At 54.0% G+C, this 125,716-nt stretch overlaps 6 protein-coding genes, 1 long non-coding RNA gene and 1 other non-coding gene across 24 annotated transcripts; 5 read left to right on the top strand and 3 right to left on the bottom strand.

Moving 5' to 3' along the window:
* The first annotated feature begins 766 nt into the window (after positions 1-766).
* Positions 767-49,576, top strand: ZFR2 (zinc finger RNA binding protein 2). 7 transcript variants are annotated; one of them, XM_042250155.2, is made up of 19 exons: positions 767-953; positions 22,487-22,706; positions 23,631-23,751; positions 24,142-24,345; positions 24,451-24,737; positions 27,294-27,476; positions 29,219-29,459; positions 30,847-31,007; positions 31,744-31,863; positions 33,032-33,171; positions 33,289-33,421; positions 33,887-34,077; positions 37,382-37,556; positions 40,226-40,364; positions 41,742-41,839; positions 42,241-42,336; positions 43,198-43,309; positions 44,055-44,152; positions 44,859-49,576. In XM_042250155.2, exons 1-19 carry the CDS (start codon positions 838-840, stop codon positions 45,036-45,038), a joined length of 3,015 nt encoding a protein of 1,004 aa, XP_042106089.1. In that variant the 5' UTR covers positions 767-837; the 3' UTR covers positions 45,039-49,576. The 7 variants fall into 7 exon arrangements, with proteins under 7 accessions (XP_042106089.1, XP_042106087.1, XP_042106088.1 ...); XM_042250153.2 differs by having other exon boundaries at positions 33,032-33,421; XM_042250154.2 differs by having other exon boundaries at positions 33,032-33,421; positions 44,889-49,576.
* Positions 34,723-61,429, bottom strand: LOC121819617 (uncharacterized). The gene is made up of 3 exons (XR_006059891.2): positions 61,310-61,429; positions 47,726-59,450; positions 34,723-46,348 (listed from the first exon to the last, which is right to left on the bottom strand). It is a non-coding gene; the product is annotated as an uncharacterized LOC121819617 (long non-coding RNA).
* TRNAG-CCC (transfer RNA glycine (anticodon CCC)) lies at positions 52,769-52,841 on the top strand. Its single transcript has one exon. It is a non-coding gene; the product is annotated as a tRNA-Gly (tRNA).
* A 180-nt stretch (positions 61,430-61,609) lies between the features above and the next one.
* On the top strand, positions 61,610-69,499 carry MATK (megakaryocyte-associated tyrosine kinase). Of its 3 annotated transcripts, none has more exons than XM_042250156.2 (14): positions 61,610-61,736; positions 62,174-62,274; positions 62,880-63,021; positions 63,400-63,513; positions 63,601-63,716; positions 63,805-64,024; positions 64,426-64,519; positions 66,348-66,413; positions 67,654-67,753; positions 67,835-67,919; positions 68,094-68,167; positions 68,282-68,477; positions 68,854-68,940; positions 69,046-69,499. In XM_042250156.2, exons 3-14 carry the CDS (start codon positions 63,013-63,015, stop codon positions 69,283-69,285), a joined length of 1,401 nt encoding a protein of 466 aa, XP_042106090.1. In that variant the 5' UTR covers positions 61,610-61,736; positions 62,174-62,274; positions 62,880-63,012; the 3' UTR covers positions 69,286-69,499. The 3 variants fall into 3 exon arrangements, with proteins under 3 accessions (XP_042106090.1, XP_027825670.1, XP_060272294.1); XM_027969869.3 differs by having other exon boundaries at positions 62,962-63,021; XM_060416311.1 differs by lacking the exon at positions 62,174-62,274 and having other exon boundaries at positions 62,962-63,021.
* A 1,581-nt stretch (positions 69,500-71,080) lies between these two features.
* RAX2 (retina and anterior neural fold homeobox 2) lies at positions 71,081-75,611 on the top strand. The gene is made up of 2 exons (XM_027969870.3): positions 71,081-73,402; positions 74,013-75,611. Exons 1-2 carry the CDS (start codon positions 73,187-73,189, stop codon positions 74,349-74,351), a joined length of 555 nt encoding a protein of 184 aa, XP_027825671.1. The 5' UTR covers positions 71,081-73,186; the 3' UTR covers positions 74,352-75,611.
* Positions 75,612-76,761: 1,150 nt separating this feature from the next.
* MRPL54 (mitochondrial ribosomal protein L54) lies at positions 76,762-78,786 on the bottom strand. 2 transcript variants are annotated; one of them, XM_027969872.3, is made up of 3 exons: positions 78,656-78,786; positions 77,769-77,934; positions 76,762-77,131 (listed from the first exon to the last, which is right to left on the bottom strand). In XM_027969872.3, exons 1-3 carry the CDS (start codon positions 78,771-78,773, stop codon positions 76,999-77,001), a joined length of 417 nt encoding a protein of 138 aa, XP_027825673.1. In that variant the 5' UTR covers positions 78,774-78,786; the 3' UTR covers positions 76,762-76,998. The 2 variants fall into 2 exon arrangements, with proteins under 2 accessions (XP_027825673.1, XP_027825672.1); XM_027969871.3 differs by having other exon boundaries at positions 77,769-77,937.
* Positions 78,787-80,679: 1,893 nt separating this feature from the next.
* On the top strand, positions 80,680-88,116 carry APBA3 (amyloid beta precursor protein binding family A member 3). 2 transcript variants are annotated; one of them, XM_027969875.2, is made up of 11 exons: positions 80,680-80,743; positions 81,761-82,354; positions 82,440-82,479; positions 85,422-85,567; positions 85,688-85,774; positions 85,879-86,040; positions 86,390-86,569; positions 86,683-86,895; positions 87,452-87,571; positions 87,660-87,800; positions 87,889-88,116. In XM_027969875.2, the coding sequence occupies exons 2-11, from the start codon at positions 81,788-81,790 to the stop codon at positions 87,958-87,960; spliced, it is 1,728 nt and encodes a 575-aa protein (XP_027825676.1). In that variant the 5' UTR covers positions 80,680-80,743; positions 81,761-81,787; the 3' UTR covers positions 87,961-88,116. The 2 variants fall into 2 exon arrangements, with proteins under 2 accessions (XP_027825676.1, XP_042106098.1); XM_042250164.1 differs by having other exon boundaries at positions 80,680-80,731.
* A 78-nt stretch (positions 88,117-88,194) lies between these two features.
* Positions 88,195-118,630, bottom strand: TJP3 (tight junction protein 3). 7 transcript variants are annotated; one of them, XM_042250163.1, is made up of 22 exons: positions 107,837-108,010; positions 107,353-107,450; positions 102,875-102,931; positions 102,650-102,759; positions 101,873-101,975; positions 101,277-101,625; positions 99,882-99,985; positions 98,638-98,797; positions 98,255-98,363; positions 97,662-97,720; positions 97,173-97,239; positions 96,806-96,962; positions 95,816-95,924; positions 95,413-95,650; positions 94,315-94,526; positions 93,026-93,121; positions 91,312-91,382; positions 90,667-90,877; positions 90,484-90,584; positions 89,819-90,106; positions 88,785-88,831; positions 88,195-88,423 (listed from the first exon to the last, which is right to left on the bottom strand). In XM_042250163.1, exons 3-22 carry the CDS (start codon positions 102,920-102,922, stop codon positions 88,321-88,323), a joined length of 2,742 nt encoding a protein of 913 aa, XP_042106097.1. In that variant the 5' UTR covers positions 102,923-102,931; positions 107,353-107,450; positions 107,837-108,010; the 3' UTR covers positions 88,195-88,320. The 7 variants fall into 7 exon arrangements, with proteins under 7 accessions (XP_042106097.1, XP_027825675.1, XP_042106096.1 ...); XM_027969874.2 differs by having other exon boundaries at positions 107,319-107,450; XM_042250162.1 differs by having other exon boundaries at positions 107,825-108,010.
* Between the last annotated feature and the right edge of the window lie 7,086 nt (positions 118,631-125,716).

A 125,716-nucleotide genomic window follows, 5' to 3' on the forward strand; every position in this document is an offset into this window, starting at 1 on the left:
ATGCCAGGAGCACACCAGGCATGACAACCACAGATGTCCCCGGACACTGTCCACTGTCCTCTGGGGGCAAAACACTCCAGTTGAGAACCACGAATTTAGATCCACTGAATTTTAGCTACTGGAGCCTTCTAACGAAAGACTGGCAAACAGGGTGCTGATCAGCAGGACTTGGCGGTATCAGCAGGGCCATATTCACCCAGCCAGAAACTGTCAGCGGGGCAACGAAACCCCGCTCAAAAAGGAAAAACCACTGAAGCTGTCCGACTCTGTGGCAGCCCCATAGACGGCAGCCCACCAGGCTCCCCCGTCCCTGGGATCTCTAGGCAAGAACACTGGAGTGGGTTGCCATTTCCTTCTCCAATGCATCAAAGTGAAAAGTGAAAGTGAAGTCGCTCAGTCATGTCCGACTCTTAGCGACTCCATGGACTGCAGCCCACCAGGCTCCTCCGTCCATGGGATTTTCCAGGCGAGAGTACTGGAGTGGGTTGCTATTTCCTTCTCCAATGCAGCCTCGAAATCCCCAAGCTGAGAGATTAAAGGGAAGTCCAATATTGGGCGGGGCTTGCAGCGAGGGGCGGAGCTTGAACCAAATCAAAGAGGGTCGGGTCTGGGACTCAACTGGAAGAGGGTCGCGCCAAAGACCTGATGCTGAGCAGAGGGAAAGTGGGGACTCCGAATAAGGGGAGGGGTTTGCAGCGAGGGGAGGGGTTCGAGGCAAAGATACGCCCTTGGAAGACTAGTAAGTGAGAAGGCGCGAGCTTCGCGAGGGGGGGCGGGGCCTGTGGCGCGTGGCGGGGCGCGAGAGGCACGCGGCCCAGGCGCCGGCAAGATGACGTCATGCGCTGGCGGCCCCGCCCCTTCGCGCCTCCGGGTCGGCGGGCGCTTGGTGGAGACGCCAAGATGGCGGCGAGTAACTATTATGGCTTTGCGCAAGGCGTCAGCTCGCAGTACAGGTAACGGCCCCCGCGCCGCCGGCGCCGTCCGACCCCAACCCCCGCCCCGGGGAGGCCACGGCCCCGAGTTGTTTCTGTCGGGGAGAGCCGGAGGGGTTCCTGACGTGGGAGGGGGCTCTCGGCCTGTCGCGGGGATGGGCCCGAGGGGGAATTGTACCTCAGCGGGCACCGAGGTCTGACCACGGAAGGGGCTGCCCTAGGAGGATGCAGCACCTGAGGTGGGGGAGAGAAGACCGGCGTGGGACGGTACGTGACTGGGTTAGGGGCGGGGCAAGGGCCAAGGACAGAGGGCGGGGGTAGGGCGAGTAGGGAGAAGACTGGCCTGTGAGGGCACCTGGCGGGGCAGGGGGTGGAGCGGAGAGACCTCGGCGGGGAGCAGGGGAGTGGAGGTGCGAACCTGACCCCTGGTTGGGAGGCAGGACAGCCTCGGAGGGGTTCCTGACCAGGCAGGGGGATTTTAAGTTTGGAGAGAGGAACCCTAGCGGGGGGCCAGGGGGTGCTAGAGAACACACAGACCCGGAGGGAGAGACAGAGGCCTGGGGGAGGGGGATAGAGGCCTGACTGGAGGGGCGGGCCGAGACTCAAGGGAGTAGCAGTCTGGACCTGAGGGAAGTCCTGAGATCCCTCGGGGGACGGGAACCATAGGAAGGGTAGAGGGACCTGGAATCCTGGAAGTCAGTGGAGGAGGCCATTGGGTATTTGAGATGTTTTAACAAACTCGGAGAAGGGAATTATTGCCTGGAGGATCCCATGGACAGAGGATCCTGGCGTCCACAGTCTATGGGGTCGCAAAGAGTTGGACGCGACTGAGTGACTAACAGTAAGACTGGGAGGGCTTGCCTGATGGCTCAGTGGTAAAGAATCCGCCCGCCAGTGCAGGAGACACAGGTTCGATCTCTGGGTCGGCAAAATCCCCTGGAGAAGGAAATGGCAACCTACCCCAGTTTTCTTGCCTGGGAAATCCCATGGACAGAGGAGCCTGGCGGGCTACAGTCCCTGGGGAAGCTGAGTCAGACACGACTTAGTGAATAAAATGCAATGCAGTACAACAGACAGGGACCCAAGCATTGGGAGGGGAGAGAAAGGAGCTGAGAGAAGAGCTGGTGGGAGGTGGGGGGGCGTGGGGGTGGGCAGGGACAGGAAGCAGCCCCGGGAAGGAAATATCTAGGGGTAGGGACACATGGAGTGCCTCTGGACCCCAAATGTAAACACACACACCGTTTTCCATGGCTTCTCCTTGGAGCCTCTGTTTGGTCTGTTTTTCAGCTGGCACGCAAGACCAGGTCCCTGGCAGGGATGTAGACAGAGCTGGTGCCCCTGGGGAAAAGGGTCCCCCTCCTCACATCATTTTCATGTGTCACCCTAGGGTTAGTTCCAGCTGGTAGCCTGGCAGAACTTTCTGGGCCAGTCGCTTACAGACTGGATTCGAACTGCCCCTTAGGTAACTGAGAGACTGGTGTCTGCTTGCAGGATGGGCCTGTGTCTCCTGTTTCTTGCATGCTCTGTTTCAGCACGTTGAACACAGGTCAGGCTAGTGGGAAGTCAGTGCCCTCGTCTACCCAGTTGTGATGTTGCCATGTTCGCTCCTGTGGGGTCGGAAGGAACGAGGTCAGGGCTTGGATCCAAGGCTTGTGCGGCTTGCAGAGTTCTTCCTGTTTCCTGTACCCAGAGGATTCTCTAGGTGTAGCATTGACTAGACATAGATTTTCTGACGGGGAAAGGATGTCTAGCCTGCTGTTTCCTGAAACAGAGTGTTGCGTTTTTATGTGCTCTTTCCCTGTTTTCAGCATCCTTGCTGGTGGTCTTACCGCCAGTGCTTAGTTACAGCAGCAGGACTTGGCTAGGCTGTCAGAGACCAAGGCCTTTTTTGGAAATGCTGTGTCCCTCTGCCTGCTTGCTGCCGCTTCTTTCTTTTCTTTCTCTCTGTTTCTCTATTTCTCTTTTTTTTCTTTCTCCATTGCATTCTTCAGTCGGATGTGGAAAATCACTTGAATGTTGTGCTTTCTATTAAGATTATCTTCCAGAGGAGAAATCTGAGAATTGACACTGGTAAAACAGGTAATCTCAGGACTTCAGATTCTTGTCATTCATTTGAATTAAGGTACTTGAACATTTTGATGCAGCTATTGTGTGGATTCTGATAACTTAAGTCATACAGTAAACATCCATGTAACTAAGGATGTGAAACTGTCATGAACTGAATGTCAGATTTGTCTGTGTCTTTAAAATTGTCCGCAAGAAGGTGTGTTATTCCTTAAGTAGATTTAACTAAAACAGAAGCGTAGGAATTATAGCAAAGTAAATTTCAGTCTCACAAAACCTTGAAACAAGATAATCTGCCTTATCTGAATAGTTTTACGTTAACCAGACATTCTCTTTTGGGGGAAACGACTTTTGCTTGAAACCTTCAGCTGCTTTTAAAGTATGTATTTCTTGTGTAATGTGCCATGGAAAAACTGATCAGATAACATTTTGTGAGTACCTGCTTTGTGGTAGTGTTTGGACAGCAGTATTGACAAAGCCCATTTCATGAACTACCAAAGCAAAGACAGCAGTTTATTTCTTAGAGGAATTTTGTGTAGATTTTCTTGGCTTTTAAAACTGGTAACCACGGGGACTTCTCTGGCAGTCCAGTGATTAATACCACGTGCTTCCAGTGTAGGGGGCACAGATTCAATCCCTGGTCCGGGAGCTAATAGCCCACATGCTGCGTGATGCAGCCAAAAAGTAAAAACTTTAAAAAAAGAAAGAAAGAAAAGGATCAAATGCACATTCACTCTTGAACTATAAGAAAAGTTTGTAATTCCTTGTTAATAATGGTGGTTTTCATTTATTTCACCTTATGTGGTCTTTTAGATCTCTTAAGGCTTTTTTAGAGTTAGCGCTGTAAGTTTTCAGAATTAAGGATTAGTCCCATGTGGAAAATTGACAGTGCGTTTAATTTGCACTGAATGCAAGTTTCAGTTGTGAGGCTGAGAGCTGCTCAAGAAATCCGACAGGGCCCTGTGTGAGTTAAGTCATGTTGGTAATGAAAGTATTGAGAGCTCAGAGCTGTCTGGTGGATGTTCACACTGGTGGAACATGACAGGCAGGCCAGATCTACTGTGAACATTTCCCTCTTCTTGCAGATTTTTTTTTTAAGTATTTCTTAGTTTGGCTGCTCCAGGTCTTAGTTGCAGCACTCAGAATCTTTAGCTGTGGCATGTGGGATCATCCTCCCTGATCAGGGCCTGAACCCAGGCAGTTTTGTCAGAACACCACCCGTCTAGTGTAGTTGGTGTCCTCTACCTTTGCATTCTTGTTAAATCTAAGACGGCTGTTGGATTTTGGTGTAATAATTGATTTCCCATCAGGAGCTGGATAAGCTTTTGGCATTTATGTTAATGGCTGGATTCCTTTACCTTGTCAGAAAGTTGGAAGCCTGAGTGACACCCCATCAAACTCCATTAGTGGTACTAACACTGAGGAGTGCTGGTTACCGACTCTCTGTGTTGAGTAAGTCTCAGGCACTTGACATCTCTTCCAGTCCTCCCAGTTATCCTGTGAGCAAGGTGTTCTGACGCCTGTTTTGCTGATAAGGGAATGAGGCTTGGGGTGCAGTAAGTGGTGTAGGATCCCCAGGGTGACAAGCAGTGGGGTCTGGCTAGGCATGCGGGCTGCCATGCCTTTGCCCTTTCGTAGGGCTTACCTGAGTCTTCGAGGTGCTGGTGGTAGCAGACCAAGCGTGACACAGCCGCTTAGCAGTGGGGCCCGCTGGCAGAGACTGGGTTTTGTCATTCTGTAGGTGTTGCCTGGATCCTGCCCCTTTAGTTTGGGTCCTAGTCAGATTGTGGTTTAGGGCCATGTTCTTCAGATCTTGAGAAATGACCTTCTCTGGAGCAGGGAAGCCGAGGAAGCACCTAGTCCAGGGTGGTGGGGATGGTAGTGGTAAGCCAAGCCGTATCTGTTATCTCTCCCAGTCAAAACAGGTAGCTTGGGAAAGGCACTGGGGCCCACGCCAACCATAGGGAGCAGCACAGGAAGACCACCCATTAACACACCTAGGTGGGAGCCTTGCCCTGTCAGGGCGGGCGCAGCATCCAGATTGTACCCTTGCCAGCCTCTGTTGCCTGTACCCACCCCCCCAGCATGCCCCTGCTCTGGTCTCCAGGCCATTCCAGAATAAACCTTCCCCTCCAAGGCCTGTCTGTCCCCTGAACTTAGGTCCCAGGAGCACAAGCTGCCAGGGAGAATCTGATGTCATTGCCCCGGGGACTGGGGTGGGGCTGGTAGGAACATGACCTGACTGCTCCTCAGGAGTACCTTCGTTCACTCCTGATGGGATTAGCTGAAGTGGACCCTGGGAGCACAGGGCACAGGAGTTCTGTTAGAGTGTGACTCCTATCATTTTTTTAAAGGCCCATCTCAGTCAGGCTGAGATACCTGTTAGGGGTTGAGTGAGAGGGGCCCTTGGAAGCCAGCTTTGAGTGGCAGCTCTCAACTTCAGACAAAACCTGATTTCAGGGTATTTTAAGGAAAACCTTTCAAATGATAGGACTGTGTTATCTGTGTTTCTATCACAAGTACATGAGGTACATTGAAAGTTTTTGAAGTGTGGATTTTGAATTTTCATTTTATACATTCTAGAACCAAAAGTCAGCTCATCAACCTCAGAGTATAAGTTAATTCCTAATACAGATTTTTTTTTTTCTCAACATATTCTGTTTCTGAATGTTTTTTAGTTTAGTTTTGTGTTTTGTCTGGATCTACCAGTGTATATATTTAAAATGACCAAAACAGCTACATCAAATTTAAAAGCATTTTCAAATGACCCTTTAAAATTGTTTTTTCACATTGAGTGTAATTGGTGTTCTTCTATGTGGCTGTGGAAGTAAGGACCAAGACCATTGACCTGGATGAATAACTGAAGAGTCCTAAAAAGTAAGGTAGACAGGTAGAAAGGTATTCGTAGACCTTGTATTCACTCTTTGTTTTATATTAATAGATTGAAAGTCTGAAACTTCAGATCAGGGATTGCAGACGGCCTTGTGAGGGGCATACACGTACGTGTATGAATGGAGTCTAAGAGGATAGAGGGTGTATTGGGGGAGGATCACAACGGGGCCTGCACACCCCACCCCCGCCTGTCATTGACTCATGGGACTGAACTTAGAGTCTTCCTGCTTTCCCAGAGAACCCACAATCCCTGTTCTGTGTGAAATCCCCCAAGTTTTAAATACCAGGACCAAATTCATACTGTGTGAGACAGATGACATCTGTTTCCATTCTTTGACCTTCCTTTATGTTCTTGAGGATACAAGAATGTACAGGAAGATAATTAAACAATGTTTAATAAGACAGGAGGATAGGAAGACATTATAGTTTACATTGAATAGTTGAAAGGAACAGTACCTATTTCAACTAGAAGGGGCAGACCTCCATTTCAACTGGTTTTAGTTATTTAAGAAAGTTCTGGGTTTATGTGTGTGTCTGTGTATTAAAAATTAACAACAGTTTTTGTTTTCATCATGACTCTGAGCTCTTTAGATAGCTTATTCATCTGAAGTGAGGAATGATGTCTAATTCAAAACAGAATTAGGAAGCTTTGACAAAGCACAGAGATTTTTTTCTTGTTTCTTTTGTTTTTTGCATGTCTGTGACACCTTAAATCTGAAGGGTGCTCTTTAGTAGAACCTTGGTAGGAAAAGCTTTGGTACCACCCAGGGTCTCATTGTTTGACTGATTGTTTCTTGTTCTGTGCCTTGTACTGAGGCATCTGCCATCAGCCGGGAACTGACCTCTGCCTGTCTTTCTTCTTACACTTGTGTTAGAGGATTTTTGCAAGGTTGCTAGACCTTTTTAAATTAGAAACTTCATTTGTAAATATTTTGGGGAATGGGACTTTTTTTTTTTTTTTTTTTTTGGTAGGTATTTTGCTGCTTTGGGCAGTTTTCTGCCCCCAGAGGTAAGTTGCATTTATGGCACATCACTGTTTACTTGCCTTTTACAATTAACTGTTGACTAAGAATTGAGAAGGCTTCCATGGTGGCTCAGTGGTAGAGAATTTGCCTGCCAGTGCGGGAGGCACAGGTTCAATCCCTGGGTTGGAAACATCCCCTGGAGAAGGAAATGGCAACCCACTCCAGTATTCTCGCCTAGGAAATCCCATGGACAGAGGAGCCTGGCAGGGTACAGTCCGTGGGATTGCAGAAGAATCAGACATGACTTAGAGACTAAATAAGATTTGAGAAATCCCTTGCTTTGGTTCTGCAGCACTTTGTAGTTTGGAAAATCAGTTCCATAGACTGAGATTATCTCCTTGATGGGGAGCAGAATGAACCATAACTTCTCAGACTCTTGGAATGAATGTTTTAAAAAGCCAGTGGCTTCTTTTAAATTTTGAATGTCCTTTGTTGGATCCAGGGTTGGTGGTTCAACATATGTTGTATTTGCTCATGAGGAACTCAGATTGGCTGTCTAGTGGCTGCTCCCTGGGTTGACGCAAGAGGCACATGCGCTAGACCAGCACCAACATGGCTGTGGAGGTTCTTCTGCCCCTTGAAACAGCAGGAGAGGGCTGGAACCACGAATGAGCCCTCGGTGTGCCCAGAGCCGCCTTTTAAGGGTTTGGTTCATTGCAGTAAAGAGGCGCAGCCACACTGATCCCGGTTGACCTGCACTTCTTTGGCGGGGGGGCGGTGTGTGTGTGTACATAACACTTTCTGTTTAGCTTAACCAGCACGTATCAACAAGACGGCGTTCTTAAGCATCTGACCCACAGCGTTAACCATGCAGCCACCCTCCACGTGAGAACTACATTCCTTTTCAGAAGAACAGAAGAGGATTCTTGGAGTTTCACTGCCAAACAACGTGGCTCACCCTTGAGGCTTAGGAAGCTCCCATCAGCGGTCTCAAACCCCTGCCTCGGGAATGTCCAGCCATCCTGTGACTCTTTGTGGAGGCTCAGGCTGGCCCTGACGGGGGAGCTGGGGTCTCCTGACTACATTTCAAAGAAGGTTGCAGACGAGGGCAGAGGAATGAAATTCTCCGTCCTCTTCCTAAGAGCCCAAGGATTTAGTGCATCAAATCTAAAACTTTCCAGGGCGTTTTCTGGGCATCCCTGGATCCGAAATGGGCATTTCATATGGAGAATGCATATAGCTTTCGTGGTTAAAAAAAAAAAAATCCATTAGAAAAAATCAGAATTGTTACGGGTATAAATGTACGGTATGTCATATGTTTTGACATAAAACCCTTGTCAACTGAAGTGCCAAACGAGGTCATCTCTCTGGGTGTGTATATATGCGTGTACACACAAAATAACAGATGTGATCTCATTGCCAATAAAACATCTGAACACCTCCTCCCTGATGAATGTCTTGAGTGAGCATGTTAGCCTTACCCTAACCCTAACCCCTGAATGTTCCTCAGCCATGTGAGGAGTCACAGACACACCTGGGGAGCTGACCTGGGTCAGGATGCCGAAGCCAGGGTTTTCTCCCCATAGCCCTGCAGAGTTTGTGATCATCTAGGCTGAGATGTCTAACTGTCCCGCACTCAGGTTTAACCCCTCAGTCTGGTTTAGTTTAAGCCACAGGATGGGCAGGGGGAGTGTTAGGAGCAGGGCTAATAAATGAGTGAGTGAAGATCTCTGCCCTGGAGGGAAGAGTCCTTGATTTTTTTTTTTTTTTAAATGTGGACCATTTTGTAAAGTCTTTATTGAATTTGTTACAGTATTGTAACAAATACTGTTAAAATAGTAAACTGTTAACTGTTAACTTCTGTATTATGTCTTGATTTTTTGGCCGTGAGGTGTGCAGGATCTGAGCTCCCTGACCAGGGATCAAACCTGCAGCCCCTGCTTTAGAAGGTGGACTCTTAGCCACGGGACCACCAGGGAAGCCCGTGATTTTATTTATTTATTTATTTTAACACCTATAGCTGATTAATGACGTGGTGGTGGTTTAAGGCGAATAGCGAAGGGACTCCGCCATACATATACATGTATATCCTTTCTCCCCCCAGCTCCCCTTCCATCCAGGCTGGCACATAACATTGAGCAGAAGTTCAATGTGCTATACAATAGGTGGGAAGTCCACAATTTTAAAAGAAATTATTGTGTGAGGTTTCTCACCACTGTGTTTCCAGGAAAATCTTTTTTTTCCACTTGATTTTTTCTGCCCCAAACTCTGCGTGTTTCTGATCCTGTGTGTGTTCTCACTGTGAACGATTCTTGGAAAGCAGTCTCCGGCAGAGTTGTTACGGCAAACCTGGAATGACCTCTCGTTCCTCCTGACGGTCCCTGGGACATTTCACCTGCCTGTAGATCCCTCAGGTGTGTGCCCTTCTGAAGTGAGGTCTGTGCTCAAGATCCGACATGTCCTTCATGGTTGGCCTTATGGGAGCAACCAGAGTGTGTCCCATGGGAGAGACCCCCAGGTCGGGAAACCTAGCCTCCCCAGATGTATCCCCTCCATGTCCCCATCAGCTCGGTGACTCACTGAACAAAATGACATCCATGGGTCTCTCCATTCTAAAATTTTATGACTCCGCACTTCCAGTGCAGGGCGCTCCAGTTTGATCCTTGGTCCAGGAATTAAGATCCCACATGCCATGTGACACAAAAATTAACAAGTAAATACAATAAGAATAATAAAACAAGTTTTAAAAATTTTATCTAGATGTTTAGTCACCCAAAAAAGCCGGCTCCCTGAAACAGAATTTAGACCAGAAAGCCATCAGAGGATACTTACCTGGGGCCCATAGATGAGGACGCCAGCTAGGACTTTGAGTCTTTGTCACTCAGACGTGCTTCAGCCTTGCTCTTCCTGAGCCCACAGGTGCTGGCGCCTTCCTGCAGCTTCCTGCCTCAGCTCCCCGCTCCCAGGCAGGGCAGGGCAGGTGGCAACCGCTGGGTCCTCGTCACAAGGACCGTGTCCTGAGCGCTGTGTTGCAGTGGCACACCCTGTGAGCAGCAGATGAGCACACAGCAGCAGCCGCAGCCGGGGCCCCTGGCTTAGGGGAGGCTTCACCTGGGGTCAGTTCATGACTGCATTCCTCAACACTCCCTCCCAGTGCCCTGCTCTTGCTCGGGAATCTCCTGCAGACCACGCTGGATTCTCATACCTGCTCTCTGCAGTGGGTTTTTTTTTTTGCTTGCTATATTTGAATTGGAGTAGGAAATGGAAACCCACTCCAGTATTATTCTTGCCTGGAAAATTCTGTGGACAGAGGAGCCTGGCAGGCTACAGTCTGTGGAGTCGCAAAGAGTCAGACATGACTGAGTACAAAAAAAATATTTAGATTTGGAGCCAATACTGGGAGGCTTTTCAGAAATTTCTAGGGGATTGCTTAAAATGGGAAGAGCTGGCCGTCCTGGGAGGCCTTGTGAGCTCCGGTGCGAGGCACTGTAGCACAGGAGCTTTTGTTTGTCACACTCTCCCAAAAGGTAGGCGTTCCATTCTCAGGTGAGTAAACTGAGGTCAGGAAAGACTAAGTGACTCGCTCAAGGCCCCACAGTGAGCAGAGACAGGGTTGGAAACCAGGTGGTGTGGCTGCTGTCCCAGCCCCTAGGTTGCAGCGCTCCCAGTTCCTAGCTTGAAACCCTATCAGCTTTTCCCTGGTCCCTGGCCCTCAGTCCTCACGCAGAGCCCTTGGATCCTCAGCCGCTTCCTTCCGCCTTGCTCTCAGGGCACATCTCATTTGTTCCTGTGCAGTTTTCATCTTGAGGGGACTGACGACAGGGGGCGGTCTTGCCCTTGAAAGAACATTGATTACATTCCTCTCCCCAGCCCCACTTCGAGAGAAGGGAATATGCCATGTCATGCAGGGCCAAATAAACTGCCTTTTACCCTCTCCCCCATGGGAGAGCAATGTCCTTCCAAATTACCTGGGCCTGTGAAGCCCCAGGTAATTACAGGCAAAACTATGCCATGTCCAGGGCATCTGAGAGGGCAGGAAGTCACAGCTTTCATCTCATTCTTAAAAGGATCCTGAAAAAGGCTATTAGAAACTGACCTCTCGGGACTTCCCTTGTCTGGTCAAGCAGTTAAGACTCCACACTTCCCTGCAGGGGGTGTGGGTTTGATCCCTGATTGGGGAACTCAGATCCTGCATGCCACGTATCACAGCCAAAAAAATTAGAAATTGACTTCTCACCAAGGGGAGCTAGAGAAGAGGTGTGGGGATTACCCCTTCAAACTTGGAGCAGGGAGCTTGGGCGGGAGTGACAGCCTCCACTGCTAACTTACCTGCCGCTCCCCTCCCCACCGCCCCCAGACGTTAGCCTCTAATCCCCCGCCCCTGGGCACCCCGACCTTGCAGACCTGAATCTCTTCAGCAGCAGCCCTGCTGATGTCCAGGCCAGATTTTTCCCTGTGGGGCCATCCTGGGCACTGTGGGGTGTTGAGCAGCATCCCTGGCCCCCACTTATCAATGCCAGGAGCCCCCCAAAGTAACCAAAAATGTCCCCACTATCACCCTGTGTCCCCTTGGGGCATGATCACCCCAGATGAGAACGCTGATCTAGATTACCTAGGTTTTGACAACCATACGGGTCAAGCCTGTGGAGGATTTCCCATGAACTGTTTTTTGGCACTCCCAGCTCCTAAAACCTCCATGTGGTAGATCTGTGGCCAAAACACCCCTGTCATTTATGTCTTTCCTTCTTACGGTATTGGTTTAGTTGCTAAGTTGTGTCAGCTTCTGTGACCCCATGAACGGTAGCCTGCCAGTCTCCTCTGTCCATGGGATTTCCAAGGCAAGAATATTGGAGTAGATTGCCATTTCCTTCTCCAGGGGATCTTCCTGACTCAGGGATCAAACTTGAGTCTCCTGCATTGGAAGGTAGATTCTTCACCACTGAGCCACCAGGAAGGAATTCCTTCTTACATTCTTTCCACTGGGACCTTGCACTCTTCCCATTGGGAAAATACATCTATTTCCCTGGCCCTGGAGCCAGGCTTTCTCATGCCTCTCCTTGGCCCATAGATTGCAGTGGAAGTGATATCACCATATGTGCATATATGGAAGGTTTATGTCCCCCCTCAAATTTATATATTGAACCTAACCCGTAAGTTGATGGTGTTAGGAAGTGGTGCCTTTTGAGTGGTGATAAGGTCATGAGGACAGTGCCTCTTGAATGGGATTAGTGCCCTTTTAAAGGGACCCCAGAGAGCCCTCTCATCCCTTGTGAAGTGCCATGTGAAGACACTGCAAGAAGGTAGCCATCTCTGAACCAGGACTCGGGCTTTCAGCAGACACTGGATCCCACTGGAGGAGGTGATGCCACAGGGAGGAGGGCCTTGGTGCAGGCCCTGCTCTCCAGGAGCAGAGCTGCCTGCCACCGACCTCAGTTGCAGCCCAGCCCAGTGCAGCCCACAGGGTGAAGAGCAAAGTAATGGGTAGCTGTTTTGTTTGTTTGTCTTTGGCTCAGCCACATGGCCCGTGAGATCTGAGTTCCCCAACCAGGGATTGAACCCACACCCCATTCGTTGGAAGCTTGAAGTCTTAACCACTGGACCACCAGGGAAGTCCCAATGATGGCTATTTTAAGCCAGGGGTCAGCAAACCTTGTCTGTAAAGGGTCAGAGGGTAAATATTTTCCACTCTGTGGGTGTCTTAGTTCAGTCTGCTGTGACCAAACACCACAGACTGGATGACTTGTAAGTAACAGTTTATTCCTCTGAGTTCTCATGGCTGGAGGTCTGCCATCGGGGCACAGACAGGGCTGGGCTCTGCTGAGAACCCTCTCCGGGCTGCAGACACTGACTTCTGTTTGTCCTCACATAAAGGAGCGCAGAGGATGGAGGAAGCCCTCCTGTGACTTTTTAACTTTTTATTTTGTTTTGGGGTGTAGCTGATTCACATTGTTGTAATAGTTTCAGTTGAACAGATAAGAGACTCAGCCATACATATACATGTATTCATTCTCCCCCAAACTCCCCTCCCATCCAGGCTGCCGCATAACATTGAGCAGAGTTCCCTGTGCTATACATAGGTTCTTGCTGGTTATCCATTTTAAACATAGCAGTGTGTATGTGCCCATCCCAAATTCCCTAACTATCCTTTTCCCCCATCCTTCCCCCCACCAACCGTAAATTCCCATAAATTAATTCTCTCAGTCTGTGAGTCTTTTTCTATTTTGTAAGTGAGTTCATTTGTATTATTTCTTTTGAGATTCCACATATAAGGGATGTCATTCGATATTTCTCCTCCGTCTGATTCACTTTCGTCCTATGACTTTTATAAGGTCACTGATCCCATCTCAGGGGCCGCACCCTCATGACCTCATCTAATGCTAAATTACCTCCTAAAGGCCCCACCTCCTAACATATTCAGGGGAAGGGGGTTCAGCATAATAGTTTTGCAGAGACACGGACGTTCAGCCCACAGCAGCAGACTGTACCATACATGTCGCCACTACAGAGCTCTGCCACCCTAGGGTGGAAGCAGCTGAAGACGAGATGTAAACAAGCGGATGAGGCTGTGGGCCATCAAAACTTATATTTTGACACTGATGTGAATTTCGTATACTTTTCACGTGTCATGAAATCGTACTCTCTTAACCCTCTCCAACCACTTAAAAATGCAAAATCCATTCTCTGCTCATGGTCTGTGCGAAAACAGGCAGTGGGCAGGTGTGGCCACACTGTCCAAGCCTTGCTGTAAATCCCTTCCGTTTCTCTACCGGTCTAGCTGGGGCTCCACCATGCCACTCCTGAGAGGGGTGTGAGGCCATAGGACCTGCACATCCCCTACCACCCCCGCCCCACAGCTTCAGGGCATCTGTGCTCTGCTTCCTCACAGAGCTTGCTCTGCTAAATAAATGCCAGGACACCCGTGATCCTCCCAGGCCATGCTGTTGTGAGCAGTGACTTAGCATATGGTGGGCCTAGTGTTCCCTTTGGGATCACAGCTACTGCTCTGATCATTGTCACCAAACATTTATTTACTTGACTGCTTGGCAAGCCCCCATTTAGGTGTTTGCAAAGCTCTCGACTACCAGCCACCAGCATGGCCGGACTTTGTGCAGGAGGCCTGAAATCTTGTGTGTCTTCTCCCCACTTCCACCAGGCTGGTTGAGGCCCATGTGTGTCATGTCCTTTAAGGACCCTCAGCTTCTCCCATCCACAGCCCTCACTGCCTGTCTAGTCAGTCCGCTTGGGTAACAGAGCACCACAGACTGGGCAGCCTAAACAACGCATATATTGCTCACAGTCTGGAAGCTGCATGTTCAAGACCAAGGTGCCGGCAGGGTTGGTTACTCCCAAGGCCTCTCTCCTTGGCCCACAGATGGCTGCCTTCTTCCCACGTCCTCGTGTGGTCTTCCCTCTGTGCAGGCATCCCCAGTGTGTCTTCTCATAAGAACCCCAGCCTCACAGGATGAGGACCCCACCCTTATAGCTTCATTTAATTCTGTAAGGACTGTATCTCCAAACAAGTCACATTGGGGTTAGGGCTTCTTGTGAACTTAGGGGAGGGCACGATTCAGAGCATAGCACCCCGTTAGTGCCCTGAAACAGGACAGATCTCATCCTAAGAAACCTCAGTGACTCCCATATTCTGCCTGGCATCCCCGAGCCCACTGCCCAGCCTCCTGTCACCCACAGCTCCTCCATGCCTCCACACACAGGGCTGTTCTGCCAACCTCCGTGTTCATCTCCCATCCCCACATGTGTGCCAGGCCCTGCTCTCAGCCTGGGGGCTGCATCTGAACCCCTCTCTGGAACCCCAGAAACCTCCATAATCAGGCCTTTCATGTCCGGGGTTGGAGGAGGAGGCTTTTGCCACCCGCCCGGCTGTCAGCACAGCCATCCTCCCAAACAGCATGTTTCCATCTCCCCTGCCCCTACCCCAGCATCTCAGCTATTCCCTCAGGAGAGGTGCTTCCTCCTGTCATCTGAGCAGATGGGAGAGTGACCGCTGGTAAGGTTAAGGGTGTTTCACCATCCCAAATAAAACTCAGAGCTGGGACTCCCCTGGGGGTCCAGTGGCTGAGACTCTTTGCTCCCAATGCCAGGGGCCCGGGTTCGCTCCCTGGTTAGGGAACTAGATCCCACATGCTGCAACTGAAGATTCTGAGTGCTGCAACTAAGCCCCAGCGCAGCCAAAAAACAAACCTCAAAGCTGATGTATACTCAGCCCTGTGCATCTCACAGCCAACCAGCCTTCTCACAGCTGTGACCTTTGCCTGCCTTCATAATAAACCTGATGGGAGCACCCTGCAGGGCACAGGAACACCTGAGGTCTCCCAGCACTGAGTCACATCAAGGCCATCTGTGGGCAGACGCTCCTCTTGTCCTTGACTTTGGTTTAGCCTGTGCTAAGTCGTTTCAGTCATGTCCAGCTCTTTTGCAAACCCATGGACTGTAGCCCAACAGTCTTCTCTGTCCATGGGATTCTCCAGGCAACAATACTGCAGTGGGTTGCCATTTCCTTCTCCAAGGGATCTTCCCGATCCAAGGATCAAACCCATGTCTTTTATGTCTCCTACACTGGCATGTGAGTTCTTTACCATTAGCACCACCTGGGAAGCAGTCTTCAAACCTCAGGGTGTGTAATCATCACTACTTGGGGTTGTACACAACCAAAACGTGTCTTGAGTTCTCAGTTTGTGCCTGCAGATGTGCTGTCTTGAGCCTGATACCCAGTCAGACAGCAGCCCGCAGCGACCCAGGGGTCCATCCGAAACCGGGTCTAGACCAGGCATAGTTGATCACGTGACGCCACCCATCGCGGCCTGAGTCTCAAAGCTGGTGCCCTGGGACTGGGCATGTCTTAGACCAGTAGCTCTCAATCGGTGTTTGGGAGTATCTCTGGTTGTCACGACTGTGGGCGCTCCCGGCACTGAGTGGGTGGAGGCCAGGGACGCTGTTCCAAAGCCTGAAGTGCCCAGGACGGTCCCCCACGGAGAGAGATGGGGGTCACAGTGTCAACAGGACCAGGAGCAATAAACCCTGCCCTAAATAGAGCAGGCCATCGAATCTTCTGGCATGAGCAAGGTCAACAACCGCCCTCCTCAGTGGTTCCCTGCATGGGGCCCCCACTGGATGGAGACAGCTTTTAACCTGAGCTCGGCCACTGCAGCAGCCAGTGAAGAGCACCCCAAAACGGTCTCGGCTTCTGCGTTGGGGCCCTCAGCTAAGGGATGACAAGAGTCACCCTTCCACCCAGGAGACACTTGCCTCTGCCTCCTCAGCTGGCACCACTCAGTGCACTGGGCTTCAGGGATGGAGGTGGGGGCCCGTGGCATGCTGGGAAGCTTGCGACTCCCCTGGCCATCCAGGGATTGAGAATCCGCTTTCACATGCAGGGGATGTGGGCTCCACCCCTGGTCGGGGAACAAAGATCCCATCTGCCTCAGGGAAACTAAGCCCACATGCTGTAACTACTGAGCCTGTGCACTGCAACAAGAGAAAGCCCTTGAGCTGCCACTAAGACCTAGGGCAGCTAAAAAAAAAAAAAAAAAAATCTTTTAAAAAGAAGAAGAAGGAAGTGTCAGTGTGCCGTGCTGATGGCCTCTTCCCCAGCAGAGGCAGCAGGGCTCAGTCCAGAGAGCTCCAGTTCTGTCCTTGCAGCTTGGACAGCTCAGACCGCCTTGGTGAGCCTTGTGGGTGGCTTCAACAGCATAGCCTTTTATCATCCTCCCAAAGTCCATGCCCTCCATTTTCCTTGCCGGTTTGGGCTGGGACCACCCCTGTCCCAAGGACTGTCCCATGTGACTGAGTCAGGAGAAGGTGGCCCCAGCTCCCCGACAAATCCTGGTGGAGCTGAAGCAGGCGCCTTTGCCCCATTGTCCTCAACCGTGCCCTGGTTGGAGCTGGTGGGACCCAGGCAGCACAACAAGCCCTGAGGGGAAGCTGGCACAAGGAGACATGTATAGAACATGCACAGCACGCAGGTGACGGTAGAAAATTGCAAATAGCATGTGGTGGTTTAAAAACATAGCCATGGGGACTTCCCTGGGGAGTCCAGTGGTTAAACACTCCACTGCAGGGGGTGCCGGGGGAGCAGGATCAATCCTGGGTCGGGTAACTGAGATCCGGCGTGTCTCACGATGTGGCCAAAAATTAAAAAATATAATAGGAATCTTTAAAAAGATAATAAAAATTTTCCATAAGTTCTCATATTCAACATATAAATAAGCTCACTCCTTCCTTCCTAAGTTGGGGCCTAATCCTATCCCCTTGAGGGTGGGGTGGATTCAGTGGTTCACTTCTTTTTCTTTTTTTTAATTTCTTGGCCATGCCACCTAGCATATGGGATCTAGTTCATTGTGCACATGCATGCTAAGTTGCTTCAGTCACGTCCAACTCTTTGTGTCCCTATGAACTGTGGTCTTCCGGGCTCATCTGTTCTCCAGGCAAGAATACTGGAGCGGGTTGCCATGCCCTCCTCCAGGGGATCTTCCCAACCCAGGGATGAAACCCACGTCTCTTATGTCTCCTGCATTGGCAGGCAGGTTCTTTACCATGAGCACCGCCTGGGAAGCCCCTCTAGTTCTCTGGCCAGGGATCAAATCCATGTCTCCTGCATTGGAAGCCCAGAGTCTTAACCTCTGGACCACCAGGGAAGTCCCTCAGTGGTTCACTTCTAACACAGAATGTGGCGGAAGTCATGCCATGCGATGTCTAAAGCTGGGTCATAACAAGGATAGCTTCCGTCTGGTCCTTCCCCTCTCTCCCTCATTCTGGGGGAAGCAGGTCGCCATGTTGTAAGAACACCCAAGCAGCACTGGGGAATCACCAACCTCCCCACCGCGTAAAGGAGCCATGCTGGAAGCAGCGCCCACTACCCCAGTCGAGCCTTCAGACGATGCTGCCCCAGCCAGCGGCTGCTTGGCAACTTCATGAAGACCCTGAGTCAGAGCCCACCCACACAACCCCCAAATTCTGACCCACAGAAACTATGAAGATGGATGATAACTACTGTTTGGAGCCACATCGCTGGGGGTAGTTCTCTAAATTGAAGTGTAATCACTTATAATAATCTGTTAGTTTCAGGTATGTAACATAGAAATTTGATATATTTTTATGCTTTACAGAATGGTCACCAGGATAAAGTCTAGTTATCGTCTGCCACCATGCAAATTTATCAACTGTATTTATTTATAAATATGTCCATATTAATAACTACTGTTAAATATAGTATTACATATTTATTAATAATAATATTAAATGTGTCTTTATTGCAGTATTATTGACTATATTCCCCATGCTGCATATTACATTCCTGTGGCTTATTTAAGGACTGGTAGTGTCTCCCTCCATCTCCCTTACCTATTTCCCTCATCTGCCTGCCCCGCCTCCCTCTGGCTACCACCAGGTTGTTCTCTGTAAATACGAGTCTGCTTCTGCTTTGTCGTGTCCCTTCATCTGTTTTATAGATTCCTCATGTAAGTGGGATCACGTGTTGTTTGTCCTCCTCTGACTTGTTTCACTCAGCATACTACTCTGTTGTCAAAAATAGCAAGGTTTCATTCTTTCTTATAGCTGAGTAATGTTCTGTCGTGCACACACAGGCCTGTGTGTGTACTTAAGTGTCTGTTGTTAGAGGAGTGGATAAAGATACATACATCTTCTTTATCTGTTCATCTACCATGGACACTTAGGTCAATTCCATATCTTGGTTATTGTAAATAATGCTGCAGTGAGCACTGAGCTGTATAATCTTTTCACTTAGAAGATTACCCAGAAATGAAATTGTTGGATCATGTGTTAGTTCTATTTTTAGCTTTTTGAGGCGCCTTCAAACTGTTTTCCATAGTGGCTGCACCAATTGACGTTTATCGGGGGTAATTTTTAACTCTCCGATAGCTAACTGATACATAATATAGATACCATCCAATAGTAAAATAGGCAAATGAACTGTGATAGAGTCAAACAAATGAATAGCCTTTATGGTTTGAGAGGCCCAGGGCAAAAGCACAAATGGAAGCTGGCATGCCATGTCCTAACATTTCAACATTATGGACCAAGCTGGCAAAAATTAGATACCATATGTCCTGTCCCACCTACCTCAACAAATATACCTTTCTAATGAGCAAGGAAAAAAAAAGTGACATTGGTTTATAGCTATCAAATCATCATAGGTTACTATTGAGTGTGCCTGGTGCTGCGTTGGTGATGTTTGGGTGTCTGAAATAAAAACATACTGATTCGTAAATGATTATATATTCTGTAAACTTTATGTTAGGTGCTTTCTTTTCAGTATGAATGATGTTTGTGTAATCAAGATTTTCACATCATTTGAGTTTTGTTACAATAATGACCTGAAGCAGCTGGTGTGGGCTGACTTGTGTTGCATAAAATTCATATTTGGCCATTAGGTTTGGGGCATCAGGACTTCAGTCCTAACTAAAGAATGTGACTGTAGAAGATAGGGTTTTTGAAGAGAGAATTACAGTGTAATGAGGTATTGTGTGTGTGTGTTTGGTCGTATCCAACTCTGTGACCTTATGGACTGTAGCCCTCCAGGCTCCTCCGTCCATGGGATTTCCCAGGCAAGAGTACTGGAGTGGGTTGCCATTTCCTTCTCCAGGGGATCTTCCCTGGATCTTTCGACCCAGGGATTGAACACTTGTCTCCTGCATCAGTAGGTGCGTTCTTTACCACTGAACCACCAGGGAAGCTATAAATGAGCTATTAGGATGGCCCTGATCCAATATGCCTAGTGTCCTTATAAGAGGAGGAGATTAGGGGACCTCCCTGCTGGTCCAGTGGCCAAGACTCCATGCTCCCAACGCGGGGGGCCCAGGGTTTGATCCCTGGTCAGGGAACTAGATCCCACATGCTGAGACTAAAAGATAACCTGCATGCCACAGTGAAGGTCGAAGATCCCATGTGCTGCAGCTAAGACCTTGCACAGCCAAATAAGTCAAAAGAGAGAGATTAGGACACAGACACAGACTCATACAGGGGGACCATATCAGGACGTGGGGAGAAGGACCCCAGCAGCCTGGGGGCCAGGACACTGCCTATCGGGTCGCTTCCATCCACCATTCCCCATGCTGATATTTCCTGAGTGCCTGCCATGTGCCAGGTGCCCCTGTGGTGCCGGGAGATGGCCTGAGACCCACTGCAGTTCCTGGGGCTCCACAGTGATAGAAGTGGCGGTGGAAGGATTACATCAGGCAATGCTGGGAGGAAAAATGAAGCAGATGACGGGGGGCAGGGTGATGAGTTCCAGGATACCGCTGCTCTCCTCCAAGGGCTCAGGGAGGGCTGGAGGAGGAGGCGAGTGAGCGGTGTGGGCGGGGATGGGGCCGAGGACCTTGGGAAGCTCTGAGCAGGACGGTGACCCAGTCAGGTCTGTGCTTGAAGAGGACCCTTTTGGCTGCCAGGAGGAATGAGGAGCTGCTGGCCAGGAGCTGGGCAGGGTCCTGGCAGGGCAATGCAGTGGGCTCTGCTTGGCCCTCCGCGCCCCCAGCATGGCCGGAATAACACACCTCCAGTGTGGCCCTCACTTCTCCATGGGTCTCCCACTGGGCAGGAATGGCACTGTGGGCGCCCTGTGTGAGCCTAGTGTCGGCCCAGAATGTGTGTGAAGGCACAGTGGGCCGGTGCTGCCGGCCGTCGTCCCTCCGCACCCTGGGTCTGCCTGGCCCCGGGCTGGGCACACACGTCGCCTCATCCCCTACGGGGTTTGTGAGAACTTTCTTCTTTCAAAAGTTGAAGCATAGTTGATCTACAATATTGTGTTAGTTTCAGGTGCACCGCAAAGTGATTCAGTATTTTCAGATTTCCTGTCATTATAGATTATGATATAATAAGATGTTGAACATAGTCCCCCATGCTATCTACTTTAATACATAATAGTATATATCTGTTAATCCCGTACTCCCAGTTTATCCCTCACTCCCCTCCCCTTTGGTAAATGTAAAGTTTTCCGTGTCTGTGTGGCTGGTTCTGTTTTGTGAATAAATTCATTTATTATTTTTAGATTCCACATATAAATGATAGCACATATTTGTCTTTCTCTGACTCACTTCACTTAATATGATAACCTCTAGGTCCATCCATGTTGGAAATGGCAGTATTTCATTCTTTTTTATGACTGAGTAATACTCCACTGTGTGTGTGTATATACATATATATGCATACCACATCGTTGTGTATTAATCTGTGAATGGACACTTAGGTTGTTTCCATGTCTCAGCAGCTGTAACACTGCTGCTGAGAACACTGAGGTGCATGTATCTTTTTGAATTAGAGTATTTTGTCTTTTCTGGATATATATCCAGGAGTGGGGTTGCTGGATCATATGGTAGCTCTATTTTAAAGAATTTATTTGTTTTTATGTTTGTATTTTGGGGCTGCATTGCACAGATTGTGGGATTTTAGTTCCCAACCAAGGACTGAACCCAGGGCTTCCCTGGTGGCTCAGATGGTAAAGAATCTGCCTGCAGTGTGGGAGACCTGGGTTCAATCCCTGGGTCAGGAAGATCCCCTGGAGAAGGGAATGGCAACACACTCCGGTATTCTTACCTGGAGAATTCCACGGACAGAGGAGCCTGCTGGGCTATAGTCCAATGTGTTGCAAAGGGTTGGACACGATTGAGTGACTAACACACACACACACACAAGGATTGAACCCAGGCCCTTGGCAGTGAGAGTATGGAGTTCTAGCCACTGAGCTGCCAGGAGATTGCTTCTGTTTTTATTTTTCAGGGAATGTCCACGCTGCTCTCCATAGTGACTGCACCAGTGTGCATTCCCACCAACCGTGCAAGAGGGTCACGAGAACTGACTTACATGATTCTTATTGAAGTTGGCCTAAAATCTTTGCTGATACCCTTCCCCGATATGTGGGCTTTTAAATTTGAGCACTCTCTACGGGTTGGCTGATATTTAACAGAGTAAGGGCTGGGTCCGAATAGAGTACCTCACTCATCACCTGTCCTCAGAGCTCCTCAGCTACACAGTAGCGACAGACCAACAGGTGGACTGACAGCCAGCCAGCCAGTGCCTTCTCTAAGGGCCAAAAGGTGGGATGAGGTGAGGCAGACAAGAAGCCTAGGCTCTGGGCTTCTTACGGGCTTCCCTGGTGGCTCAGATGGTAAAGAATCTGCCTGCAATGCAGGAGACGTGGGTCTGATCCTTGGGTCGGGAAGATCCCCTGGAGAAGGGAATCACTATCCACTCCAGTATTCTTGCCTGGGAAATCCCATGGACAGAGGAGCCTGGTAGGTTACAGTCCATGGGGTCACAAAGAGTCAGACACAACTAAACAGAAACACACACACACACGGCTTCCTGCAGAGCAAACTGTGAACAAGAGCTGGTTCTTGTAGGTAAAGAATTCTTAGTTTAGTGTTCATTGACCTTCCATGATTTTCCTGGAAATGGGGACCAGGCTGGCTCCAACTTAGCAGGCTTGCTGTGAGATTGCGTTAACTCGTGAAGAGTGCTTCCAATGGTGCCCACGCTCCCAGGAAGGTCTTGGACGGGGAGCACCCAGAGAGCTTATGCCTGGTGTCACAGGCATTTTTTGGCTCAGTGCAGGTCCTTCTGGACTGGGCCGGGATCTAATGCTGTGTTCATCTGCGGTTCCAGCGTCCCGCCTCCGTCAGCTTTCCCCCTCCCTGCTGCTGGAGCCAGCTTGCCCACACAGCCTGCTCCTGGACTGGGCCCAGCCCTGATCCCATTTCCGGAGGCCGCCCAGCCCCCCGGGCCAGGATACAGTGGGTACCAGCCCCACTCCGGTCAGGACCTCGGTTATAGCACCCAGCCCCAGGAGCCTATGCCAGCTGCCACCACAGCACCCTCCTACCAGGTATCAGCCACTTGTCTCTGCCCAGCATGGCCCTTCCTTGAGAACACAGTCGGGGACAGGTCCCCACTCCTAATGCCCCCGCCTCTGCCCATAGAGGGCATGGAGAATGGGCTCCTCCTGGCTGGGCCCTCCCGGTGCTGACCCTGAGCCCCAGGCCTGTAGATCGGGCAGTTGTGTTCCCACGCTCCATGTGGCCCACCCCCCACCCCCCAGCCTCTGTCACCCACAGCTGGTTCCTGACTTGCTCAGCCAAGCTCGTACCCATCTGGCTCCATCTCCTTCCTCCTTATCTCCCCTTTGCTTCTCCCAGAGCCCTGGGACTTCTCCAAACCCACCATCCTGAGCTACTGCCCTGTTCCTAGGGCCTCCTCCAGCTTCTCGCCTCCATATCATCCCTGGTCCACCCCGTGGCTGGAATCCCCCTGTGAACCAAAATCCAGCCCTGCTCCCTGCCATCCCAGATCCTGCCCGCAGCCCCTGCCCGCAGCCCCTGCCCACTTGCCCACCCAGCCCCTCTCCTGGCCCTCTTGGACCTCTGCTCTGACCACCTTCTGGGTTCTCTGCAAGCCTACACACTGACCCCCACCAAGGCCTCTGGACTCTACTGACCTGACCAGGAGCTCTGTCCTGGAGTCGCTGCATACCAGCCTCCTTGTCACTGCCCCTCCGAGGAGCCGTCCCCAGCAGCCCATGTCCTGTGGGACTTTTGCTCTCAGATATGAGGTTCTGAGGGAGCAGGCCACGGCCCTCTCCCTGGTCCCTCATCCCCAGGTCCCAGAGCAGAGCTTTGGTACAGGGCCGGAGTTCAGGAATCCTATGGATGCGGGCCTGGGACGGGTGCTGAGGGAGGGTGCCTCACGCCGCCCTGAGCACCATTCTCAGGGCCCTGAGCGTGCCCTGTGTTCTCTGTGGAAACCCACTCAGGACAGTTACAGCTACGGACTGTCGACAGCCACCAGTGGCTACGAGACCAAACAGTACCCTCCGCCTGCTGCCAGCCATCAGCTCCCAGCCACGGCCACGCTCTGCCCGCCAGGTGGGTCAGGTAGGGGCCAGTGTCCTTGCTTATACAGGAGGGACCCTGGGAAAGTCCCATTTCAAACTCCGGATTCATAGTGCGGGAGTAGGGTGGGTATGCCCCCAGGTCTCCGCAGGTCAGTGGGCCAGAGGATGCAAAGGGAGGGTGGGGAGGGGAGGCAGAGAGACTGAAGTAGAGCTGGGAGTGGTTTCCCAGGAGGCTTTCCCAGGATGGAAAGAGGTGTGTTTCATGGAGAACTTAGAGATGGAAGAACCGGGGTCTCTGGCCTCCAGCACCTCTCAGACACCTGGGCTTCACGGCCAGCTAGCCACACCATCGCCTATGTGGCTCTCACTGTCCACTCCCGGGACCCAGGGCCACAGGGCTGACTCTGCAGAGGCTATGCTTGCTCTCCAGGGACCCAAGGAGCCTACGGGGGCGGTGGGTACGGCCAGGCACAGCCCCTGCCACAGATGCCCACCGCCGAGGCAGGGCCGCCAGCCAGCGTCGCTTGCTCCAGCTACACCTATGCCCCAGCCAGCAGCGCCCAGCCCATGGCCTCCTCCGTCCCCGCCCTGCCGGCCTCATCGTCCTTCAGCGCAGCCTCCGCCCCATACACGGGTGAGCACATGGGCACAGGCCACTCCACTGCTTGCTGCTGAAATGCATGTGGTCCTTCTCTCAAAACCAACCATCTTACCCTCTCGCTCTTCTCTTCCTTCTTAGGACCAAGCTACCCGAGCTATGACGCGTCCTCCTACTCCGTGGCCAGTCCTTACTACCCACCGCTACTCACCCCACAGATGCAGCCACCGCCGCCGCCACCCCCACCTCCAAAGCCTGTGGACTCATCCCAGTGGGGTGGCCCAGGAGGCAGTCCCAGTGCCAGCTGTGCCCACAGCATCGCCAAGAAGCTTCCAGTTCCCAGCAAGCTGCCAAGACCACGGACTGGCCCCCAGCCACTCCCACTTCACTACTGTGACATCTGCAAGATCAGCTGTGCCGGCCCCCAGGTCAGGCCCCCATTCTGGCCCCTGTGGGGAGGCCCAGGGGAGCCCCCTGCCCCCATAGTGGGGGAGCCCTTCCTCATCCTTGCAGCCGGCCAGAGGGCAGGGCTGTTACCTGCCCAGAAGAGGCTTGTAAATAATTTGCATCATCAAGTGGGCATCAGCATGGCCTTAAAACTGCCTGATGTTCTCGTGGAAGACATGAGAGCCAGCCCAGCTCTGGGTGTGGGCAGCAGCAGCGTAGTCTCGCACTCTGAGGCTGTCTGCAGCAGGGAGGCACTTGTGCCCCCTCCTGGACATGAGGGCCAGTGGATGTAGCTGGTCACAGTGGAACTTTGCTGCAGGGCCGGACAGGCAGGATTGTGTAGGAAGGGCCATGTAAACAGGCCTGCAGCCAGGTAGGAGCAGCACATGTGTGTGCATGTGAGTGGGCCTGTACTGCTCTGTAGGCAAAGGCCCTCCCAAGCCACAATCGCAGGTAACCCAGCTTGCTCCCTGCAGAGGTCATCAGACACTAGGGCTCGTCAAGCTGCCCCTGGAGGCCTGTAGAGACTCCCCATTGTGGACTGCAGAGACTTGGGAGGCACCCACGCCTGTCTCCTCCAGCCCAACTTCCTGGCTGAGGGTCAAGGGCCAGGTCCCTCACACTCAGGACCTCGACGCCAAGACCCCCAGCTGTCTGTGGTCCTTCCCTCCTCAGAGTGCAGGGCACCCCCACTCCTTGTGCTTCTTTCCACTGCATGACACTCCCTTAGTGAGACATTGGCTTTCCCTGTTCCTTTCTTTATTTCTCTGCGTGACTTTAAATTTGCATCGTGAGGATTCTTGGGTATGGTCACCAGTCAAACACAAGGTCTGCACTGTGATTCTAGACCCTTCACAGCATCACACTGAGCAAACGTGGGACGCTCCCCTCGAATGTGGGAATGGGACGGGGTGTGGGCATGTGAGCATCACCCGAGCAGTGTCAAGGTCTCTCTGAGCCTTGTCTCCCATGGGACTGGGTTTGCCCAAGCACATCACCACTCGACATAGCATCTGGCACATAGAAATGTCAGCTCCTGTTATTCCCAGCTTTTTGCTAATGTTAGCAGCGCTTAGCAGTGGGTTCACATGTGGTTGTAAGAAAAACTGCAGGGAGGCCCACCAGCCCTTCTCCAGAGCCTCTAGTGCTGACGTTTGTTGGCCTTGAACCCATCTGCTTAGTCAGATGCCCCTAGTTTTACTAGTCTCAGTTGCACCCGTGTGTGCCTTTGCACGTGAGTGTGTGCGTGCACATGGTTTGCTCTGTGCAAGCTCATCACTTGGGCAGGCTTGCGCATCTGCCGCCGTCACCACCACCACCACCACCAAGTCGGGCATTGGGATGGCATAAGCCGTGAACACATGCTCTTTCTGCGAGGTGTGTTCTGAAGTAGTTTACCATTGGCACCTTGGTGTATCCCTTTCTAGGCTGGTCTCTGTCCATAGGCTGTTATGTCATGTATGTGTTTGTGTGTGTGTGGACGTTCACGCGTGTATGTGTGTGCATGCGTATATATGTATGTGTGTGCATGTGTGTGTGCGCACATGCATGCACACGTGTGTGTATGCGTGTCCTGTGGCTTAGGTAAAGACAGATGCCTATGTTCCAGGAGCACTGCCCCTACTCCTGTCCCTGCCTCCTTACCCGCCCTCAGAACCAGTCAAGATCACCAGTGCCTTTGGTATTTCCCAGAGGCCTTTCTGCTCTGAGGGTTATTGGCTCTTGGTGTGGGTAGAGGACATGGTGTTAGCAGGCCCCCTTCCAAGAGATGAGTCAGGACTGCCCTGTGGACACTCGGTCATGTGTCTGGTATCTCAGGTGCCCTGGGGCAGGAGCGTGGGTCTGTGACTCACGAAGTCCCCTCTGGCGTGGATTCACGGTTAGGAAGCAGTGCGCTAATAAGAAGTGTGTCCCATGTCTTTCTGGTAACATGTGTCCTTGCTTGGCTTCCGAGGTCAGATTCTGAAAAGCTGGAATATTTTTTCAAGCAGCCTCCGAAACTAAATGTGTCATCCTTTGAGGATGCTTGCTTCAGAAACTCACTGATTTTTAGAAGAAAGAAAACTTACGTTTTTCAGTCTGAGCTTCTAGGTCTGTTGCCTGGACTTTATTATTTTTGTTAAGATTTTATTTATTTTGTCTGTGCTGGGTCTTCATTGCTACGCAGGCTTTTCTCTAGTTGTGGCAAGTGGGGGCTACCCTCTAGTTGCGGTGAGAGGGCTACTCGTTGCAGTGGCTTCTCTTGTTGCAGACCACAGGCTCTAGGACACAGACTTCAGTAGTTGTGGCGCACGGGCTTAGTTGCTCTGCCACATGTGGGATCTTCCCGGATCAGCGATTGAACCTGCGACCCCTGCATTGGCAGGTGCATTCTTAACCACTGGGCCGCAAGTCCTGACTGGGCTTTAAAAGGTGGTACACAAACCTCTGGGAGGCCCGTGAACAGAGGGCTGGGGACATCAGACCCCTGGGAACTGTGGGGACATGATGCTGGGTGGGCACACCCCCATCAGGCCGCCCTCGCTCTCTGCCAGCAGACATACCGCGAGCACCTGGAAGGGCAGAAGCACAAGAAGAAAGAGGCAGCCCAGAAGATGGGTGTCCAGCCCAACGGCAGCCCGCGGGGGGTGCAGGCGCAGCTGCACTGCGACCTCTGTGCCGTGTCCTGCACCGGGGCAGAGGCCTACGCTGCCCACATCCGGGGGGCCAAGCACCAGAAGGTAGGACCCTGCGTGGAGCCAGGCCCACTCGGGACCCAGAGGGGCATCTGCTGACGCGGGGGGGCACGGAGACAGCAATCCACAAAAGGCAGCTCTCCCCTCAGGCCCGCATGTCCTCTTTCCTCAGAAACCAGCCCCTCCTCCCAGTTACAAGAGTCACACCTGCCCCTGAGCAGAAGCATTGAGCTGGACCCCATGCCTGGCCCAAGAGGAGACTGCTCCAGGCCCTCGGGGTGTCTTGTGTGTTTATGCAGTCCAGAGTCTGTATGTTGATGAGATCCAATGGTATAGTCCATTTGGGGGTCCTTATTTATTTAAAAATCAAATTAAAGTAGTAAGTTTTCATATTTGAACATCCGAGATTTAATTGATATTATTTAGTATCCCAGGGACGGGGGAGCCTCGTGGGCTTAGAGTCGGACACGACTGAAGCAACGCAGCAGCAGCAGCAGCAGCAGTATCAGCATTTGCTATATTTATTACTATTTTAGTATCAGCGTTTTCTTATGGCCTTAGAAATGCTTGTAGTATGTCATTTTATGGGAAGTGAACAGGGTCCCCCACCAGAGAGGAGGTAGGGTCCCCCTCCCTGGGGCCTCTTTTTTTGGCCCAGAGGTGGTTTTTGGAAATCAGCAAATCTCCCCCAAACAGTGTCATGAACCTGGTAGGTGACGCTCGCCTTCCACGTGTGCGCTGAGGGCAGGAGGAGAATATTCCTGGCAGGAGGCCTGCTTGGTGCTGCCCTGAGTGGTTTAGAGTAAGAGGGTTGGGAAGGCCCCTGCCCTGTCCACAGAATCCCCTCCAGCTGCCCCAGCCCACCTGCTGTGCTCCATCCTGCCCCAGGGCCTTTCCTCGAACCACCCCCGCCCCCCAACAACGCGGCTTTGCCAGCCCTTCCCCAGCCCCCTCTGCAGGCTGGGCCACCCTGAGCACCCGTCCTGTCCCCTGCCCCAGCTCACCACGGGCCTCGTCCCACAGCCCAGCTGGGACAGGCTCTTGAATGCCTGAGTGAACCCGCAAACCCCACAGAGGAAGGAGCAGGGGAGTGTGGAGAAGGGGCCCTGGCCTGATGGTCACAGGTGTGCAAGGGGAGAGCTGGGGCCCAGGTGGGGTGGGCTGCGGGTGTCACAGCTCGGTTTGCAGGCTGGAACTTGCTTCTGGGGACAGGAAGCCCTGCAGGAAGCCCCAGGGTGGGGGGTGGGGTGGGGGGCAGGTTTGAGCTGTGAGCGTCAGAGACTTGGAGCCCATGAACGTGTCTGAGACGGTCGTCAGTGCAGATCGTCCTTGCCAAGTGGAGCTTCAGCACTTAAATGCCTTGGAGGGGTCAGGCCAAGGAGGGGCTATGACCATGTCCTCGGTGTATGAGTTCCCCCAGAGCGTGGACCTGTGCTATGGGCGTACACACGGGTACCTTGGAGCCCCCGACCCCTCAGCGCATTCACCCACACGTGCCTGGGGCTGGCCCTGGGCTGGTGCTGGGAGTGCAGAAACCAGCACAGGTGTAGAGTGTGGAGTCTGGGGTTGTGTTGAGGTCCCACCTGTGTATGACTGGTGGGTACCTCCTAGTAGGAGACAGCTTGGGAAGGCCCTCCCTGGGACATTTAATGGGTGCTGGGGAGGGGGCGGTGACAGACCCCCCTCACTTGCACAGGCTGCCAGCTCCCCACCCCCGCAAGCTGCTCCGCCCGCCCCTGAGGAGGTTGGTCAGGCGGGAGGGGCCCTGATGGGCTGGTCTGTTCCAGGTCTTCAAGCTGCACACCAAACTGGGGAAGCCCATCCCCACCATAGACCCTGCGCCGGCCAACCCCCACTTGGCCCAGGCCCCCAGCACCAGCCAGCCGGCCTCCATCCCTGTCACCGTCACCGCAGAGAGCGCCCCCGCAGCCTCAGCCAAGCCCGCGGCCCCCGCCAGCCCCAGCGTGTGTGCCCCGAGCAGGCCACCACCGCCCAGGAGACCGGCCACCTCGAAGGCCTCGCGTGTGGGTACGGCTCTGCGCCTCACAGCCACCCCAGGCGAGCCTGAGCTTCAGAGACTGGCCATTCGATTCACAGTGTGCCATAGCTTCTGAGGAGGCAGGACCTCTGATGGTTCTCTGCGGGATTCCGGCCAGGCGGTGCCTTCTAGCACCTTTAATCCACCTGGGGAAGTGTGGGCAGTGAGATAGCAGCTTCCATTTTCTCTCTGGAGCTTGGGACCCAGCGGGTGCTGGTCACACTCCTGAGCCCTATCCTGGGCCTGGAGTAGCCCCTCGATGGCCCTGGACTATGTGCTGGATGCAGCCCCCTGCCCCCCAGGTGTTCTGATTACTTAGGTGGGCACCAGGAGATTAAGGTGGGCTCCTCTCAACCCCGCCTCCCCTCAGGTGTGCACCCTCCGCACCTGTCGCTGTGACCGAGGCCCTGCATGGCACGGGCACATAGGCTTCCGTGTCAGGAGCTCCACTGACTGCGTCGTGTGCAGGGCCTGACTCTCCCCCCACGATGCTTTAGATTTGTCATCAGTCCCACTTTACAGATGGAAGAGCTGAGGTGTGGCAAAGCACTTGGCCCTGGGCCTCCTGGCAGTGGAGGTGGGGTTCTACCCCAGTGTGGGACAGTCTCTGCTCTCCACCACCACATTTGAGGGATGAGGGGCTATTTTATTTTGAGCCTCAGCAGGACTGAGGTTTGAACAGTCATGTGATAGTGAAGATATAAAGCAGTTTTGGTGACAAAGAAATGTCTCCCTAGTAGCTTAGTGGTAAATAACCTCCCACTTTACAATGCTGGAGACATGGGTTCAATCATTGGTCCAGGAAGATCCCACATGCCACAGGACAACTAAGCCTGTGAGCCACAACTACTGAACCAGTGCTCCAGAGCCTGTATTCTGCAACAAGAGAGGACACCCCAGTTGAAAAACCCGTGCCCCACAGCAGAGTAGCTAGCCCCAACTCTCCGCAACTAAAGAAAAGCACTGGCAGCAACAAAGACCCAGTGCAGCCATAAATAAACTAATTATTTTTAAAACACATTATTTAAAAAAAGTCTCTCTTCTGGGGGTCAGTGAACCAAGGTCAGTGAACGTGACCCTGGTCCACCTGGTGTCCACTGTTGACTAAGGGCTGCAGACTGTGCCGTTGAGAGGGGGTATCCTCCAGTGAAAGGCCTACAACCCGGGCCTCCCTGTGGACCCCCGCTCTCCAGTGTGACCCGAGCTGGTGGGTGAGGTTCTCAGGACCACAGACCCCACAGGATGACGTCACAAGGGGATGAGAGGGATGGCGGGGGACCTGGTGGCCTTGTGTTGTATCCTTCCAGTTGATGGGCCAGGAGCTGGCCATGGTTTCTGGCTGGAGCAGGCTACAAGTCATGAAATTCTTCCCTCCAGGGCCTCCTGCGCTGCCAGCAACCAACTGCAGAGCCCCCCACGGAAAACCGGCAACCCCCAGATCAGAGAGGCCCGGGGAGCCGTCCACCCGAGGAGGCTCTACAGAAGCTTCTGGAAGCAGCTGTGAGGGGCAGCCGGTGGGCCCAGGCTACGTGGAGGAGGTAAGAGCTGGATGACCATCACGCATCTGGCCAGGCCTGGTGGGGCCATGCCTTGAGACTCGCACACCCGCCTGGGCAAATAACCCTGCAAGCCAGCGTCACTGGGATCTCACTGGGAGCCCTGGGTGTGGGGCTTCAGATCCCGGAAGGAGGTCTGAGACGGACGGAGGCATCTCCTGCTCCCAGGCAGCCCCAGTTCCTGCAGGAAGGAAGGTGGCAGGAGGGATCTGTGCCCTGGAAATCCACAGGCATGTGACTCTTGGGCACTGGAGCCCACGTGCCCCCCAGGCACCTGCCCAGACACGCGGTTCCTTGTGGAGCTCGGGTTCTGAGCCCTCTGCCCCCATGCCCACAGTCCCTGCCTCTAGGTTTGTGCATGTTGGCACTTTTTCTGTCCTGGAGTTCAGGCTCTTGTTCAGTCCACTCAGCACTTCAGTTTTGTGCCCTGAAAAACAGCCACACCAGGCAGGCTTCCTGGTGGCAGCCCCAGGAAGGGGGTTGGTGGGGGCAGGGAAGGAGGATGGGATGACGGTGGCAGAGGTGGTGGCAAGAAGGGCCAGGCTGGCAGGATGTGCTGGTGAAGGTCACTCCTCTGAGAGCATTAACCACAGGACAGACAGGAAGCCAGTGCCTGGCCCGGAAGGCCCTGGGGGCAGAGGCTCCTGTTAGAGCCCAGACCTGCAGTGCAGGGGCCGTGAGGGTTGCAGGTGGTGCTCAGCCAGGTCTTGTGTCTCAGGTGTGCAACGAGGAGGGCCGGGTGATCCGCTTCCGCTGCAAGCTGTGTGAGTGCAGCTTCAACGACCCCAACGCCAGGGACATGCACGTGCGGGGACGCCGGCACCGGCTGCAGTACAAGGTGTGCCCCGACAGGGGGGCAGGGGGGCAGCTGTGCCCTGGACGCCCTGGCCCACGTCTCGGAACGCACCCTGTGCCTCTGTGAGTCTGAGTCCCTGGGCCCTTCAGCACCACGGGCTCGACCAGAGAGGCCCTCAGTTGCCATCACGAGGCCTCAGGTTTGCCAGGGCAGGCATGCACACAAGTGTGTTTAGACACACGTGACCCTGAGTGCGTGTGTGCACAGCACAGGCTATGACCCTCATGAGAGACAGTGGCTTCTGGGCATTTTTCTCTTTGAAGCAGCCTGTTGAGCTATCACACGCCACGCAGCCGGCGCACGTGAAGCGGCTTTAACTGCATTCACAAATGTGTACATTCAGCCAGCAGCTCCATCTGATTCCGGAGCAGTCCATCAGGAGCCCCAGTCCCTATCGTCAGTCATACCCCCACCCCCTCCCCAGCCCTTGACAACAGGAACCCACTCTCTGTGTCTGCGGACCTGCCTGCTCTGCACGTTTCCTGTCAGTGGAGTCACACCCTGCGTGTCCTTCTGTGTCAGCTCCTCTCACTGAGTGGCATGTTCTCAAGGTCCGTCCACATGGTAGCGAGGGTCAGGGCTTCTCTCCTTTTGGGGCTGAGCGCTGCTCCGTGTGTGGAGGGGACCGTATTGTGTGTGTTTCGCCACTGAAGCACACGTGTGTTGTTTCCACTGGTGATTAATCCTTAGACACCACCACACTCTCTGAGTGAGGAAATTAAGTGCTAAAATTGAAGCCCAGCGAGTGAGTTAACAATTCTATTTACAGTATACACTGGATCTCACACAAACGGTGTTTTCTGAATTACTCTGTTTGGGACGAGCATCTCTGGCCAGTCCTCTGAGAACAGCGTGACCGCTGGTGGCACCTTGCTTCAAGGTGTCTCAGCACCTTCTTCCTCTGGCTCCTCCATGAGACGTCCACATGGTTCGCTCGGTGTCACGTCTGTTGCTCTTTGAGTCAGCCATGGTTTTGTCCTCATGGTTTTCTGCCATGGCTTTTGGGGGACAAGGAGTGTTGAGACTTCGGGACTGAAACTCACCGTTGTCTAAATCCAGTGGAAGGGTGTTGTCAGATGGGTGTCCCCCAGGCCCCGAGTTTCCCCCCTCCCAGCATTCTCATCTGAATGAAGGTCCCCGAACTTTGCAGAAAAAAGTGAACCCTGACCTCCCGATCGCGGACAAGCCCAGCACACGGGTGCGCAAGCTCGTGGAGGAGACACTGCGGAGGCAGCGGCAGCTGACCAAGAGGCGGCTGGGGGAGCTGCGGCGCTGGCACAACGAGACGAGGTGCAGCCTCGGGGCCCTGCGCGGTGGGAGGGCTCCCCACGGGCTCCCCAGGGCCCCAACGGGACCACCTCACAGTCCTGCCGCCCCTCAGGGCCCCGAGTCCCTCTCGTCCCACAGGCGCTACGACTTGTGCAGGAGGCGGCTGGAAGAGGGGCTGCCCGTCCCAGACGCACACGCAGGACGCCCGCTGCCTGACCAGCACCTGCCTGCCCTCAGGAGTCGGCCAGGGGCGCCCACAGCCAAGCCTCTGGTGGGTGGTGGCCGAATGCCTCGGAGTGGCGGACGCTGCAGGGACCGGAGGGCCTCACCGCCAGCCACAGCGGCCCCTCAGCTTCCTGAGACCTCAGTGGCCACATCCCTCGGAAGCACGGAGGCGTCTGACTGCCATCTGTGGGGACTGGGCGGGCTGGGGGGAAACCGTTGAGGGTGCCCTGCCGAGGGAGGGGCCCCAGCTGCCCCCGGAGCCTCTGGCTCTGAAACTCGAGAGCGTTCTCTAGGGAGCCCAGTGGTCTCCCACTCGGCCCAAGCTCCCCACGGCTGTCGGGGCTGAGGTCCTCCCTGTTCCACCTCCCCCTGGGCCCTGTCACTCCTCTGGCTGGCTCTCCGGCCACTGCTCGCCAGTCGCACCAGCCAGGCTCCAAGGGCCCCCACGGCTCCCGAGTGCCCGGGACCTCTCAGCCTGCCTGTGACAAGACACACACACCTCTCCCCACAGCCCACAAGGCGGCCAGAGTCCAGCGACGACCGGCATGTCATGTGTAAGCACGCGGCCATCTACCCAACGGAGGAGGAGCTCCTGGCCGTCCAGAAGGCTGTCTCCCATGCGGAGCGTGCCCTCAAGCTGGTGTCTGACACACTGGCTGAGGAGGACTCTGCCAGCCCGGAGCCCGAGGGCGGGGACCACAGGTGATGGACGGCGCCCTCCTGTCCAGGGGCCCAGAGGCTGCTGATCCCCGGCTGGGTGGGCAGGGGTCAGGGTCCATGCAGGAAGTGGCAGCTCCAGTGCCAGGAGGCTTGGTGTCTTCGGGGCCTGGGCTTTCCAGCCCCCTTCAGATATCGCCCCAGGAGGCTAGGAGCTAGCCAGGAGGCTGGGAGATCAAAGGGGTTTATAGTAGTCCCAGCCAAGGAGAGCAATTGTTCTTACACCGGAAGTCACTTTCCTGTAGAAGGCGAGTCTAGAAATGTGGTTTGCAGAGGATTAGCCGCCTCTGTGTCCTCACCTGTGACACAGAGACCAGTGGGAGGCTTGAGCAGGGGTGCCACCAAGCACTGAGCATGTGTGTGAATCATCTTTCCAGCTGCCCGACCATCAGAAAACGGAAAGTCCCGGCACCTCATAGTGAATCATTGCACGGTTTAGAGAATCCCAAAGGACTTAGCTTTTCCAGGTCCCCCATCTCTGGGTAGCTTCCCTTTCATTTACCGTTTTTGTTTTTGTTTTGTTTTGTTTTTTTCTGGTTGTGCCGCATGGCTTGCAAAATCTTAGTTCCCCGACCAGGGATTGAACCTGGACCTTCAGCAGTGAGCACACAGTTCTAACCACTGGACCTCCAGGGAAGTCCCTCATTTACTATTTTAAGGTTTTTTTTTTTCTTTTTTTGGTGGTAAAATACTCATAACAGGAAATTGGCCATTGTGGGCACATTCACAAGCTTGTACAGCCATCACTGCTGTCCGTTTCCAGAACTTTTTAATCATCTGAAGCAGAAATCCATCCCGTAAAACTCCCCAGCCCCCGGCACCCACCTTTCCACCCCCCATCTCCATGGCGTGGCCTGTTCTGGACGTTTCCTGTCAATGGAATCGTGCAGCCTTTGTGTCAGGCTGATTCCAGTCAGCAGCTTCTTTGTGCCGGAGCGTTTGCTCTCTGAGAAGAACATGAGAGCCGTGCATGGGTCACCAGGTGTCACAGCTGAGCGCACTCGTCCCTGTGTGAACACGGGCGCCGCCCCGCCCCCAGCTCTGGTGGGGAAGCTCACTGCCTGGACGTGGAGGCAGGCGCGGCCCCAGACAGGGCAGCCTGCCCTCAACCTCCGCCCCCGCGCCTCCTGAAGAAGGGCCCTCACTCGGTGCTTCGTGGCTTCCCTCCCCGTTTTCTCCCCGTTCTCAGGTTTTATTTTTGTTAGTTTAATTTTTCATTTTGAAATGATTATGGACTCAACACAAACATAGTAAGGAGAGGACCCTCCACCTTCCCCCAGCTTCCACAGCGTGGACCCACAGGTGTCAAGGCAGGGCATCCACACAGGCATCACAGGGAGGCCCAGGCCCCGCTCAGGCCTTCCCGGTGCAGGACAGCTCGCCCCCGAGCAGACGCCCCACCGCACTGAGGACACGGGGCCTCCACCAGCACAGGAGCCCTGCTGCCCCCACACTCCCACAGCCCCCAAACCCAGCTTTAAAGCAAATCCGACTGCACTCTTTTAAAGCCTTCACATAACATTGATGTCATGTTACATGTCTGTCCTTACATTATTTTGCTTTCTTTGTTGTTTATTTTTATTTTTTGTCTTTTTCTTTTTTTTTTTTACATTATTTTTCAAAAACATAGAAGTGTTGGTGGCTTTTTTTCCCTCACAACTTATTTTTTCCTTCATCACGCTGAGCTTTGTGGGATGTTAGTTCCCTGACCAGCGACTGAACCCAGAGCCCTTGGTAGTGAGAGCGTGAAGTCCTAACCACTGGACTGCCAGGGAATACCCTTTCTCACTCTTGTTTGTGGCCTTTTTCTCTGTGGAAATGTGTGTGTGTGTGTGTGTTTAATAGGAACATGATAAACTGTCCTATGGATGTTGCATTATTTACGTAACTGTCGCAAAGAGCGCATTAGTGTTGGTTTGTTTTTTTGTTCACTTTTATTATGGAAATTCTCTAACACACACAAAAGATGACCATACCTAAACTGAGGGTGACTCACTTGCTCTCTCCCCATCTCCCGCCTTGCCCACAGTGGTTAAAGGAAACCCTGTCCGACACCCTGTTGGGTGCCAGCCCACAGCTGGAGTATGCCAGTGCATCAGCGCACGTCTCTAAACAAGACTCTTTTTCATTTAACAAAACCAGAATACCATGATCATCCTCAAAGAAAAATGAACCATAATTCTTTAGCAACACCAAACATCCAGTCGGTGCTGCAGTGTCCAGTTGTCCCATAGATAACAACAATTCAGCCTTTTGTTTAGGAGGTCTTTTTGTTTTGCAGTTTGTGTTGAATCAGGGTCCCAATTAATTGACAAGCGGTAAGTCTCTTGATCCGTGGGTTCCCACCTTTCTGCTCTGCCTTCCCCTAAAGGGTCTGATCCTTGTCCTGTAGACATTTCAGGCGCGGCTGGTCCCCCTGGACCATCCCAGGCTCCAGCATTGGTGGTCTGGAGACAGACCACAAAGACACCCACATGCATCGCAGAACAAGATTATCTCATGTCCTGAGACATGACATGAAGCAAAGTGGTGGTCGGGAAGTGGTGGGAGCGGGTGGCAGCTTCCGAGGAGGTGACCGTGCGTGTGTGTGTGAGAGAGAGACAGCGTGGAGAGGTCCGCCATGGCGTGGGGGCACCCCAGGCCACGGTCCGGGTGGGCAAGCCTCGTGGGGAGGGAGTGGAAGGAGAGGGTGGTGGTGTAGCAGCCAGGGGTCAAGGTGGGCGCCCCAGGAAGAAGCTGGGGTGTCCCCGGCCTGCAGCGGGGCAGCAGTAGGAGGGTGGCTGCCGGGCCAATGCGGCCATGAGGGTCGCCTGCAGAAAGTGGCCGGGACAGTGGTGGGCGGGCCAGGGCAGAGTTGGGGGCAGGGGAGGTGGGACTAGATGCACAGACTGGAGGGGGGTACAGGCAGGGAACTGCCAGCCAGGCCTCCTCCGAGGAGTCCAGGTCGGGGTGACGTGGCCACAGAGACAGCTCAGAAGCCAGGGGCCGACGAGGCTGGCTGGGGTCGGGCAACCTTTTCCCCCCAGCATGCAGTTTACCAGCAGAGGGTGCCAGCTGCCAGCCCCACCGAGCAGCACAGGTTCCCATCCTCAGGTCCGAGAACTCTCCCTGTTCTCCCAGTTATCCCGGTGTCTCTCGGATCAGGTGCCCTCTGGGAAGGGCCATACTCCTACTTCACAGATGAAGACATGGAGGTGCAGGCGCCTGGCAAGGAAACCCATGCCCCTGGGTCGGGAGTGGGGGTCCTTCCTCCCCGCCGCCTGTTCACTGGTCCATGGGTTTGTCTCAGCAGCGGCCCCAGCCCCTCAGCCCGGATCCTGAAAGGCGTGATGCGGGTTGGCCTCCTGGCGAAGGGGCTACTCCTGCGGGGAGATCGGGCGGTACAGCTGATCCTGCTCTGCTCCCAGAAGCCCACCCACGCCTTGCAGCGCAGAGTCGCCGAGCAGCTGCCCCTCCAGCTCCCGGTGAGGTGCCTGCCACGCTGTGTGGGGTCTGCCTGGGTGAGACACGGTCCGGTCTGCTTTTAGAAACAGGCACAGGGATCCACTGGTGGAACTTGAGGGTTCCCTTATCAGGGGGTTCACAGTAGGGCTTGAAACAGTCTAACATCTGGCTCACGAGGACAGTCACTTCTGTCATACCCACACAGAGCCCAGCCAGCTGGCATGAGGACGATCTGCAGGGAAAGCACTAGGGAGGCGCGGGGCTGGAGGCGTGGCCGGACTTTCTCTCCCAGCACAGTTCCCATCGTTGTCATAGAGCTTTGCTCACCCGAGATAATAACTGGGAGAAGAGGGAGGGCATGTCATGATGTCAATTGATCATCTGCAGTTAAAACGATCACTTCCCAGGGTGCTTTCTCCTTCCTGTCTGCCACCCTTCCCGAGGGGACTCAGCTTCGTCCCTCCTAGTCCTTCTCTGGGGCTCCCAGTCTGGTCGGCAGACACAATAAACAAACACAGAGAAGGCTGACTTCTGATGTATCTTCTGTAGAGCAGTTCAAGCCTGGTGCCAGGTCAGGAGCACTCAGGGAGAGCAGGGTCCACTGCAGACAGGACCGTGGGAGGTGGGCATCTCAACAGAAGATGGAGTAGGTGAGCTGAGAGATGAGGAGAAGCCTTGACAGATGGGGGTGGGCAGCGTTCCCCTAGAGGAACGGGAACCTGCAGAGGCCAAGAGGCAGGAGGCCCACGGAGAGGTGAGCCTGAGTGGACGAGGGCCTAGATCAAGCCAGGCCTGAAGGCCATGTGAGCGCTAAGTCACTTTAGTTGTCTCCAACTCTGTGCAACCCACCAGGCTCCTCTGTCCATGGGATTCCCCAAGCAAGAAGACTGGAGCGGGTTGCCATGCCCTCCTCCAGGAGGTCTTCCTGACCCAGGGATCAAATCCGTGTCTCTTATGTCTCCTGCACTGGCAGGCAGATTCTTTACCACTAGTGCCACCTGGGAAGGCCGTGTGGGGAGGTGTGACTGCCTCCTCAGGGCAATGGGGAGACTGGAGGGCTTTAAGCAGGGGAGTGACATGTTCCAACTTCACCAGTAATCACTCATTTTTCCTCACTCATTTATCACCCCACGACATAGCGGTTTTTTGCTAAATACTGCAAGGGATGCAAAGATGGCTCAGATGCAGGCCCTGTCCTCCGGAATCTGGCAACCCAGGGCCATGAAGATGGATGAGGCGGGAGGGCAGATAGCAGAGGCCATGGGCGAGCTGGGTGCCCAGCCTCCAGAGAGATAGACAGACCCTCTTAGCCATCACCTGGCCAGGTGACTCGGGAACTCCAGAGCAACATGAGGGACACAGTAAACTGCCTCCAGGCACTAGGTCACTGCATCAAACCCACCTTCGTTGTGCTGTCTCCCAGGGGGCAGCAGTCGGAGTTCTAAAGCCATGAGCGAGGGCCCCTGCTCCCGAAGCTCCCCCTGTGAGAGACTGACTGGAACGAGGTCTGGAGAGGAGGGGGCCCGCTAAGAGGGCGGGGCTGCCTGGAGCCTCTGCTTGCAGAGGACTGACCCTCTGGGCAGCCCTGGGTGAGGGGGCCGGGGCTGTTGGGGCCATAAGGTGCCCATGTTGGGGCAAGACTGAACCCTGGGCCCCGTGGCAGGGGTCGGGTGGGGACCAGAGCCAAGGGGCCTCAGACCTTGCCTGGAGGCACCCCCTGTCCTGCATTCCGAGAGACGGTGGTCTGCCCTCATCCTCCCAAGGGCGTCCTGGTAGGCCAGCTGAAGGACTGTGTGGTTTTCACTGAATAATTGTGGATCTGTCAGCCCATATTCCGCACTCATGTGTAGGGAGCCTCACTCTTTCTTGTGGCCGGAGGGTGTCCTGTTTCCACATGTCCGTAGCTGGCTGGGTCCTGCCATGTAATTGGACATTTAGGTTGTGTCGTGTTCCGGGTCACCAGCGAAGCTGCAGAGAGTGAATAAGCTTGTACACACACTGCTCCACACGCGTGGGAGCACTTCCTGGGGCAGAGTCTCTGGGTCCAAGGCACGAGCCTGGATGCTCCTGGTGAGTGTCGCCAGGTCAGCCTCCACCAGCAGTTTAGAGATGCACGGATCTGCCGGCCAAGGGCTTCCCTGGTGTCTCAGATGGTAAAGAATCTGCCTGCAGTGCAGGAGACTCAGGTTCGATCCCTGGGTCCAGAAGATCCCTTGGAGAAGGACATGGCAACCCACTCCAGTATTCTTGCCTGGGGAATCCCATGGATGGTGGAGCCTGGTGAGCTGCAGACACGACTGAAGTGACTAAGCATGCACACGCCAGCCCAGCTGCTCCTCAGATTCCTCAAATTTTGCCCTTCTTACAGGTGGCCATGGCATGTCATTCTAGTTTTAATATGAGTCTTCCTTACCATGGGGCTCTTTTTTTTTGTCATTGTGTGAAAAGGGTCACTTTGGTTTCTTTCTCTGCAAACTATCACATGCCAGTTTTGTTGTTGGGTTGCTGATCTGGTTGTTATTGAGCTCCAGGTGTTTTTTACATATGAAGGCACCTTGGTATTTCTACATGTGCACTTCTGGAGGGCAAGGTCCTTAGGAGGTCCCAGAAGGTGTGGGGCTGGGCACCCGGCTGTGTCCCACCTCTCAGGTGGAGTCCTGAGGCCTCATGCTGTATGTGTGCCTCGCAGGTGGTAACAGACGACAAGTACGAGGTCTCTTCTGACCTGGACGCCAGCATTGTCATCTCCTCCTGCGAGGAGCCCCGGATACAGGTCGCTGTGTCCATCACCTCACCCCTAATGCGGGAGGACCCCTCCAAAGACCAAGGTGCGGCTGGGCCCTTCTGTTCAGCCCCCTCTTCCCACATACCTGGCGGCCTAAGGCAGCACCCACTTCTGCTCTGGTTTAGGGGGAGGGGTGCCACCACCACCTTCCCGTGCTTCTGTCAAGCCTGGATGCCCTGGTCAGATAAGGGCCAGGCCTTGGGGTAGCAGAGGAAGGCAGGAGGGGAGCTGGGACAAGTGTCAAGTGGCTCAGAACTGGCTGCGGCAGGCGTGCTCGAGGCCCTTCCCCCTGAGCCTTCAGGCTATGCAGGCACCTGCTCCCCGCCCCGAGGAGACCCAGTGTGTGGGGTCCCCCAGCCAAGCAGGGGCTCTGGGGACCTGAGACATATGGCACTGCTGCCTGGGCAAGTGGGAGGAGTGCAGGCCGAGGCCAGAGGGCAGGCAACACGGAGGGTGCGGGCCAGGCCGGAGGGCACCCCAGGTCTCATGCCCAGGAGTAGGGAACCCCTGGGACAGCCCCTGGGACTCTCCCAAACTCCAGCCTTTCTCAGACTCCCTTCCGGATCATTGCCTTGACTAAGGGCCACGAACCATTGCTGCTTTCTCTTTCAAGTCCTTTTTGGCTCTTCCACTTTTAAAGAAGAGAGCCTTTGAACTGTGAGTGGAAAGCCATTATCAGGGGAGTGCCACGTGTCATCTGAAAGTAGATGCAGTGGGAAGAAACAGTGACGCCCACCCTTCGACCCCAGCTTCAGGCCTGCTCCAGCTCGCTCCCCTGCCAACAAGTGGGAACTGGGAATGTCGGGGAGGGGGTGGGCTGGAGGGGTCCAGAGAGCAGGAAGCCCCTCTGCAGGCACCCTGGACCCCTAGAGCTGCTTGGGTCCACACCCTGCTGGCCGCTGCTGGGTGGGAGGGGGTGGCGTTCAGCTGTTTCTGTGCTGGCTCTCAGCCCCCAGGAACTGACCCAGGCCTGAGGGGCCGGGGGGAGAACCGTGCTCCCTCTTGCGACCTGGACACCAGAGCCTCACGGGATGAGGGGAGAAGAATCTTCCTAAAGCAAGCAGAAATAAGAAGAAATGGACATTTCCCCCAACATGGGGCCCTGGTCATCTGTGATGGCATGTGCTCAAACCTGATCCTAATCACACACGCACATGGAAGTTTCTGGAAATCCAGCTTCATTCCTAGTTTTCCCCCTGAATGTGGACCTCTTGGGGGAAAGGGACCACAGAGTCTCGGAGAGGGATGGCATTTCAAGAGGGGAGCTCTGTGTCCCCGTGGCAGTGTCTGGAGGCGGGGCCAGCGAGCTGAGCTGCGTGTCTTCCTGATGAACAGATGCACGCAGCGAGGCTCAGGGACCTGAGGGCCCAGGAGGTGGGAACGGGGAGGGATGGCTGGCCTATCTGCCCTTCTCTTCCAGAAGGAACTGAGGTACCTCCGCCGGACCCAGGAGATGTCCTGAGCCCAGAGAAGTGCCTGCAGGCACTGGCTGCTCTCCGCCATGCCAAGTGGTTCCAGGTTAGCGGCGGGCGGGCTCCCAGGAGAGGCCAGGGGTCAACATGGGTGGGGTGGCTCTGGGTCCTCGCCCTGCACTCACCATCATGATGGAAGTCACTTCTTGGCCAATTGGGTTGGGAGCTTGAAAGGGGTGACCACCGCTCTGGCCCCGCTGGCTGGCACTAGGGCTTAGACTGGGCCATTTGGGAGTGGAATCTGCTTCCGGTTGCCTCCCACAGCCCAGGAGGCTGGCCTGATCCCACTGGAGTCCCTCAATGCCTCCACTGCCAGCATGGGACCGCCAGCCAGGCTCACTGCCCCGGCTCAGTCTTGCTCCCTTGGCCCCGTGCATAGCTCCCTGTCCCACCCTAGCCATGTGCTCAGAGCTTCCTGGGGCTTCCCATGTGCTTCTTCCCCCAAAGGCAAGAGCCAGCGGCCTGCAGCCCTGTGTGATTGTCATCAGGGTCTTCCGGGACCTCTGCCAGCGCGTGCCCACCTGGGGGGCCCTGCCGGACTGGGTAAGACAGCGCCAAGGGGCCAGCCTTGCTTTAGGAAGCCCCAAACTCTGCCAGGCCACAGCAACTTGTAGGTTTTTAAGGTTTTCACCTTTGACCTTATCCTTGGGTATTTGGCCCTGAACTTGGAGGAATGCGTGCCTCTTCTCTGCAGCCATCTGTAGCCAGTCCATCAGCTCCATGCCCATAGGCGGGCTCCTAGACGTTCCCCACACCCCAACCCAGGCTGCTCTTGGCTGTACTCAGGGGAGCTGTCTCCAAAACCAGGGGCTCTGGTGCCCCCCGGACCTTGGCTTCCTGCCTGTGGTCTGAGGAGACGTCCACTCTCAGCTCCACCCCAGGTGGGTGGCACAGTGGCTGCCCTGTGCTGAGTGACCAGAGAGGTTCGCTCAGATGTTTGCGGCGGTTGGTGGGGGGGTGGGACAGGTCGCGCATTTCTTGGAGCCCGTTTCCCTTTAAGTGTAGACATGCCCCCACGACAACTCACACCCCCAACCCTGTCCCTGGGCCCTCCAGGCAGGTGGCTCCTGGAGGAAGAAACGTGCCTGAACTAGGCCCCAGGATCCTGTGACCCTCAGGGGCCCTCAGGTCACAGAGAACAAATCTCTGAACCCACGTGACACTAGTTTGCCACATTACCATTGATGGTATTTTGCTAATGACGAAACTAAAAACGGAGGGTGATGAAACCCGCCCACGGCCACGCCAGGGCAGTGAGGTCTGGTGACCCCCTGGGTGGGGGGCTGGGTGGGCGTGAGGGGCCACTGGGCAGGAGCCTTCAGTTCCGTTTCCTCTGGAGACCCGGCTGCCCGCAAAACCACTGTCCCCTCAAAGGCCTGGGTCTCCTTTTCTGTCCCGGCCCAGGCCATGGAGCTGCTGGTGGAGAAGGCCCTGAGCAGCACCAAGGGGCCCCTGAGCCCCGGGGATGCTGTGCGCCGAGTCCTGGAGTGCGTGGCCTCAGGGACGCTCCTCACAGGTCAGTCCCCGTTGGCCAGCAGCTCAGACCCTAGAGCACTTGGCAGACACCAAGGACTATGGGGGAGCCGGGCAGGTGGACAGAGGAGCCTCTTAGGAACACCCCTAAGTTCCATCCAGCCTAGGCAGGACATCGGACACAGACACAGACACACACGTGTGTCACTCACCCAAGGGAGCCATGAGGAGGCGTGGACGGGTGGAAGGAGAGGCGGGTGCAGGCTGGAGGGGGTTCCACCGGGTCCTCTGATGCCACATCCATCCTTCCTGGGGAGCCAGGGATAGCCCGAGGGCTGCTTCTGAAGGAAACGACAGGAGGTGCATCGTGGGCCGGGCACGGAGCTGTTCACGGCGTCCTGAGTGGTAGCGGCAGGAAGAGACCAGGCAGGCAGCCCACGTGGCGTGTTAGATGCAGTCGGTGTTTCCCAGTTGTTTTGGTGACTTGGATGATAGTGTGTTTCATGGAAGAAGAGCGTGATACTCGGGCCTGCGGTGTGAGCCTTTTATGTAACTGCACACTTACCCACGCGTGTGCACATGTGCACACACACACACACAGGCTGCAAGGAGCTCTGCTGAATGCGTGGGGGGCTGGAGGGGGACTGGCGGGGAGAGGCCCAGTTGTGGTCCGTGGGCCCGTGGAGGTCCAGGCGCAGACTTCCAACATCGCAGAGCCGTGGTGGCAGCCTTCACAAGGGTGCATCTGCTTCTCTGCCGCTCCCACTGACCCCCCACCCCTCGTCCAGATGGGCCCGGGCTCCAGGATCCCTGTGAGAGAGACCAGATGGATGCCCTCAGCTCCATGACCCTCCAGGAACGAGAAGATATCACAGCCAGCGCCCAGGTAGGAGGCCAGCCCAACTTGGGCCCACATGAGCCGGCTGCAGGAAGCCCGGCTCCCAGCCCCTGTGCACATCTCTGCTGCATCACAGGAAACGGTCTGGGCCCACTTCCCGTCCTCTTCCCTGCAGAATCAGGTGGCCTGTGGGTGACAGGACTGCTTCCAGGGGTAGGGCCAGCCCAGCCCAGAACTGAGGCCATGATGAGGTGCAGACTTGGGGCCTCATCGTCCTGGGGGTACCCCAATGCCCCAGGTCTGCACACACCTAGCCAGGCCTCCTGCTGCGCCTCAACAGCTTCAAGAACCAAAGCATTACCCACCCCCACCCCCACCACCCCATCTCTGGCTTCCCTTTCATTTGCAAATTTCTATTAATGAGCAAGTCTCTTCAGCAGACTTCACATTGGGCATGACATCATGAAGGGTCTTAAGTGGAAAGAGTCAAATTGCTGTTAATCAGAGCCCAACTGGGAGAAGCAGGATCTGGGGTCCCCTTAGCAGACGAGGAAGAGCTGAGGTTGCCGGGCTTCCGGGCAGCGTCCTTGGCACCAGCGGGTATGAACAGCTCCCAGCACAGTTCCTCGCGCCCAGAGGTGCTTCGAGCTTGGCCATTGCTGGGAGGGTGCGAGGATGCCTGAGTCTGCGCAGGCTGTGTGAGGCGGGCCAGCGGGCGCGGGCAGGCGGGTCCTGACAGCTGGTCTGCCCCCAGCACGCCCTGCGCATGTTGGCGTTCCGGCAGATCCACAAGATCCTGGGCATCGACCCACTGCCGCCCCCCAGAATCAGGCTGGGGGCACGCTTCCGGAAGAGGCCACAGGAGGCAGGCGAGCTGGAGGCCAAGGTGGGCAGCGACCAGAGAAAGCGGCCTCGCCTCCCCAACGGGACCTGACCCGCTGCCGCTGAGCGGCCGCCTCACCCCTGACACCGACAGCCCACGTCTCCCGTTGCAGTAACGTTCTGTAGTTTCCTTTAAACACACCTGTGCTTAAACCATTAGTGAGCTCTCTTCATCTGGCAATTTGAGCTGTGGGATTTGGGCGCAGCACCCAAGACCTCCCTTCACCCTGGGGTGAGAAGGGGCAGCACAACCGTAAACCCTGGCATTTCTTGCTAGCTTTAAAGTCACCCTGTGGCCTGCGAAGGGTGTGGGTTTTTAATGACCTCGTGTGGATGCGCCCAGCACACATGGATTCAACTCAACATGGGCAAGCCCACTGAGGGCCCCACATCAGGAAGCCTGCCCTGGAAACAGGTTGGAAGGGGGTGTTGGCCAAGCCTGGGAGTGTGCCCAAGCTGGGGTCCCCCATCCCCAAGCCCAGCTGGTTCCAAACACACCACCTGTGACAGTTCCCCAGGCTGGAGGCTTGGCCAGAGGTTTGCAGGGTCTGAGCTGGGCTCACCCCCGCCCGCCATGGAGGGGGCCGCAGAGCCCCTGGGTGGTGAGGGTGCAGGCTGGACGGGCCCCTGACCCTGGGAACATGAGTGGCCCCCCTGGTCTGCATGCTGTGCCGCTGCGTGCCTTCTGCACTGTGAGGAGCCCCTCTGTGCGCCTCATTTGGGGCTGGTTTGCCTCCTCTTTCTCCCGTCCTCCTCGCATAGGTGCAGCCAACATGGGTCCGGGGCCTGCCCCTCGGCGGCAGGGTCTGGGGGCTCCGCCCAGGGTGGGGCATAAGATCAGGCGCCCCCTGCCCCGGGAGGTGGGCCTGGAAGCACCCCCACCCAGTCCCCGCCCCCTCTGTCCACTCTCCCCTCTTTGCTACTTCTCTCGTCTGGCTGCCCAGCGGTGCTGAAGGGGACGTGTCCATCTCTGGGCGGACACCATCTCTCCTGGTCACCTGACTGTTTCCAGTTTACCTCTGCATCTGAGGGACAGCCTGTGTGCAGCTTCACATCTAGTGTCTTCGTAGAACCACCTGGAAGCTTGGGGGGTGGGGAGTAAATGAGGTGTGCTTGTGTCTTGCTGTGGCCCACACAGTCCTTCCTCGGGACGCAGTGACCCTGCTAGGCTCCAGGCAGGACCCTGAGCGGCCAGGACATCTCCCCAAGGCTCTGCAGACCCCCACCCCAACACCAGGGATCCAACACCCGCAGCACTCATCTCACACACATCCACAGCCACTCCAGGAAGCCAGCCTGGCCTGGTCCAGGAGGTACTCTTATCGGCAGGCTGTCAGCAGGAGGTGGGACCCAGAAGGCTTCCTGCAAGAGAGGGCAACCAAGCTGAGTGGTGGCTCTGCCTCCACAGGCCCCTACCAAGAGCTCCCCTGCTGTTTCCCCAGGTCCTCATTGCAAACCTTGGGGCAGTGGGAGGGGGTCCAGATAAGGAGACCTGTCACAGCTGAGCCCTTGACAGCTTCCAGTGCCCAGGGGCATGCCCAGGGTCATCCCCAGGCAGTGGTTGGGAGGCCAGAGGGGTAGGAGGCGGGGAAGGTTGTGTGGCCCCTGGTGGCAGTAGCACACGCCCGTGAGCACAGACCCGGGCAGGGAGATGGCCAGTACCTGCTGCTCAGAGCTGGGCCAGGGGAGCATCAGCCCTCTGGTGCGTTCAGAGCTGAGTCTGGTTCTAGCTGGAGCAGTAGCTACCAGAAACAGGAAGTGGCCAGCTGGTGCCTGACCACTTGACCTCCCTGGGATGGTAGGCTGCTCTCCTCCGCTTCCAGGCCCTTCCTGGGGGAGTGGCATCCCAACAACACCAGGAGACAGAGCAGCCCCTGAGCAGGTCTTGGCTGTGGTCACCGTCCACTCAGGCAGGGCAGCCTTGCCCACATACCCCTCCCCCTCTGCATCTCCATCCACAGCCCTGCTGTTCACCCAGCTGCCCAGGCTACCACCGCCACCGCTACTGGGGAGACCTCCTGGGCTCCTCTGGGCCAAGTCAATAAGAAGTGCTGTTGGTCTCCTGCCTGCTGCTCCACTCACAGCTTTAGTCCTCCGGCAGCTGGGGCTCTGGGTAAAACTCGGGACTGCACCCAAGATAAAACCCCCGATTCTGACAGTGCCCCCAGAGGAACCCCAGGGGCCACCCTCCACCTCAGTGTCTCCACTCCAGACCGACTAGTCTCTGCTGGTCCTCAGTGAACCAGCCCCATGTCCTGCTGCCCCAGGGCCTTTGCACATGCTATTCCCACTGCCTGGTAAGCCCCTCCCCAACCTGTATGTACAGCCACTGCTCTTCTCCTCTGGGTCTCAGAGAGGCCTCCTAGACCTCCTCAGTGAAAGTGTTAGTCACTCAGTCATATCTGACTCTTTGTGACCCCATGACTGTATCCCACCAGGCCCCTCTGTCCATGGAATTCTCCAGGTAGGAATACTGGAGTGGGTTGCCATTCCCTTCTCCAGGGAATCTTCCCAAACCAGGGATCAAACCCACGTCTCCTGCATTGCAGGCAGATTATATACCATCTGAGCCACCAGGGAAGCTCTTGACCTCTTCGGCCTGTCACATAACTCTGTCTACTTCCTTCAGACCCACACAGAACCGATTAAAATAGTTTGTTATCTGCCTTCCCCCCTGCCCGCCGCCACCCCCAGGGCTATGAATTGTCTTTGGACAGAAACTGCATCTGTTTTACTCACCATGGTACCCCGGGTCTAGAAGACACCAAGTGTAGCAAGTTTGTTAATACTTGAAGCCATGCCCCTGCCACAAAGATGGGTCTCTGTGTTGGAGGAATTCCTTTCCCAGCAGATGAAATGACACCTCTTGTTCTGGTCTTATCCCAGATTACCGTACCAGTCGGGGTGGGGGCCTTTGGCTAAGGCGGTGAGAGGATGGAGGGAAGGGAAAACGGGTTGGCATTTTTTGGGGGTAGTGGACAGTCACAGCGGCAACCGTGTCCCGCTACCATGAGCCTCTCTCATCCTGGCCATGGCAGCTCCCAGAATCTCACAAGCCATGGCTTACTGTCCCATCCCTGCCTCCTGGGGAAGACAGGTGTGACCTCCTCCATCAGATGGTTTAAAACCAGCCCAGCTGACAGAGAGTTAAATCTGCCCCCCTAGCAACTGCGAGACACCGAGTTTAGGCAACACAGCCACAGACTCAGACAGCTGGTGAACGATGTACTCAGTCCAGATGGACGGAACGCCCAGGCGGTGGTGCCTACTGCAGGCCTGAAGAGCAGTGGCTTCTCAGCTTTGCTTCCCAGCCCTCTTCCCGCAGGGTAGAGGACCCCAGAGCAGGCGGGCGGCTGGCAGGGAGACTCAGGACCAGGCACTTGAGAACTGAGACCACTGTGGGGAGACGGGGGGAGAAAAGCAGCCAGAGACAGCAGCGAAGCAGGACCTCAGCCTGTGGGATGCTGGAGGCCAGCCCGGTTGCTAGGAGATGGTGTTGCGTGTGGGAGGGATGACGCGGGTGGTGTGGGCAGGGCCAGAGCCAGACCCGGCAGGCAGTCCAGGAGAGACAAACATGAGAGGGTAGACCTGCCTGCAACCCCACCTGCTAAGTCACCAATAACACTGAATGAAAACCACGAAAACGCGCTGCAGCCGCTGGTCTAGATAAGTCATGCTCAGGGGTACAGGAAGCATCTCTGGGCTTGGCTGGTCTGAACTTGTTTGGAGAGATGTTGGTTCCATCCTCTCCCTGGTCACCTGTTAGTTCAGCTCCCAGGGCTAAGAAGATGTTTCAGGTAAGCGGTTCAAGCCTCTTTGGAGTGAACAGGCCAGAGGACTCATGGAGAAGGCAGCCCAGAGTAGGCAGCTGGGTATGGGGAGTGTCACCCTCTGTATATCTGCCCAAGCTCTGAAAAATAAAGATACTAGAGAACAGATATTTGCTGTTTATGGAACACCCATTTTCACAACAGTAGGATTCACAGCAGCCAAATGGTGAGAAAAAGCCAAAGGCCAAGTGTCCATTACAGATGATGAATAAACAAGTATGGTCACTCACGTGGTGGAATATTACTCAGCCTTAAAAAGGAAGGAGGTTCTGACACCTGCCACAACATGGATGAACCTTGGGGACGTGATGCCCAGTGAGATAACCCAGACACAGAAGGACACACACTGTCTCATTCCACTCACAGGAGGTCCTGGAGGAGTCAGATCTGTAGAGACAGGAAGGAGATGGCAGGGGCTGGCGGCTGGGGACGGGAGGGGAAAGCCACTGTTTCTTGGGGGCAGAGTTTCGGATTGGGAAGATGAGAAAGTTCTGGAGATGATGGTAGGGAATCATATGAATGACTGCATCATATGTTGGTGGGGATTGTGCAACCATATGAATACGCTTAATGCCACTGAGCTGTGCCTCTAAAGATGGTTACGATAGTATTTTGTCTATTTTATTTGTCTCTGGTACCACGTCTATTTTAACACAATAAAATTCTCTTTTCATGCACTGGCTTTTTCCAATTACAAAAATCTTGGAAATCTCAGAAAAAAATGGGAGAAGGGAAATAAAATCAACCATCATTAACACTGTTTCCTTCCAGTTTTCTCATTTTTGACTCTCGGTTACCGGCGCGCTGTTTATACTACTTTCTTTCCTCCTTTTCTTCGCTTGACATTATAACAACTTTGACTTCTCAGCTGTGTTTTCAAGGTGCTTAGATATAGTTTTTCTAATTTAATTCTTCTGGAGACCTTTGGAGACAAATCTTTTTCATTATTATCAAGGTGCTGAAATATGGTCCAACTCTCACATCCACAAATGACTACAGGAAAAAACCATAGCTTTGACTACATGTGTGTGGATGGACCACACTTGATCCATTCACCAGTTGATGAATTTGGGTCACTTCCACTTTGTGGCTACTATGAAAAAATGTAGTTTTTTGGTCTGTTTTTTTCTCCTTAACTTATTATGTACTTGGGTAGAGCCAATTAACAATGTTGTGATAGTTTCAGGTGGAGAGTGAAGGGACTCAGCCATACATGTGGGACTCAGCCATACATGTACATGTATCCATTCCCACCACAACCCCCCTCCCATTCAGGCTGCCACGTAACATTGAACAGAGTTCCATGTGCTATACAGCAGGCCCTTGTTGATTATCTGTTTTAAATACAGCAGTGTATACATGTCCATACCAAGCTCCCTAACTATCCCCTTCCTTTCGGCAACCATAAATTCCTTCTCTAAGTCTGTGAGTCTCTTTCTGTTTTATAAGTTCATTTCTATCATTTCTTTTTAGATTCCACATACAAGGGATGTTTCTCCTTTGAAGAGATGTAGTTTTTAATAGCTGTGTAGCATTCCACTGCATGAACCTACCCTAATTTGCTTAATTGTTCTCTTACTGTTGGATGTTTAGATTGCAGATTACAAATTACACCTCGGTAAACACCTTCCTGAATGTTTAAAGGAATGAACATTTTAAGGCATTTGAAACTTCCATGCGCAAGACCACGTTCCATCAGAGCTGTGTGAATTTCCCCCCCCACCCCACCCCCTCTTTAAACTAAGGAGACCGACTCCAGTCCCCAAGTCAGGACCACGCCCTCTCAGTTTCCAAGGTACTTTCCTGCACATACGTTTAACAGTTAGGTCTCCCTCTGCCGTGTCCTGGATATTCAGCTGCTGTTCTATCAGCATCTCATTCACGCAACATGTGTTGATTGAACACCTTATCATGTGCCATGGGTCATTTCTCGTGGGACCTCTCTCTGTCCCCGACTGAGAATGCTGAGGTTGATTCAATGTTCACTCAGCAAATCAACTCAATGGACATGAGTTTGAGCAAAGTACAGGAGACAGTGAAGGACAGGGAAGCCTGGCATGCTGCAGGCCACGGGGTCACAGAGAGTCAGACACGACCTAGTAGCCAAACAACAACAATCTGCAAACATCGCCTCCTTGGGAGAACCCAAAGCGGAGCCAGAGTCACTTCACTCAGAAAGGGTGACTCCGTGGCCCTTTAACATATTAGCCATGGGGTGTCAGGAGCTCACTTCACTTCCCAGAGCCTCTTATGAAACTGGATTAAAACTCATTAGCACCAACCTTGCAGGGCGGTGGAGAGAGCTCAGTAATAAAATACATTGGGTTTCTGTTGCTTCATGCGTGCTTCTCGCAGCGGCCTCTCTTGTCTCAGAGCACGGGCTCTAGGGCACACTGGCTCAGTAGTTGCAGCTATGGGCCCTGGAACACAGGCTCAGCAGTGGTGGTGCACCAGGCTTAGTTGCAGCACGGTTTAAAAAAATTTTTTATTTATGTTTAATTGAAGGATAATTGCTTTACTAATGTTGGTTTCATTTCTGCCATACATCAACATGAATTAGCCATAGGTGTACATATGTCTCCTCCCTCTTGAACCTCCCTATTATAGGAGTGAAGTTAGAAACAGAAAAACAAATATCGTATATTAACACATACATATGGAATCTAGAAAGATGGTACTGATGAACCTATTTTCAGAGCAGCAAAAATGTCCCTGATGCTGGGAAAGATCAAGGGCAGAAGCAGAAGAGGGTATCAGAGGATGAGATGGCTGGATGGCATCACCGATGCAATGAACATGAACTCGGGCAAACTCCGGGAGATGGTGAGGGACAGGGAGGCCTGGCGTGCTGCAGTCCCTGGGGTGGCAAAGAGTCAGACATGACTGAGCAACTGAAGAACAGCAACAATGGAGACACAGACGTAGAGTGCATTTTTAAAAAATGCTTGCTGCCCAGAAGTGTTCAGTCCCAGGGATATGGGCACAGTGGAGGGTAGGGGGGAGGGCGAACACTGGTGATTAAGATGGAAGTCACACACAGAACATGCATGTGAGTGAGAAAAACCCCACAGGTGCTGCTGATGTTCGAGCACTCCCCAGTAGTGGCCAGTCCCCCCATAATTACCCCAGAGTGAAGCCACTCCCACAGTGAGGAGCTTCCTGTCAGCTCTGCAGCCCTCTCCTCTTGAGTGTAACCATCAAAGAAGCTGGAAAAAACTGGGAGGAGGGCTTCGAAGGTGGCTCAGTGGTAAAGAACCTGTCTGCCAATGCAGGAGATATAAGAGGCGTGGGTTTGATCCCTGGGTCGAGAAGATCACCTGGAGGAAGCAAGGGCAACCCACTCCAGTATTCTTGCCTGGAGAATCGCCATGAACAGGGGAGCCTGGCAAGCTACACCGCATAGGGGTGCAAAGAGTTGGACATGACTGAAGCAACTGAGCATGCGTGAGCACACAACTTGGGAGGAAAGAAGTAGAACAAAAGAAAGCAGTCTAGAAGAAAAAAACCAAACTTACGTATATACACTATCCTCAGAGAACAAGTAGAAAGTACACGAGCCAGGAAACAAGCTTAAATTTGCCCTTTGAAGAGGAATGTTCAAAGAACCAGAAAAAAAAACCCTTGGAAATAAAAAACCTGATGATCGGAATTCAAATGGCAACAGAAGGGTTGGACGAGAAAAAGAGAGAAGACAGAAAGAAAAACTAATGTAGACAAGAAAATTAGACCAATTCAGGAAGCCCAATATGCGACTAAGAAGAGTTCCACAGAGACAGACCAGGGACATCAAAAGTGGAGAAAATCACCAGTGACGTCATCCAAAAAGTTTGCCAGCAATGGAAAACATGACTGAGCCCACCAAATGTACAGCATCACAGGTGAAAATAGGTCCACAGCAAACCCACACTGTGAAAGGGCAGGATGTGGAGAGTAAAGAGAAGACAGAGGGGCTTCCCTGGTGGTCCAGTGGCCAAGACTCTGCACTCCCAATGCAGGAGGCCCGGGTTTGATCCCTGGTCAGGGAACTAGATTCCGCATGTCACAGTGAAGATTCTACGTGCTGCAACTAAAACCTGATGCAGCCACGTAAACAAGAATTTGGGTGGGGAGGGCAGAGACATCACTTTGCCAACAAAGGTCTGTACCGTCAAGGCTATGGTTTTTCCAGTAGTCATGTATGGATGTGAGGGTTGAACCATAAAAAAGGCTGAGGGCCAAAGAACTGATATTTTTGAACCGTGATGCGGAGAAGACTCTCGAGTCCCCTGGACAGCAAGGAGATCAAACCAGTCAATCCTAAAGGAAACCAACCCTGAGTATTCATTGGAAGGACTGATGCTGAAGCTGAAGTTCCAATCCTTTGGCCACATGATGTGAAGAGCCAACTCATTGGAAAAGACCCTGATGCTGAGAAAGATTGAGGGCAGGAGGAGAAGGGGCGATAGAGGACGAGATGCTTGGATGGCATCACCAACTCAGTGGACGTGAGTCTGAGCAAACTCCAGAAATTGGTGAAGGACAGGGAAGGCTGGCGTGCTGTAGTCCATGGGGTCACAAAGAGTCAGACACAACTGAGCGACTGAACAACAAAAACGAAAGGAGACAGAGAAGATTCTACAAGCTTCCAAAGAGAGACGAGGAGGGGAAAGAAAAGTGACAAGCAGAAAATGAGGAAGCAGAACAGTTCAGATTATTTAGCTGTCCAAGACTGGAAGCTGGAAGGCCTGAGGCAAGGGACTGTGTACCCAGGGCACTCTGCTACCCAAAGCACTTGTCCTCAGTCACACCACCAATCACACAGGAGAGTGAAGGAAACACCTTCTCTGGGAATGCCCGGGGAGTATGAATTCCTAAAACAAAGGCACAAACCAATAAACAGGAGACTTGGACCCAAGAAACTGGAGCTACATCTCAGGAATCCTGGGTGCTAAAGAAAGAGGGGTCAGAAGCACAACCAGGCAACAGCTGCTCCTGTTTGGGGTAGTTAGTTCCACTCGAGGAGCTCGGGGAGAGAGAGAGTCATAGACATACAAAACAAAGGCAATCACTAACTCCAGGAAGAGCAAAGAGCAAGTCTTAGAAAATAAAAGTGTTCCTTAGTGGACACTGTTGCACTGTGAACAAAAGTTTCATATAATATAAGCACTGAATATTCATTTAAACAAAAGTCATGATACCTTTGTTTGAGAACTTTGGAGAAAGAAATATACCTCATAGAGTTAAGTCTGTTCCTGAAATCAATGGACAACAAACATTCCAATGATAAATCCAGAGATGTGCAAACCACTGAGGAGTGAGACACACGGTGCTTTGTTTAAAACAGTTTTTCTTAAGCTTTGTACAGTCTTCAGCACAGAGCCAAAGGTTCTACAAATATTGCTACTATTAATTTTGACAAGAAGAAAACACACATACCCTCGAGGGGCCCATTGCTGAGTCGAGGAGCTTTATGTGGTTTGGAAAGCACTTGAGAACTTCCTGTGTGCCATGAACAGCAACATATTTCATTTTTTTCTTTTAAATATTTATTTACTTGGCTGCACTGGAGTATTACTTTACTGGCATAAGGGGTCTAGTTCCCCGACCAGGGATGGAACCTGGGCCCCCTGCATTGTGAGCCCCAAGTCTTAGCCACTGGACCACCAGGAAAGTCTCCACATTCAATTTAATTGATGAGGAGTGCACTTATAGGATCAAATAAATTAGAAAATGTGCCTACATTATAAGAAAATAAAGACAGAGAGAGACCACAGGTCAGCAAACCAAGCCCACTTACCGACCATCTAGCATGCATCGTCTGATTTTGTGCATCCCGGGAGCTAAAAATGGTTCTTTACATTTTTAAATGGCTGGGGAGAAAGCCATATTGCATGACACGTGAATAGTACATGAAGCTGAAATTTCAGCGTACATAAGTAACATTTCATTGGAAGGCAGCCATACCTGTTCTCTTTCCCTTGTGTTCTCTCTCTCTACAGCAGTTTCTGTGCCACCGCAGCAGAACTGAGTAGTTGAGACTTGCGGCTCTTGGGGTTTCCCTGGTGGTCCAGTGGCTAAGACTCAGGGCTCCCAGTGCAGGGGGCCCAGGTTTGAACCCTGGTCAGGGAACTAGATCCCACAGGCTGCAACTAAGACCCAGTGCAACCAAAAATATATACATAGTGAAAAAGAAGAAAAGACACGTGGCCCTTGATGGAGAGTTTGCTGCCTCCTGCGTTAGAGCACGAGGGTGTGGGACAGGATGGGGAGGATCAAGGTGGGATCCTGGAGCAGGGGCAAGTCTCCGGGCACTTTGTGGGTCACCTGCTCTTCCTCTAAGTTTACCCTCTCACATGATTCTGTGTTCTTTTGTGCTGGGAGAGCCTCCCCCATGCCAAGCTCCAGAGATAAATGATTGCCCAGGCCACACCCAGCCTCTGCCCTTGCTCATGGAGCCTACGCTCCATCAAGGAGAGCAAGGCAGATCCCAGGTAACTGACAAGAGCGAGTGAGACAGGGTAACAGGCAGTAATCAGGCTTGGCTGGTGGGCGGCCCCTCTGGGTGGTCGGGAAGGGTCTCGGAGGCATTGTCGGAAGTGCTAAGAAGGATCCTGCCCTTGCGAAGAGCTTGGGGGAGCACGTGCTAGGAGGAGAAAGTGGCATGTGCAAAGGCCCTGGGGCTGGACAGTGCCGGCTCATCTGGGAACAGGAGAGAGAAGCGAGCAGAGGTGAGAGCGGCCCCACCAAGCCGTAGCCAGGAGCTGGGTTTTATGAGCACAGCTGGCACCCAGGGAGGTTTTTGGTTTGTTTGGTTGCATTGGGTCTTAGCTGTGACATGTGGGATCTTCACTGCGTCATGCAGATATCTTTGTTGCGGTGCATGGACTCTCTAGTTGTGACAAGCAAGCTCAGTGGTTGCAGTACAAGGGAGGGGTTAGTTGTTCCATGGCATGTGGGCTCTTAGTTCCCCAACCAGGGATCAAACCTGCATCTCCTCCACTGCAAGGCAGGTTCTTAACCACTGGACACCAGGGACATCCCCAAGGGAGATGTTAAGCCAGGAAGTGATATGGGCCCAGGCCATATTGAACCCATAAGCATGGCTGGGAAATGAGGCACCTGGCTCCACCTCTGGTACCAGGAAGACAGGACACGGGACTGGGGAAGAGCAGGGAACCTCTCCCGTTAAAGGCAGATCCACCTAAAGCTCACCCTGGCACCCACAGTACACTGCCTGAGAGGCCCTTCCTTGGACCAGGCAGGAGTAGCCCAGTGGCCCACACTCCAGTTGCAAAGCATTTTTCCTCGAAAGAAGGGAGTGTTCCCGTGCTGAATCCCCATGTCCCCTGGCAGGGAGAGAAAGCTAAATTTAAAGGTGTGCTAACTGGGGCAGTTTGAGCCAGTGTGTGCTCCAGCTGCAGATCAGCTGGGGACTCAGCAACTCAGCCGTCCCCACAGCTGGCAGCAGCTGGCCCTCCACATCCAGGGAGCTCTTATAGGTTCATTCTATTTGGGGGATCTACCATGTGCCCCACACCTTGCTGGGCAGTCAGTGTGTGGGTCCTGGAGCTGGATTGGCCTGGGTTCAAAGCTCCTATGTCCAAGGATGGGCTTCCCAGGTGGCTGAGTGGGTAAAGAATCCACCTGCAATGCAGAATACATAGGAGATGTGGGTGGGGAAGATCTCTTGGAGAAGAGCATGGCAACCCACTCCAGTAGTCTTGCCTAGAGAATCCCATGGACAGGGGAGCCTAGCAGGCTACAGTCCATGGGGTCGCAAAGAGTGTGACATGACTGAGTCTGACCCCTCTGAGCCTCACCTTTCTTGTCTGCAAAATGGGTCCGATAAGAGCACTCACCTTACAAGTAACAGGCACTGCTCACTAGCTCGTCTCTCCCAGTATTCACTGGCTTTAAAAGTACATTTTGGGACTTCCCTGGTGGTCTAGTCATTAAGAATCTGCCTACCAATGCAGGGGACACTGGTCCGATCCCTGATCTGGGAAGTTCCCACATGGTGTGGAGCAACTAAGCCCGTGCGCCACAACTACTGAAGCCCGGGCACCCTAGAGCCTGTGCTCCGCAACAAGAGAAGGCACCTCAGTGAGAAGGCTTCGCACTACAACAAAGAGTAGCCCCGCTGGCTGCAACCAGAGAAAGCCCACACGCAGCATCAAAGACCCAGCACAGCCAAAAATAATCAAATATTTTGGTAAGTGTGTTCTGAGCACCTCCTCTGAATCAAGCACTGAGGCCACAGCAGTGCAGGATATCGGCTAACAGCTCTGCCCTCAGGGGGCTGATGTTCTAGAGAAGACGCAGCCAGTAAACTAGACGCAGTAGGGTCTGTGTTCCTTCTGCCCGCGGTGGTTCTACAGGGCTTCAGGGGAAGGGGGTGTGAAGTGTCAGCGGGCTGAAATCTTCTGTGGGGTTCTGGAAGGTGGAGTACACCTGCAGAAGTGTCCCAGGCAGGAGGCCCAGGAATGCAAAGGCCCAGAGGTGGGAGCAAGCCTGGGAGCTTTGAGGAAGAGGAGACCGGTGCCTCACCTTGGTGGAGCTGATCGCAGTCCCAACTGGTGTGTAACAGGAAGTGCCTGTCAAATGACACACAGCGGTCATTATTATTGTTGTTGTTCAGTTGCTCAGTCATGTCTGACTCTTTGCAACCCCATGGACTGCCTCACGCCAGGCTTCCCTGTCCTTCACCGTCTCCTGGAGTGCTTTCAAAGTCATGTCCATTCAGTCTGTGATATCCAACCATCCCATCCTCTGTCTCCCCTTCTCCTGCCCTCAATCTTTCCCAGCATCAGGGTCTTTTCCAATGAGTCGGCTCTTATCAGGTGGCCAAAGTATTGGAGCTGCAGCATCGGTCCTTCCAATGAATATTCAGGATTGATTTCCTTTAGGATTGACTGGTTTGCTCTCCTTGCAGTCCAAGGGCCTCTCAAGAGTCTTCTCCAGCACCACAATTTGAAAGCATCAGCTTTTCAGCGCTCAGCCTTCTTTATGGTCCAACTCTCACATCTGTACATGACTACTGGAACAACCATAGTTTTGACTAGACAGACGCTTGTCAGCAAAGTGATGTCTCTGCTTTTTAATACAGGTCTAGGTTTGTCATAGTTTTTCTTCCAAGGAGCAAGCGTCTTCTAATTTTATGGCTGCAGTCACCATCTGCAGTGATTTTGGAGCCCAAGAAAATAGAGTCTATCGCTGTTTCCATTGTTTCCCCATCTATTTGCCATGAAGTGATGGGACCAGATGCCATCATCTTAGTTTTTTAATGTTGTGTTTTAAGCCAGCTTCTTCACTCTCCTCCTTCACCCTCATCAAGAGGCTCCTCTCCACTTTCTGCCTTTAGAGTGGTATAACCTGCATATCTGAGGTTGTTGATGGGAGGGGTAGCCAAACTACAACAGTGAAAATAGAGAGAAGAGGAAGGTGGAGAACAGTGATATTTGGACGAGGAAAAGAAAAGCCTTCGGAGGGGGACAGGGTGGGTCCATCAGGGCTTCTCTGTGGCGAGCAAGCAAAGTCAGCATCACCTGATGCGGTGGGTGGAAGGTATATTTAGCAGCTCATAGAAGGGAACACCCAAGAGTTCCTTCTTCTCTAGCTGGGTTTAAGGCAACTCAACCTGACTCACCAGTTCCACATCATAGAATCCATTCATCTCAACACCCAACTTCTGGTCCCATTTTCCATATTTGTTGTTGTTCAGTCGCTCATGCCTGACTCTTTGCAACCCCATGGACTGCAGCACGTCCGGCTTGCCTGTCCTTCACTGTCTCCCAAAGTTTGCTCAGACCATTGAGTCAGTCTGAAGCCTCCAAAAAGCAAAGACCAGCTTCCAACATGAGGCAGAGCATAAACTCCAGGCATGGCTGGATCCAAGCATTTTAATTCTTCCTGAGGAAGCCAGTCCCTCTCTCTGCTTCCCCTGGGCTGGTTCCTTCTCAGGCAGGCTGATGGGTTCAGTCACCACGGTCAGGTCCACGCCCATCACACAGCGAGAAGAGAGGGCTAGTGCTTAGTGCTTCCAGGGCATGGAAGTGGGTTGGGGTCTTGCTCTGAGACAAGTGGGGACATCTAAGAGGGCATTGTAAAGATGGAGAGAACTGGGGGTGCCAGCCAGACAAGGGCAAGGACATTCCAGGCAGAGGACAGCAGGGACAGACGCTTGCAAACTCCTGCGGTTCAGGGCTGCCAGACTGCTGGGTACTTGGTGGGAGAAGGTGAGACCTGGGAGGTCAGCTGGAGGTTGAACACAAGAGCCCTGAACACCAGATTGAGTGCTTTAGGCTCTGCCCTCAGACAATGGGGGGTTCCAGAGGGGTATGGAGCAAAGGAGGGCCACAGTCACATGTCCATCCGTTGTCTGTGCAGTAGAAGGTGGAGGACTACAAGGAGGAAACCTGGAGCAGCCAAAGGGGCAGTGAGGGGGCTTCTGTGTCGCCAGCCTGCACCACACGGCTTGCCTGGGTGGGGGAGGGAGGCCAGAGAATTTCTGGAATCAAGTCGACAAGACTGGAACCTGGAGGGTGAGGAGCCCGCGACTGGGGATGTCTGGGGTGTGATCCGTGATGTGGCTACCCACTGGCTTCAGGCAGGTAGAAGGCAGGAGGCAGGAAACACTGGTATGGCCACCCTGCGGACTGGAAGAACATCTCTGTGATTCAAAGTGGTCAATTCTTGAATGCCTCCAGGGACAGGGAGCTCACCCCTTATGTAGCTCTGACCCACATAAACCATGGACTCAAATCTGTCCCCCTAGAGTCAGGCACTGCCCCGTGCCCCATGCCCATGCCATGGGGGCCTCCCCTTCCCAGGCCAGCCCTTGTTGATAAGGGCACTTGATGCTGTTTGCTCAAGACTCTCCTCCAGTCTCAGCAACTCTGGTTTCTCTGGTAGGGCCATCTCACAGAGCGTGGGACAAGGACCCTGTCCAGGGGAGGGTGGAGATGTTTCTCAGACACAAAGTGTCACAGTTTTGCAGAGGGAGATAGCAGACCCATTCAACCTCCTCCCATCTCTCTTGTGGCATCAAGGAGAAAGGCTCGGTGGGGTGCCAGGGCACCAGGGAAGTCATAAGCACAGGCCGTGCTGAGGAGAGCAGGCAGCCCTCCCTCGTGCGCCTGGGCCTGCCACAGTGGCTGGTGCGACTCCAACAGGGCTGCTGGTTTTCCGCTGTGGCCACTTTGACGCTGTGCTGCTATTTTGGGCAAGTGATGATGGTTTGCCATATATGGTTGGCCCCCAGTGACCCTGCTGAATGCTAGCTGCAGGGTCCCCAGCCCCTTGGTCCAGAGCAGTGCCCGTGGCTGGGAAGTTGGGGCGGGGCGGGGGGGCACATGGGACAATCCCACAGCCAGATCCACGGAGCCCAGATGAGCCCAGAGAGCCGGATGAGCAGGAAACCTCCCGGCAAACACTGCCAGTATTAGTACATTACACCACCACAGAGAAAGACGCCCCCTCTCTTGCTCCCCTCCTGCCTGTTTCCTTCACTGGGAATAACCTTTTGCAGGTTCAAGGGGCCCCTGCTGGACTGTTCCCCTTGGACACGCTGCTTCCTGTACAACCTGTATGGGATCACACAGTGTGTTTTCTATCACATTCTGGTAAGTGGTGGTTGTTTCTGACAACTAGAGACTTTAGCATTTTCTTATACACAGTTTCCTAGTTTTTGGTGCATAATATTGCACGATATTGAATATCTTTAATTCTTGTCTTGCACTTAGCTGCTCGTCGTATCCAACTCTTTGCCACCCCATGAACTGTAGCCCATCAGGCTCCTCTGTCCGTGGGATTTTTCAGGCAAGAATACTGGAGGGGGTTGCTATTTCTTCCTCCAGGGAATCTTCCTGACCCAGGTATTGAACCCACTTCTCCTGTGTCTCCCGCTTTGCAGGCAGATTATTTATCCTCTGAGCCACTGGGGAAGCCCCTGATTCTTCTCATTGGTCTCTATTCCCAGAAATCACACGACATCTTGGTGCACAGACACTTAGACTTTGGGGGTACCAGAAAATTAAATTCTGGGCATCTTGGTGCATCACCCTCCCAAGGTCAGCTTCATCCTTGTCCTCACAGACTCATTCATTCATCCATTAGAAAGTATTTGAAGTGAGCTCACAGAGGAAAGGCAAGGGCTGGGCCCCCAGGCCTTCAGATGCTCACGGAACTCCCTTCTGAGCTGGAAGCTGGTGCTGCCTGACCCTACAGAGGAGGAAACCGAGGCTCGAGCTGGGTTGGCCTTGGGGAGGCCCAGTGTTGCTCTGCCAGGAGGCTTCCAGTTCCAGGTGATGTTTTCCCCTTTAGTCTCAATTCTCCCTTAATTTCAAGGATGATGATAATATTCATGGTGGTTGACATTTTGAGGGCTTTCTTTGTGCCAGGCACCAACAGCTCTTTCCTAGGGCCAGGTACTGAAATAAGACTCTTGTTATAGTTGGCTAAGGGCGTTGGAGTCAGAAGGGTCCACTGAGTTGTCTGGACTCTGAGACTTACTTACCTGCCCAGACGGGAAGCTCTCTCCTTCCCCTCCCTGTGCCAGCGCTGTCCTCTCTCCGGGAGGCGTGGATTCCCGGAACGCGCGGGTTGCGCGCCCCGCGGCGCCAGGCCGGGAAGTGGCGTGGATCTCGACAGCGCCGCGCGGGAGGCGCCGGGGGCCCCGGAGGCGGGGCGGGGAGGGGCCGCCGGTGGCGGCGGCGCGCGGAGCAGACCGCAGTGCGGCCGGCGCTAGGACCCGCGGGGGCCGCTCAAGCTGCCGCGCCTCCCGCTCCCCCCACCCCGATTCCAGCCCTTCCCCCCCAAAATGAGGAAACGCAGCAACTTGCTCCAAGTTGTGCAGCCGGGGCCGCCTCGGGGTGCGCAGCCGGCGCGCGGGGGCCCTCCTGGGGGCGGACACGGAGTGCGGCCCAGGGGCGACCCCTGAACAGGTGAGGGCGCCGGAGGGGATAGTGGGGAAAGACCGTAGGACAGTGGGGGGGGCCCCAAGGGCCAGCGGGTAGGGGGATGCTGGGCGAACGAGGGAGGGGCCAGTGTGCGAGCGCCCGCGTCCGGGGCGTGCGGCCGGTACGCGGCTGGGGCGGGTATGGTTGGATGCGCCCAGGAGTCGGGTGGGGTGGTATTTTTGTGGGTGCGGGTATGCGCGTCTGCAACCCCTGGGTGTGTGTATCCGCGCGTCCACGTGGAGGGATGTGCGCGCGTGTCTCTGCGCTGCGTGTGCGCGGCCCTGCGTGTAGCCCTGCGTGCCCGGGTGGCCCAGCGTGTGGCGCCCAGGTGTTCAAGTGTGGGTTGGGGGGGGCGGCACACACGTTTCCGAATGTCTGTGCGTGTGTTCACACGTGAGACGTGTGTGCACAACTGTCTCTAGGAGAAACTGCTTTTGCTTGCATACCCGCGTGCCTGTGTCCACCTGTGTCCAAGCCCTGTGTGTTTCTGTGTGTTCTCGTGTGTACATGGATCAGTATGCGTGTGAGTACACAGAGGGCTGGGGATTTCTAGGGTGGAGACTCACTCCTCCCCACCTGTCCCACTGCTCTCGCCACCTGGTGGGATCCGTGGGGAAAGCAGAGGACAGAAATGCCCCCACCCCAGCAACTGTGCGGGACTTTGTTTCTGTCCTCTGTCCTCGGTTGGGGAGTAGGGGGGAGCGGTGTGGGGGGGAGTCAGATCAGAGACCCAGCCGGCAGCCAGAGGAGCCCAGCAGGGCGGCACTGCCGGGCCTCACCCCCGCCAGGGTCAGAGATTCTTGGGAATGACCTTGAATCATCCTCTGTTTCCTCATGTACCCCTGCCTACTTTACCAGAAAAGAGGAAGAACCAGGCTCCGTTTAGTGGCTCCAAGCGCCCCCAGTGTGGGCTGCTGGGGCCTGAGCCAGCCCCTGGCCACTCACTCTGAGCCTGCCCTGTGCCTCTGTTTCCCTTTGGGGATGACGGCGCAGCCAGGCTCCATGCTAAGGAACTCTCCCAGGGAAAGACCACCTCCCCTAAGGGGCTTGGGGATCCAGCCCTTGGGCCCCCCACAACCCCTGGGGGTTTGGGGGAGCCCGCCCGACTGTCGCCTCCACCTGGTCCAGGCTGGAAGCTATAGTCATGGCCCCTGGGCCCCCAGCCTGGCTTGAATCTTGAGCTCTCCAGCTGGTCTCTGCCCCTCCCCAGGGAAGCCCTCGCTTCCTCCACGCCTGGCACCCCTCACCCATCTCAGCCAGGATGCCGACAGTGAGTACTCCCAACTGGGTGCCTGGGCCTAGGCCCCTCCTCTCCTCCGTCCACAGGGCCTCAGCTCCACGGGGCTGGAGGGTGGGGGTGGGGGGCCATCTGACCCGTGTCCCCTTAGGCAGTGTCCGCAGGTCTTTTTCGGTCACTTGGTGTTTTTTCCCACTCTTTCCTCCCATCTTCTGCCCCGGGGGGTCCCTCTGTTTGTGACTCCGTTTCCCCTACTGGGTGCTCTGCGCACCCCCCACCCCCATCTCCTTTCTCCTGTGGTCTGTTCTGGGTCTCTGCCTCAATACAGTTTTTCTCTCTCTTTTGGGCCCCACCCCCCACCTCCACCATCTCTCTCATGACCCTTTTCCCACTCTCGCCACTACCCCCCAGAGGCGCTGGGCCCCTGGCACCCAGTGCATCACCAAGTGTGAGCACACGCGCCCCAAACCCGGGGAGCTGGCCTTCTGCAAGGGCGACGTGGTCACCATCCTTGAGGCCTGCGAAGTGAGTAGGGGGGAATGTGCTTGGAGAGAGGGGGGTGCTCCTCCAGGAAACATCTCCTCCCACTGACCCCTGGCTCCCTCCCGGCAGAACAAGAGCTGGTACCGTGCCAAGCACCACGCCAGCGGGCAGGAGGGGCTGCTGGCGGCTGGGGCGCTGCGGGAGCGCGAGGCCCTCTCGGCGGACCCCAAGCTCAGCCTCATGCCGTATGTCGTGGGGAAGCGCCCCTGGGACGTGGGTGGGGTCAGCAGGGCCCGGCCAGTCCCACCCAGCCCGCCCTTCCACCGGCCGCAGGTGGTTCCACGGGAAGATCTCGGGCCAGGAGGCGGTGCAGCAGCTGCAGCCGCCCGAGGACGGGCTGTTCTTGGTGCGGGAGTCCGCGCGGCACCCGGGTGACTACGTGCTGTGCGTGAGCTTCGGCAGCGACGTCATCCACTACCGCGTGCTGCACCGCGACGGCCGCCTGACCATCGACGAGGAGGCCTGCTTCTGCAACCTCATGGCTATGGTGGAGGTGCGGCCGCCCAGGCCTCCGGTGTAGAGATGTTGGCGGCCAGGCTTCAGCCTGTCCCAGCAGCTGGGGAGACATGGGACCCCCCCAGAGGCTCATGCTCCCCAGTGTGGACAAGGAGGCGCTGGTCCCTGGACCACCGACCACAGTTCCCCCACTCCGACCCATCTCCAGGGATACCCAGGAACCTCCAGTTTGACACCAGTCCCAAGACACACACCCCCATCCTCCTGTTTCCATGGAAACCAGCCTAGAGAGTCCTGTGGGAACCCACCCCCTCTCTTCCTCTTCAGCGCCCGCCCACCCCTCTGGAGAACCCCCTGGGAAGGGGATGGGAGGCAGGGGCTCCCCGGATGTGGGGGGTCACACTCACGGCTGCCTCTGCCCTGCCCCACCCCCTGCAGTATTATAGCAAGGACCAAGGGGCCATCTGCACGAAGCTCGTGAGACCGAAGAGAAAGCAAGGCACCAAGTCGGCGGAGGAGGAGCTGGCCAAGGGTAGGGGGCCCCCCCCCACCGCCCTTCCCGCCTGAGTCGGCCTGGCCTGGGGAGGCAGGGCACATGGCCAAGGCTGCCTCACCTGAGTAGGTCACAGTGCCAGGCTCTGCAGGCGGAAGACCTGGGTGCCCTTGGGCTGGGTGGGGCATGCCTGCACACACCCATCAGCACACTAGCCATCTATTTCCCACACCAGCTGCTCCCCTTGTTTCATTATCCTTCACCTGAGTCAGAAACCCTGGGCAGATCCTTGATGCCACCCCGCCCCCAGCCCCCCGCCCTCCCACAACCCCTCCATGGCCAAGTTCTATTAACACTAGTTTAAATCTGGCCCCTCCCTGTCTGAGTGCCCCCACCCTGGCCCAGCCTTGGACCTTCCCATCAGACCACCTCCTTCCTGAGCGGGGAGTCCCCCTTCCTCCCAAACCCTGTGGCCTCGGAGGCAACTTTCTACGTGAAAATCCACCCACATCACTCCAGTGTCTAAAGAGGGGAGGCCAGGCAGCTCCACTGCCTTCTAGAACCTTCCCTTGTGGCTAAGCTATCTTTCCTGCTTCAGCTACGAGGCCCTTCTTTTCCACATGCCCCTGGGGTTGTGTGACTCTGCGCTTACCCTCATGCCTCCGGACTGTTGTGCATTCTGTTCCCCTCACCTGAAATGCTTTTGCCGCCCTTGAGTAGTGAGATCTCCCACATTTAGAGCAAGCGCACCCTGCCCTGGCCACCCCTCTTTGAACCTGGTGATCGTGGCTGTCTTCTTGGAAATGTCTTGGGGGTGACACCCAGGTGGAGGCTGGTGTCACTGTGCCTGGTCATATCCAAGGGCTGATGATTTTAAGAGGGGATTTGTTGGGGAAGAGGAGGAGACCTGCAGAGCCCGTCAGAGGACAATGCAAGGGGCGGGAAAACACAGGTGTGCTTGGCAGAAAGATCAGGGAGGCTAGGACAAAGATGATGACTTAAAATATTTATTTGTATTTGACTGTGCTGGGTCTTACTTACCACCTATAGTGTGTTATTCACTCAGTCGTGTCCGACTCTTTGCAACCACATGGACGGGCATTCTCCAGGCAAGAATACTGGAGTGGGTTGCCATTCCCTTCTCCAGGGGATCTTCTCGACCCAGGGATCGAATCTGGGTCTCCTGCATTGCGGGCAGATTCTTTAGCATCTGAGCTACAGGGAAGCTCTTCACTTACCACCTTTCCTGATGGTAAAGAATGGACAGAGGAACCTGGAGGGCTACCATCCATGGGATCGCAGAGAGTCGGATACAGCTGAGTGATTCACACCCCTTGGGCCCTTGCACACTTCTGTTTTATTATTATTTGTATTTTGGCTGTGCAGCCTTTCAGGTCTTACTTCTGGCACATGGGATCTAGTTCCCTGCCCAGGGATCGAACCCGAGCCCCCTGCATTAGGAGCATGGAATCTCAGCCACTGGACCACTGGGGAAGTCCCAAGATGACGACTTAGAGTGCTGGAATATTCTAAGAATGTTCCAGAACCTTAACCAGAAGTTCTGGAAACTTTCCCAGTATCTGTTGTATATTTCGGTCTGTGTATCCCTGGTGGAGAGAGGAGGGAAAGCACGGTAAAGGAAGATTCTGCAGGGTCCTTGGAAGGACACAGTCTCCAGGTAGAAGAGAAAAGGGCCCTGACTGGTGGGCCCTGTTGCTTTCACCACCACTCCCAGCCCCTATAACTGGTGCCAGGAGTGTGGTGCCTCAGACGTGGCCGTGGCCACTGCTGTGGGAGACCAGACAGGGCCTGGCCTCCTGTCAGGTGGAGCCACCGGCCGCCCTCTCACTGGGTCTCCCCTCTACAGCCGGCTGGTTACTGAACCTGCAGCATTTGACGTTGGGAGCGCAGATCGGAGAGGGAGAGTTTGGAGGTGAGCAGGGGACCTAGTAGGGGCTGGGGGAAGGGGGGCTCCCAGAGATGAATTGACACCCACGTTTGATACCTACTTTCCATGCGACTGAAGCCACATGGGCCCCTCTCTACGGAAGGAGGTTCATGACAGCCAGGAGGAGGAGAGAGGTGGTGAGGGCAGGTACCCAGTAGGCGTGAGTGAGTCCTTCACACCCCCTGGACCCTTGCACACTTCTGTTTTATTATTATTTGTATATTGGCTGTGCAGCCTGTAGGATCTTAGCTTCCCGACCAGGGATTGAACCTGCATTGGTAGTGCAGAGTCTTAACCACTGGACCACCAAGGAAGTCCCAAATGTTTAAAATGTATGTGTTGTTATTATTATTTGGCCATTCTGCACAGCTTGTGGGATCTTAGTTCCCCATCCAGGGGTTGGACCCTTGCCCTCAGCAGCGAAATCTCAGAGTCCTAGCCACTGGACCACCAGGGAAGTCCCAGGACCCTCTGTGTCGAGGCCACAGCCTGAGGTTATTATCCTGGGAGGTCCCAGGGCTTGCATCAGGACCTTCTCTGGAAAGGGCTGGCGTTCACTTGTTTTCTGTCACGTCTGCTCAGCTCTGCCCTTGATACAGGAAAGCAGCCACAGGCCACAGGGAGACAAACAGCCAAGGCCACGTGCCAATAAAACTGTATTTATGGACACTGAAATTGAATTTTGTATCATTTTCATGTCATGGAATAGTCTTCTTTTGATTTTTTTTTTTTCCCCAACCATTTAAAAATGTAAAAACCCATTCTGAGCTTGCAGGCCTTGCCAAAACCCTTGAGGGGACTAGATTGGGTTCAAGGGCTGCAGTTTGCAGACCCCTGGCTTAGGTGATTATCTTTGCTCTGGGGTCTGGAGCCTGTTGGCTTCCCAGGTGGCTCAGTGGTAAAGAACCCACCTGCCAATGTAAGAGACATGGGTTTGATCCCTGCATCTGGAAGATCCCTTGGAGGAGGAAATGGCAACCCACTCCAGTATTCTTGCCTGGAGACTCCCGTGGACAGAGGAGCATGGTGAGCTATAGTCCATGGGGTCGCACAGAGTCAGACACGACTGAGCAGCTGAACAGCTGGAGCCTACTGGGAGGGGTTACCAGGCCTGGGGACCCGCCACGGCACTGGCCTCTTCCACGGTTCATGCGAGTGGGAATGTGCATGTCTGTCTTGTCTCTGTGGGGTCCTGAGCCCCTTCCCACCCCTGCCTGCCCCTCAGCTGTCCTGCAGGGTGAGTACCTGGGGCAGAAGGTGGCCGTGAAGAATATCAAATGTGACGTAACAGCCCAGGCCTTCCTGGATGAGACAGCGGTCATGACGTGAGTCCTGGGTGTGGCAGGGGAGGGCGCCCTAGGGCCAGGGTCCCACCCCACCTTCACCCCATACCTACCTGCCCCCAGGAAGGTGCAGCATAAGAACCTGGTGCGTCTACTGGGTGTGATCCTACATCAGGGCCTCTACATCGTCATGGAGCACGTGAGCAAGGTGGGGCAGGACCCAAGGGTGGGGGTGGGGGGGTGGCAGCAGGGGTCAGGTGGGAGTGGGGCAGGACCTGAGGGTGGGGGTTAGGAGTAGGGCAGCACCAAGGGTCAGGTAGGGTGCTGGTGGGGTGGCTGAGCAGCCTCCAACACTCCTAGACCCTGCCCTCATCCCCCACAGGGTAACTTGGTGAATTTTCTACGGACGCGGGGCCGGGCGCTTGTGAACACCCCGCAGCTCCTGCAGTTTTCCCTGTGAGTGGGGCTCCAGGGGGTGGCAGGGAAGTTGAGGCACGGAGCAGGGAGGAGCCTGGCCTCGGGAGTCTGGCCCGGGCGTCCCAGCCCCTCGCCCGGTGCCCCCTCCCCCAGGCACGTGGCCGAGGGCATGGAATACCTGGAGAGCAAGAAGCTGGTGCACCGCGATCTGGCTGCTCGCAACATCCTCGTCTCGGAGGACCTGGTGGCCAAGGTCAGCGACTTCGGCTTGGCTAAAGCCGAGCGGAAGGGGCTGGACTCCAGCCGGCTGCCCGTCAAGTGGACAGCACCCGAGGCTCTCAAGCATGGGGTGAGTCCGCCTTACCCCCAGGGCCCTGGGAACCCTAGTTCCACTATGAGCCCCTGGGCGTGTCTCTGGCCTCTGAACTTCCAAAGGAATGGCTCCACCTCCCCTGTAAGCCCTTGGCCGCTAATTGTTCCTTTTAGCCCTTCTCTGAGCCTTTGTCTCCTTGTTTCTGCAACAGTCTTGGGCTCAGAGAGGGAGAGCAAGAAACACCTTGTTTTGGCACTGAATCTGGGTTGAGGGGTTGGAGGATTCAGGGGCAGGAGTCTATTGGGAGGAGACTACAGAGTGAAGGTCAACCCAGGGGGACTTTCTGGAGGAAGCAGGGGCTGGAGCAGAAGCCCTGAAGAGGTCCCTCTCATCCTGATCTCGGGCCCCACAGAAGTTCTCCAGCAAGTCGGATGTCTGGAGCTTTGGGGTACTGCTATGGGAGGTCTTCTCATACGGCCGGGCTCCATACCCCAAGATGGTGAGCAGGGTCCGGGGGCCGAGCGGGGAGGTGCTGGGTCCCCTGCCGGTCTAGGGGGTCGTGATCCTGACCCCCAGCCCACACTGGAGTGGCCTCTGCCCGCAGTCACTGAAGGAGGTGTCAGAGGCCGTGGAGAAGGGGTACCGCATGGAGCCCCCCGAAGGCTGCCCTGGGTCCATCCATGCCCTCATGGGCAGCTGCTGGGAGGCTGAACCCACTCGCCGGCCTCCCTTCCGCAAACTGGCTGAGAAGCTGGCCCGGGAGCTACGCAGCGCAGGTGCTTCAGCCCCCAATGGGGGGCAGGACACGGACGGTCCCGCCCTGCCCCGCAGCCAGGAGCCCTGACCCTGCCCGAGGGGCTTCGGGCCCCAGAGGACTGAGAGAGTGGGGGGCTCAGGGTGGGGATGCGGACCAGGCCTGAAGAGGGGCAGGGCCGGTGAGCTACCTGCCCGGCTCTCACCACGGGGGCAGGCCCAGGGCGGGCGCTCCAGGAAGCCCATGGGCACCTTGACCCCAGGAAGCGAACGATTAGCCCCTGGATAAAGACTGGTTCCAAGAACTGGGTGTCTGAGTGTCTCTCTGCTGCCCCTTGTGTCCGCTCTGGGGCCCATCACTCAGCCTGGGGGCCATCTGCCTGCCCACTGGTCTGCCCACTGAGGGGGCCACCTGGCTGGGAGCTTGCTGCCCCTGAGGGCACATGTTTTCTTGGGTATGTCAGCCAGGGGACCCTCCAGGCCAGGGTCACAGCCACCTGAGGACCCACTTGCCATCACCTGCAGGGCCCCCGTCTCCTGCTGTAGCCCTCAGGGTCCCGGGTGCAGAGGACCATGGGAGGGTTCCAGGGGCCGTGGAGGTCTGAGCCCCCTGTGCTGGCACCCTCTCCTACCTCTGCCTTTCCCCTGAGGGCAGATGGAAGCCCGGAGCGGGGAGGGGGCTGCGAGGGCAGCAGCGTCCCCTCCTGGGGCGCTCCAGGGTGGTTATGTCCTCCACCTGTCACCCCCCCAACAGCCTCACCCAGTGACTCCGGGGAACACTTGCTGGGAAAAGCCAGCCGCACAACCTGTCCCAGGGCCCTGTCCATTCTCCAGCGGGGGCTCCTGGCTTGCACCCCCAGGTTCAAATCCTGACTCCACCACTCTGTGGCCCGGGCTCACCGTGACCCAGCACCTCAAACTGAGGGCGTGTCTGGGATGGGGGTGTTGGTGCTAAACCCGGGGTGTCCCAGGGAAACTGCGGCAGGGGGGGTGGTCTCCCTCCCTGCCCTACCCCTGCAGCCTCCTCTGTGATCAGGCGTCTTCCAGGGGAGCCATGAGGACCCCGAGGGCTGAGTGCACACAGCTGGTGCTCAGCTGTTACCGTGACTGTCAACCACCCCTACTCCGATGAAACTCCCAGATGCTACAAGGTTGTCTGGGAGGAGTGTCTGGCCTGTGGGTTGTGGCCCCCACCCCAGGAACCCCTGAGCTAGTGTAGGAACCCCAGGCCACGGCATGGCCTCCCACCTCCACTGGCCCACCTCTGCCTGAGTTGAGCTGTTCATACGTCTCAAGGTCACACTGGCCTCCTGCAATTACCCCCCTCCCGGAACCCCACCCACCCTCTGGCCTCAGTTTCCCCACCAGCACCTGAAGGGGGTTAGTAATTCTTCCTGGGGGAGAAATGCAGGGTGGGAGTCCAGAGAGGCTGAGAGTGGCCTGTCCACCTCCCCTACCGACCCAATCCAGCTGGAGAAGGCCGCCTGTCACCGTGGCCCCACGCCACCCTGCCCACCCCTAATCCAGCCCTCTAAGCTGACACAGCGTCTGGGCCTGCAGCTGCTGGCTAAGTCGCCAAAGCGCCCCCCCTCGCCCCTGCGCCTAACACCCAGATCCCTCCTGTACCTCTTAACCCACTGGGGCCAATTAGCTAATTGGGGGCTGAGAACAGAGCAGCTCATTAGCGTTTTAAAGTGATGAAGCAATTAGGGGGATTACCTCCCCCCACCCCCACTCCCCGTCTCCTGAGGCCTGGCTCCCCCTGCCGCAATGCCCCAGCCCATCTCAAAGACGGGGCCACTGAGGCCTGGAGGGGCCTCACTCACTGCCCCTCCAGCCTGGACTCAGAGCTCCTGGAACCTCCCTGTCCGGCTGACTGCTTGGGTGCTAAGCCCCCTGCCCACCCAGACCCCCTCCTCCTCTGAGGTCATTCGCCCCTGCCAGCACTCCAGGGCCTGCGCCTCAGTGCTGTGAGTGTCCGACTGGGCACACATGCCCGTGTGAGCACCCGCCTCCCTATCTCTGCGTGCGTCTCCCCCTACAAAGCCAACATTCTGAAGGACTTGGCTCTGCTTCCTCTTGCGCTCACTCTCTGGTCCATCCACAGGCCTGGGTCTCCAGCCTCACTCCACTGAGACAACCCACCTCCCTCCATCCCTCCCGTCCTCCTCCTGGGCCTCATTTTGCCCCCTGTCACGCCCAGGGCCCCTCCTGTTTTCAGGGCACCCCCTGCCAAAGCACCCCCAAGCTCCTTGGATTGGGCAGGGGGTTGAACATCCAGTCTCAGGGTATCACCAAGGTTCTACTTGGCTCTCAGGCCACCGCTGGAGGGACAGTCCCATCACCCACTTGTCCCCAGACAGGGGCTGGGTTCACCAGTCTTCTTCCCTCCTCAGACTTTCTCTCCCCAGAACTTTAAAAAATATTTTTATGTATTTGGCTGCACTGGGCCTTAGTTGAGACATATAGGATCTGGTTCCCTGACCAGGGATCCAACCCAGGCTCCCTGCACTGGGATTGCAGAGTCTTAGCCACTGGACACCAGGGAAGGCCCCCGTCCCCCGAGAATTGCTCTCCTGTCCCCCTCCCCCCAGATCTAGCCCTGACCAGGCCTCTAGCCTCCCCCTGGCCTCCCATCTTGCCCACAATCCTCATCCAAAGTGCCACCTGTGCCCCCTCACGCTCAACCTTCCATGGCACCTCAGTACCCCTTTCACACCCAGTTGTGTCCAGAATTTACACCCTTGCACTCCATCTCCTATTCTGCTTACCTTCCTTAAAAGAACCACCTTTCCTCTCCTGCTTGAGTTTTCCCTCCAGTTTTCTGACTACCTGACATGCTGTATTTTACTTACATAGTTACGGATTATCAGTCTCCCCCACCAGGATGCCAGCTCCGAGAAGTGTGTCTGTGTTTTTTTGTTCCCTGCTGTGAACAGTACCTAGTATACAGTAAGCGCAAATGTTTATTGTGCTTAAATGTTTTTTGAGTGACTGAAAAGTGAGCTTCTATTCATACCTCAAAACACAGCTAAAATGCCCCATACTCCTTTGCCCTGGACAGTGCCCAGGGGAACCAACTGGAATTACCTTCACCTCTGGGGATCTCAGCTTCCCCAACTCCCCTTAACATCTGTGAATATGAGAGGTTCTTTCTCTCACTCCAGATGATAACGAAAGGGGTTAACAGTGGCTAACTTAGTGAGTGCTCACTAAGCACTCACTGTTGGCCAATCACTGTGTATCTTTCCATCAGTGTACTCTTTCATCAGCTCACTGAGTCCCTGTGAGAGTCCCATGGAGTAGGAATTCCTGTTGCTGCCATTTTACAGCTGGGGAAACTGAGGCCCGGGAAGGGGAGGCTCTTGTTTATGTTCTAGAGCAAGGTGTGTCCTGCTGCCTGGCACTCCCTCTGTGGCTCAGAGCTACCAGCGCCTGGGCGGGCGGGGCCCCCTCAATTAATCACCTCGCTAATCCTCCTCCCCGCCCGACCCTAACCCCCTCGGGTCTGGCGAGGCCAGGCCAGCGGCAGACAGCGCTGGGCCCACGGGGGGCTGTTGGAGGGGCTGCCAGGAGCAGTGAGCACTGGGCAGGTGGGCACAGGTGGGCCTGGGTGGGAGGCAGGAGCACAGCCAGGCCCCCAGGGCAGAGAGCTGAGGGGCGAGGAAACGTTCCTTAGGGCAGTGTCCCAGCTCTGCCTTCCTGGGTCACAGAGACAGAGGGGGAGCCAGGGAGCTGCAGAAGGAAAGAGAAATAGAGGCAGAGGCATAGGAAATACTCAGAGAGAAGGGAGTGGAGGCAGGGAGGCCGTCTGAGACGCACGGAGAGGCAGGCGGAATGCAGGGCCCAGTGGAGGGAGAAGCCCCTCCATATCTGACCCCAGATCCAGCAAGGGGTGGGGGGCGACCCCGCCCTCCCCAGCCACTGTCCCTCCCCGGTCTCACTGCCATCTGTCCTGCTGCCTTCCGGCCAGGTGGGGGCAAGGAGGAGCCATGTTCCTGAGCCCAGGTGAGGGGCCGGCGGCTGAGGGCGGGGGGCCGGGGCCTGGAGAGGAGGCCCCCAAGAAGAAGCACCGGAGGAACCGCACAACCTTTACCACGTACCAGTTGCACCAGCTGGAGCGGGCGTTCGAGGCCTCCCACTACCCAGATGTTTACAGCCGCGAGGAGCTGGCAGCCAAGGTGCACCTGCCCGAGGTGCGCGTGCAGGTGAGGGCACCCCAACCACCCTCGGAGGCAGCCGGCGCTGGGCGGACCCTCCCAGGGCAAAGCAAGGCTTCCCAGGGGAGGGGATGTGGCACTGGAGCCTTGACATTTGAGTAGGAGTGTGCCAGCCAGAAAGGAGAAAGGGCATTTTTCTAGGCATCCAGAACTATGAGTGCAAAGATGTGCAGGAGTTAAACTGGAGGCATTTCTACTGAGCTAGGTGTTGAGGCAGGTGGAAGGGGAGGCAGAGAAAGCTGGTGAAGCCCCTCAAATGCCAAACTCAGTGGCTGGAACTTCTTGCTGACAGCCAAGGTAGGCCAGGGAGGAGGCTGAGGAGCCTGAGGGGGGCCTGGGCAAAGGGAAAGGCAAGGAGAACCTGGACTCTGAAGACTTCGGGACTGAACTAATGGGGGCCAAGAGGCAAGGATCTTGCTCTCAGAACAGCCATCTCCTCGGGGTAGGTAACAATGTATGTTGGGATTGCAAGGGGTAGGAATCAGGTCAGACAGCAGGCAGAACCCTGAGGGGCTGGGAGGCCCAGGGAGGGAAAGCAGCCTTGCCTGGCGCCCACGAGCCGCCTCTGACTTGGGAGCACCTCTCTTGCCACCTCTAGGTGTGGTTCCAGAACCGCCGGGCCAAGTGGCGCCGCCAGGAGCGTCTGGAGTCAGGCTCCGGAGCCGTGGCAGCCCCAAGACTCCCTGAGGCCCCAGCACTGCCCTTTGCCCGCCCTCCCACCATGCCACTGTCCCTGGAGCCCTGGCTGGGCCCAGGGCCCCCAGCTGTGCCAGCCCTCCCGCGCCTCCTGGGCTCGGGCCCAGGGTTGCAGGGCTCCTTTGGGCCCCATGCCTTCAGTCCAGCCTTCATGGACGGCTTCACCCTGGAGGAGGGTTCCCTGCGGCTGCTGGCCAAGGAGCACGTGCAGGCTCTGGACAGGGCCTGGCCATCGGCCTGAGCCTGGTGCCTGCCCAGCCCCTCCTGCTCAGCCTGTCCATGGCCATCCACACCAAGTCCCCCACCCACCACCACCTACCCCTGCCTTGCAGCGTTAACTGGCACTGACTTCAAGGTGGCAGCCAGAGGCGCCCAGCCAGGGTGGGCGTCCCTGGCCTGGTCTCCAGGAAGCTGGTGCCCCTGTCTCCCCATCTGTCAAATGGGCCTGTGTGGGGTAGGTTCTGAGGTTCTTAAGGCTCTAAGGCTGTAACCAGGAGCAACAGGGATGTTAATTCTGAGTTGATGATTCTAAATCCTCCTGCCTGCTTCTAATTGTTCGACAGCAGGGCCGCCCTGAGAGATAACAAGTAATAGCTGCAGCAATTCACATTCAACTGCCCCCTTTCACTGTGTGCTCCCAACGTGCCCATCACTTTACCCCAAGGTGGCATGGCCATCAGCCCCATGTTACAGGGGAAGAAACTGAGGCCCAGAGAAGGATAGCCAGTTTCCTCAGGCCACAGAGCCAGTAGAGGGTGGAGCTCTTTTTAAGCTCATTGCCTGACTCCATCACCCCAGGCACCTAGGACCCAGGCTGGGCGCTAACAGGGCACTCACAGGTAGAAGCAGCTGACACTGGGTGAACAGTCGATCTTCGCTCCCCCCAGTTATCAGAGCGTGACTTGTCTCGCCATCAACCACAGGCCCCATCACATCTCCCAGCCCACGAGGCAGGGCTGGAGCCCTGGTAGCGAGACAAGCGTTCCTTCTGTCCAACCACGTGCCCCCAGGGCTCACAAAGGCATGATGGCCACCCTTGCCGGGGTTCAGCTGGGCTCCAGGACATGGAGGCTGGCTGGGCTGGGGGTGTGTGGCCCAAGTGCCCACATGTCAGGGCACCTCCCTGTGGGACGGAATGAGTCAGGACAGGAGAGCGTATGGTGGGGGGAACATGGCAGCACCCCACTCGCTCCAGGCTCTGGCCAGGAAGTGACCACAGGTGCCAGGAAATTCCAGAAATGTCGCTTCCAGGCCGCTCTCAGCTGGCCTGCTCACCTCCCACCTCAGAGGGCACCTCACGTGAACCCCAACGGCCTCTGTGTTGTTTATGCCGTGGCAGCGAGGCCAACCATCCCCCCAATCATTCATCCACCCGTTCCAACTCACAGCGAGGACACAACAGTGAACAAAGCAGAGAAAAACCCCTGCCCTCCTGGAGCTACCACTCCAGTGGGAGAGACCAGAGCCCTAACTTAAAAAATAAACAAAACGTGCAACAGCTGCTGGTGGTGAAGTGCTTGGGAGAAAAACAAAGCCAGGAAGGGCAGTCGGGAGCGTGTGGCAGGGCTGCAGTTTAATAGGGTGGTCGGCACCATCAGAGTCAAGGTCTGGAGGTAAAGAGGGAGCCCTGAGGACGTGGTGGGGCCGGGGAGAGACCCGGGCAGAGGGCCCAGGGGGCACCACGACTGCAGTGTTGGAGGAGCAGCCAGGAAGCCTGTGGCCATTACAACTTCAGTTTTCACTCTGAGAGCTGTGGGGACCCGCGCAGGAGGGTTGGGATGATGCGCGTGCCCAGCACAGGCTGCAGGAGGGCAGGTGAGCGGTAATCCGCTTGGTAGAGTCCTCTAAGAGGATGAAGGCTGTTTCCCTGGGACCAGACAGAATTAGCCTCAGAGATCCTGTCCCGCCTCACCCGCCCAGCTCTGGAGGAGTTTGGAGGGTGAGAGAGCCCTGGTCCAGCCCCCTAAGCAGTGTATGCCACCCCAAACCCAGGTACCTACCCAGGAGAGGGCATGGCTGTACCACTGGGAGTGGGCCCTGGCACCTTGTGTGTCCTTCAGCCTCCTCTAAGCTGGTGGGGACCAGTGGGGGGTGGACAGGATGGTGGGTAGGCTGGCCAACAAAGATAACCCCTGTGACCCTGGCAGAAAGGAAAAAGAAGTCCCTTCCCTCTGGCTGGGTTTGCTGAACTGGGTATGGGATGTCAGTCAGAAGTCCTGGAGCCACCCCTACCCAAGGGATAAAAGGACCTACCCACTGAGATGGAGAGCACCTCACAGCTGAATACTGAAGCACCTGGATCCAGCCATGCCTAGCCCTGGACATTTCCATTCCTGAAGCTCAAGAAGACTCTCTTCTGCTCTGGATGATGCGCCTCGGGTATGAGTCCAAGTCCACTGCAATCCAGGGAAGCTTGGCTCAAAAACTCTGCCCCTCGAGGACAGAGGTTGGGGCCTCTTGGGCAATGCTAGGAATTCCAGGAATCAGAGTGAGAAGCTCAACGAGGCTGGGAGGTGAACATGGACCTGCAGATGCCCAGCAATCACCGAGGGTGGAGGCTGGGCCATGGAACCACTGGGTCTGAGGTGCCCACCTCCCCAATGCCTGTCCCAAGTCCCTCCTGACCCCAATATCACAGGACACTCAGCGGCTTCCGGGACCTGCCGACAACTGCCCCCAGAAGGCTTTATTGGCCCCCAGGCCCCTGATTCAGTCTCACTGTGGGGGCAATTCTCTTCGTTCTCAGAGACGTCTGTTTCTCCAGAATATAAAAAGTCCTGGGGGCAGGCTGGGGGAGGTACCAACTCCCAGTCAGCCCCCAGTCTGTCCTGTCTCCTCCAGGTCCTTGGAGGGTCAGGGTCCTTTTAGAGAGCTCTGGCCCTCCCCCGCTAGAACTTCTGGTTCTTGCTCAGCCGGTTGTGGCGCCAGATGTTGTGTTTCCGGAGCAGCCGCCAGTACTCCCGGGTCTCCGGGTCCAGGTCCTCCAGCTTCTTGGGGGGGCCCACGTTCATCTGGAACAGCCTGATGGGAAGCGGGCAGAAGTCGGGGTTACAGAGCAGCCCCCTTCCCCACGGCTCCCCGACCCCATCCCAGACACCTTGGGCACAGGCTGCAGCAGTACCGGGTCCCTTGGTGGCCAGCTGACCTCAGGGTAGTCCCTCCCCACCATGAGCCAGCTCCTGGGCTGTGGAACAGGGGGCGCCCCCATCCCAGTGGCCCTGGGATCTGAAGTAGGCGCGTGCCAAGCCTTCTGCCTCCTGGCCATTGTCTGGGCTGCACTGCCCGCCTGCAAGGCCCCCACCCCCTCGCTGAACCTTTCTAAACCTTAACCAGCTTGAAGGATGGGTGCATGGTGATGGCTTCCCCATCCTGCCACTGCTCACAGAGCCAAGAGCGGAATTCCCCCTGCAACCCCCGACAGCCAGGCTTCACCAGGCTCCTGCCTGTCTCCCCCTACCCTCCACCTTGCTCCTTGCTATCCACTGTACAGACCAGGTGCAGTTCTGCGCAGGGCCTTTGCACTGGCTGTTCCCACCTGCCTCTGAAGCTCTGGCCATCCACTCAGGTCTTAACTTACCCCCCAACTCCCCAGGGAAGCCCTCCTGAAATCTCAGATGGGATCCGCAGGGCCCTCCTCACCCAGTCCTGACCCACTCACCACTCAGGGTACTCAGAATCCGGCTTCAGGACCACATCCTGGCCCTCCTTGTAGATGTTGACACCCATGGCGTGCGTGGTGAGCTGGACTGGGTCTGTACACACCTCGGGGTCCTTCAGGGTCTCTCCCACCGCAGCACCTTTGCCGCCTTTGCCCCCCTTAAAAACTGCTGTGGGGGAGAGTCATGTCAGCCCAGCTACACCCTCGGGAGGCCTGCCTTCCCTTTCTGCCCCAGCTGTACCCCGTGTACTGTTCTCAAAATGATTTTAACTGGGACACGGGCACTGCATTAAATGACATTGATATTCATGGGCACTACATTAAATGACACTGCTATTCACTGCTATGGTAACTAAGTTCACTCCTTTTCAATTCCATTTTCATTCCTTCTATTTATCTCACGAAGAAAATGTCCGCCGGCTGTCGTGTGTCTAAAACCTCACGTTTGGTTTGCCAAGTCCCTCCTTTCAACAAGGGAGATCAGGCAAGGCTGCATCCGGAAAAAAATTAAATCTTGTTTTGGCTTTAATAGTTAGATGCCCATATGGTCCGAATTTCCGGTGGTAATTTGCTAGGGACCCAAGTTCCAGTTCTCCACCTAACCACTACACACACACCCACACCCACCCACCCACCCACCCACCCACACCCCCGCACCCACACCCCCCCAACCACCCACCCCCGCACCCACACCCACACCCCCCCCCAACGTAGTGCCTGAGAGCCCACCTTCAGATACCTCACACTGCGCCTGCGCAAAAGCCGAGCTTAGCTGCCTCTACGCTTGCGCGCTCGTACTAGGACGCGCCTCCCGACTAGCGCTTGCGCACTACGAACTCCCCAATGTCCCTACCGTTCCCATTTTGTTCTCTCTTAAGCCAGCTCACCCGGTCTCTTGGCATAATCGCGTACATGTAGTCTTACAAAACCCGCGGGGTCCGGAAGCTCCCAGGCCCGCCAGCCGGCCCAGCTCCGGGTAGCACCGATGAGGCGTCTAGCCGCCATGACGTATGCTGGCAACGTGCACGTGCACGTTTCCGGAAGACGTCAGCGATCGAGGGGTTGGGAGTTGTAGGCCCCTAGAGATTTATGGGAAATGTAGTAATCCAGCGGTAGGCATATCTTTATTGTGATTTCTTTAAACTTTTATAGCTGTCCCTAGTTATGGGAAGAAGCGACTTTCAAAGGATGTTTCATTGACCTCTTGCCCTCCAGTTATTATCACTTACTTTGAGTATCACACTTTTATACATTCCTGATTGTATTCAACAAGCAACTGTGTGTGCTCAATCTGGTCCAACTCTGCGGCCTCAGGGACTATAGTCCACCAGGCTCCTCTATCTGGGAGGGGGAAAAACTGTGATTTTTCCAAGCACGAATACTGGCGTATTTCCTTCTCTAGGGCACCTTCCTGAACCCAGGGATCAAACCTGGGTCTCTTGCATCTCTTGCATTGGCAAGCAGATTCTCTACTTCTAGCGCCACCTGGGAAGCCTTGGATAGGGGATTATGTATCCTTTAAATTTATAGCAGTTCTGTTTCAAGTCCCTCGCTCCCAATTTTGTGAACCACAGATTACATATGGCATTTAAAAACTAACATAAAGGCTAGGGGATCAGGGGGGAGAAAACTTGTTAGCGTTACATTAAAAGGTCCTACCACCCTATAAGTTATACCCATGTAGCCAATGGCCCTCAAACTTTCGAAAGTCATACCATGCAACAGGTGATAAATAAGGGTTTGGTTATCCTAAGCCAATTAATTTTCCACAAAGCAGATCCACACAAGAGAAAAAGAAGTACGTTTAAATCAACTTTTCAAAGTGAAATATTTCTCTAGGTTCTGACACTGGGTTCTTCTCAGTAGCTAAATTACTGAAAACCTATAAGTAAAGAAAGCTAACACTTATTAGACTCGATATTTTCCAGCCCTACTGCTAAATCTGCAACCAGCTCGATTTCGTTTAATTAGGAGGTAGGTGTGGGCTTGGAGAAGGCAATGGCAACCCACTCCAGTACTCTTGCCTGGAAAATCCCGTGGACAGAGGGGACTGGTAGGCTGCAGTCCATGCGGTCGCTAGGAGTCGGACACGACTGAGCGACTTCACTTTCACCTTTCACTTTCATGCATTGGGGAAGGAAATGGCAACCCACTCCAGTGTTCTTGCCTGGAGAATCCCAGGGACGAGGGAGCCTGGTGGGCTGCCGTCTGTGGGGTCGCATGGAGTCGAACACAACCGAAGCGACTTAGCAGCAGCAGCAGCAGCACTCAGCAGTGGCTCAGCGGTAAAGAACCGGCCTGTCAACCCAGTAGACGCAGGTTCATCAGGAAGATCCCTAGAGAAGGAATGGCAACCCATTCCAGTATTCTCGCCTGGGAAATCCCAGGGACAGAGAGGAGCCTGGCCAGCTACAGTCCATAGGGTCGCAGTCAAACACAACTCAGCAACTGAGCACACACGCATGCACTATTATCCCCAGTTTACAACTGAGGAAGCCAGAAGCTCAGCGAAATAAAGTTAAGCATAACCGAGCCATTCCGCCAAGCCGAAAGCCTGTGTACAATATGTTCCCCGTGCCGCTTTTGGCACCCCTGCAGTCGGAAAGTCCATCTCCCATGCGCCTTTAGTATTTTTCCAGTCCCATTTCTTCCCATCTGCGACCCCTTAGAATAATGACCAAAGAGGTAGCAGTCAAGCAGTGATTTTTAACCGCACTTTGCAGTTAAGGAAATAGGCTCAGAAGCCTGTCGGAGCTTTCACGCCAACTAAATGAAAGCTTTGGATTCGAACTCGTGATCCACATATCTGGCACTCCTGCGCGGGCGAGGTTGTCTAAGAGAACTACATTTCCCAGCAAGCCCAGCGGGAATGCGCATGCCCAGTGATCCAGGATCGCTGCGCGGATCTGGCAGGCGGCGGCGGAATTGGCAGGAATTGGCAGGCGGCGGTCACTGGAAACACGGTACCAGCTCAGGTTAGGGATTTCGGCGCCCCCGCGGGTTGAGACCACCTGGGTTTGGTAAATGAGTGTCCCGGAGGATCATAGAGAGGTCTGGAGCCAGCATCTGAAGTCACGGCTCTGAAGTCTTGAGTCTGGGGTCTACGAGAGGACTAGGGTCTTAACTCTCAGCTTTAAGCTCCAGTTTGTGTCTTCAGGCTGGGTCTGGGGTCCAGGTCTGAGTCTGGGGTTGATCTTGAATGTGGCATTGGAGCTTTTGAGGTGACTCTGCTTTCTGGCATTTTGGAACTCTAGTATTTAGTCTGAAGTTCTGGATCTGAAGTCTTGGACTGAGGTCTTGAGTCCCTGGGTATCGGGTACCTACACCTGTCGGGTCTGTGTAGTCAGAGTGTGTCTCTGGGTCCCACATCCTGGGGAAGGAACACTTGGAAGAATCAGGGCTGGGGTGTACAGGGTCCACGGGTGGGAGGGGGAGGTCTGGGGAGACGCGCACAGGTTAATTCCCTGGGGTTTGGAGCCCAGGAAGCCACTGCCTTACAACTGCTGATTCTACACCTCGATTTCCTCCCCTGTAAAATGAGGATCATGGCAGAATCTTCCTTGCGGGGTATAGTGGGGATTAAATTATGTGTTCTCTATGAACATTTACCAGGCTAGATCCTAGTACCAAGTTGGCAGCTGGAAAATCTCATCTTTGTTTTGTTTTGTTTTGTTTTGTTTTGCTTTGGGTCTTCATTACTGCATGGACTTTTCTCTGGGTGTGGAGAGTAGGGGCTGCTCTTGAGCTGAGGTGCATGGGCTTCTCATTGTGGTGGCTTGGGCTCTACAGTGCAGGGGCTCCGGTAGTTGCGGCTCCCCGGCTCTAGAGCACGGACTTAGTAGTGTGGTTCACTGGGCTCAGTTACTCCATGGCATGTGGGATCTTCCCAGATTGGGGATCGAAACCCATGTCTCCTGCATTGACAGGCTGATTCTTCACCACTGAGCCATCAGGGAAGCCCAGAAAATCTCATTTTTGATTCTCCCTTTCAGATGCTGGCTTGAGCCCAGGGTCCAGGCATGGAATTCCTGACAGCCTCCCAACCCCCTCCAGGACCTCCAGCCATGGACTTGGAAGAGCCCAGGGACACACTTTTGCCCTCTCAGGACCTCACCCGTGATCGCCAGTGGGACCCCACACCAGGAGGCTCCAGCAGCCTGAGTCAGATGGAACTTGATGGGCTAAATATTCAGGACCTGGTGCAACAGTTTGAAACTCTGCCGGGTGACCTGGTGGGCCTGTCCCCGGATGGACCCCCGTGCCCCCTGCACATTGCCACAGGCCACGGCCTGGCCCCGCAGGACATGGCTGACGCCCATGGGCTCTTGTCCGCTGAGGCTGATCGGGAAGACTTGCTGAATCTGTTGCAGCAAGATGAGGGCCCTCCTTCTCAGAAACCTCCTCCGGACCCTGCTCCTCGCCTGTTACAGCCCCCCGAGGACCCAGAGGAGGACACTGGCCTCCAGGAGTGGACGGAGGGAGCCTCCGCCGAGCAGGATGAGGACAGGAGCTCCAATAGCTCCCCAGAACCCTGGCTGGAGACCTCACCTCTGGTCACTCCTGAGGAGCCACCTGCCAGTGTCCAGGTAGAGCCCACCCCACCCCCCAGGCCTCCACTGTTGGGAGCCAAACAGGAGGACTCAGGCCTGCCCCTCTTCTGTCTTCTTCCAGAGACCCAAGACCCTGGCTTCCTACCCTGCCCTCCAGGAGGGTGAGTGTCCCGCCCCAGGGGCTCAGGGGTTTCAGAACAGCCCAACCCGAGTTTCCAAAATCTGGCACAAAGTTAGCTCATGAGGAGTGGCTTCTCGTGAGGCTCTGAGGTTGGTTTTGAGTAGATTCTGTACACCCAGGAGAAGAGAGACAGTCTTGAGAATGTTCTGGAATGGAGGGCAGCCTTGGCAAATTGTAGGACTTGATTCTAGAGCAGGAGTTGGCACATTACCATCCATGGCCCTTCTGCTATGTCTGGTGAGCTAAGATGGCTTCTGCATTTTTAAATGGTTGAAAAAAATTAAAAGTATTTCTTGATGGGTGAAAATGATAGGCAATTCAAGTTTCAGTATCCACAAATAAAGTTTTATCAGGACAAACTCAAGCCCATTCATTCAAGTGTTGTCTGTGGCAGCCTTCATGTTGCCACAGGCCAGGTTGAGTAGTTGCATCAGAGACCGTAGGAAAGATAATTACTGTTTGGCCTTTTGCAGAAGAGTTTGCCAGTCTGCCCTCAAGGCATGAGAAGTTCTGTTCTGGCCACCTGGAATGTTCAAGAATATTCTCCCCCCATGCTGCCTGAGGCTCTAGGTCAAAGGACAAGTTCTGTAATCATGGGAAAGGACGCTGGTTTGGACTTGTAGTTCCAAGAAGGTTCTAAAGTCATGGAGCTATGATTGACCTAGCAAGTTCCAGAACCTGGCATTTTGCCTCTGGTTAAATGTGACCTGGGCTGCTTAGGGCGTTTTGGAATGATGAGCAGAGCTGTCGAGTTTTCCCCCGACTGAGCAGTCTAGAACCATGGAGTAAATAGAATTTATCTCTGATTTCTAGACCATTAGGAGCTGTTCTAGAACTGGGCAGGGCTGTCCAGTTCTAGAGTCGTCAGAAAGTTCTAGAGCTATACAGCAGAAATACAATTCTAGCCACATATCACTTGAAATTTCTTAGTTATCCACATTAAAAAACCACTCAAAATTAATTTGTTGTTGTTCAGTCGCTGAGTCACATCCAACTGTTTGTGACCCCATGGACTGCAGCATGCCAGGCTTCCCTGTTCTTCACTATTTCCCAGAGTTCACTCAAACTCATGTCCATTGAGTCGGTGATGCCGTCCAACCATCTCATCCTCTGTCACCCCCTCTTCCTGTTGCCCTCGATCTTTCCCAGCATTGGGGTCTTTTCACATGTGTCGGCTCTTCCCATCAGGTGGCCAAAGTATGGGAGCTTCAACTTCAGCATCAGTCCTTCCAGTGAATATTCAGGGTTGATTTCCTTTAGGATTGACTGGTTTGATCTCCTTGCAGTCCAAGAGACTCTCTAAAGTCCTCCCACACCACAGTTCAAAGGCATGAATTCTTCAGCGCTCAGCCTTTTTTATGGCCCAATTCTCACATCCATATATGACTACTGGAAAAAATTAACTTTAAAGTTAACCCAACATAGTTAAAATGTTATTTCAATGTACAATTAACATTTTATTTTATTTTATTTTTCAATTAACATTTTATAATTATTATTTTGTAATATGAGGGTTTCAAAATCCAGTGTCACATTTTACACTTGCAGCATGTCTCAGTCCAAACCAGCTGCATTTCAAGTGCACAATGCCGGCCTGTGCCCCTATACCCTAGTGGATGGTGCATCTCTGAAACCCCAGAGCAGAGTTGTCTGTTGTCCTGGAATGCTAAGCTCATGCAGGACAAAAGGACAGAACTGGCTGACCTTTGAGTTCATGGGTGTGTGGTTTCGTTCCCTGGGGCCTACATCTGTGGTTCTCCAAAAAAGCAATAGCTATTGGTTAGAATATTCTAGAATCACTGGCACTCCTGTCTGGCTCTAGGTTACTCAGGGAATTCTAGAGCCGTGTGGGCAAAGCTTTTTGAGGTTCTGGGCTGGGTTGGGGGGTTCTAGAACTATGAGCCAAGTTGTTTGTTTCCGGACTGTTCAGATCATTAGAATTTCCAGGTACACCTGCAGTTGTGAATCACGGTGGGGATTGTAGAACCCATGGAAGGGCTTCTGGATGCTCTGTTTTTAAAATTGTTCATTTATTTGGCTGCACCAGCTCTTAGTTGCAGCAGGTGGGATCTTTAGTTTCAGCATGTGAGATCTAGTTGCCTGACCAGGGATCAGACCAGGGCCCCTGCATTGGGAAGATGGGGTCTTAGCCTTGGACCACCAGGGAAAGTCCCCCCAGTGCTATCTTGATTAAGAAGTTCTGGAATCATAGAGTGGAGAAATCTGATTCTAGAATCCCTGGCAGAATTCCGTGGTTTGAGACCCGTCAGGGAGTTCTATACTCGTGGATCAGGAGCCCCTGGGGTTCTCGATAGAATGAGAGTTTGAGCTATGTGGACAGTTGGCTGTTTGTATTCTGTGCAGTTCTATGACCATGGAGTTGAGCTATGGTCCTAGCCTGATTGGAGAGAATTCTAGAACAGCGGGCGTACCTAACTGTTTCTAGATTGATTGGGGTTCCTGAACTATCCAGCGGAGTTGACCATGGTTCTGGGATGTCACATGTCTTAGAAATAAGAGTGATGCTGTCTGGTTCTAGCCTGATTCCTGGAATTCCAGAAATACAGGGTGGAGGCGTCTGTGGGCACTAGAGCTGTTTTTGGGTCTGGCCATGGTTCTAGACCCACAGCCTGCTCCTGAAACTGCGTGCTCTGCCTGAGAGTTCTTGCGCCCTGGGCAGACCAGGCTCTAGATGGACGGGGGGGCTCTCCATCTATGAGGATCAAGCCTCTGGTCCATGGCTGTGGCTGATGGGATGGCTCTGGGACCCCAGAATGGGTGGACCTGTGTGGCTCCAGGTGCTGAGCCGCAGAGCAGAACTTTGTGTTTCCAGACCATCCAGGACTCTGGGAGGAGCCCATAGGGGTGGATGAGGCTGGCGGGGGTTCTAGGGGGCTGACCCACCTCTGCTGTCACCCTCAGTATCTGGCCCCTGCGACCACGAAGACCTCCTAGACGGTGTCATATTTGGGGCCAAGTACCTGGGCTCCACCCAGCTGGTGTCCGAGCGGAACCCACCCCCCAGCACGCGCATGGCGCAGGCCCAGGAGGCTATGGACCGTGTGAAGGTGAAGCCCTGGGCTGGCGGGTGGATGGGCAGGCAGGCAGGCTCCTCCGAGACCCCCTGAGCCTGGGGCGTCAGAGTCTGGGTCTTTGGGGGTTTCCACGCCCCACCCTGCTCCCCACAGGCCCCCGATGGGGAGACTCAGCCCATGACGGAGGTGGACCTGTTCGTCTCCACCAAGAGGGTCAAGGTCCTGATGACCGACTCCCAGGTACTGGGTCGGGCCTGGCCTCTGGGGCGTGGAGGGCTCCACCAAGGGCAGGGCCGAGCAAGCCTCCTGTAGGACACCCAGCTCACTCTCCCAACTCCCGGCAGGAAGCCATGATGGACCACGCCCTGCAGACCATCTCGTACATTGCTGACATCGGCAGCACACTGGTTCTCATGGCCCGGCGGCGCCTGGCCCAAAGGCCAGCAGCCCAGCCCCACAGCCGCCGCCTCTATAAGATGATCTGCCATGTTTTCCAGTCGGAGGACGTGAGCAGCGGGCTCTGGGTGTCCTGGGGGCGAGGGGGTACTGCTTGGGCCCCTCCCCTCCAGCAGAGCCCAACCCTGTCACCCTTAACGTTCTTCCATCCCCACCCTGCTCTGGGCCCCAAGCCATGCATCCCCGGCCTTCCTGTAAGACATTGAGACTGGCAGCCGCCTCCACAAGCTCTCCCCGCCCCAGGCCTGTCTCCCTTCCCTTCCCCTAGATTCTCAGGCAGATGCTTGGGAGGCAGTCCCACTTGAGGGTACAAAGGCCAGCTCTGGGAATATCAGTGTATTGGTGGGGGACCTGAAGAAGATAGGCGGAACCCCCAGAGAAGTGCCGCCCACCCCGCAGGCCCAGCTCATCGCTCAGGCCATCGGCCAGGCCTTTGCCGTGGCTTACAGTCAGTTCCTGCGGGAAAGCGGGATTGACCCCAGCCAGGTGGGCACCCAGCAGAGCCAGGGGGCCATGGGTCCCGGCCACCTCCACAATGGGGACCTCGACCACTTCTCCAACAGCGAAAACTGCAGGGAGGTGAGCAACCAGGCCCCCTCACCCCAGCCCACCAAGTGGACCTGAAGAACCCTCCCACCCCGTCCCTCCCACCTCTTCTAAGCTTCCCTCAGCTGCTACCCGTGGCCCCGCAGGTGTTCATCGAGAAACGCCGGGGTGAGGGTCTGGGCGTGGCGCTGGTGGAGTCGGGCTGGGGCTCCCTGCTGCCCACCGCTGTCATTGCCAACCTGCTGCATGGGGGCCCCGCTGAGCGCTCGGGGGCCCTCAGCATCGGCGACCGCATCACTGCCATCAACGGGACCAGCCTGGTGGGGCTGCCCCTGGCCGCCTGTCAGGCTGCCGTCCGGGTGAGTGCTCCAGGGTGGAAAGCCTGCAAGGCCCACTCTGCCCCACCCCCACGTGGCTCCCAGGCACTTACGGAAACCGAGGCTCAGAGAGGAGAAGCCCAGGAACACCCTGCTGGTGCCGGAGCAGGATGGAATGCAGACAGCCTTGACTCTGCCACAAGGCAGCAAGGGTGTTGAGTCTTGACCCTTGTTGCCCAAACGGGGCAACCTAGGCCCAGAGATGGGGAGGGACCTGGCCAGGCCAGAAGGGCAGGACTGACACGGTCCATTCCGTGTTACTGTCTGTAGCCCTGTCCTGTGGGCACTGCTAGAACCTCTCTTTTGACCATAACTGAAGCCCAGGGAGATGAGAGGTGCCACAGCTCTATTAGGCTGCCCAGCTCTGGTCTGGGTTCTTAATCACTTCTCAAGAGTTCTTATAGAATCTACAGCTTCCATTTTATGAGTGGATAAACTGAGGTCCAGGAGGTTGCAGTCTGACTGGAAGTCTGGCAGCACCCCACCCACGACCCCTCCGTGGAGGTGCAGCCAGGCCAACAGCCCCCATCCTGCACAGGAAGTGAAGTCGCAGACGCTGGTGACGCTCAGCATCGTCCACTGCCCTCCGGTTACTACGGCCATCATCCGCCGGCCGCACGTCCGTGAGCAGCTGGGCTTTTGCGTGGAGGACGGCATCGTGAGCTCCCAGCCCAGGGACCGGAGAAGGGGGTGGGGCAGCCCCAATCCCGGCCCCCTCAGCAGCATGGCCCTTCCTCTCTCCCCAGATCTGCAGCCTCCTTCGGGGTGGCATCGCTGAGCGTGGGGGCGTCCGCGTGGGGCACCGCATCATTGAGATCAATGGGCACAGTGTGGTGGCCACACCCCACGCTCGCATCATCGAGCTGCTCACAGAGGCCCACATTGAGGTGGGTGGGGCCTTGTGGGAGGAGCCAGTTGTGGGCATGGTCTAGTGGGAGGAGCCCAGCCCCAGCCTCGGCCTCCTCTTCACCCCAGGTCCACATCAAGACGATGCCCGCCGCCACCTACCGCCTGCTCACAGGCCAGGAGCAGCCGGTGTACCTGTGATCGACTACCTTCACCCCCACCACTGTGCCTTAGCCCCTGCCGGCCCTGGAACTCCGTCCGCGGAACCTCCTCGGCTGGCCAAGGTCCCAAGGTTTCTAGGCTCTATGTTATTTTTTGATGTAAAAAATTAAAGCTTGCTGAATGGGCAAAATCTCAGATCTGGGTCTGTGAGGTCGAAAGAGGAAAGACAACACTGACTGTGGCCCCTTGTCCCAGGAAATCACTAGAAGCCAGTGCTGTGAAAATACTCTATTAAATACCAGGTGGAGGGAGGCAGGTTTCTAAGTTCTGTATGGGAGACTGAGTCTCAGCTCCAGGGAGGAAATAGGAGGACAGGCCAGCTGGCCACCTGGAAGGGGGTCACAGGTCAGTGGCTGGTCCCCAGTCGTAGCCGTCTTCGTCAGAGGACTCCACATCTCTGGCTCGTGTAAACTTTTTCCTCAGAGCTTCCCTCTCATATGTCCTGGGGGTCAGAAAATAGAAGAGGCTATGGGTGGGGAGGGTGTGGACTTACCTACTGTTAACCGAGTTGACTCTGGACTAGGCACAGTGGGTGTAGTCAGAGATGAGCAAGACTCTCAAACTCCTACACATCCTTCAAAGCCCCAGCCCCAATGTCCCCTCCTTCGGGAAGCCTCCTCATCCTCCCAGGAAGAGGATTCCTACTCTCATCGCCCTGACTGCATGGGGCTTGGAGTGGCTCTCTCTGGCTCTATCTCACCCACAAAGCTATAGCACCACAAAGGCACAGCTTGATTCTAAGCACCCCAAAATCCTGGGGTAGGGGGTTGAACAGCCCCAACGTGGAGTATAGGGACTCTTACCGCATGCTATCTTGTCGCCGTTGACCCTGTGGGTGGCGGCTGTCCATCTTAGAGAGGGAGAAAGGCAGTTAACACCCCCACCAAGGAATGAGAAATAGGGATGAGTAATTACCCCCATCCTACCTCCCTCCCTTTGCCCAGGCAGTTCTACCCACAAACTTTCTCCTCGTCCCCACAGAAGTCTTGAAATCATCCCCAATTTTAAATGAGAAAATGGGTTTGGACAGGACGAGGCCTTGGCTGAGACCTCCCAGCCTGTCGACAAAGGGAGAGTCGGGTTTTCCATCTGTGACATCCCTCAGAGTCGTGTTGTCAGGAGCGCATAAATGAGTTCATGTATGTCAGCTGCTTAGCGTAGAGCTGCCTCATAAACAGGATGCCATAGACAGTTGAACAGGTTGGGCACTGCACAACCCCACAGCACCCTTCTACCAGCGACACAGATTTGTACGTTTTTACATTTCCCTAGAGAGGGTCTGCAGAACTTTCTCGAATTCACAGAAGGGCACCTAGGGGGCTGAGGGAGCCCCACAGAGAATAAGTGCTGAGTCAATATTTGTTATTGTTAAATACCTGACTACGATGGGGAGGGACTTGGACTAAGTGTATTCCGTTTAAACAACAAGCTTGTGGGAATTCCCTGGTGGTCCAGTGGTTAGGACTCTGAGCTTCCCACTGCAGGGGGCCTGGCTTCAATCCCTGGTCCAGGAACTAAGATCCCTCAAACCTTGTGGCCAAAAAAATACAAAATAAAGCAGCAGCAACAACCAAAATAAACAATGGGCTTGTGATGTCAAGACTTAGCATCAATCTCTGAATCTAAGATAAGGAAACTCATGCAGAGGTTAAACATTTGTTTTAAGTGACTCTGGTTTAAACACCCTAGAAGTAGGTCCCAGATACTGATGTGATCAGGGAAGTTTCTGCTCCTTCACATCCAGGGGGACAGGGTACAGGGGTGGTGAGTAACAGGCCCCCTACTCTTCTCAGCCCCATCCCCAAACCCTTGGGTGCTACCCCCATGTTCTGTTCACCTGGGCTCCCCGGGGACCGGAGGGTCTCCCATGATCCTGTGGGATCCGGGGCTCATCCCCTAGCACGGGCTCTGAAGACCGGGCCAGGGCTGGCACCCGGGGCCCCTCATCCACGTCTGTGTGGGGCCCACCCTCGCCATCCGTGTAGCCTTCACCGTCCGTGTAGACGCTGCCCTCGCCATCTGTCTCGTAATCACTGTTGACCCGGCTGTCGCAGCTCAGGTCCGCGGAGCTGTCCGCCAGCCCGTGGTGGGGGAGGTCCAGGTTGTCTTCTGAGGAGCTGTCCAGCTGTGAGTGCACATGGCCGGGCTAAGCCAAGACCCTTCCCCCTCCTGCCTCCAGCCCCAAACTTCCTTGATCTGAGACCAAACCCCAGACCCATGACACCACCCTTCAAATTCCAGTCCTCAACCTCAAGTTGAGGCTTAACTCTTGACCCCAAGATGAGTTTTCACCATTGACCTTATTCGAGACGGAGCCACCACATCTGAACTGAGCTGCAAGCCTTGACTCCAGCCCCCAGAGAAGACCCCAATTCCAAAACCCAACCCCCAGTCCCATCTCACCCCAGGAACCAGGTCCAGAAACCCTAACCTCAGGGTCAAATCTTGGCCACACCCCTCAGCCCCTAACTCCAGGCGGGTCCCACCCCCTGGCTCAGGTACCTGGTCCTCAGCCGTCCAGATGGGCCGCGTCTGCTGCTCCTGGATCACAGCCTTAAGCTCTTGGTACCAGGAGTCACTCGTACCTTGCAGGGGGATGGTGGCTACAGGGACGGGGCATCAGCATGGCCAGGAGGCTCAGGCCAGGGCCCACCACCCACCCCAGACCCTCGGCTCCCATCCCACCTGTGAAGAGGTGGTCGCTGTACTTCCTCAGCTTCTGGGCCTGGGCATAGAGGCGGCGGGAGCTGCGGCGGGAAGCGGGGGCCAGCCACTGGCGCAGGGCTTTGAGGGCTGTGCGGCTCTCAGGAACACAGAAGACCACGATGGGGTAGTATTGCACGTAGTTGAGGCGCTCAATGGCTGAGGGTGTCACATCCAGGAGTGCGTGCTTGTCCTGGGCCGGGCCAGTGCCGGGGGCAGTGGTGCAGGGCCAGGAGACAGAGAGAGAGAGACGGAGAGACAGTGGAGAGAAAAACCATGCCCAGAGACAGAGCATTGGAGACAAGTGAAGAATCAAACAGATGGAGATGAAGAGTCTGAGGTCAGAGTGGACCCCCAAGCCACTCACATCTGCAGGCCAGCATGTTGGCCTGGATCACAGTGTCTTGAGCACAGAGCCCCCAGTTTGATTCTCTGCCTTTTCCCAGGGCTTGCCACTGCATGACACAGGGCAGGCTCTGTCCCCCTCAAGCCCTCCCCATGAAAAAGCCTCCAAAATGGGCCTCCATGGAAAATCACATCTGTGTGGCATGGGCCCAGAACAGGTTGGAAGCCTAGGCCTCAGTTTCCCCATCCATGAAATGGGACCCACAGCAGAGCCTTGCTTACTTTCTCCGCAATCACCCGCACGGTGTCCAGTCTGATGATCTTGGAAGGGCTCTCAGTCCTTGACACGCTCTCTGTGGAGGGGAGAGGCAACTGGCAGCTTCAGGAGGGCAGTCACTGGTCTTTCAAATTCATGTCTACCTGCCCCTCCCTTTCTCAAGAACCCACCATGGCTCCCTATGGCCCTTGAGGGAAATCCTAACACCAGCAATAATAGCTCCTGTTGGCCTCATGCCTGATATCACACTGGGTCCCCTCATGAACATGACCCTCACCTCCTCCTCCTGAACAGGAGTGGCTACTGGCCCATCTGGCAGATGGGAAAACTGAGCCTCAGGGACATAAAGTCACCAGCTCAGAGTCACTGAGCCAAATGGCATGAGGAGCTGGGTGCAGAGTCTGAGCTCCAGACACTTACTCTCCAAGGCTCAGTCCCAACTCTAGGCCTTGGCTTGGGCTGTGACCGAAAAGAATCTACTCTCACCCCCATGTGTCTTCTATGACCCTAGATGGAGCACTGCTTCCTCCAGGAAGCTCTCCTAGATATCCTGGCAGCTGAGGGAGAAGGCATGCCCTGCTCTGGGGTGCCTAGAAGGGAGGGGGCCACAACCTTGCCTTTTTCTCTTTGTTGTGGTAATCTGTGTAACATAAAATGTACCATCTTAACTGTTTTTAAGTCCATAGCTCAGTGGCATTAAATACATTCACAGTATCATGCAACCATCCCTACCATCATCTCCAGAACTTTTTCATTTTCCCAAACTGAAACTCTGTCCTCATGAAACACTGACTCCCCATCCCCTCCCCCAGCTCCTGCCCCAACATCTATTTCCTGTCTCTGTGGATCTGACTCATCTAGGACCTCCTGTGAGTGAAATCAGACAGTATTTTTCCTTTTTGTGTCTAGCTTTTCTCACTGAGCATCAAGTCCTCAAGGTCCATCCATGTTGTAGCAGGTGTCTGAACCGCCTTCCTTTTTTTAAGGCTGAGTGATATTCCGTGGGTAGATGGAGCACATTTTATTTATTCACCACCTGTTGATGGATACTTGGGTTGTGTCCACCTTCCGGCTGGTGTGAATCATGCCGAAACTTCATGTACAAGTATCTGTTCAAGTCATAGCTTTCAGTTCTTTCCACGTATCACCAAAAAAAATTATTTTAACTTCTTTTCAACCATTTTAAATTTATAAATACCATTCTCCATTAGCAGGCTGAATACAAACAACCGGATTTAGCCCAGGAGCTATAATTTGCTGATTCTCTACCCTATCCTAATTGTTTCTGTAGTTGTTCACTTTCGGTCTCTTCCAGAAATTCTGTGTATTTGTTCAACACTGTGTCTAGAGCTCAATAAACAAATGTCTTGAACTAACGAATGGACAGCTGGCAACTGTCTAATTGGCTCCATTGTCGGTGACTGCCTGGTAAACGTGTTAAGAAGGATTCTGAGGCTCTCTGGGCAGAGTGCCAAGATCGATGAAAGCTGCATCATTAGCAGCTCCCTTACCACACTGCCTCAACCCCAGAGGCTGAGAAAGGGTTTCTTTTTATTTTTTAATTTTTGCCACACCCCATGGCATCTTGGTACCAGGGATCAAACCCACACCTCCTACACTGAAAGGTGGAGTCTTAACCACTGAACCACCAAGGAAGTTCCTAGGAAAGGGCTATGAAACGATTCACCAGTGAGGTTGCTAAAGGACCCAGTTTCTCACCTGCAATTTCAAACTTGTCAGGCATCTCAGCTGTCAACTTCTGCATAGCAATGTCAGCCACAGGTCCCAGTATCACCACCGGGCGCTTGAAACTCGCTGAAGGGCAGAGAATCAATGACAAGAATCAGGATCTCATGTGGGGCAAGGACTGCTAGACTCTTGCACAACTGTTTCTTCGTTTTCTCCACAGTACATCTAGTGAGGCCCATGGCTGCCCAGCTAAAGACTACAACTCCCTGCATCCCTTGCAGCTAAAGGTGGCCATGTGACTATGTCCTGGCCAATGGGATGCAAGCAGAATGATAAGTCTGGGTTGTATCCTTCATGGAAAGGTAGGAGCCCTCTTTGACTTCTTACACTAGGCTGTTACTTGAAAGAAAAGGAAACTTCTTGTTTATACAGCTGGCCCTTGAGGTCTGTTAGAGCAGCTGAATCCAGCTAACTCAGTGGTTGGTAACTGCCATTACAACCCTCAGGCCACATCTGGTCCATTGCCTATTTTTGTAAATAAAGTTTTATTGGCACAGAGTCACATCCGGTTATGTCCCATTTCTCCTGTTTGTGTGTGTGAGTCGCTCAGTTGTGTCCAACTCTCGGCAACCCCATGGACTTGTAGCTCACCAGGCTCCTCTGTCCATGGAATTCTCCAGGCAAGAATACTGGAGTGGGTTGCCATTCCCTTCTCCAGTGAAATCTTCCCAGCCCAGGGATCTCCTTTATTGTAGACAGATTCTTTATCATCTGAGCCACCTTCTCATTCTGGGTCACCTGCTATTCCCATCCTCCCACTGTTCTAAAAGCCTCTGCACCTGGTTTTAATCCTCTGCCCTGAGGCTGTATGAGCTTAATCTTTTCCCTTCCAGAATCTGGATAAGGTGTATTTTAACATCTGGTTCTCAGGTAGGGAAAGAATCTCCTGGTTTTGTGTGTATGTATTTTTGTCCTGGGCTTCCCTGGTGGCTCAGTGGTAAAAGAATCTTTCTACAATGTGGGAGCTGCAGGAAATGTGGGTTCAATCCCTGGGGTGGGAAGATCCCCTGGAAGAGAACATGGCAACACACTCCAATATTCTTGCCAAGAGAATCTCATGGACAGAGGCGCCTGGTGGGCTACAGTGCACAGGGTCACGAAGAGTCAGACATGACTAAAGCGACTTAGCATGGCATGACATGGCATTTTGGTCCTAAGGTAACCAAAAGTGGGTGTTTGGGGTGGAAGGAGGAAGGTAAGGATTGTGGCTTTTGAACACTCTTATTTGAGGCCCTTCCCCTCCTCCCACCCTGGCCCACCTTCTCTCAGGACCACGCGCTCGTACGGTGGGTAGTGACCCTGTTTGGTCAGAGCCGACAGATCCTCACGGCTCCGATGGGTGGTCTTCTTGGCTCCCCGACGAAGACCCCGCAGCCGCCAGAACTCAGCCCGTGAGTTGGAGCCCGCTGAGGCTCCAGGTATGACCCCCACAGCCCGCTGGGCAGCCTCCAGACTGGCCAGCTGCTCAGCCCTGGAGAGAAGGGAGGAGGTAAGTGAGCACCAGAGTCCAGCATGACAGCCCCAAAGATGTCCATGGCCTGAACAGGGGGCCTGTGGACATGTCGCCTCAGTGGGCAGAGGAGACTTTGCAGGAGGGATTAAGTTAAGGTCCCTGAAATGGGGATGACCCAGGGTCATCACAGGGTCCTTATAAAAGAGGGGTGGGAGGTACTTCCCTGGTGGTCCAGTTGTTAAGAATCCACCTGCCAATGCAGGGGACACGGATTCAATCCCTGGTCCAGGAAGATCCTAATACCTGACAGCAACTAAGCCCCTTCACCACAACTACAGAAGCCTGTGTGCCCTAGAGTCTGTGCCCCAAAACAAGAGAAGCCACCGCAAGAAGAAGCCGGAGCCCTGCAGCCGAGAGTAGCCCCTACTCACTGCGACTAGAGAAAGCCCATGTGCAGCAAGGAAGACTCAGTGCAGCCAAAAATAAATAAATTTAAAAAAAAAAAAAGGAGGGGTGGGAGGGTCAGAGGCAGAGAGAGACAGGAGATGCTGCGCTGCTGGCTGTGAGGATGGAGGAGGGGCCACGAGCCAGGGAGGTGGTGCCTCTAGCAGCTGGAAAAGGCAGGAGCTTACACTCCCCTAGAGCCTCGGGAGGACCCAGCCCTGCCCACATCTCCACTGAGCCCCATCAGACGCATTTCGGACTTTGGACCTCCAGAACATGAGATGATAAATGCATGTTGCTCAAAGCCCACAGGTTTATGGTAATTTGTTACAGCAGCTGCAGGCAACTGATGCTAGTGCTGCCTGGTTGGCTGGAGCCTTCTGCATGGCTCTCTAGAGTACACCACCAGGGATGCTAAGTAGCGATGCTAAACCTAGTCCAGTGTGCGGTTGGTCCCCACCTGCTCTGGTTGGGGATGATGCCCCGCTCCTTCTCCCGGAGGTCACGCCCCATGCGCACTGCCAGCCACTGGCCTCCCCGGGCGGGACTCTGCCCGGGGCCGGGGTACAGCGTGTCCAGCACGTGGAAGACGTCTCCGCGGGTAAAGCCCAGGCCGGATGGCGGGCTGGGCTCCATCTCAAAGTGCGTGCGGATATAGAAGGAGTCGCCCAAGCCAGACCGCACCATCTTCTGGAAGACTGGATGGGGAGACTCTGTGAACTGGTGGGACCCAGACCCCACCCCTCCCCAGGGCCTGACTGTGGATTGCACTCAGCCGTGGGCCACGCACACCTTTCTCTCTCTCAATCTCTCTCTCTCTCTCTCTCACACACACACACACACACACACACACACACACTCACTGTCCTGCTTGCGCTGTGTCACTAGCTCCACTTCCTCGCCAACTGGCAGCCCCAACAGGAAGTTCACAGCCTCCTCCCGGGTCAGGTTCTGGAACGGGGTATCATTCACCTGCCGGGAATGGGGTGCAGGGGTGGGACGATGCCCCGGGTGAGAGATCCCAGCTCTTCCTCTCGACAAAGCTCTCAACCCTCTCCTTCCAGGGCTGCTGTCAAGAGTCCTGGAGATTAGGGGATGGCTTTCCAATGGAGGCATTGCCTTGTGGCACCCGGGCTTCACACACACTCTTGAAGGTTTGACCCGGAAACCAGGAAACGGGAAATATAATCAATTCAGGCACAACCAAGTCTCAGTGAGTGGTCAACATCAAGACACAGGAACGGGGGATCTCAGCTGTGACAGGACCAGGACACTGGTGGGAATTTGGTGAAACATGAAAGAGGCAAGATAGGGACTTCTCTGGTGGTCCAGTGGTTAAAAATCCACCTGCCAATGCAGGGGACAAGAGTTCGACCCCTGGTCCGGGAAGATTACACATTGCTGCAGAGAAGCTCTATACAGTCAGCAAAAACAAGACCAGGAGCTGACTGTGGCTCAGATCAGGAGCTCCTTACTGCAAAGTTTAGACCTTAGTTGAAGAAAGTAGAGAAAATCACTAAGCCATTCAGGTATGACCTAAATCAAATCCCTTATGATTATTCAGTGGAAGTGATGAATAGATTCACGGAATTAGATATGACAGACGCAGTGACTGAAGCACTATGGACAGAGGTTTGTAACACTGTATAGGAGGTGGTGACCAAAACTATCCCCAAGAAGAAGGAAGACGCAGAGCAGCCAAAAATAAATTATATATATATAAAAATTCGAACATCTCTGAGGGCCTTGCCAATTCCCAAGGAGGCCCAAGAGGAGGGCTTACAGGCAGCAACAGACTCGGGGACCACCCAGAATGCTCACCGCCAGCCACCCCAGCTAAAACTCCCGCTCACCTGCAGAATCTCATCTCCCTCCAGGATGCCCTGCCCGTCAGCCGGGCTGCCCGCCTGAACCCCGGACACAAAGATGCCCACGTCATTGCCTCCGGCCAGCCGCAGCCCGATGTTCGTGCCCTTGAAGAAGCGGACCACCCGCGAGTCTGGGCTGTACCTGCGCAGAGAGGCGGAGGCGGAGTCAGGTGGGAGGCGGAGTCAGGGCAGGCAGAGGCGGAGTCATGCGGGAGGCGGAGTCAGGTGGAAGGTGAGCTCCCCTGCTTCGAAGCCGAACCTCCCAAACAGCCCCACATGGGTGTCCCGGGAAGGCAGGTGCTGGGGACCGGGGAGGCACCCCGGTGTGTGTAGGTCCTCTTGGGGCACATACCCGTGGTCCTCCACACTCTGACCGCTGGACACCCTGTAGATGTCATAGTTTCTTGGCCTCGGGGAGTCTGAAAGGGAACAGCCAGTTTTCCCCAAGTGAACTGACCGGTCCAGCCGCCAAACCTTTGCTGTAGGGTGTCCCTGCCCCTTGGAATGTGGCTGCCCAACCCCCGCTCCTTCCAGGGGGAATTGTCCCTGACCTCTGAGGCCCATGCCAGCCTTTCATACTCTGCATGGCACAGCCTCATTGGCTGATATTAGAAAAACCAGAGGAGAGGTGCTCAGAGTGACCACAGAGGTGCTCACCTGTTTGGTTTTTAAAATATATATTTGTTGATGCCAAATGAGAAGTCAGCATTGTTGAAATGTCTTTTTTTTTTTTGCTGTGCCATGTGGGATCTTGGTTCCCCAACCAGGGATTGAACCCAAGTCCCCTGCATTGGAAGCACAGAGTCTCAACCACTGGACCACCAAGGAAGTCTCTGCTCACCCGGTTCTGACGTGGTCCTAGAATCCACTGAACTTTCCCGCCGAAGCCGGTGGCTCTCCCTGGTGAGGAACAGATTTGGGGTGAGGTCGGGGGCGGGGGGATGTTGAGCAGCAAATTTTAGAAGAATTTTAATTTATCAGCACTTGGGGTTTAGTTCTAGTCCTGCCCCTCTGCAGCTGTGTGATCTCAGGCCCTCTGCTCCTTATGACATGACTAGTCAATGACCTAAAGAGCCAACAATGAAGTAAGAGTTGGAACCTTGGCATGGGCTGTCCTCTGGCCTCTAAGATGGACTGCGGTGACCTCTACCCCTGGTCGTTACTCCTGTGTGGTCCCCTCCTCTAGACAGAGCCCCCTCTCCCCACACTGAGGGTCTGAGTCCTCCCACCAACAGCCATAAGAGGGAGCTTAGAAGGGGATTACCCACCGCTAAAAGCCCATAGCCCTAGACCACATCTTGGAACCTCCTAGGGACAGGAGAGACCTCTTCCAGGCAGGCCACCACAGCTGCACCCTCAAGGTTACCCAATGTGGGAAAAGACATGCCCATGTTCCCCTCTCATTTGGCCATTCTAGCCAATGGGGTTACATACACGGGGGAGTTGGTTCGGCTGGTGTCTGGACTCTGCTGCCCATGCTGGGGTGGCGGTGGGATGTGAGATGGTGGTGCCTGGGACAGTTCTGAGCCGAGGTCTGAGATGTCTGTGGGGAAAAACCTGTCTCAGCCATGGGCATGGCCTTCCAGGCTGGACCCATTTCACGGAGAGGCACATCAGGCCCCTCTAAGCAAAGGGGCCCAGACCAGAGTCAGGCTCAGCTGGGAACCTCCAGCTCTGATTTGCTGTGTGGCCTTGGGCAAGTTTCTGTCCCTCTCTGAGCCTCTCAGGGCCAGGCTTACCAACCTCTGCTTGGCCCTGCCAGACACAGCCTGCTTCCCTGGCCCTCCGTTCGAACCTCCCTGCCCAGGGCCCCTCACCCTCCAGGAGGGAGCTGTCGCTGTCGCTGACGGCCGGAGGGATATTCACCAGGAACTGGCCTCGGTCCCTGAGCACCAGCAGAGTCAGTTTCCCTTCTGATTTCTCAATCAGTTGCCGTGTGTCACTCAGTGACAGATTCTCACTGGACACCCCATTGATCTAAAAGGAATCGGGAAAGATGAGAGGAAGCAAGTTCACAAGAGATAGGGGATACTAGAAACAGATATTTTGGTGGGGGGACTACAAACATACAACTCTCAGGGGTTACTAAAAACAGACATTCTCAAGGGAAAATGATAGAATTGCATTCCTTCTGTGAGAGGATACTATGCCGAGAACTGACCTCCGGAAGAATTCTAGAGACAGATAGTTTTCTAAGAGGGGTGGGGGATGCTAGGGAAAAATTAAAAATGGATTGACTCTCTCATCTCCTCAGAGAGGGAAATTTCTCAGGAGACATGGGGAAGAGATATTAGAAACAACTCAGGAGTAATAATAGAGACAACCCTAATTAGGGGTGAGGGAGTAAATACTTAAATACTAGAAACAGATAATCTCTAAGAGGTACTAGAAACAGACATCCAGAAGTAGACTGGACACAATTCCTAGGAAGGGTTTAATGTCATCTCAACTCACCAGGAATCCATTTCTAACCTTTTCTCTTGGGAATGTCCGTTTTCAGTAACCCTTGCAATTGTGAGTTTCTAGCCTCCCCCCCCGCCCCACCTCTAAGCTCTAAGTGTCAGCCCTAAGCCACTAGAAACAGACAACTCCTCAGGGTCACTAGAAACAGACAACTCTGAGAAGAGTTTAAAAACAATCAACCAGAAATGCTTTGGAAATCAAACACCAGGAATCACTAGAGACAGATTTTTCAGGGGAGGAGTCTAGAAGGAAATGAACTCTTAAGGCAGAGCTGCTCCTTGCAGCCTGGTTTCTGGATCACTAGTATCCAGCCACCTAAGGCAGGTCCATGAATCAGTGCTGTAGCCAGCTGGCCATGAGATTCTGAGGACACTAGAAACAGACAACCCAAAGGGAGTACTAGAAACCAACATTTGGCAATGGATTAGCAGCAGATAGGGGAAAGGGGGGGGAAATCCTGCATAGCCATCTCCAACCTTTGGAAAACAGGTAACAATGCAGCCGGCAAGTGGTTCAGCTCTGCTGACCTTACTGGGTCTTGGTAGCACTTACTCTCTGGCCCCGGTCTCCCTGCCTCTGATGGGAAGCCCGGGCTTACCTGGAGGATGAGGTCTCCTTCCTGAAGCCCACTGTTCTGGGCAGCCAGGCCCGAATCTGTGATATGCTTGATGAAGATCTGACTGCCCAGTTTGACCCCAAAATCTGTGGGAGGAGGCGGAAAACTGAGGCAGGGCCTGGGGTCTAGGCTGCCAGGGGCTCTCAGATCCCAGCGTTTTCACCTGCTCTCTACCACCCTGCCTGCAAACTTCAGCATTTCCAGCGGGCATTCTCCGCCTCAGGCACCTGTCAGCAGGTCACAGCGGACCTGGTGCCCCGTAGCTGAAGATGCAACACACAAGCCCCAGGTGATGCCAAGAGCTGGGAAGACGGAGCAAGCGGGAGGTGGGGGAAGCAGCCTTGGCGGGAAGCAGGGAAGCTGTTTGGGATGAGGTGGTCGGGGGACAGCCTCTCTAAGGGGGTGGTGTCTGAGCCAGGTCTCAGATGAAGCAAGGGAGCAAACCCTGCAAGGGTCTTGGGAAGGTTGTTTCAGGTGGGAAATGGTCTGTGCAAATGCCCTGCTGCAGGGATTCTGATGCCATCGCATGGTGGTCGGCAGCAGGCACCTGAGAAGGGGCAGAGCCCGGGCTGTCCCTTCCGGACACCCTGATGACAACACCAAAAGGACTTCGAGGCCACAACCCCCAGTATTCAATGAGATCATGATGAATGTTTTCAGGATTACTAAAGTTACAATGTGGGGTAGAGGTCCCGGTGCCATTTGTCACGTCATAACCACAATTCCGAGATCATGATGCTGTCCTTGAATCAAGAGCGGGGGGTGAGAGGTCACGTCTCTCTACCCCTGTAGAAGCAGAGGTCTACTGTTGTCTACCTATGAACACCTTGACAATCTACTGATGTCACGATGTGTGAGCTTCCTGTTTCTCTAAGAACAGGCCACAAACTTAGTACGTATAATACAACACAGATTTATCTCACGGCCTGAAATGGGCCTCATGGGACTTAATCCAGGTGTGCGCAGGGCTGGTCCCTCCAGAGGCTCCCAGGGAGCACTGGCTCCTGCCTTTCCCAGCTTTGAGGCACCACCTGGCTTGTGGCCCCTCCCTCCATCCTCACAGCCAGCAGCTCAGCATCTCCCGTCTTGCTCTGCCTCTGATCCTCCCTCTCCCTCTTCTAAGGACCCTGTGAAGACACTGGGGTCCCAGGGAATGTAGGGTCGTCCCCATCTCAGGGGCCTAGCTTAATTGCACCTGCAGAGTCCCCTCTGCCCCGTGAGGTGACATGTCCACAGGTCCTGGGACAGGGCGTGGACATCTTTGGGGGCTGTCATTCTGTTGACCACACACCATGCAGGACCGAATGTCAGGGCAGCAATGTGGCCCTTTCCCAGGGACTCCAAGACCCCTGCCAACAACGTAGCCCTAAGGCTCACCATCACTCTCTCTCTTCCGCACCAGCACGGACTTCACGGGCCGCATTTGCACGTCCTGCCGCGGCAGCCGCTTGAAGCCAGACACCAGGGCCAGCCCGTTGGCCTCGGAGCCGCCACCTGGGCTCCTGCGCCCGTGGCTGCTGGCCCGGCTCCGGCGACCTGCCCTTGGCCGACGGGAGCGCTTGCCCCAGGAGTGGCCAGAGCCGCTGGACGTGTCCCCATCGTAGCCCCGGCCGTGGTCAGCCTCCTCCAAATGCCGCAGCCTGTCTTCCTCATCTGAGTCCTGGTGTCCCGGGGCAGAAGTGACCTTGGTGGCGGGCACCTGGACTTTCCGGGGACGCTTCACTGTCTGTTAAGGGAGGCAGAGGTGGGTGGGGGGCCAGTTCAAGGCTCTGGCCCATCCCCTGAGCAGCCCTGGGGGACTGTGGTCCCTCTGAGCCTCAACATCCAAGCTGTGAAATGGGGACACAATGCCATTGGCTCGGGGAAGCTTATATTCATCTGCCTGTGGGCAACAGGATCGGGAATTGGGGGGTGGGGTGGGGGACTCAGCCAGGACAGAGGTGCTGCTGGCAGGAGCTGCCCCTCCCACTCACAATGTTGGCCATCTTTGTGCAGGTCTTGAGTATCTGAATGGCGAAGGTGGAGGTGACACTCTCCATGGAGACCCCATTCACCATGACAATATGGTCCCCTGTCCTGAGGGAGAAGGCCAGGTCTCAGGGAGGAGGCCTTGCTGGGAGCCCCTCTCCCCAGGCCTTCCCTGAGGGCCCCTGGCAGGTACCCCCAGTTCTATAAGGCCTGGTTCCAAACCATCAGTGTCCCCAGGCTCACAAAGACATCCTTCTAGGCCTCAGTTTCCTCATCTGTAAAGTGGGGCTGATCAAAGAACCCACATAATAATGAAATGCAATTGTAGAACAGAAACAGAAGCAATTGCAACCGGCATCTCCACACCCCCTTACTTTTTCCCTAGGCCCCCCCTCTTCGTGCTTTTCTTCCCTTCTCTCTCTGTTTCACACTCTATTTCTCTCTGAAGCTGGCCCCCGATTCTGAGTATCATGTCACCTGTCAACCACTCAGGCCCAAGAACCATTTTTCCCGAAATAACTCCCAGGAGCCTCCTGCCCCCAAGACCTCAGGATACTGGGTCACTCTCCCTCCAGCCAAAAAGAGGTTTCCAGGATATTTGCTCCAGGAGCGTTCCAGGGCCACCATGACCCCGAGAACAGTCAGTCCTGCTGCCAGTTTCCAGTCCTGTGTTGTCAGAGCTGGAAGGTGCCAGACATATTTTAGCCTCCCGACTCTGGTCCATGTAGGTCCCTCCTTCTTGACATGCCTGTCCCCTGTAACCCAGCTGCCTTGACACCTACTGTAGCCAGCCCTCAGCCGGCCCTCCAGGCACCACATCGGACACAACCACAGATCCACCGGACCGGTCTCGGCCACCAGAGATTGCGATGCCAAAGCCTCGGCGGGGGTCCTGAGAGGGGATGAGAAATAGAACGCGATTCTGCTTTTCACTGGGGCCAAGGCCACCCTGTGGGGGCCAGCCCACCATTTTTGCTGGCGCCCGTGAAGGGGGAGGGAGGCCCCACCTTGCTGATCGTGGCGGTGCACTGCTCCCAGATGGTCAGCTCCTCCATGTCCAGCACCTGGAGGGGCACAGGGAAGGCGGGTGTGGGGTTCAGGGGTCTCCACACCTGGGTGGGGAGCCTGGCTCTGACACTCTCCTGGCCCAAGCCCGTGGGCTAGCTGCAGTCTCTCCTGAGACCTCAGTTTTTTCATCTGCAAGGTGGACTTCAGTCAGTGGTTCTCAACCCAGAAATGTTCTGCCTCCTCCAGGGGACACTGTGTGGTATCTGGGATCACCTGTGGTTGCCACAACTAGATGTGCTCCTGGCATCGAGTGGGGGGGCGCTAGGGGTGCTTCTCAAATTCCTTCAGTGCACAGGACAGACCCCACCATAAAGAATCATCCATGGGCTTCCCTGGTGGAACAGTGGATAAGAATCCGCCTGCCAATGTAGGGGACATGGGTTTGATCCCTGGTCCGGGAAGATCCCATATGCCATGGGGAGCAACTAAGCTCGTGCGCTACAACTACTGAGCCCACGCATCTAGAGCCTGCACTCTGCAACAAGAGAAGACACCTCAGTGGGAAGCCCATGCAGCGCAATGAAGAATAGCCCCTGATTACGCAACCAGAGAAAACCCGTGCATAGCAACAAAGACCTAGAGCAACCAGAAATACAGGGAAAAAAAAAAAAAAAACAGGAAAAAATGATCCTTTCCCAGATGTTAATGGTGTTGAACTGTAATGGAAAAAGAGAAGGGGCAAGTCCTTGTTGCTTTCCCTCTGGGAGATGTGACTCGGTTCCTGGGGTCATCGAGCAAGGCCCACAGGCACAAGGGACTCACTCTGCTTCAGACCTGCAGGCCTCCTCGCCATTCCTCCAACACGCCAGGCCTGGTCCTGCCCCAGGACCTTTGTACACACTTTCTCCTCTGCCTGAAACTCTCGTCCACCAGCGATCTCTACCTGGCTTCCTCCCTCACTTCCTTCTCCCAGCCACCCGGTCTGCAACTGGCCCCTCCCCAGCCTACAACAGACCAGTTTATCTGCCTCGCCCTGATTCCCAGTTCACAGAACCTGTGATCCCTTGACATTCTCTGAATTTTAAATATGTGGTCACTGCATTTCTCCTTCTAGAATGTCTGCTTCGGAGGGTGGAGATTTTTATCTGCTTCGGATTCTGTCTATGGAATGATTGAATGAAGTGCTTCCTTTGTGCCAGGTTTTTCCAGTAAGATCTCATTTAATCTGCTCACTAATAGGTGTTCGGTTAACAGATATTCTATTATTCATCTGTTATATGATTTTTTTCCAGTAGTCATGTATGGATGTGAGAGTTGGATCATAAAGAAGGCAGAATGCCGAAGAATTGATGCTTTTGAACTGTTTGGAGAAGACTCTTGAGAGTCCCTTGGACTGCAAGGAGATCAAACCAGTCAATCCTAAAGGAAATCAACCCTGAATATTCATTGGAAGGACTGATGCTGAAGCTGAAGCTCCAGTACTTTGGCTACCTGATGTGATGGGCTGACTCATTGGAAAAGACCCTGATGCTGGGGAAGACTGAAGGCAGGAGGAGAAGGGGACAACAGAGGATGAGATGGTTGGATGACATCACCAGTTCAATGGACATGAGTTTGAGCAAGTTCTGGGAGATGGTGAAGGACAGGGAAGGCTGGCATGCTTGCAGTCCATGGGGTCGCAAAGAATCGGACACGACTGAGTGACTGAACAACAATCACAGATGAGGAAAGCTGGGTCCAGAGAGGGAAAGTCACTTGCCAAGACAACTGAGGAATCGGAGTGTAGGGTTCGGGAGGCGTGGCTTCTGTTATTTTCAAGTCCAGGGTACAGACGAGATCAGAGGCTTTGGGAATAGAAGTCACGCAGCCAACAAAAGGGGGTATGTGGCCCCCACCTATCCCTTACTTCTACCTGGATGTGCTGCTGCCCCTGGGGGACCTTGTAGAAATGATGCCTCCTCCTCACATAGGATAGCAGGTGTGGGGGGATTCCCTGTGCAGTGTGTGGTGTTTCCCTGCCTTTTCTTAGAGGTTCCTGGGAGAGCAGCATTCCAGGCTCCAGGGAGGTAGGAAGCTGAGGAGAAGAGGGGAGCAAAGCCAAGGGCGGGGCCTCATGAGCCCTCCTGGGAGCCAGGTCTGCTTTGCACCACCAAGATTCAAATCCTCCAGTGTGCACTTGACAGGCTGTGGTGGTACTTCTCCAGCCTCATCTTCCCCATCTGTACAATGGGTACCTCCCTCACCCCCGCTGCCCCATCTTTCAGTGCTGAGGTGTGAGAAGGGGGCCTGGAGTCTCCCACAAATAGCAGTAGGAGCCTCTGGAGGGACGGCAGTGGTTGTAGTGAGAAGTAATAATAATGACCTTTCTCCTCTGTGTAACATTAATAAGCAACACTATCTCATGAGCTGCCAGCGAGCACTATGCAGTACCCATTCCTTTACTCCTGAGGACCTCAGGAAGCGGCACTGCTTCTGTTCCTGCCTTCCTGCCTCACAGGGGAGGAAAAGGAGGCCCAGAGAGGTTCAGTAACTTACTAGAGGTCACACAGCACTACGTGAACCTTGGCAGTCTGTCCCATGCCTTTGCTCTCAACTACCTGGTCCCAGCATCCTTCTGTTTTTTGTTTTTTTTTTTTTTCCTTCTAAACTTATTTTTTGGAACAAAATCTTTTGGAACAAAATCACTTGCTCTGATTTTATGTTTGGTGTCATTAAATGATTCCCTTGCATTTTGAGTTCCTGGCTCTATTTTAAGAATCAGCCCCCAGGGAATCACAGCCCCTGAGGGGGCAGGCACAGGTGGCTGTGGCTTGCTCTGGCTTGTGCAGGTTCACCTCCATGGATACTGGCAGGCTCTCTGACACCCATAGGGTCACAGCCCACCTCAGCTTAGTTCACCCCCAACCTTTCCCTGGCTGACCCCTGTGCCTGGACACCCTCCCAACATGCATACAGCTGTCCCCTGACACTTGGGTCTCAGCTCAAATGCCACCTCCCCAGGAAGACCTCCCAGACTAGCCAGTCTTCTCTGGCTGGCATCCTACCATTCTTCTGCTTTATTTATTAGGTTTTACTCATGGCATCCAAAACCATCTTCAATTACCCTGTTTAATCATCAATTTGTGATTTTCTGATCTTTCCTCTTGGGTGTGAAGGCTAGCCGGGGCTGTCTCTCCGGGTACTTTGCTGATTGGTCCTCCAATCAGCCTCCCTTCCAGGCTTTTGCACATCCTGTACTCCCTGGCAAACTCCTTTTCATCCTTCACAGCCCCAGGGGCACTGTGTCTTCCTTCAGGAAATAAGTCCTCAACACCCCAGCAAGACACACACATTTCTTGCCTCTGATTATTGAGGCCTGGGAGGTCCCAGTCCACCTGTCTCCCCTACACCCGTGAGTCTGGTGATTCCTGGTAGGCAGGGTTGGGGGCCCTGGGACCCCATCATGGTCCCCACAGGACAGCGTGCGGGGGGTAGTTTGAGGAATGCACTAATGGTAGAATAAAAGGCTGATTTTGCCAGGAACTCTAGGTTCTCTGGGAGACAGTGGAGGACAGAGGAGCCTGATGTGCTGCAGTCCATAGGGTCGCAAAGAGTAAGACACGACTTAGCAATTGAACAACCAGCACCTGCATGTCTGTCCAGAGTTCCTAGCCTCCTCAGCCCCGCCCCCCTCCAGGTGAGCTCCGAGGGGGCGGGGCCCGGGCCTACATCCCCGCCCTTTGCCACGCGCGGGACAGAAACACCGGATACTAGAGGCCTCCAGAGGGGACTGGGCTTACCGAGTCACACCGGCCCGGGCACGTGGTTGCCAGGCTGCTGATCACTCTCCCCCTCCCCGCCCCCACCTCTGGGAACCACAGCGGGGGTCGGAGTGGGGGAGGGGAGGGGACCACAAATACTCGAGTTGAGGACGGGATTCTGGGAGCTGCTTCTTGCTGCCTGGAAGGAGAAAGAACTTCCCGGCCCTACAGCCTCGGGTGGTCTGGCCTGGGGCCAGCCACAGATCTCCCAAGCCTGTTCACCTGTTTACCCCTCTGGGGCCCGACCTGAGACGCAGAAGGGTGGGTGTGAGAAAGCCGGTTCAAGCTCCAACACTAGAGAACGAAGCACATCCCCCTCGCCACAGAGCCACGGGGATTCCCGGCCCCAGCCCCGATCGGCCTGCCCGATGCAGCAAAACTGGGCTCTCAAGCCAGATCCCCCAAGTTAACGACTCTGTATACAGCAGACACTCAATAAATGGTGATCCCCTCTTTCACAGCCTCACTGCCTTAGCCAAAGACGTTCCAGCCCACAAAGTCCCTGCCTACCGTCCCACCCTTAGTGCTCAAGCTCAACTCGGCCCATCCCCCTGGGAAACTGCACCCCTACTATGTACCAGGAGCATTTTCCCCCCCTCCTAGGATCCTCCCCACGCCCTTCTATAAAGTGACCATCACCCACTTTACAGACGAGGTTCTCAAAGGCGTGGACTCACTGGCTGGCTCAAAGTTACACAGAAAAGTCGGGATTTGAACGCAGGTCGGCCTGCTAAGGGGCTTCCCAGGTGGAGCTGGTGGTAAACATCCCGACTGCCTATACAGGAGACATAAGAGACGCGGGTTCCATCCCTGGGTCGGAAAGATCCCCTGGAGAAGAGCATGGGACGGAGAAGCCTGGCGGGCTACAGTCCCCTGGGTTGCTAACAGTCATACACAACAGAAGTGACCTAGTACACACACGAACGCTATCTGTTAAGGGAGGCAGACCCGGGGCAGAGGGAGCCCCCGGAGGCAGCGGTGGAGGCCAGTGGGTGCAGACGCTCCGCCCGTGCTAGCTTCCACATTCTCCTGGGCCTCAGTTTCCCCATCTGTTACCTAGGACGGGGGTGATCTGGAGTCCCGGTCCCGGAACCAGCCCCGACCCCACCTCGGTCCCCTCCCCCCTCCAGCCCTCCGCGGGCTACTCGCCTGGAATCTCACCGCCATAGTCCCCCCTGGGGGCTGTCCAGCGCCTCTGGCCAAGGGCGGGGGGCCTAGAAACAGTCAAAACTGGACCCCACCCTGGGGTGCGAGAGGAGGCTGGGGAGGGTCGCGGCGAAGCAGGTGTCCAGCACTTGCCCTCCTCCCGCCCGCTCCGCCGCCAGGGCTGCACCTGCACCTCTTCCTCCTGAGTCCCCTCCCGGCCCCGCCTCTGTCCCGACACGCCTCCGGGACGCCGCCCTGGCTGCCTTCGCTCCCACCGCGCCACCCCTCCCAACACAGGATCCAGGCCCTGGGGTGGGAATTCCAGGCCGCGTTTTCCGCCCAGCTGCGCACTAGCCGGCGGCCGGGTTGGAGACCCGCCAGGGGAGGCTGCAAGAAAGACCAGGCAGGGATTAAGGCCGCGTTTGGAACGGAGCCTGCGCTTTGGAAGGGGTTTCATCCTGGAAAACCTATGCGTGTTGAGATTCTGTAGAGAGACGTGTTATGATTAGGAGCTAGCCAAGGGTCAGACACCTCCCAAGAGTAGGGCTGATCTTTCTCAGTCACCTCATCTTCAGCAAGTTAACCCGATTTTATTTGATTTTTTCATTTTGGGGAGTTTATTTTAGAGAGGAAACTGAGGCCCAGAGAAACCTGGGGTGGGGTGCGGGGTGTGGACTTTCTGAAGGTGTAGGCTGATATGAGACTTCCCTTTTGATGTCCCCTACAGTGGAGGATCCAGAAGGTGCACAGCAGTCACCTCTGGGCCTGGCCAGAATCCAGTATTATCAGCCTGTTTTCCCACCTAGCCCTGGGTTGGGTCCCCAGCTAGGAAGGGCACACAGCGGGGACAAGGAAATTCTTTAAGATTCTTGGAGTAAAGGTCATGCTTCTTTCTCCACCCCCTGACTCACCCTCAAGGGACCTGTCTAGGAATAATCGGACCAGAGCAGGAAGCCCTCTACCTGGGGGTGTGGAAGGGAGAAAGTCACCTGGGTGGGTGGAGCCACCATTGGCTCTACCCTCACATTCCTTCTTGCTTAAAAAAAATAGACCCTGAGGCCTAACTGTTTCCTTGCCCCACCCAGGTCAAGGTTGAAGGGGCAAACCTGGGCATAGACACCCCTTTCCAGCCTCATCCAGTCAAGACTGGGCAGAAAGAAGCTCCAGATTAGGGGAAGAGGGGAGGCAGAGGGGGAAATTAGGGATCAGGGAAGTCTTCCTGGAGGAGGGGGCATTGCCACTGGGGTTTAGAACGTTGAATATTGCTGTTGTTGGTCAGTCACTAAGTTGTGTCCGACTCTGCCACCCCATGGAGTGCAGTATGCCAGACTTCCCTGTCCTTCACCATCTCCCTGCGTTTGCTCAAACTCACATCCATTGAGTCGATGATGCTGTCCACCCATCTCTTCCTCTGTCATCCCCTTCTCTTGCCCGCAGTCTTACCCAGCATCTTTTCCAATCAGTCAGCTCTTCTCATCATGTGGCCAAATTATTGGAGCTTCAGCTTCAGCAACAGTCCTTTCATTGAATATTCAGGGTTGATTTCCTTCAGGACTGACAGGTTTGATCTCCTGGGGAGTCCAAGGGACTCCCCAGAGTCTGCTCTGGCACCACAGTTTGAAAGCATCAATTTGTGATCAGCTTTCTTTATGGTCCAACTCTCACCTCCATACATGTCTACTGGAAAAATCAGCTTTGACTATATAGACCTTTGTTGGCAAAGTGATATCTCTGCTTTTTGATACACTGTCTAGGCTTATCATAGCTTTTCTTCCAAGGAGCAAGTGTCTTTTAATTTCTCGGCTGCAGTTACTGTCTGCAGTAATTTTGGAATCCAAGAAAATAAAGTCTATCACTGTTTCCATTGTTTCCCCATCTATTTGTCATGAAGTGATGGGACCAGATGCCATCATCTTAGTATTCTGAATGTTGAGTTTTAAGCCAGCTTTTTCATTCTTCTTTTTCACTTTCATCAAGAGGCTCTTTAGTTCCTCTTCGCTTTCTGCCATAAGGGTGGAGTCATCTGCCTATCAGAGGTTGTTGCTATTTCTCTTGACAATCTCAGTTTCAGCTTGTGATTCATCGAGCCCAGCAAGAAGTTTGGATAAGAATTTGCCAAATGTGCAAGAATACAATCAAAACCTCTGAGGCCCCCAAGGTTGACGTCTCACCTCTCCCCAAAACACTAGTCTAGAGATCCCAGTTAGCCAAAATTTACCGGTGCCCAAAGGCTTCCAAGGCAATAACCCTTTGCAAGAGCCCCCTTCTAAGGATGTATCTGGACCCTCATAAGTAAATCAGTGTTAGTTGCTCAGTCATGTCCAACTGTTTGGGACCACATGGACTGTAGCCCGCCAGGCTACTCTGTCCATGGAATTCTCCAGGCAACAATAGAGTGGGTAGCCATTCCCTTCTCCAGGAGATCTCAACCCAGGGATCAAATCAAGGTGTCCTGCATTGCAGGCAGATTCTTTACCATCTGAGCCAACCTCAGCCTTATCCAATGTGACCTTGGACCACCAGCAGGTGACCTTGAGCCAAACATGAAATGATTTTAGGTAGAAGAAGATCAAACTTTTTTAAAAAATAGATTTATATTTGCTTCAATGAGTTACAGGAAAAAACATAAATAAATTCTCCACTGCCACATGTATATAGGAATTCGCGGCTACAATTACTGGGGAGGAGTTACTGATTGGGATGTAGGTCTGGCAAAATCAGACAAGTAGACTGCTTAAGGAGTGTTAGCAACCACTGTCACACAGGTGCCCATGTGCCCATTTGCAGCTGAGAAAACTGAGACCAGATGTGTCAAGTAGCGGGCCCAACTAGAAGAGCTGGATTTGGCTCTGTTTGATGCCACACCCCTCACTCTATATGCAGGGTGATTTACCCCTCACTCCCCTTCGAACTCCCACCTCAATATCTGAAGACATGTTTAGTAGACACTGTTGGCATGGGCTTCCCAGGTGATTTAGCGGTAAAAAATACACCTGGCAATGCAGGAGACGTGGGTGCCATCCCTGGGTCAGGAAGATCCCTTGGAGGGGGAAGTGGCAACCCACTTCGGTTTTCTTGCCTGTAGAATCCCATGGACAGAGGGAGCCTGACAGGCTACAGTCCGTGGGGTCGCAAAGATCTGGACACAACTGAGCATGCACACACTCCTATTGGCACGGGTGGACAGAGGCTGGGGATGCTGTTCACCACCGCCAAGTGCCCAGGACAGCCCCACCCCAGAGAACCATCCAGCCCCCAAAGTCAATAATGCTGAGGTACAGAAACCCCACTTTAAAGCCCTCTACAAAGGGGGGTAACCACCCCAAGACACATGGTCTTCCTTCAGCCAGCTCACATACTTCACTCCCTGCTCAAGAACACTCAGCGGCTCCCCAGTACCCATGAGATAACCAGTACTCAGATTCGGGGCTTTGGAGAAGGGTGCATCCAGTGCTACCTCACAGAGGGAGCGTCATTCATGCATTCATTTTCTCACCTATTCAGTCGTTCATGCAAAAAAATATTTCAAGCCCTTGTTATGCACCAGATGAAGGAGGAGGTGAGGGCATAAGGAATTCCCGCCTGAAGTTGCAGTCCTGATTACCACCAGGAGGAGGCAATGTGCACATGCCCTGAAGTGATGTTGTGGGAGGGGAGGATACTAGGAACCTGGGGGATGACCCTGCTCTGCCCCTTCTGAGCCCCCGAGGGGGAAACTGAGGCTCAAATGGGGTGGGGACAGGGCTGAGGTCTCCCTGAGTGGTGGCCACCAGGAACGGTGGGAACCTGGAGGGAGGGAGTGGTGGTCATTCACACCTGAGGCTTAAAGTCTCCCTGGTGGAGGCTGCTTTGCTGGGCTGCAGGGGCGGAGGTCTTATTTATGGTCAAACAGGTCTGACCAGAACCCAAGAAAGAAGCTGCTCAGCCACCTGGCTGGGCGCTGGCTCATTCAATTACTGAGCGCCCACTATGTACACCCAGCTCCTACGCAGGCAGACCCTGCCCTAAAGAAGGCTCAGCACCGAAGAATTGATGCTTTCGAACTGTGGTGTTGGAAAAGACTCTTGGGAGTCCCTTGGACAGCATGGCAATCAAACCAATCAATCCTAAAGGAAATAAACCCTGAATATTCATTGGGAGGACTGATGCTGACACTCTAATACTTTGGCCACCTGATGGGAAGAGCCGACTCATTGGAAAAGACCCTGATGCTGGGAAAGATTGAGGGCAGGAGGAGAGGATGAGACAGTGGGATGGCATCATTGACTCAGTGGACGTGAGTCTGAGCAAATTCTAGAAGATAGTGAAGGACAGGGAAGCCTGGTGTGCTGCAGTCCATGGGGTCGCAAAGAGTCGGACACTACTGATCACTGAATGACAACCAAAAAAGGAAGCCCAGGGCCCTCAGGGAAGACAGACAATGGTCTAATCTTCAGGTAGCAGAAATAAAATGTCCAATCTAGATTTCTGAGAGCACCTGCACAGAGACACAGCTGGTCTGGGGACTCCTGGAGGGCTTCTCTGAGGAGCTGTTACTGAGATTAATAGGAGTGACCTAAGTGAGAAGGATCTGGGAGGAGATAACAGCTAGACCTGAAGGAGGTAAGGGAGGCACCATGGGAGAGCTGGGTGGACAGCCAGTGCAAAGGCTCTGGGGCATGACTGGGCCTAGAATGTTGGAGGAACAGTGAGGAAGACTTTGTGGCTGGAACAGAGTGAGCGAGGGAGAGAGAAGGAGGAGGGGAGGGCAGGGAGGAGACAGGGGCTTCTGGCCCCAGGGAGGTGGGACCCAGGAGTGGGGGCCAGGGCCTGATTCAGAGGGCCACTGGCGCCGTCTGGTGGCCCACTGCTAGGACGACAGACTGAGTGGCGGGCAGAAGCTAGGGGAGCTGCGATCCCAAACCCAGAGGCCCTGCAAACAAAAAAAAAAACCATTTTAAATCAAGTTTTATTTTGGGAGAATTCCCTGGCATCAGGTGACTAGGACTCTGCGCTTTCAGTGCCCAAGGGCCCAGGTTTAATCCCTGGTCATGGAAATAAGATTCCACAAGCTGCGATGCCAAAAAAACCAAAACATTTTATTTTGGACCTTTTAATTTATTTATTTAATTTTGGCCGTGCCTCTAGCGGGACCCCGATCAGGGATTGAACCCAGGTCCTCAGACAATGAAAGAGGGGAGGCCTAACCACTGGACCAACAGGGAACTTCCTGGACTATTTTTAAATTGACAGAAAAGTTGTAGATGTAATTCAGAGTCCCCCTGTGCTTCTCACCCAGTTTGTCCCAACATCATTTTTACATGACCACGATGTAGCTGCCAAAACTAAGAAACCACAGTCTCATCAATGCTAACTCCACTCCAGGCTGCGTTCAGGTTTTACTGCCCCAGGACCCCATTTAGCATCTCACGGTCTGTCCGGTCCTCACATCCCCTCAGGCACCACTCCCCCTTGCTCCTTGGACCTTTCCAGTCTAGAGGAGATCAGGTAGGGGCTTTGCACGCTACTCCTCATTTGGGGTGTGTCCAGTGTGTTCCTCATGCCTAGACTGGGTTATGGGTTCAGGCAGAGGGCATGGGAGGAAGGGCAGATTCTGGGGTGCGGCCGGCTTGTGGATGCTCCCAGCACTGAGGTATGTCCCAGCGGTTGGCACCGTGAGGGCACTGGAGCACCTTGGGGAGAGCACTTTGATATTGGAAGGAGAGGGGGTGAAGACCCTTCTGGGGGCAGCTGCAGGGGGCCTCACAGAGTGTGTTCTCCAATCGCCTGCCTCCTGGGTGGGAGGAGGCCCACCGCAGCGGGCAGAGCAGTGCCTGTTGAGAATCCCAGCCCCTCTGCCTCCAGCCTCAGTTTTCTCATCTGTATAGTGGGACCTGCTTCTGCCTGTGAGCGCTGTGATTGGGAAGGTTTCAGCTGGCACACAGAAGATGCACAGAAAGGTTCACCTGGGCGCTCTGTGGCTCCATCCCAACTTGGGTTAGGAGGAGGGAAATAAGCCCCTAGGAGGAAAAAATGAAGTGAATTATGCTGTCCCCCAGGGCTGGACAGGGACCACCCACAGAAATGTCCACTTCAAGGTTTCATCCTTTGGTGCAATGGCTGAGGGAAGCGCCCAAACCCCTGATACCTGCATCCCTGTCTCCAGTCTGACTTCTGCACCTGTGCCCGTGCCAGCTCCCCCGACCACGTCCCATGAAAGGTCCCTCGTGACCCCCAGTTCACTAGGGGTTTTATCTGCTTTGTGACTGAGCCAGCCACAGCTGGAATCTGTCCTTCTAAAGTGCACAGTACTGGTCTTTCTACCCTGCTCAGAATCTTAGGTGGTTCCCCATGAGCTATTCACTCCTTTATGGAGCACCTACTGCATACCAGGCACTATACTAGGAACTCAGGACACTGCAGAAGTAGGGCTCACAGACTTTCAGAACAGACATGCCAGTAATAGTCTGAGGACGTCCCTGGCTGTCCAGTGGTTGAGGCTCTGAACTTCCACTGTAGGGGATGTGGGTTTGAGCCCTGGTCAGGGAACAAATTTCCCACATGTTGTGTGTCTCGACCAAAATAAATAAATAAATAAACAGAACAGTGTCAGCAATTAGTGTGTGGCTAAAAAGCTGTGGCTTTAGCTCAAGAACATTCCATAGTTCCCTAGCCTTTGGTCAAGGATATTTATTGAGCATCTGATCAATGCCAGGCTCTGGGCACTCTTCTTAGTTTTCTGTGCTTCTTATGGTCTTCAAATTTTTTTACATCCCTGTAAATTACAGGAGTGGCCTCCCTGGAGGCTCAGTGGTAAAGAGCCCACCTGCCAACGCAAGAGAGACTTGGATTCGATCCCTGGGTCGGAAAGATCCCCTGGAAGAGGACAGGACAACCCGCTCCAGTATTCTCGCCTGGGAAATCCCATGCACAGAGGAGCCTGGCGGGTTACAGTCCACGGGGTTGCAAAAGCATCAAACGTGACTTAAGGACTTCACAACAACAAAGTTGCAGGAAACTTGTAACATTGCAAATGATTCTTGTCCATAGACATATAAATGAATTTTGTCCTGTGGAGACTATTGATTGTTGTCCTGTGGTTACTGACCAGTTTTATAACTATTTGTTATTTCATTTCAGCCTTGATTGCCTGTGTGTGTTCTTTCTTAATAGTCTCTCCTTTAAACAAGCTGTAAGATCTTATTATTTCCTATATTAATTAATGAGTTAAGTAAACTCATAAAGCACTGTTTGTTCTATTTTTAAATATTTATTTTTGCTTATTTGGCTGCACCAGGTCTTAGTTGCAGCATGTGGGATCTAGTTTACTGACGAGGGATTGAACCCAGGCCCTCTGCGTTGGGAGCTCCTGAAGTCTTAGCCACTGGACCACCAGGGAAGGCCTTGTTTGTTTTATGTTATAGTCATGCTTTTATATTTTTTTGAAAAAAAAAAAAAATCCCTTACCTCCATTACACTGAAAACCTTCACTCTAGCATCCAAGGCTCCTCCCTCAAGAAATTTCCACCTACTCCCTCTTACCTGTTTACATCTTCAAGTCCCACAACATTCTTCCCACTTTTCTTCCTAATCACCCTGAACCCTGTCTTTCATATGTCAGCAAATGCTCTCAGTTCTCCCAAAATGTGTCCAGGATCTTCCCACTTCTTTCTCCTTCTGAGCCTCCACCTGGTTCACCCCATCCTCGCCCACCTGGACCAGCAGGTCCCTGGTTCCATCCTCACCCTCCAGTCTGTCCTCCCTGCAGCAGCCACCAGATGGCAACCGTGAGCGCCAGAGTCAGGCCCCACCCCTCCTCTGCTCACAGCTCTCCAGGTCTCCCACCTCCCTAAGCATAAAAGCCAGAGCCCTTCCAGAGGCTCACAACATCCTTCAGGACCTGTCCAGTCCCCTCCAGGCCTTCCCCGTGTCTCTTTCTCTCCCCTCTGTCCATCCACAGAGGCCTCCCAGCTGTTCTACCAGGCACAATCCTGCCCCAGGGCCTTTGCACAGGCTATGTTTTGTGCTTGGAATGCCCCTCCCCCAACTGCTCCATTCAAGTCTCTGCTCAAATGTCCCCTTCTCAATGAGTTCACGAAATTACAAGACGTCTGTTCCTTGGAAGAAAAGCTATGACAAACCTAGACAATGTATTAAAAAGCAGAGATATTACTTTGTCGCCCTGAGCCAACAAAACTATGGTTTTTCCAATAGTCATGTATGGATGTGAGAGTTGAACCACAAAGAAGGCTGAGCACTGAAGAACTGATGCTTTCAAATTGTGGTGATGGAGACAACTCTTGAGTCCCTTGCACTACAAAGAGATCCAACCAGTCAATCCTAAAGGAAATCAACCCTGAATATTCACTGGAAGGACTGATGCTGAAGCTGAAGCTCCAGTACTTTGGCCACTTGATGCGAAGGGCTGACTCATTGGAAAAGACCATGATGCTGCGAAAGATTGAAGGCAGGAGGAGAATGGGGCAACAGGAGAAGAGATGGTTGGATGGCATCACTGACTCAATGGACATAAGTTTGAGCAAACTCCAGGAGATAGTGAAGGACAGGAAAGCCTGGCATGCTGCCAGAGGTCCATGGGGTCACAAAGAATTGGACATAATGGAGCAGCTGAAAAGCAACGAGTTCTCCCCTGATCTTTCTACTTAAGATTGTGAAATACTTCCTTGCCTGTTTTACTCCTATCCCTGCAACCCACTCCAGTACTCTTGCCTAGAGAATTCTGTGGACAGAGGAGCCTGGTGGGCTGCTGTCCATGGGGTTGCACAGAGTCGGACATGACTGAAGCGACTTAGCATGCATGCATGCATTGGAGAAGGAAATGGCAACCCACTCCAGTATTCTTGCCTGGAGAATCCCAGGGATAGAGGAGCCTGGTGGACTGCTGTCTATGGGATCGCACAGAGTCAGACACAACTGAAGCGACTTAGCAGCAGCAGTAGCAGCTGTACCTCTTTTTTTTTTTTTTTTTTTTCTGTGAGACTGACCCTTTTCTAACCCAGGATGTAGTTTACTTCCTTATTGTCTCTTGTTTCTTGTCTGTCTTCCTCCACCAAAACACAAGCCCCACAAGAGCGGGGATCTTTGTTTCTCTTGATTGCCCCCTGGATCCCCAAGACCGGGAACAGCACTCAGCACACAGTAGTGGGTGCTCCTTAAATGCAGGTTCATTCCCTGGGCAGTCCCTCCTCCCAGGCATGATCCTGGCTAACCTCAGCCCATTCCAAAGGGTGTCAGGCTCCGCCTTGAGCAAACACAGCTTCCCTGGCACCAGGCCAGACCTGAGGAGGAAGAACAGGAACCCAGACTCCCGCAGTGGACTTTTCTCAGAACCGGGGCCGTAAGGAAGCCCTGAGCCCGGGAGGGAGGACTCTAACAAGATGCTGAAACTGGGGTATTGGCTGGTGGGGGGGCTTAGGCAGCCCCACCCCTCCCCCACTCTCCACATCTTCACTCCCATCAGGCTGACAGCACTACTTCCCTGTGCAGCCCAGGGCAGGTGGCTGCCCCTCTCTGAGCCTGGATTTGACCTCTGCAAAACAGGAAGGCAATGAGATGTTGTCACTGGTTTGGCATTCTGATTTTGGTCGGGGGCAGTTTACCCTGTCCCTTGCATGACTGGGAATTTATTACATGCTCTAGCATATGCTATTCTCAGCAGCCCTGTGACATGGTGTCTTTAATTATACCTATTTCACAGAGTAGAAAACTGAAGTCAGATCTCTCTGATGCCATGGGTTTTTCTCTCTCCAAACTCCAGCCGAGGTATATTCCCTCCTAACCCCTCAGACCCTGAATCTTAGCATCTCTGTTTCCCAGGAGTGACTCCAAATGCCAGCCGCCCCCCACCCCCTTACCCTGCAACTGGGACACTCATGCATTCTGAGCCGCAGAGGGCCCTCTTCATCTCGGACAAAGAGCTTTGAGGTGCAATCAGACACTTGGCTGGCTAGGACACCCTCTTTGTCCTGCACTTTTTGGGAGAAAATGACCCAGAAAATCTCCTGCCACGGGACTCCTGTCTTCTCGAGGGTCTAATCTTCCTTTGCCTGAAAACCATCCTCCCACTCGTTGCTTCATTTCTCCATAGGAAGATTTCACCCAGAGAAGAAATCGAGATAAGGAGATAAGCCCTCCTCCCCCAGGACGCTTGTCGCCCCCGGCTCCAGCAGCAGGGGTGGAGGGAGACGAGATGCAACTGTTTGAAAACTTGGGGGCCTCTTAAGAAGTTCCAGGAGGTCCAGATACCAACCAGGTGCCAGTTTGTCTCACCTGCCACCTCCCTGCCAGCCTCCCCTCCTCAGTTTGGGGGATCAGAGGCCAGCTGGTACCCCCTCAGCCTTCCTGAAAGAGCCTGGGCCAACAATGACCCTCTGAAGTCTGTGGCTGTGGCGCCCTGGGCAGGCTGCCAGGGGCAGTAACTGCCGGCCAGATAATCCCTTAGAAACTATGTCAAATGCCCACACAGGAGTGTCGGTTTCCCGATTTCCCGGGAGCCTGGTCGTGGGGGGAGGTGGCAGGGGGCCTGGGACCTCATGGTGGGGAGCCCCATCTGGACAGTACCTTTGGGGTGGTAGGCCGATCGGGGTGGGGGACTCACCTGTCTAGGAGGCTGGGTGGCCTCTGGGCAGGCAGCAGCAGTCAGGGCCTGGATGTCCGCCTGGCATCGGGGGCGGGGAGGGGACCTGAGGCTTGGGCTCTGGCCTGCCCACTTGTTTGCCCAACTTTTCCTCTCTGTGGTGGCCACAGACTGGCCGGTCCCGTGCCAGGGGGAACCAGCAGGGCGACAACCACAAGCCGACTGGCGAGAGTGAGAGAGACCTGGTTGGGTGTGTGGTTCTGTCGCAAGGTACACTCACGTGGGAGCCGCTGGCCTTAACCCCTGCCTGCCCGGAAGCCAGGGATGCCCAGTCCCATTCCACTTGCACTGACTACCGCCAAGCCCTTGGCATCAGCAAGAGATGGGCCCATGTGGCAGGTGGAAGACATTGGTAGAATAAATTTAGAACTGAGTGAATGAATGGTGCACCCTCGCCTGCACCCTCGCACAGTCCCCCCGCACCCCTCTCCCCATCGCTCCCCCTGCCTTCCTCCAGGCACTGTCTCGAATCTGGTGGAGGGACTACTCCTTCCCTTCCTGAGGATCTGAGCACAAAATCTGCTTCTCTACCCCCACATGAGTGGCAGAATCCGTACTCAGAATTTTCTATCACTTCCCAGCTGGGCAGCTTTGGGCAAGTCACGGGGCCCCCTCAGTTTCCTCTTCTCAAAAAAATGGAAACAGAGACTTTCTGGCAGTCCAGTGGTTAAGACTGTGCTCCCAATACAGGGGGTCATGGGTTCGATCTCTGGTCCGGGAACTGGAATCCCAGGTGCCCCGCCTCTTGGCCAAAACAAAAAAATCAACCCCCACCCCCAAAAACAAGAAACAACATGAAACATTGTATAGCAACTACCCTCCAATAAAAACAAACAAGGGCAAAATGTTTAAAAATGGAAACAACACTGGCTTCTGCTCCTAGGGCTGTTTCCTTGAGTAACTGAATGAATGTTGGTCCATAAAGTGCTCAGAGCTTTGCTGGGCACACAGTAGCGCAGCACTTTCTAATCTCTACCCACAGGTGGCTGGTCTGAATGAATGAGAGCTGGGTGAGATACACACAGGATTTGGAAGAGCCGCTCTGCAGAAAAGAACCTAAAATAGTTCATTAGTTTTACACATCGATTCCCTGTAGAGATGACAATGGTTTTGAATGTACTGGGTTAAATGAAATATATTGTTAAAAGTAACGTCACCTGCTTGTTTTATTTTTATTTATTTATTTTTGGACATGCCCCACGGTATGTTGGATCTCAGTTCCCTGACCACGGGATGAAACCCACACCCCCTACATTGGAACTGTAGGGTCTTAACCACTGGACCACCAGGGAAGTCCCAGGTTTTTTTAATTTCTTAAGAAATGTGGTTGCTAGAAAACTTTAAATGACATTTAAAATTTTACATCACCTTGTAGTTCTACTGGAAAACACTAGGATAAGTGCTCAGTGACTAAACAACAACAAAAAGCACATATCAACTGGGGAGCCTTTTTTGATCACATTCTCTTGCTGCTGTACAATATCTTTATTATTTTTAAAGTATTTATTAACAGCTGAAATGCCTTGTGTGTTGTCTGCTTGTTTATCTGTTTCTCCCAGATGTCTCTCTCTCTCTCTCTCTTTTTTCCTTTGTGCCACACAAGTAACTTGTGAGATTTTAGTTCCCTGACCAGGAATCAAACCGTGGCCCTTGGCAGTGAGAGCACTGTGTCCTAACCACTGGACCACCAGGGAGTTCCCTTAGATGGTTCCTCTCTGAGGTAGGAATTTGGTCTTGCTTATTCCAAATCCCTTATGATTATACAGTGGAAGTGAGAAATAGATTTAAGGGCCTAGATCTGACAGAGTGCCTGATGAACTATGGAATGAGGTTTGTGACATTGTATAGGAAACAGGGATCAAGACCATCCCATGGAAAAGAAATGCAAAAAAGCAAAATGGCTGTCTGGGGAGGCCTTACAAATAGCTGTGAAAAGAAGAGAGGCAAAAAGCAAAGGAGAAAAGGAAAGATATAAGCATCTGAATGCAGAGTTCCAGAGAATAGCAAGAAGAGATAAGAAAGCCTTCTTCAGCGATCAGTGCAAAGAAATAGAGGAAAAGAACAGAATGGGAAAGACTAGAGATCTTTTCAAGAAAATTAGAGATATCAAGGGAACATTTCATGCAAAGATGGGTTCGATAAAGGACAGAAATGGTCTGGACCTAACAGAAGCAGAAGATATTAAGAAGAGGTTGCAAGAATACACAGAAGAACTGTACAAAAAAGATCTTCACGACCCAGATAATCATGATGGTGTGATCACTAATCTAGAGCCAGACATACTAGAATGTGAAGTCAAGTGGGCCTTGGAAAGCATCACTATGAACAAAGCTAGTGGAGGTGACGGAATTCCAGTTGAGCTGTTTCAAATCCTGAAAGATGATGCTATGAAAGTGCTGCACTCAATATGCCAGCAAATTTGGAAAACTCAGCAGTGGCCACAGGACTGGAAAAGGTCAGTTTTCATTCCAATTCCAAAGAAAGGCAATGACAAAGAATGCTCAAACTACCACACAATTGCACTCATCTCACATGCTAGTAAAGTAATGCTCAAAATTCTCCAAGCCAGGCTTCAGCAATACATGAACCGTGAACTTCCTGGTGTTCAAGCTGGTTTTAGAAAAGGCAGAGGAACCAGAGATCAAATTGCCAACATCCGCTGGATCATGCAAAAAGCAAGAGAGTTCCAGAAAAGCATCTACTTCTGCTTTATTAACTATGCCAAAGCCTTTGACTGTGTGGATCACAATAAACTGTGGAAAATTCTTCAAGAGATGGGAATACAGACCACCTGACCTGCCTCTTGAGAAATCTGTATGCAGGTCAGGAAGCAGCAGTTAGAACTGGACTTGAAACAACAGACTGGTTCCAAATAGGAAAAGGAGTACGTCAAGGCTATATGTTGTCACCCTGCTTATTTAACTTCTATGCAGAGTACATCATGAGAAATGCTGGGCTGGAAGAAACACAAGCTGGAATCAAGATTGCTGGGAGAAATATCAATAACCTCAGATATGCAGATGACACCACCCTTATGGCAGAAAGTGAGGAGGAACTAAAGAGCCTCTTTTTTTTTTTTTTTTTTTACTAAAGAGCCTCTTGATGAAAGTGAAAGTGGAGAGTGAAAAAGTTGGCTTAAAGCTCAACATTCAGAAAATGAAGATCATGGCATCCAGTCCCATCACTTCATGGGAAATAGATGGGGAACAGTGTAAACAGTGTCAGACTTTATTTTTTTTGGCTCCAAAAATCACTGCAGATGGTGATTGCAGCCATGAAATTAAAAGACGCTTACTCCTTGGGAGAAAAGTTATGACCAACCTAGATAGTATATTCAAAAGCAGAGACATTACTTTGCCGACTAAGGTCCATCTAGTCAAGGCTATGGTTTTTCCTGTGGTCATGTACGGATGTGAGAGTTGGACTGTGAAGAAGGCTGAGCGCCGAAGAATTGATGCTTTTGAACTGTGGTGTTGGAGAAGACTCTTGCGAGTCCCTTGGACTGCAGGGAGATCCAACCAGTCCATTCTGAAGGAGATCAGCCCTGGGATTTCTTTGGAAGGAATGATGCTAAAGCTGAAACTCCAGTACTTTGGTCACCTCATGTGAAGAGTTGACTCATTGGAAAAGACTCTGATGCTGGGAGGGATTGGGGGCAGGAGGAGAAGGGGACGACAGAGGATGAGATGGCTGGATGGCATCACTGACTTGATGGACGTGAATCTGAGTGAACGCTGGGAGTTGGTGATGGACAGGGAGGCCTGGCATGCTGCAATTCATGGGGTCGCAAAGAGTCGGACATGACTGAGCGACTGAACTGAACTGAACTGAATTCGTGTGTCCTTGTGGCATAGAACAGTGCTTGGTACATAGCAGGTGTTCAATAAATATTTGTGAAGTGAATGAATGAATGAATGGAAGGAATATGGTGAAGTTTGGGGAGGGAGTGAAAGACTCATTAAGTCCCTTTTACCTGCTGGATTGATGCTGAAGCTCCAATACTTTGGGCACCTGATGTGAAGAGCTGACTCATCGGAAAAGACCTTGATGGAAAGACTCATTGGAAAAGACCTTGATGGAAAGACTCATTAGAAAGATTGAAGGCAGGAGGAGAAGGGGACGACAGAATGAGATGGCTGGATGGCATCACCGACTCAACAGACATGAGTTTGAGCAAACTCCGGGCCTGCATGCAGTCCATGGGGCTGCAAAGAGTCCGACGCCATTGAGCATTGAGCGACTGAACAACCTGCAGGACCCAGTACTGAAGGTAATAGCCTCTATGGCCACCAGGGGGCGCCCGAAACCAGGCTACCAATCCCAGTCGCGGCAGCTTTGGTTTCCCATCCTGCAAAATGGGAATTTTGAGCAGGCATATGGGAGAATGAAGCCTGAGGAGCAAAAGCCGCTGCCCCATTCCGATCCTGGCCCCTCCTCTGCACTTCCAGTTGTCTGAGTCAGTGGTTCTCAAACTCTATCAGGCATCCGAAACGCCTTGAGAGACTCAGCGAAAGATTATGAGTCCCCACACCCCGAGGTTTTGATCCAAGAGCCCTGGGCAGGGCGGAGGGGGGCGGTGGGCCGAGAACCTGCATTTCTAACAAGCTCCTGGTGGATGCCGATGGGGGCAGGTCCGGGCACCTTGCTTTGAGAACCATGGATATAAATCTTTTCTCAAGGCAGATTCAAAATGAATCAGAACCGAAGAACTCCTCTTGGAGCCTTTTAGAAAAATCGTGGCAAAATACACAAAGCATATATTCACAAAGTATTCACTCGCATAGCTTGGCTGCGTTCAACACCTTCACACTGTTGCGCAACCGTCCCCACCATCGTCTCCAGAACTTTCTCAGCTTCCCAAACGGAAGCTCTGTGTCGATGAAACACTGACTCCTCACCCCTCCCCCACCATCTACTTCCAGTCTCTATGGATCTGACCCCTCCAGGGACCTGAGGTGAGTGGAATCAGACACTATTTGTCCTGTGTCTGGCTTCTCTCACTGAGCATCGCGTCCTCAAGGTTCATCCACGTTGCAGTGTGTGTCAGAATTTCCTTTTTAAAGCGGAATCATATTCCGTCGTATGGGTAGACCACATAGGCGCATCCATCATCTGTTGGTCCCCTCCCCTCTGAGTTGGCTCATTTCTAACAGCTAAGCTGGGGGGATCCCTCCACCTGACCCTGGGTCCTGTTCCCGACGTCTTCCCTTCTCTTCGTTTGTCTCCTTGTTTTGATAGAGAGGGCTTCTAGGCTCAGAGGGTAAAGCGTGTGCCTGCAATGTGGGAGACTGGGGCCGATCCCTGGGTCGGGAAGATCCCCTGGAGAAGGAAATGGCAACCCACTCCAGTACTCTTGCCTGGAAAATCTCATGGACTGAGAAGCCTGGTAGGCTACAGTCCATGGGGTCACAAAGAGCCGGACAAGACTGAGCGACTTCGCTTTCACATTTGATAGAGAATATTTTAGAAGCATCTTTCTGAGCCCTGGGTCTGACTGACGGCTGCTCTGTCTCGCACTTTCCCCTTCATCCCATCGCCCAGCATCCCAAAGCCCAGTCTCATCCTCCCGCTGACCTCGCCAGCAACCTGACAGTGAAGAGAGGGGTCATGTGTCTGGAGTTGGACAGGCCTGGGTGAAAACATTCCAGCTCCGACCTACACCCAACTGGGTGCTCAGTCTCCCCCACCTGCCTCCGAGCAGAAATCATTAATAATGAATAAAACTACTACTACCAACATTTATTATTCCCCAAACCATGACTTCAGAATGAATAACTGTCTGACCATAGCACTGGTGAGCTCACCACTGCACTTTAGTAATATTATCATCCTCAACACAATAAGAAAAGAGGCTGCCTCACGACGAGGTATTTTGTGTGATTTCAAACATGTGGCTTCAGCTCTCTGGGCTCGTTTCCTCATGTGTGAAATGGGGATGGTAATAGTTTCCATCTGGTTGATCAATATTATCAAGCATTTATCGTCTTCTAGGTATAATGTTTTGTGTTAGGTAATGGGGATAAAACTCAACCTTCAGAAAACGAAGGTCACGGCATCTGCTTCCATGGCTTCATGGCAAATAGATGAGGAAACAACGCAAACAGTGAGAGACTATTTTGGGGGGGCTCCAAAATCACTGCAGATGGTGATTGCAGCCATGAAATTAAAAGACACTTACTCCTTGGAAGGAAAGCTATGACCAACCTAGACAGCATATTGAAAAGCAGAGACATTACTTTGCCAACAGAAGTCCATCTAGTCAAAGCTATGGTTTTTCCAGTAGTCATGTATGGACATGAGAGTTGGGCTATAAAGAAAGCTGAGCACTGAAGAATTGATGCTTTTGAACTGTCGTGTTGAAGAAGACTCTTGCGAGTCCCTTGGACTGCAAGGAGATCCAACCAATCAATCATAAAGGAAATCAACTCTGAATATTCATTGGAAGGACTGATGCTGAAGCTGAAGCTCCAATTGGGCCACCTGATGCAAAGAACTGACTCACTGGAGAAGACTCTGATGCTGGGAAAGATTGAAGGAGGGAAGAGAAGGGGACAATAGAGGATGAGATGGTTGGATGGCATCACTGACTCAATGGACATGAGTTTGAGTAAACTCCAGGAGGTGGTGATGGACAGGGAAGCCTGGAGTGCTGCAGTCCATGGGGTTGCAAAGAGTTGAACACGACTGAGCAACTGAACGAAACTGAATGGGGATATAATAGTTTTTTAAAAATGAAACAGGGACTTCTCTGGTGGTCCAGGGGCTAAGACACCATAGTCCCAATTCAGGGGCCCAGGTTTGATCCCTGGTCAGGGAACTAGATCCCGCACATCTCAGCTAAGACCCAATACAGCCAAATAAATAAATAAATTTATTTAATAAAAAAATAAAAACCAGGTCTCTGACTTTTGGGGATATTGCATATAAAGGCTTTAGCACTGAGCTTGACACTTAAGAATGTTATTATCATGTATAACTAATTTTTACCACATTACAAATACACCTGTTATATATCGTAAATATCTTATTTTACTTATTAATATTACTTATCATGATACCATATCACTGTTTAATAATGTTAATATATCAAGACAAAATCACACATAATTTGTAGGTTATGCATAATGATAAAAATTAAAGTTACTTATTATCACGTATTATTACATAGCCATTACTGACATCAAACGTAAGCATATTTAATATAAATATCACTAGTATGATGATTTAAAACTGTAATTGTTTTTTATATTCGTTATAAA

This window comes from Ovis aries, chromosome 5 (genome assembly GCF_016772045.2).
Source record: "Ovis aries strain OAR_USU_Benz2616 breed Rambouillet chromosome 5, ARS-UI_Ramb_v3.0, whole genome shotgun sequence".
Classification (NCBI taxonomy): Eukaryota; Metazoa; Chordata; class Mammalia; order Artiodactyla; family Bovidae; genus Ovis; species Ovis aries.

Bases quoted from the DNA above. Each gene is read 5' to 3' on its own strand.
- ZFR2 (XM_042250149.2), top strand. From the start codon at position 838: ATGCGCTGGCGGCCCCGCCCCTTCGCGCCTCCGGGTCGGCGGGCGCTT. The intron at 27,477-29,218 runs GTAGGACCCTGC...GGTCTGTTCCAG, and splicing joins GGGGGGCCAAGCACCAGAAG to GTCTTCAAGCTGCACACCAA. The intron at 40,365-41,741 runs GTGCGGCTGGGC...CTTCTCTTCCAG, and splicing joins GGACCCCTCCAAAGACCAAG to AAGGAACTGAGGTACCTCCG.
- MATK (XM_027969869.3), top strand. The intron at 63,022-63,399 runs GTGAGTACTCCC...ACTACCCCCCAG, and splicing joins TCTCAGCCAGGATGCCGACA to AGGCGCTGGGCCCCTGGCAC. The intron at 66,414-67,653 runs GTGAGCAGGGGA...CCTGCCCCTCAG, and splicing joins CGGAGAGGGAGAGTTTGGAG to CTGTCCTGCAGGGTGAGTAC.
- RAX2 (XM_027969870.3), top strand. From the start codon at position 73,187: ATGTTCCTGAGCCCAGGTGAGGGGCCGGCGGCTGAGGGCGGGGGGCCG. The intron at 73,403-74,012 runs GTGAGGGCACCC...TGCCACCTCTAG, and splicing joins TGCCCGAGGTGCGCGTGCAG to GTGTGGTTCCAGAACCGCCG.
- MRPL54 (XM_027969871.3), bottom strand. From the start codon at position 78,773: ATGGCGGCTAGACGCCTCATCGGTGCTACCCGGAGCTGGGCCGGCTGG. The intron at 77,938-78,655 runs GTGAGCTGGCTT...TCTCCCCCACAG, and splicing joins CGATTATGCCAAGAGACCGG to CAGTTTTTAAGGGGGGCAAA. The intron at 77,132-77,768 runs GTGAGTGGGTCA...GCTTCCCATCAG, and splicing joins GATTCTGAGTACCCTGAGTG to GCTGTTCCAGATGAACGTGG.
- APBA3 (XM_027969875.2), top strand. From the start codon at position 81,788: ATGGAATTCCTGACAGCCTCCCAACCCCCTCCAGGACCTCCAGCCATG. The intron at 82,355-82,439 runs GTAGAGCCCACC...GTCTTCTTCCAG, and splicing joins AGCCACCTGCCAGTGTCCAG to AGACCCAAGACCCTGGCTTC. The intron at 86,896-87,451 runs GTGAGTGCTCCA...CATCCTGCACAG, and splicing joins CCTGTCAGGCTGCCGTCCGG to GAAGTGAAGTCGCAGACGCT.
- TJP3 (XM_042250158.2), bottom strand. From the start codon at position 107,517: ATGCTCTTCTCCAGGGGATCTTTCCGACCCAGGGATGGAACCCGCGTC. The intron at 97,721-98,254 runs GTATGTAACCCC...GTTCCTCACCAG, and splicing joins AGCCGAACCAACTCCCCCGT to GGAGAGCCACCGGCTTCGGC. The intron at 93,122-94,314 runs GTGGGCCAGGGT...TCTGCCCTTCAG, and splicing joins GCGCGTGGTCCTGAGAGAAG to CGAGTTTCAAGCGCCCGGTG.